This window comes from Aegilops tauschii, chromosome 1 (genome assembly GCF_002575655.3).
Source record: "Aegilops tauschii subsp. strangulata cultivar AL8/78 chromosome 1, Aet v6.0, whole genome shotgun sequence".
Classification (NCBI taxonomy): domain Eukaryota; kingdom Viridiplantae; phylum Streptophyta; class Magnoliopsida; order Poales; family Poaceae; genus Aegilops; species Aegilops tauschii.
Genome location: NC_053035.3, coordinates 496,508,273 through 496,637,569, shown reverse-complemented (window position 1 = coordinate 496,637,569; position 129,297 = coordinate 496,508,273). Strand labels below are relative to the sequence as shown.

The 129,297-nt window shown below is 44.6% G+C and overlaps 5 protein-coding genes and 5 long non-coding RNA genes across 22 annotated transcripts; 6 read left to right on the top strand and 4 right to left on the bottom strand.

Annotated features, from left to right (window-relative positions):
• The first annotated feature begins 5,326 nt into the window (after positions 1 to 5,326).
• Positions 5,327 to 7,209, top strand: LOC120966397 (uncharacterized). The gene is made up of 2 exons (XR_005760006.3): positions 5,327 to 6,132; positions 6,712 to 7,209. It is a non-coding gene; the product is annotated as an uncharacterized lncRNA (long non-coding RNA).
• A 36,553-nt stretch (positions 7,210 to 43,762) lies between these two features.
• LOC109762119 (uncharacterized) lies at positions 43,763 to 45,546 on the top strand. The gene is made up of 3 exons (XM_020320941.4): positions 43,763 to 44,187; positions 44,392 to 44,603; positions 44,718 to 45,546. Exons 1-3 carry the CDS (start codon positions 43,942 to 43,944, stop codon positions 44,851 to 44,853), a joined length of 594 nt encoding a protein of 197 aa, XP_020176530.1. The 5' UTR covers positions 43,763 to 43,941; the 3' UTR covers positions 44,854 to 45,546.
• A 1,623-nt stretch (positions 45,547 to 47,169) lies between these two features.
• Positions 47,170 to 53,460, bottom strand: LOC120966392 (uncharacterized). Of its 8 annotated transcripts, none has more exons than XR_006665402.2 (5): positions 52,997 to 53,460; positions 52,645 to 52,704; positions 49,765 to 52,391; positions 47,490 to 48,883; positions 47,170 to 47,415 (listed from the first exon to the last, which is right to left on the bottom strand). It is a non-coding gene; the product is annotated as an uncharacterized lncRNA (long non-coding RNA). The 8 variants fall into 8 exon arrangements; XR_006665405.2 differs by having other exon boundaries at positions 47,170 to 47,408; XR_006665406.2 differs by having other exon boundaries at positions 47,170 to 47,672; positions 48,699 to 48,883.
• A 4,528-nt stretch (positions 53,461 to 57,988) lies between these two features.
• On the bottom strand, positions 57,989 to 61,614 carry LOC109762134 (uncharacterized). Of its 6 annotated transcripts, none has more exons than XR_002232682.3 (6): positions 61,097 to 61,571; positions 60,916 to 61,022; positions 60,757 to 60,819; positions 60,467 to 60,535; positions 59,962 to 60,058; positions 57,989 to 58,303 (listed from the first exon to the last, which is right to left on the bottom strand). XR_002232682.3 is itself a non-coding variant. In XM_073502695.1 (5 exons), the coding sequence occupies exons 1-5, from the start codon at positions 61,202 to 61,204 to the stop codon at positions 60,024 to 60,026; spliced, it is 372 nt and encodes a 123-aa protein (XP_073358796.1). In that variant the 5' UTR covers positions 61,205 to 61,614; the 3' UTR covers positions 57,989 to 60,023. The 6 variants fall into 6 exon arrangements, 2 of the variants coding, with proteins under 2 accessions (XP_073358796.1, XP_073358786.1); XR_012188287.1 differs by having other exon boundaries at positions 60,916 to 61,012; XR_012188288.1 differs by lacking the exon at positions 60,757 to 60,819 and having other exon boundaries at positions 60,916 to 61,012.
• A 2,813-nt stretch (positions 61,615 to 64,427) lies between these two features.
• LOC109762123 (uncharacterized) lies at positions 64,428 to 64,934 on the bottom strand. The gene has a single exon (XM_040398431.1). The coding sequence runs from the start codon at positions 64,932 to 64,934 to the stop codon at positions 64,428 to 64,430; it is 507 nt and encodes a 168-aa protein (XP_040254365.1).
• A 6,846-nt stretch (positions 64,935 to 71,780) lies between these two features.
• On the top strand, positions 71,781 to 75,468 carry LOC109762108 (uncharacterized). The gene is made up of 3 exons (XM_020320926.4): positions 71,781 to 72,093; positions 73,378 to 73,482; positions 74,535 to 75,468. Exons 1-3 carry the CDS (start codon positions 71,968 to 71,970, stop codon positions 75,057 to 75,059), a joined length of 756 nt encoding a protein of 251 aa, XP_020176515.1. The 5' UTR covers positions 71,781 to 71,967; the 3' UTR covers positions 75,060 to 75,468.
• A 22,818-nt stretch (positions 75,469 to 98,286) lies between these two features.
• Positions 98,287 to 99,048, top strand: LOC120969642 (uncharacterized). The gene is made up of 2 exons (XR_012183580.1): positions 98,287 to 98,600; positions 98,692 to 99,048. It is a non-coding gene; the product is annotated as an uncharacterized lncRNA (long non-coding RNA).
• A 15,169-nt stretch (positions 99,049 to 114,217) lies between these two features.
• LOC109762124 (probable E3 ubiquitin-protein ligase WAVH2) lies at positions 114,218 to 116,038 on the top strand. The gene has a single exon (XM_020320945.1). The coding sequence runs from the start codon at positions 114,218 to 114,220 to the stop codon at positions 116,036 to 116,038; it is 1,821 nt and encodes a 606-aa protein (XP_020176534.1).
• A 108-nt stretch (positions 116,039 to 116,146) lies between these two features.
• Positions 116,147 to 117,977, top strand: LOC120969640 (uncharacterized). The gene is made up of 2 exons (XR_005763964.3): positions 116,147 to 117,085; positions 117,610 to 117,977. It is a non-coding gene; the product is annotated as an uncharacterized lncRNA (long non-coding RNA).
• Positions 117,978 to 118,569: 592 nt separating this feature from the next.
• LOC120969638 (uncharacterized) lies at positions 118,570 to 120,132 on the bottom strand. The gene is made up of 2 exons (XR_005763962.1): positions 119,092 to 120,132; positions 118,570 to 119,015 (listed from the first exon to the last, which is right to left on the bottom strand). It is a non-coding gene; the product is annotated as an uncharacterized lncRNA (long non-coding RNA).
• Positions 120,133 to 129,297: the final 9,165 nt, after the last annotated feature.

The following is a 129,297-nucleotide window of genomic DNA, read 5'->3' as shown; positions in this document are numbered from 1 at the left end:
CCGTGCGAGCCGCTCGACTACTCGATCCCTAGCCGCATTTTTGCTCCTGCGGCGGCGAGCCTCCGTCTCCGTCGAAGTCAAGGACCGACCGATGACATCGCGGAGGAGCTTGACATCCGAGTCAGTTGGCCGCAACTGTTTGGGGGCGGATCTTCCCGACCCGCAACCGGATCGGCTTGATCCGGCCTACGTCGCCCTTTGCCTCACACAACAAGTGGCCTGCGCCTCCGACTCGGGGAGCCTCGGCTGCGGGGCTCGGCGGTGTGGGCATGAGTACCCAACATCGCCCGGGACCGGGAGGAGTAGCGGCTGGATGTGCTGGGCGGCCGTCCAATCTCAACCGTTGAGCCAGGAGTGACTGCTCCGAGCGAGCACAGCCTTCCGATCGAATTGTAGTTGTTGCCGGATGATGAACAGGTAACTGAAGAAATGAACAGCGCGACAGTTCAGAGATAGACATGGTCCGACCGTGTCCTCTGGCAATCTCCGGCGCAAGAAGAGCCTGAGCGGCATGTTCCAGGTAAAGGGGATCCCGCGGCTGGTCCACTGCTCGTGGTGCATGCTCGCTTCGGACGCCGTCGAGGGTCGGAGGGTGGCCGAGCCCGGAACCTGAACCTGTCGAAACTGAATCATCCCAAACCAGTGCGGCGCAAGATTCAGAAAAGCAGCCGGAAGCGAGAGAGGTGGAAGCTGGGGCCCACAGGTCAGCCGGAATACCTGTTCCCTCTTCCAAAGAAGTACGTAGTATATGCTGGAATACCTGTTTCCTTCATGCCATAGCCGTGGCCGCCGATGCCATCTTTTTCTCGATAAAAGGCGCTTTTATTATCTCAAAATGTAGTATCAAAGTGATACAAAGCATTAAGAGTATCACCCGGCCTCTGCATAGCCGCCGATGCCATGCCCGTTGGGTTCTCCGGCGCACGTTTCGAGCTCCTACACCGTCGAGGGTGGCGGAGCTGGAACCTGAACCTGACGAAACTGAATCGTCCTTGTTCCTCTCCTTCTCTTTGCTGTAATATAGTCTGTCCGCCCGTAAGCAAACTATATCGATCTGAGTACAAGAAGAGATTGGTTCTTGGCGTTCCTGTCGACGGTTGGATTGCTACAGTACAGGCTGGGCGTACACACCTCAGGTCTTCCTTTTTTGTTTTTTTGTTTTTATTATAATCAGGGGCCATCCCCCGGTTCTATTTCAATCAGAATGAAACCAACGATCGAGTGCCACAGGAAACATCCACCTCAAGTGCAAGCAAAACTGGAAAGAAACGAAAACCTTCATAGGAGTAAAATTTTCAGTTTACCCCTCTAATGACGCCCCGTTACGTCCGACAGAGTCAGGTGTAACCGAAGCCGTCACTTCAGAGTTGCGCCAGGATCAGTTAAGGAGAACAGTATCATGTACAAGACGGGCAGCTGCCATGAGTAGGCAAGCTTTTATTACATTGACACCTCAAGTGTCGACTAAGCCTAAGCGACCATGACGATAGATCGTCATCCACTTCTAGTTACGTGCCTTCTAGACCAACCATGGAGGGCATCTACTCTTCATAGCCTTGATTGTCGACTTCCTCATAAACATACTCCACTTCAGAATAACCGAAGCATTAAGATGACCAGATTCATCATAAGTACCATTCTCTATCACCTCAGAGTTCTCATAACTCTCTTGTTCTGAAAAACAAGATAAGTGCAGCTGAGTACGTATAAAATACGTACTCCGCAAGTCGCCGGGAAAAGTGGATGCAAGAGTCTTTAAAGAGGAATAACTTTACCGGCCACAGCTACTACCACCGAGCCATTAGCTCAAAATACTTTGTAGGTAAAAATATTTTCCCTTAACCCATTTTGTTGAAAACCAAATTTTATTTATAAAATCTACTGGCGACAGAGCGACATGGGACCTTACATCCTGTGTCAGAGGAAAACCCACACGACGCACTTCCAAACCCGGAAGCTGGGAGTGATATCACATTTACTCTGATCAGAGGTGTACTGCTTTACCCATAGCATCACTTGGTCCAAGTCATCCATGCGCTACCCGTGCACATGACTAGACCAAGGAACCAGAACCTTTAACCAGCCCGTACACTACCTCTGCTTTTCCACCTTGCCTTACTAAAGGCCCGCGGGTCGAGACCCCTGACCGGCGGTCCCACCCTAGGGTGACTGTACCTACCCGGCTACAGCCACCTTCTCACCCATGCAGAGGCAGCTACTTGGCATGGGTAGTTGGTTCAGCCCGTCCCATTCCAGGTCTATGGTCAGTACGGTTTGCGCTGCTTTTGAAGTAAGCGCCAGTTGGTTGTGTCCTAATGTGATACCCTATGTATAGGAGCCCGCCATCCAAGCCGACCCTCCCTGGGTTGCTTTCACCAACATGAGCTCCCCTACCCACCAAATATTTATTTATATTGTAACCCTACCCGGGTCACAACTACTTAATACATATGCTTCACCTGATCTGGTCCAATTGCCAAATCAGTGGATCCACCTGATCCAAATTTCATTTTATTTATGAAAAATATTTATTATAAAATCTTATGCAAAATTTTGGAAATGACCCATAGCCCGGAAAACATTTATCAAAACATGGTCAAGGAGATGACGACTTGCCGGATAGTGCTTCGACCAACTCGGAACCACCGGGCGTGGCTCCTACGGATCCGAGATCGGCTCCTGATAATTATTTCACAACCATGTTTATATTTCCTAATTTAAAATCTAAAGATCCAGCAACACGGCCATGTTGGGCAAGCCATAATTAATTAACTAGATTGTGATACGTCCTAGTGTTTCATTGAGAGATAAAATGCATCAAACCATCCAAATCAGAGTAGCATGCACGTATGCCATCCAGTCTAGAGAGTAAAAAAAATGATAAGTAAAAAGGAAACAGTAGCCTAGTACTGCACTACTAGTACTTTACTCGTTGAACCCAGCTCGTTCCTCTCCTCGTCTTCTCTGCTATCCCAAGAACAGAACCAGCCACCCACCTCTCTCTCTCTCTCCCCAAGAACAGAGCATGGCCGCCGCCGCCTCGATCTGCCCCGTCCGGGCATCTCCGGCGACACGGTGGACACCTACAGATTCTCCTCGTCTCCCTCTACCATTTCCCCCTATTTATTTTATCCGCCGCCGCCAAAAACGTCGCCACCACTCAATCCTAGCGCCGCCTGATTCAGGTCCGGTGGGCTTGCCACCGGCTGCAGCGGCAACGACGTCTCCATGCCTACATCTGAAAGATCGTGGATGTCGCCTAGAGGGGGGGGGGTGAATAGGCGCTTTAAAATAATTACGGTTTAGGCTTGAACAAATGCGGAATAAACCTAGCGATTAATTTGACAAGCACAAAACCTACAACAACTAGGCTCACCTAAGTGCACCAACAACTTATGCTAAGCAAGATAAACAACTAAGTGATAGCAAGATGTATGACAAGAAACAATATGGCTATCACAAAGTAAAGTGCATAAGTAAAGGGTTCGGGTAAGAGATAACCCAGACACGCGGAGACGACGATGTATCCCGAAGTTCACACCCTTGCGGATGCTAATCTCCGTTTGGAGCGGTGTGGAGGCACAATGCTCCCCAAGAAGCCACTAGGGCCATCGTAATCTCCTCACGCCCTCGCACAATGCAAGATGCCGTGATTCCATTAAGGGACCCTTGAGGGCGGTCATCGAACCCGTACAAATGGCAACCCTTGGGGGCGGTCACCGAACCCGTACACTTTGGCAACCCTTGGGGGCGGTCACCGGTACCCGTCAAATTGCTCGGGGCGATCTCCACAACCTAATTGGAGACCCCGACGCTTGCCCGGAGCTTTACACCACAATGATTGAGCTCCGAACACCACCAACCGTCTAGGGCGCCCAAGCACCCAAGAGGAACAAGCTCAAGGGCACCAAGCACCCAAGAGTAATAAGCTTCTCAACTTGTAACTTCCACGTATCACCGTGGAGAACTCAAACCGATGCACCAAATGCAATGGCAAGGGCACACGGAGTGCCCAAGTCCTTCTCTCTCAAATCCCACCGAAGGAACTAATGCTAGGGAGGAAAAAGAGAGGAAGAACAAGAAGGAGAACACCAAGAACTCCAAGATCTAGATCCAAGGGGTTCCCCTCACAAAGAGGAGAAAGTGATTGGTGGAAATGTGGATCTAGATCTCCTCTCTCTTTTCCCTCAAAAACTAGCAAGAATCCATGGAGGGATTGAGAGTTAGCAAGCTCGAAGAAGGTCAACAATGGGGGAAGAACACGAGCTCAAAAGATAAGGTTCACTGGGGAAGAAGACCTCCTTATATAGTGGGGGGAACAATCCAACCGTTACCCCCACTTCAGCCCCGCAGAGAGCGGTACTACCGCTTGGCCAGCGGTACTACCGCTTGCCCCTATAAGCGGTACTACCGCTCCCCCTCGCGGTACTGCCGCTGGGCCCAGAGCGGTACTACCGCGGTGGCAGGGCGGTACTACCGCAAACGAGCGGTACTACGGCCCCCACTGCCGCGGCTAGTACCGTAGAACCCGACACGAAAAAGACCCCTCGAATCGAGACGGTACTAGTACGAGACCGCAGCGGTACTATGGCTGGGGGGTACCAGCGGTACTACCGCTTGTAGCACCCAAGCGGTACTACCGCTCCGGCCCGCGGTACTACCGCTAGGAAACCAAAACTGCCATAACTTCTGCAAATGAGCTCCGAATTGAGCAAACTCAAGCTTGTTGGATAGAGGAAGACGAGTAGCATCAAAACAGCGAATAGAGGAGTGAGAAGAGGCAGGGGAGGTATGCCAACAAATAGAGGAGTGAAACCTCCAACCGAGAAGAACCGGCATAACCTCCAACATCGAAAACATCATAGAAGGTGCGAGTGAACTCCGTTTTCGATGAACTCGAGCTTGTCATCAAGATGACCATAAGCTCCAAAACTCACAAAGAGAAGAACCAAACAAGAACCAATAAAGATGATGCAAGGATGCAATGGTTTGAGCTCTCTACGAATGATACGATCAAGCTACTCATCGAGAGCCCCCCTTGATAGTACGGCAATCGATCCTATAACCCGGTCTCCCAACTACCATCATGAGACCGGTAAAATAGAAAACCTATCAAGGGCAAACCTTTGCCTTGCACACGGTTCACTTGAGCTAGATGATGACGATCTTGACTCCCGCAAGTTGGACCACCTTTCTTGGTTGCGTTGGCTCGATGAAGACTAGTTGATTGCTCCCCCATGCTCCACTATGGGTGATCCACTCTTCCGCACATCTTCACAAGTCCATTGTCACCACAATGGACGGCAAGCTTCAAGCATTTGATCTCTTCATGATGCTTCACTTGAACTTGCACACCGCAACATCTTCACAAGTCCATTGTCACCACAATGGACGGCAAGCTTCAAGCATTTGATCTCTTCATGATGCTTCACTTGAACTTGCACACCGCAACATCTTCACAAGTCCATTGTCACCACAATGGACGGCAAGCTTCAAGCATTTGATCTCTTCATGATGCTTCACTTGAACTTGCACACCGCAACCTAACCCCACAAAGAACTCTCACGAAGATCATGGGTTAGTACACAAAGCGTAATTGACAATGCTTACCACACCATGGGATCGCTTGATCCCTCTCGGTACATCTTCTACGCTTTGTGAGTTGATCAAGTTGATTCACTCTTGACTTAGTCTTGATCAACCATGAATCTTTTCAACTCTCTTCATTTGGATGATGTCTTGAAGATATACATGAATGATCACACAATCTTCTTCTCCAAGACATGCTTGCAATAAGCTCAACTCTCACATGACCAATCTTTGGATAATTTCTTAATAACACCTTGGTCACCACATAAACTCCTTGAAACCAACACATGAACTTCAAGAAATGCCTATGGACAAATCCTTCAAATATAACTCAAGGCAACCATTAGTCCATAGAGATTGTCATCAATTACCAAAACCAAACATGGGGGCACCGCATGTTCTTTCAACATCCTCCCCCAGCGCAGCCACACGCACGAGGCGTGCAGCCACGGGCGTCGGGCGTGTGCGGCTTCACCGGCGCTGCTCGGTCGCATGGCTCTGCTGCTAACGGTGTGGACTAGCCACATCCTACTGCTACTACTGGTAAGTACTAATTCTGATTCCTTCTCCATAAGTGTTCCAAATTTCACATCGAGTGCTTGCTAGATGTCAACGTGGGTGTGCATATAGTGTTCATTTTATCTCAGGCCCTACTATTGCCCACTCAGCCATATTGCCTTCTTTCTCTTTGTTTATCTCAAGGCCATGAAATTAATCAAGATTTAATCTATGGCGCGGTCATGGTATTGCTACTGATTAGATCTAAATGTTGTTCCTAACTAGTGCTACTCATCCTTGAACACCATATAGAAGCAAATAGTGGCAGTGAAACTCCAAAATTAATTACTTGTGAGTAGATTATAAACATCATCACTCAATTTTTGCTACAGATTGGCAGGGATTAATAATTAGAACAAGGTAGTATACACAGGAAGATTGAACTTTTGGATACACACATACATGTCTTAGCAAGTTACTAGTACTTAGGATTTGATTCTTGGCATGTTAGATCTAGTACAAGCCATAGATGTCATTCACAGAAACTTTTACAAGCTTTTGCAATTGATCTAATTAGTTTTGATTAACTTGGGTGTTTACGTAAACATTTTGTTCTTTTTACAGCAAGATAAATAGATCAAGGTGAATAGATGCTCATGGACTGATTCAAACCGAGGTGAAGATAGACAAGAAGTCAAGCAAGAAGGGCTAACACAACAAGGTACTTGATTAGTACCTGATGGCGCATGCAACCCAAAGGGCTTCACCGCAGTGAAGGACAACAGTGTGGCAGAAGGTGAAAAGGCAAGTGGTGGTGGTACTCCAGTGTATGTGTGCGTGTGAGGTGGAATGGACCACAGTGAAAGGAATGGCTCCTATTTATAGTGGGGTTAGTAGCTATGTCGGTTTGGAGAGGCATTACATCTGGCATGCATGCGTGGTTAGGCTTGCATGCATGCCTCCACTTGTGTCTCTTGTAGGCTGTACTAGGGACAAGTGTAATTTGCTTGACTGGCCATTAGTTGGCATTTACTTTATGTGGAAAAAAATGAGACCAAGATCTGATTATAAATTTGTAGAATATATGGAGGTTTGGAAAATATTTTGTTGTGCATGGTCAAATGCTATTTGCTATAATAAAAATTAAATGTCAGGTGTTTCCATTATTTTAATTAATGTTTAGGCAACGCCGTTGAAATTATTGTTATCTAATTTTGACGGTTCTTACACGGACCTAGCCGAACTTTTATCAGATGACCGAAAAGTTGGCCCAAGGCACACAAAAAAAGTCTCCCCCGGCGCGGCAGAGTAAAGTTTCACCACCCCTCTTCTCCCGCCCGCTCGGCCACCGTTTCGCGCTGCCGCCCCCACGCGCCGCACGTCGCCACTGATGACCCCCACTCTGGCTGGAACGGGAAGCCAAGACCCTTCCGCCGCCCCGTCGGTGTGTCGCCGCCGCCCGCACCCCAAAAAAGAATGTGGACAAAGGCTCTTATTCAGTCCACCGCACCAGCAACTACCATTGATATTAAGGTCGGCGTGGTGGCCACTATGTCTCCGGCGTTGGTAGGCCGCCCTCCCGCTGCTCTCGTCGGAGGCAAGCATGCTAGGAAACCAACGGCTGCCGCTTCGGCCCTCGCCGAGGAGACGGCGAAGAAGAGGAACAAGGAAGCGACTCTGGCCCCTCGTCCATGTCCGATGCTTCGCACGGCGTTTCCGGCCACCCCTATGGCCAGTAGTTCCGGCACGATCGGATGCCGCAGCTGGCAACAAGGGCCGTGGCCGTCAAGTGCTCAATGAAATGCCTACAAGGTAATTTATTTATGTTTACATATTCCATTTCGGCCAATGCATTGTGCGGTGATGGTTGGCGCCCGGTGGATGATGGAGTCTGTTATTGTTGTTACCATAGTGCGGAGATGAACACGACCGGATTTTTGTCGTCTTTGGAGATGTCATATGAACAGGCAGCAGGTTAAACACAGAGAAAAGTTTACTTTTCGTTCCTTATCTATTACCGAAGTCTAAATTTTATCCCTCAACTCATAAACCAGTCAACTTGCACTCCTAATTCTTAAAACCGAACAAGTTTAGTTCCTTGTCTTGGGTGAACTGGGTATCGCTGCTGACTCAGCACGGTGTTGACCGGTCCTCATCCACATGGCGGTATTTCTCTCCCCTTTCTTCTTCCTTCTCACATTAGCTACTGAGGCATGTCATCAAACACGTGGCATGCACTGCCGCGTGCTGTCCATGGCCGAGCAGCGAGCAGTGGCATCATCTCCTGCCGGTGCTCCCGTGCCTCACAACCTTCCACAAGTGCGTCTTCGACGGCTTCCCAACGGCGCACGCCCCAGCTTCGTCGTCCGCACACGCGCCCACGTACTCGAGGAGGAGCGCCATGCCGAGCGCACACAGCGTGGGGGGTCTCGTGCAGCTGCGGACGAGCCGTGGAGGACGTCGGCGCCATCAGAGCTAGGAGTTAAAAGACGAGCACGTCGGCGGCGGTACAGTGCGTGGCGTGGTTAAAGATGGAGACGGCGCGCACGGTGCGGCCAGCGACGCGGTGCCCGGAGCTCATCGTCGTACACCCACCGCCAGAGGAGATGTCGCACTCTCGTCCACACCCCGAGCTCAATCATCGACGCGTCGGTGGCGGCGCCGGTCTCCTGGTCATCGTTACCAATACGGTGGGCGGCGGGAGGCGGAGTTACGGTCGGCGGTTCAGCGGCTTCGCTGCCACTGCCCTTGGTCGTGACCGTGACGGCGGTACGACGAACAACACGAGCATCAGCAGCACGAACGGGCTGAAGCTTCGGCTTCAGAGGCTCACGCTGACAGACTGACAGTAACTGTGCCCCACGCTGACCTCGTCGGCTTCTTGGCCACCCCCTACTGGCAGGCCTCCTCGGTATCGCCGGGGGCGCTCCGGCACTTGCGCGGCGGGCACCCCATGCTGCTACAGAGACAAGCTGCGGAGGAGGTGCTGCTGCTACAGCATGACGCCCTCCGGCCGGCACAGCAACAGGGACACGTCGCGCGACGGAGCCTCTCGACTCTCGAGCGCGGGCACAGCCCGTCGGCATGCCACGGCAGTGCCTCGGTAGCCGGCGCACACTAATTGATTATGAAATGCTCACTAGAGACATAATAGAATGGAAAGGAAGAAGAGATGGAATGAATAAGATAGAGAAATAATGCCATAACAAAACCATGCTGAGTCAGCATGAAAACCGCTTTGGCTGGTTCGAAGGACGAAATTTGTCCGGTTTGAAAAATTTAAGGTGCAATTTGTCTAGTTTGAAAATTGAGGGATGAGACTTTTCTCTTAAAAATATGGGGGATGATCGGTCGCATCCCAGCCGTACGATGCGAGCTACGCGGCCGTCGGATTTCGCCAGAAAAAAAACGATTCACCCAGCTCACCTTGCGCCTTCCTCTGCCTCCTGAATCTCACGGCCGTTGACCAAAAATCTACGGACCGGTCCCCGCGCCTCCACCTTGCGGTCGCCATGGTCGATGTCGCTGGCCGGGTCGCCGCTGCTCGCCGGATCGCCGCCCTTGCTACTGGGTTGCATCAAACCTCCTCCTCCCTTTCCCCCGGGACCGCCGTTCCAGCAACCCCGGTGACCTTGCAGCGTGTCTCGCCGTCGTGACCGTTGCAGCTGCAGCGGTGACCCGTCACAGCTCTAGAAAACCGACGGTTGTCACATCTTTGGAATAGCTGGTTCCAGCAAAATAAGATGTTGTTTGAAGCAAAATTTCTCGTCGGCTGCATCAAAAATTGACTCACCGATACCAGTAAAAAAGAAAAAAATGCTAACATCTCTGGAAAACACGGGCTCCAGCCAAAAATTCCGATGGTTCCAGCAAAAACATATGCTAGTTGAAGCAAAACTGCTTGCCGGTTGTATAAAAAATTACTTGTCGATCCCAACGAAGAAAAAATGTTTTCATACTCGCATCCATGGAAATAGCATGTTCCAGCAAAAATGGCTGTTGGTTCCAGCAAAAACAATGGCTGGTTGAAGCAAAAAGAAAAATGCCTGATGGTTCCAGCAAAATCACCGGCGTCGATGTAGCACCGCAACGTCACAGACGTCGCATCGCGCGGCGCCGGTTGCAGCTTCGGGGACCAATGGTTGTAGGATCCGCCATAGCCCCGTTCTAGCATCCCGTCGCAGATGGTCCCAGCAATTCGATGGCCGGTTGTAGCATCCACAAATGTCGGTTCCATCATTGCCGTGGCCGGTTCCAGCATCAGGCGTGGCCATGGTCTCCGGTAGCAAACCGACACCGCCCGTCCCAGCACCCTCCATGGCCGGTTCCAACAAATGGGGGCCGCCGTTCCAGCATCTGCTGGTACCTGATGTAGCACCGCGGTGTCCGCGCATCTTCTTCAGCACCGGTGGTGCCACCGCTATGTCGCCGGTCGAGGTCGTTGCAGCTCCGGCGACCAGCGGTTTGTCGCATCCGCCACTGCTGGTTCCAACATCCTGTCGGCGGCGGCGCCAGCACACAGGGATCCCAAACGGGAAAAAATGCGGCAACGAACGACGGGCATGCTACTGCCGGCCGCAAAGGAGGAGGAGGAGGAGAGGAGCAGCCATAGCGTTGGTGAGCGGAGGAGGAGAGGGGCAGCCATGGCGTTGGTGAGCAGAGGAACGAGTGGGATGGTGTGCGTTGAGGAATTGGGGGAGAAAAGAAGTTCACCCCTGGCTGGATAAGACCAATGGATCGGTGCAAGGGCCCCACGTACGGGGACGTGGCTCCACACACATGGGCACAACGTTGCGAGCGAGCGTTCGACCGGCGCAAAGAGTTGGCCGGTCCGCCGGCAGTAAACGTTTCCCTAAAAATATCGAACCAAAGAGACATGTTACAAACAGACGCGTCATAAGGTTGGTTGCGTAATTAGTTACCGTTATAAATGGTTTATTACGCAATAAACATACACACGGCCGCGACAAATATGAAGCAAAAACGTTGCTTGATCTTGCATAATAACTTCTCCAGTTCATGTCCTCAAAACAAAAACAAAAACTTCTCCAGTTCATGTACCTAAAAAAAAAACTTCCGCATTCCATGCCGTTTAGAACAACTCAAAAAAGAAAAAGAAAAACGTGGCCACTTGCTGTCGGTGCTGCCTCATCCGGCGGTGTAGCTAGCAAGCACACCCCGTGTTGTAGCATCGCTACAGAGAGCGCGCCCCGGACCATTGAACTTGCTCCTGTGCGGAGCAGCATGCCCCAGATCGCACATGGTGGAGGTGGCCACGCACGGGAGCGCCCGCGGAGATGGGAGCACGCGGCCGTCCGGCGCGGTGGCTGTTGACGTGGTTGAATGGGACGATGCCCAGGAAAGGGAGGAGCCGCTCGTGTACATGTCCTGTCCGTCGCCCACCGCGTCCGCGCGACGTTGTAGCTGGTAGGCTGCACCGCTGCAGGCATCCGGTCGACAATGACGGAAGGCAGTGAGTACGTAGTACTAGATGATAGCCAGCCCCGAGACCAGCAGCAGCGGCGACGAGGAAAGGCAGTGAGTGCACGACGAGAATCCATGGTGCTCGCGGTCGTTCGGCAGAGGCAAGCGCGCAGTCTGGAGTCTGGACCGGTGTTCGTTGTCGATGCCGCCGCACACGAACCGCCCGTCCTGGCCCACGAGCGTCGCCGTCGGTCAGGTCCCGCGCCCGTCGTCTTCGGCGTGAGGCGGTCCAGCAGCGGCAAGCCCCGCATGTCCGCGTCGATGCTGAAGATGGGCGCGTAGACGCGAGGTATGTTAGTCCAAAGGGCAGTGATTTGGGCGCCGGTTGGCCAGCCCAAATTTGGGCCATGCCCCGCGCCGCCCTCTGATTTGATGCATGACAACCGTCTGATGAGCGACGTCCCTCTCTCGCGTCTTCCTCCTCGCTTTCTCGTCCCCACGCCGCTCGCACATGCCCCGCGTGGCTCGCGCTTACCACGGCCATGCCCCCGCTGCCAGTGAGCTCGAAGCACGCTGCTCGCCGCACTGCTGGTCCCTCGGGTCGCCGATGTCTCAAAAACAAATCGGCCACAATGGTAGCCACCGCGCCGCGCCAGTGCAACCCCCTGGTTGCATCACCCATGGGAAAAGATTTCTATGGTTCCAGCAAAACCCGAAGCAGGTTGTATCATTTTGGGACACTGGATGTAGCTCTGACGCGCCGACGCTTGGCCCCCGCTCTCTATGGTTACAGCAAAAACAGGTGCCGGTTGCAGCAAAACAAAATTCATCAGATGCAGCTCCGCCGCGTGCCATCGATTGATGTTGTGTTTGTCACGGCAACCATTGTAGCAAAATGCGCCACTGGTTGAAGCTTTTTTGGTCACCCAGTACACGGTGGTCAGTTTGCAGCTTTGGACTCTCCGGTTGCAACACACTGCACCGACGGATCCACCAAAAATGTTGCCGGTTCCAGCATTCTCGGTGTGTCGCCGCATGCCGTCCGTCCTATCTCAGATCCTCACATTGCCGGTTGCAGCTCGCAGCACTGATGGTTCCAGTTTCCCCACGTGGCTGGTTGTAGCACGGAACTGCCAGAGCGTGCGACGACTGCAACAGATGAGCGCGATGGGTGGTGCACGGCGGCCATCATCGGAACCAGTGGCCGCATTTGTTGGAAACAGCCCGTCGTCTCCCAGCAAACCCGCGGCCAAAGATGTTTGAACCAGCGAGAATATGTGCTGGAACTGGTGCTCCCGTTTGTTGGAATTAGCAGACACATTTGCTGGAACTCCCGACGATACCGTGGTGACCGATGAGCCCTGTTGCTCCTCCGACAAGAGGTTGTAGCTCCCGGCGTCACCGGGTGCAGCTTCCCACGACGAGGTTGCATCTTCGAAGAGCATGCCCAACGCGGGCGCTAGCCGGGGCGCCAGGATACATGTCCTGGTGAATCGGCAGTTGGGCCTTTAATTCCTGGCATCGGTCTGGCGTCGACGCAAGAATTGGAAGCAAGCTCCTGAGCTGCTTTTGCTCTATGGGATAACGGCGCTGCTGCACCTGCTGATGAGGACATCAATACCATTGTTACACCCATAGCCCCTGCTGCTATACATACTGGACCAATTACTAGAGCTCGCGCACGTCAATTGAATTACCAGGTACTTTCGTTTCTTGGTAATGATTCTAATATTCATGAGAATATGATGTTGCCTATATTGGATACATTTGTTTTGCTTACAAATGAAGGGCCTGGCATGGATAAGAGGGGTGAACATTGGAGCAAGACCAAGCAGGGAGATGATGGCATGCGCAAGGGGATCAAGAACGAAGTTCCAAGTGATGATCTTAGGACTTTGAAGCCACCATAAAGAGTGCATGAAGCCTTGTACGAAATATACAAGATGCCACTTTATAAATTTTGTCCAGAGGCTATTCTAGGTGCCGCGTCACCTTATTATTGGGCCAGGCCCATGTATTTTCGAAATACTTAAGTATATGCTATTTTTAGAGTCCGTATGTGTGGGGAAACAAGAGTTACGGTTGGTTTCGGACCCCTCCTCCAAGGGCCACGAAATTCCCCCCCCTTCCTCCATATATACAGCCCTTAGGGCGTCGTTTAGACTTTGGATTTTCTTTAGATTAAAGTTCGCCATAGCTGCAACTTCGCGTACTTCGTTTGTGTTCAACGACCAGACAAAGACGTTACAGAACCCCATCTTGATCAATAAAGCTTTTCTCTTATATTTGCAATATTCAGATTGCAATCTTAGTTTCTTGCTTGTTCTTCGTTTGCCTGCAGGAAACAGACCTTCGTGGTCAGGTTGATCGTGCTCCGGCGTGGTCAATAACCTCTCGGAGTTGGTTTAGCGATTGCTAAGGCGCGACGTCCTCGCATGTTCGTAGTCGGATCGTCAAAGTCGACTTCCTGCAAAACGATAGCCACAATCTCATCGAAAGACGGGACACCTTTGCCTCTATCAAGTGGTATCAGATTTCCAGGTTGCTCGGTTAGATTTTATAGTTTTTCATAGTTTAGATCGAGTCTGTTCTTCATACCTATCGTCCACGAAAAAAGCTAAAAAAATTAGGGTTAGTTCATCCTATCCGAACCAATCTGAGCCTTTGCATAATCTTTTCTGTATTTGCTTTGTTGAATTTGCGGCTGCATCGTCGTGTCAACTTGCTGGTCTTAGCGTCTAGTCCTTTAGAGTTTCGAGTTCTGTTCACAGATTGTCACGTCGCCGCTGCCATATATCACCACCGCATCATCATCATCGCTGCTGCCATATACCACCACCACACCAACTTCATCGTCGCTGCCATATACCATCACCACATACTCACCACCAATCCGAGTCCATATACGCCACCGCATATCCGCCGCCATCACGCCAATTCGAGTCCACCTGCAACATATATCTGCCACCAGTCTGAGTTCCACCAGATTCATCTCCGCCACCAGTCCGAGTTCCACCAGATTCATCTTCGCCACCAGTCCTAGTCCGAGCACAATATTTGTTGCTTTGTTTTTGAGTTCCAGATCACGCGATACTTCGAGTCGTGACCAAGTCAGACTCCCCAATTTCTGTGCTACCCGCAGAGGAAAAATAGTTCCAAACTCAAAAAAAACTAAGTCTGGAAAATTCTGGCTAGGCAGTTTTTAGACCATTTGTAGATTTTTTTCGAAAAAAATTTGTTGCAGAGCAAAAAAAAAAGTGCAAAAAAAGGTGAAAAAAGGAAAAAAAATCAGAGTGTGCTCCTCCCTTATTTACGTGCAGCGCCGTGATTCTGTTAGTGTTCTAGGCTCGCGTCTCTAGCACGGTCTAGCCTAGGACCAGCACAGTACCATCGTTGAGCGTTTATTCAACTTTGCATCTCTGAATTGATTATTGCTGATCCTTTTTGCTACCATATTATAAGCCTTACCAGCTCCACATACATCTACATCGTGCGTTTGACTCTCTTGGTAATCGCTCTATCCAAGCTTTGAGAGTTTTGACTACATCGGCTGCCGATCACCGCCTGCTGCTGGGTAAGAACTGGTAAGAATTTGAGATTTGCTTGACGGATTTGTGACACCCACCACCACCACCACTTGTTAGTAGTCTGTAGGATCCTATTCTTGTGTGTTTATATTGCTGCTAACCATGCCAGGATCACAAGCCGACGAGATTGACTGGAAGAACTTAACGAACAAGGAGCTTCATGATAAGTTTCAGCAAATTATGACTGAACAGGTGCAAGATGTGCTGAACAATTTTGAAGAGGCCATAGAGAAGATCATTGGCCTTGAGAAGACGTTCGAAACAAAGCTCGATAACAGATTTAATGACCTGCTTGCGCGTCTTCCACCACCGGCTGCACCTGCCGCACCTCTGCAACAACAACAACAACAACAACAACAACAACAACAACAACAACAACAACAACAACTACCTCCACGTTGCGAAACAGCCCTCCGCCGAGCGAGCCGTGTCCTTCTTCAGCCTGGCCAAACTGTTGGTGCTGCTATGGCTCCTGCTGTTGATGCGGAGGATGATTATGCGGGAGATTACGAGGATGAGGTTGATCAAAATCAGAACTACGTGCAACCACCAGCACCATAACCACCAGGTCATCCACATGCAAATAATCACAATGGTAGGGCTCTCCCTCAGATACAAGATCATGACCATCTTCCTAAACTGAAATTGAATATTCCACCATTTGAGTCTAGATATGTTCCTGATATACATCTTACTTGGGAGTTAGAAACTGAACAACGATTTATATGTTTACAATATCCTGAGGAGAGACGTGTTCCTGCTGCTGTTTGTGTTTTCACTAGCTTTGCATGTGTTTGGTGGTCTGAACATTGTAGATTATATCCTATTCCAGCTACTTGGGCTACTTTGAAAACTGCTATGCGTACTCGTTGGGTTCCACCATATTATCAACGTGAATTAATTCAAAAATTGCAGCGTTGAAGACAAGGAAAAAATTCGGTAGAAGAATATTATCAGGAATTACAAACTGGCATGATTAGATATGGTATTGTTGAGGAGAATGAAGCTATGCTTGCGCGTTTTATGGGTGGATTGAATAGAGAGATTCAGACCATTCTACAGTATAAGGAGTATAATAATATCACTCGTTTATTCCATCTTGCTTGTAAAGCTGAACGTGAAGTACAAGATCGACAGGCATTGACGCGAACTAACTTTTCTGCAGGTCGATCTTCATCATGGACACCACGTGCATCCTCTACTTCCACTGCACCAGCACCTCCATCAGGTGCCACCTCCAGTCGTGATACAAGAAAGCAGGCACAACCACCACTATCTGCCAAGAGCACACCTGCCAGGGCTGCGCAGAGCTCTTCTTCTTCCATGGCATCAACAGGGCACACAAGTGATATTATTTGTCGTCGTTGTAAGGGAAGAGGACATTTTGCGAGAGAATGCAAATCTCAGCGTGTGATGATTACTACTGAGGATGGTGGGTATGAGTCCGCCAGTGACTATGATGAGGAGACTTTGGCTCTTATTACACATGAAGAACACGGTGGAGATGATTCTGATCATGAGACACAATACATGGCTGCTGAAGATGCTGACAGGTATGAATTTTTAGTTGCTCAACGTGTTTTGAGTGTGCAGGTTACACAAGCTGAGCAAAATCAAAGGCATAATTTGTTCCATACAAAGGGAGTTGTGAAGGAACGTTCTGTTCGCGTAATCATAGATGGAGGGAGCTACAACAACTTGGCTAGAATGGAGATGGTGGAGAAGCTATCTCTCACCACAAGACCACATCCACATCCTTACTACATCCAATGGTTCAACAACAGCGGCAAGGTTAAGGTAACACGTACTGTTCGTGTGCATTTTAGTATCTCTACATATGTTGATTATGTTGATTGTGATGTGGTACCTATGCAAGCATGTTCCTTATTACTTGGTAGACCATGGCAATTTGATAAAAATTCTGTACACCATGATAGAAACAATCAGTATACTCTTGTTCACAAGGACAAAAATATTACTTTGCTTCCTATGACTCCTGATTCCATTTTGAAAGATGATATTAATAGAGCTAATAAAGCAAAATAGGTGCAAAATAAGAATGAAAATCAGATTGTGGCAAAAGAATTTGAGCAACAAATGAAGCCTAATAATAAACCATCTAGTGTTGCTTCTGAAATTAAATTGAAAAGTTCATGTTTACTTGCCACCAAATCTGATATTGATGATCTAGATTTTAGCAAATCTGTTTGCTATGCTTTTGTGTGCAAAGAGGCATTATTTTCATTCGAGGACGTGCCTTCCTCTTTGCCTCCTGCTGTCACTAACATTTTGCAGGAGTTCGCTGACGTCTTTCCACAAGACGTGCCACTGGGATTACCACCTATTCGAGGGATTGAGCATTAAATTGACTTAATTCTCGGTGCATCATTACCCAACCGTGCACCATACCGTACCAATCCAGAGGAGACGAAGGAGATTATGCGTCAAGTACAAGAGCTGCTCGACAAAGGTTATATACGCGAATCCCTTAGTCCTTGTGCTGTTCCTATCATTTTAGTGCCGAAAAAGGATGGTACGTCGTGTATGTGCGTTGATTGTAGATGCATTAATAATATTACTATTCGTTATCGTCATCCTATTCCTAGGCTAGATGATATGCTTGATGAATTGAGTGGCTCTACAATATTCTCCAAAGTTGATTTGCGTAGTGGATACCATCAAATTCGTATGAAATTGGAAGATGAATGGAAAACAACATTTAAAACTAAGTTTGGATTATATGAGTGGTTAGTCATGCCTTTTGGGTTAACTAATGCACCTAGTACTTTCATGAGATTAATGAACGAAGTTTTATGTGCTTTCATTGGACGATTTGTGGTAGTTTACTTTGATGGCATATTGATTTATAGCAAATCTTTGGAGGAACATTTAGTGCTGTTTTTATTGCTCTACGTGATGCACGTTTGTTTGGTAACCTTGGGAAGTGCACCTTTTGCACCGACCGAGTATCTTTTCTTGGCTATGTTGTTACTCCATAGGGGATTGAAGTTGATGAAGCCAAGATTGAAGCTATTGAGAGTTGGCCGCAGCCCAAAACGGTCACACAAGTGAGGAGTTTCCTTGGCCTCGCTGGTTTCTGTAGGCGTTTTGTGAGAGATTTCAGCACCATTGCTGCACCACTCAACGAGCTTACAAAGAAGGATGCGCCTTTTGTTTGGGGTACCGCACAGGAAGAAGCCTTCACGGTATTGAAAGATAACTTGACACATGCTCCTTTACTCCAACTTCCTGATTTTAATAAGACTTTTGAGCTTGAATGTGATGCTAGTGGAATTGGATTAGGAGGTGTGTTATTACAAGATGGCAAACCTGTTGCATACTTTTCTGAAAAATTGAATGGGCCTAGTCTGAACTATTCTACTCATGATAAAGAATTATATGCTCTTGTTCGGACCTTAGAAACATGGCAACATTATTTATGGCCCAAGGAATTTGTTATACATTCTGATCATGAATCTTTGAAACACATTAAAAGTCAAGCAAAACTGAACCGTAGACATGCTAAATGGGTTGAATTCATTGAGACTTTCCCTTATGTCATTAAACACAAGAACGGTAAAGAAAATGTTATTGCTGATGCATTGTCTCGTCGTTATACTATGCTTTCACAACTTGACTTTAAAGTATTTGGTTTGGAGACCATCAAAGATCAATATGTGCATGATGCTGAATTTAAAGATGTATTGCAGAATTGTAAGGAAGGGAGAACTTGGAACAAGTTCGTTCTTAACGATGGATTTGTGTTTCGTGCTAACAAGCTATGCATTCCAGCTAGCTCCATTCGTCTTTTGTTGTTGCAGGAGGCGCATGGAGGAGGATTAATGGGGCACTTTGGCATCAAGAAGACGAAGGATATACTTGCTACACATTTCTTTTGGCCAAAGATGAGATGGGATGTTGAGCATTTTGTTGCTCGCTGCACTACATGTCAAAAAGCTAAGTCACGTCTCAATCCTCATGGTTTATATATGCCTTTGCCTGTACCTGGTGTTCCTTGGGAGGATATATCTATAGACTTTGTTTTAGGTTTACCTCAAACAAAGAAGGGAAGGGATAGCATATTTGTTGTCGTGGATAGATTTTCGAAAATGGCACACTTTATACCATGTCATAAAAGCGATGATGCTGTTAATGTTGCTGATTTGTTCTTTCGGGAAATTATTCGCTTGCATGGTGTGCCAAATACTATTGTTTCAGATCGTGATACTAAATTCCTTAGCCACTTTTGGAGATGTTTATGGGCTAAGTTGGGGACTAAACTCCTTTTTAGTACTACTTGTCACCCCCAAACTGATGGACAAACTGAAGTAGTCAATTGAACATTGTCTGCTATGCTTAGGGCTGTTTTGAAGAATAATAAGAAAATGTGGGAAGAATGCTTGCCTCATATTGGATTTGCTTATAATCGTTCATTGCATTCTATTACTAAGATGTGCCCTTTTGAAATTGTGTATGGTTTCCTACTTCGTGCACCTATTGATTTGTTGCCTCTTCCATCTTCGAGAAGGTTATTTTTGATGCTAAAGAACGTGCTGAATTGATTTTAAAAATGCATGAGTTAACTAAGGAAAACATTGAGCGTATGAATGCTAAATATAAACTTGCTCGAGATAAGGGTAGAAAACATGTTGTGTTTGCACCTGGAGATCTTGTTTGGTTACATTTGCGTAAGGATAGATTTCCTAATTTGCGCAAATCAAAGCTAATGCCACGTGCTGATGGTCCTTTTAAGGTGTTATAGAAAATAAATGATAATGCATATAAACTTGAGCTGCCTGCAGATTTTGGGGTTAGTCCCACTTTTAACATTGCAGATTTGAAGCCTTATTTGGGTGAGGAAGATGAGCTTCCGTCGAGGACGACTTCATTTCAAGAAGGGGAGGATGATGACGACATCAATACCATTGTTACACCCACAGCCCCTGCTGCTATACATACTGGACCAATTACTAGAGCTCACGCACGCCAATTGAATTACCAGGTACTTTCGTTTCTTGGTAATGATTCTAATGTTCATGAGAATATGATGCTGCCTAAATTGGATACATTAGTTTTGCTTACAAATGAAGGGCCTGGCATGGATAAGAGGGATGAACACTGGAGCAAGACCAAGCAGGGAGATGATGGCATGCGAAAGGGGATCAAGAACGGAGTTACAAGTGATGATTTCAGGACTTTGAAGCCACCATAAGGAGTGCATGAAGCCTTGGACGAAATATACAAGATGCCACTTCATAAATTTCGTTCAGAGGCTATTCTAGGTGCTGCGTCACCTTATTATTGGGCCAGGCCCATGTATTTTCCAAATACTTAAGTATATGCTGTTTTTAGAGTCCGTATGTGTGGGGAAACAAGAGTTAGGGTTGGTTTCAGACCCCTCCTCCAAGGGCCACGAAATTCCCCCCCTCATTTTTTTGAATATTTACTGTGAGGCAAAATTCCCCCCTCTTCCTCCATATATACAGCCCTTAGGGCGTCGTTTAGACTTTGGGTTTTGTTTAGATTAAAGTTCGCCATAGCTGCAACTTCGCGTACTTCGTTTGTGTTCAACGACCAGACGAAGGCGTCATAGAACCCCACCTTGATCAATAAAGCTTTCCTCTTATATTCGCAATATCCAGATTGCAATCTTAGTTTCTTGCTTGTTCTTCATTTGCCTGCAGGAAACAGACCTTCGTCGTCAGGTTGATCATGCTCCGGCGTGGTCAATAACCTCTCGGAGTTGGTTTAGCGATTGCTAATGCACGACGTCCTCGCACGTTCGTAGTCGGATCGTCAAAGTCGACTTCCTCCAAAACGATAGCCACAATCTCATCGAAAGACGGGACACCTTTGCCTCTATCACCTGCCCACCTTATTAGCGCGTTGCGTTATACCTGAGCTACTTTTGCTCAACGGGATAACGGCGCTGCTGCACCTACCCACCTTATTAGCGCGTTGCGTTGTACCTGAGCTACTTTTGCTCTACGGGATAACGGCACTGCTGCACTTGCCCACCTTATTAGCGCCTTGCGTTGTACCTGAGCTACTTCTACTCTACGGGATAACGGCGCTGCCGCACCTGCCCATCTTATTAGCGCCTTGCGTTGTAGCATACGAGCGCTTGGATAGTTTTTTAGTTTTATGGCATAATTTTATTTCTCTAGGCGCCCGTATAAGCGGCTTGCGTTGAAGATGCCCAAATTGACAAGGAAAGAACAATGGAAGGAAATAATGAAGAGTATACTTTTGGTTCCTTGAGAGTCATCAAAACCCTCATGGTTTTCTATGTGGATTAGCAAAGCATTTTAAGGATAAATTAGCCAAGATTTCTGTGTTCCGTATGGAGGATTAGCAGATGTCTAAGGCTAGTCATAGTGGATAGTAACTTATACTAGTGTCATACATATGACACTAGTCTAAGTTACTATCTTCATAGTGCAAAGGAACATAATAGTAGTGTCATAGGGGACTTCATTTATTAGCTTGTAGACTCATCTTGTCTTGAGATGCGCTATGTTACAGTAACATATTATGTTACTGTTGGGGAACGTAGTAATTTCAAAAAAATTCCTACGCACACGCAAGATCATGGTGATGTATAGCAACGAGAGGGGAGAGTGTTGTCTACGTACCCTCGTAGACCGTAGCGGAAGCGTTTAACACAACGCGGTTGATGTAGTCGTACGTCTTCACGATCCGACCGATCAAGTACCGAACGCACGGCACCTCCGAGTTCAGCACATGTTCAGCTCGATGATGTCCCTCGAACTCCGATCCAGCCGAGTGTTGAAGGAGAGTTTCGTCAGCACGACGGCGTGGTGACGATGATGATGTTCTACCGACGCAGGGCTTCGCCTAAGCACCGCTACAATATTATCGAGGTGTAATATGGTGGAGGGGGGCACCGCACACGGCTAAAAGATCGTTGATCAATTGTGTGTCGAGAGGTGCCCCCTGCCCCCGTATATAAAGGAGCAAGGGGGAGGCCGCCGGCCAAGGAGGAGAGGCGCGCCTAGGAGGAGTCCTACTCCTACCGGGAGTAGGACTCCCCCCCTTTTTCCATGTTGGACTAGGAGAGAGGGGCAAGAGGTGGAGGGGAGGAAGGAAGGGGGGCGCCGCCCCCCTCTCCTTGTCCTATTCGGACTGGGGGGAAGGGGCGCGCGGCCCTGCCCTGGCCTCCTCTCCTCCCTTCCACCTAGGCCCACTAAGGCCCATTAAGTTACCGGGGGGTTCCGGTAACCTCCCGGCACTCCGGAAAAATCCCGATTTCACCCGGAACACTTCCGATGTCCAAACATAGGCTTCCAATATATCAATCTTTATGTCTCGACCATTTCGAGACTCCTCGTCATGTCCGTGATCACATCCGGGACTCCGAACAACCTTCCGTACATCAAAACATATAAACTCATAATATAACTGTCATCGTAACGTTAAGCGTGCGCACCCTACGGGTTCGAGAACTATGTAGACATGACCGAGACACCTCTCCGGTCAATAACCAATAGCGGAACCTGGATGCTCATATTGGTTCCCACATATTCTACGAAGATCTTTATCGGTCAGACCGCATAACAACATACGTTGTTCCCTTTGTCATCGGTATGTTACTTGCCCGAGATTCGATCGTCGGTATCTCGATACCTAGTTCAATCTCGTTTACCGGCAAGTCTCTTTACTCGTTCCGAATACATCATCCCGCAACTAACTCATTAGTCACAATGCTTGCAAGGCTTATAGTGATGTGTATTACTGAGTGGGCCCAGAGATACCTCTCCGACAATCGGAGTGACAAATCCTAATCTCGAAATACGCCAACCCAACAAGTACCTTTGGAGACACCTGTAGAGCACCTTTATAATCACCCAGTTACGTTGTGATGTTTGGTAGCACACAAAGTATTCCTCCGGTAAACGGGAGTTGCATAATCTCATAGTCATAGGAACATGTATAAGTCATGAAGAAAGCAATAGCAACATACTAAACGATCGAGTGCTAAGCTAACGGAATGGGTCAAGTCAATCACATCATTCTCCTAATGATGTGATCCCGTTAATCAAATGACAACTCATGTCTATGGCTAGGAAACATAACCATCTTTGATCAACGAGCTAGTCAAGTAGAGGCATACTAGTGACACTCTGTTTGTCTATGTATTCACACATGTATTATGTTTCCGGTTAATACAATTCTAGCATGAATAATAAACATTTATCATGATATAAGGAAATAAATAATAACTTTATTATTGCCTCTAGGGCATATTTCCTTCAGTCTCCCACTTGCACTAGAGTCAATAATCTAGATTACACAGTAATGATTCTTACACCCATGGAGTCTTGGTGCTGATCATGTTTTGCTCGTGGAAGAGGCTTAGTCAACGGGTCTGCAACATTCAGATCCGTATGTATCTTGCAAATTTCTATGTCTCCCACCTGGACTAAATCCCGGATGGAATTGAAGCGTCTTTTGATGTGCTTGGTTCTCTTGTGAAATCTGGATTCCTTTGCTAAGGCAATTGCACCAGTATTGTCACAAAAGATTTTCATTGGTCCCGATGCACTAGGTATGACACCTAGATCGGATATGAACTCCTTCATCCAGACTCCTTCATTTTCTGCTTCCGAAGCAGCTATGTACTCCGCTTCACACGTAGATCCCGCCACGACACTTTGCTTAGAACTGCACCAACTGATAGCTCCACCGTTCAATGTAAATACGTATCCGGTTTGCGATTTAGAATCGTCCGGATCAGTGTCAAAGCTTGCATCAACGTAACCATTTACGATGAGCTCTTTGTCACCTCCATAAACGAGAAACATATCCTTAGTCCTTTTCAGGTATTTCAGGATGTTCTTGACCGCTGTCCAGTGATCCACTCCTGGATTACTTTGGTACCTCCCTGCTAAACTTATAGCAAGGCACACATCAGGTCTGGTACACAGCATTGCATACATGATAGAGCCTATGGCTGAAGCATAGGGAACATCTTTCATCTTCTCTCTATCTTCTGCAGTGGTCGGGCATTGAGTCTTACTCAATCTCACACCTTGTAATACAGGCAAGAACCCTTTCTTTGCTTGATCCATTTTGAACTTCTTCAAAACTTTGTCAAGGTATGTGCTTTGTGACAGTCCAATTAAGCGTCTTGATCTATCTCTATAGATCTTGATGCCCAATATATATGCAGCTTCACCGAGGTCTTTCATTGAAAAACTCTTATTCAAGTATCCCTTTATGCTATCCAGAAATTCTATATCATTTCCAATTAGCAATATGTCATCCACATATAATATCAGAAATGCTACTGAGCTCCCACTCACTTTCTTGTAAATACAGGCTTCTCCAAAAGTCTGTATAAAACCAAATGCTTTGATCACACTATCAAAGCGTTTATTCCAACTCCGAGAGGCTTGCACAAGTCCATAAATGGATCGCTGGAGCTTGCACACTTTGTTAGCTCCCTTTGGATCGACAAAACCTTCCAGTTGCATCATATACAACTCTTCTTCCAGAAATCCATTCAGGAATGCAGTTTTGACATCCATTTGCCAAATTTCATAATCATAAAATGCGGCAATTGCTAACATGATTCGGACAGACTTAAGCATCGCTACGGGTGAGAAGGTCTCATCGTAGTCAATCCCTTGAACTTGTCGAAAACCTTTCGCACCAAGTCGAGCTTTATAGACGGTAACATTACCGTCAGCGTCAGTCTTCTTCTTGAAGATCCATTTATTTTCAATGGCTTGCCGATCATCGGGCAAGTCAACCAAAGTCCATACTTTGTTCTCATACATGGATCCCATCTCGGATTTCATGGCCTCAAGCCATTTTGTGGAATCTGGGCTCACCATCGCTTCTTCATAGTTCGTAGGTTCGTCATGGTCTAGCAACATAACCTCCAGAACAGGATTACCGTACCACTCTGGTGCGGATCTTAATCTGGTTGACCTACGAGGTTCAGTAATAACTTGATCTGAAGTTTCATGATCATTATCATTAACTTCCTCACTAATTGGTGTAGGTGTCGTAGAAACTGATTTCTGTGATGATCTACTTTCCAATAAGGGAGCAGGTACAGTTACCTCATCAAGTTCTACTTTCCTCCCACTCACTTCTTTCGAGAGAAACTCCTTCTCTAGAAAGGATCCATTCTTAGCAACGAATGTTTTGCCTTCGGATCTGTGATAGAAGGTGTACCCAATAGTCTCCTTTGGGTATCCTATGAAGACACATTTCTCCGATTTAGGTTCGAGCTTATCAGGTTGAAGTTTCTTCACATAAGCATCGCAACCCCAAACTTTAAGATACGACAACTTTGGTTTCTTGCCAAACCATAGTTCATAAGGCGTCGTTTCAACGGATTTCGATGGTGTCCTATTTAGAGTGAATGCAGCCGTCTCTAAAGCATAACCCCAAAACGATAGCGGTAAATCATTAAGAGACATCATAGATCGCACCATATCTAGTAAAGTACGATGACGACGTTCGGACACACCATTACGTTGTGGTGTTCCGGGTGGCGTGAGTTGCGAAACTATTCCGCATTGTTTCAAATGTAGGCCAAACTCGTAACTCAAATATTCTCCTCCACGATCTGATCGTAGAAACTTTATTTTCTTGTTACGATGATTTTCAACTTCGCTCTGAAATTCTTTGAACTTTTCAAATGTTTCAGACTTATGTTTCATTAAGTAGATATACCCATATCTGCTCAAATCATCTGTGAAGGTGAGAAAATAACGATATCCGCCACGAGCCTCAATATTCATCGGACCACATACATCTGTATGTATGATTTCCAACAAATCAGTTGCTCTCTCCATAGTTCCGGAGAACGGTGTTTTAGTCATCTTGCCCATGAGACACGGTTCGCAAGTACGAAGTGATTCATAATTAAGTGATTCCAAAAGTCCATCATTATGGAGTTTCTTCATGCGCTTTACACAGATATGACCTAAACAGCAGTGCCACAAATAAGTTGCACTATCATTATCAACTCTGCATCTTTTGGCTTCAATATTATGAATATGTGTATTACTACTATCGAGATTCAACAAAAATAGACCACTCTTCAAGGGTGCATGACCATAAAAGATATTATTCATATAAATAGAACAACCATTATTTTCTGATTTCAATGAATAACCGTCTCGCATCAAACAAGATCCAGATATAATGTTCATGCTTAACGCTGGCACCAAATAACAATTATTTAGGTCTAAAACAAATCCCGAAGGTAGATGTAGAGGTAGCGTGCCGACCGCGATCACATCGACTTTGGAACCATTTCCCACGCGCATCGTCACCTCGTCCTTAGCCAATCTTCGCTTAATCCGTAGCCCCTGTTTCGAGTTGCAAATATTAGCAACAGAACCAGTATCAAATACCCAGGTGCTACTGCGAGTATTTGTAAGGTACACATCAATAACATGTATATCACATATACCTTTGTTAACCTTGCCATCCTTCTTATCCACCAAATACTTGGGGCAGTTCCGCTTCCAGTGACCAGTCTGCTTGCAGTAGAAGCACTCAGTTTCAGGCTTAGGTCCAGACTTGGGTTTCTTCTCCTGAACAACAACTTGCTTGCTGTTCTTCTTGAAGTTCCCCTTCTTCTTCCCTTTGCCCTTTTTCTTGAAACTAGTGGTCTTATTGACCATCAACACTTGATGCTCCTTTTTGATTTCTACCTCCGCTGCCTTTAGCATTGCGAAGAGCTCAGGAATTGTCTTATTCATCCCTTGCATGTTATAGTTCATCACGAAGCTCTTGTAGCTTGGTGGCAGTGATTGAAGAATTCTGTCAATGACGCTATCATCCGGAAGATTAACTCCTAGTTGAATCAAGTGATTATTATACCCAGACATTTTGAGTATATGCTCACTGACAGAACTATTCTCTTCCATCTTGCAGCTGTAGAACTTATTGGAGACTTCATATCTCTCAATCCGGGCATTTTCTTGAAATATTAACTTCAACTCCTGGAACATCTCATATGCTCCATGACGTTCAAAACGTCGTTGAAGACCCGGTTCTAAGCCGTAAAGCATGGCACACTGAACTATCGAGTAGTCATCAGCTTTGCTCTGCCAGACGTTCATAACTTCTGGTGTTGCTCTTGCAGGCGGCCTGGCACCCAGCGGTGCTTCCAGGACGTAATTCTTCTGTGCAGCAATGAGGATAATCCTCAAGTTACGGACCCAGTCCGTGTAATTGCTACCATCATCTTTCAACTTTGCTTTCTCAAGGAACGCATTAAAACTCAACGGAACAACAGCACGGGCCATTTATCTACAATTAACATAGACAAGCAAGATACTATCAGGTACTAAGTTCATGATAAATTCAAGTTCAATTAATCATATTACTTAAGAACTCCCACTTAGATAGACATCCCTCTAATCCTCTAAGTGATCACGTGATCCATATCAACTAAACCATGTCCGGTCATCACGTGAGATGGAGTAGTTTCAATGGTGAACATCACTATGTTGATCATATCTACTATATGATTCATGCTCGACCTTTCGGTCTCCGTGTTCCGAGGCCATATCTGCATATGCTAGGCTCGTCAAGTTTAACCTGAGTATTCCGCGTGTGCAACTGTTTTGCACCCGTTGTATTTGAACGTAGAGCCTATCACACCCGATCATCACATGGTGTCTCAGCACGAAGAACTTTCGCAACGGTGCATACTCAGGGAGAACACTTTTATCTTGAAATTTTAGTGAAAGATCATCTTATAATGCTACCGTCAATCAAAGCAAGATAAGATGCATAAAAGATAAACATCACATGCAATCAATATAAGTGATATGATATGGCCATCATCATCTTGTGCTTGTGATCTCCATCTCCGAAGCACCGTCATGATCACCATCGTCACCGGCGCGACACCTTGATCTCCATCGTAGTATCGTTGTCGTCTCGCCAACTATTGCTTTTACGACTATCGCTACCGCTTAGTGATAAAGTAAAACAATTACATGGCGATTGCATTTCATACAATAAAGCGACAACCATATGGCTCCTGCTAGTTGCCGATAACTCGGTTACAAAACATGATCATCTCATACAATAAAATATAGCATCATGTCTTGACCATATCACATCACAACATGCCCTGCAAAAAAAAGTTAGACGTCCTCTACTTTGTTGTTGCAAGTTTTACGTGGCTGCTACGGGCTTAGCAAGAACCGTTCTTACCTACGCATCAAAACCACAACGATAGTTTGTCAAGTTGGTGCTGTTTTAACCTTCGCAAGGACCGGGCGTAGCCACACTCGGTTCAACTAAAGTGAGAGAGACAGACACCCGCCAGTCACCTTTAAGCAACGAGTGCTCGCAACGGTGAAACCAGTCTCGCGTAAGCGTACGCGTAATGTCGGTCCGGGCCGCTTCATCTCACAATACCGCCGAACCAAAGTATGACATGCTGGTAAGCAGTATGACTTATATCGCCCACAACTCACTTGTGTTCTACTCATGCATATAACATCAACGCATAAAACCACGCTCGGATGCCACTGTTGGGGAACGTACTAATTTCAAAAAATTACCTACGCACACGCAAGATCATGGTGATGTATAGCAACGAGAGGGGAGAGTGTTGTCTACGTACCCTCGTAGACCGATAGCGCAAGCGTTTAACACAACGCGGTTGATGTAGTCGTACGTCTTCACGATCCGACCGATCAAGTACCGAACGCACGGCACCTCCGAGTTCAGCACACGTTCAGCTCGATGACGTCCCTCGAACTCCGATCCAGCCGAGTGTTGAAGGAGAGTTTCGTCAGCACGACGGCGTGGTGACGATGATGATGTTCTACCGACGCAGGGCTTCGCCTAAGCACCGCTACGATATTATCGAGGTGTAATATGGTGGAGGGGGGCACCGCACACGGCTAAAAGATCGTTGATCAATTGTGTGTCGAGAGGTGCCCCCTGCCCCCGTATATAAAGGAGCAAGGGGGAGGCCGCCGGCCAAGGAGGAGAGGCGCGCCTAGGAGGAGTCCTACTCCTACCGGGAGTAGGACTCCCCCCCTTTTTCCATGTTGGACTAGGAGAGAGGGGCAAGAGGTGGAGGGGAGGAAGGAAGGGGGGGCGCCGCCCCCCTCTCCTTGTCCTATTCGGACTAGGGGGAAGGGGCGCGCGGCCCTGCCCTGGCCTCCTCTCCTCCCTTCCACCTAGGCCCACTAAGGCCCATTAAGTTACCGGGGGGTTCCGGTAACCTCCCGGCACTCCGGAAAAATCCCGATTTCACCCGGAACACTTCCGATGTCCAAACATAGGCTTCCAATATATCAATCTTTATGTCTCGACCATTTCGAGACTCCTCGTCATGTCCGTGATCACATCCGGGACTCCGAACAACCTTCCGTACATCAAAACATATAAACTCATAATATAACTGTCATCGTAACGTTAAGCGTGCGCACCCTACGGGTTCGAGAACTATGTAGACATGACCGAGACACCTCTCCGGTCAATAACCAATAGCGGAACCTGGATGCTCATATTGGTTCCCACATATTCTACGAAGATCTTTATCGGTCAGACCGCATAACAACATACGTTGTTCCCTTTGTCATCGGTATGTTACTTGCCCGAGATTCGATCGTCGGTATCTCGATACCTAGTTCAATCTCGTTACCGGCAAGTCTCTTTACTCGTTCCGTAATACATCATCCCGCAACTAACTCATTAGTTACAATGCTTGCAAGGCTTATAGTGATGTGTATTACTGAGTGGGCCCAGAGATACCTCTCCGACAATCGGAGTGACAAATTCTAATCTCGAAATACGCCAACCCAACAAGTACCTTTGGAAGCACCTGTAGAGCACCTTTATAATCACCCAGTTATGTTGTGACGTTTGGTAGCACACAAAGTGTTCCTCCGGTAAACGGGAGTTGCATAATCTCATAGTCATAGGAACATGTATAAGTCATGAAGAAAGCAATAGCAACATACTAAACGATCGAGTGCTAAGCTAACGGAATGGTTCAAGTCAATCACATCATTCTCCTAATGATGTGATCCCGTTAATCAAATGACAACTCATGTCTATGGCTAGGAAACATAACCATCTTTGATCAACGAGCTAGTCAAGTAGAGGCATACTAGTGACACTCTGTTTGTCTATGTATTCACACATGTATCAAGTTTCCGGTTGATACAATTCTAGCATGAATAATAAATATTTATCATGATATAAGGAAGTAAATATTAACTTTATTATTGCCTCTAGGGCATATTTCCTTCAGTCTCCCACTTGCACTAGAGTCAATAATCTAGTTCACATCGCCATGTGATTTAACATCAATAGTTCACATCACCATGTGATTAACACCCATAGTTCACAACGTCATGTGACCAACACCCAAAGGGTTTACTAGAGTCAGTAATCTAATTCACATCGCTATGTGATTAACACCCAAAGAGTACTAAGGTGTGATCATGTTTTGCTTGTGAGATAATTTTAGTCAACGGGTCTGTCACATTCAGATCCATAAGTATTTTTGCAAATTTCTATGTTTACAATGCTCTGCACGGAGCTACTCTAGCTAATTGCTCCCACTTTCAATATGTATCTAGACCGAGACTTAGAGTCATCTAGATTAGTGTCAAAACTTGCATCGACGTAACCCTTTACGACGAACCTTTTTGTCACTTCCATAATCGAGAAACATATCCTTATTCCACTAAGGATAATTTTGACCGTTGTCCAGTGATCTACTCCTAGATCACTATTGTACTCCCTTGCCAAAATCAGTGTAGGGTATACAATAGATCTGGTACACAACATGGCATACTTTATAGAACCTATGTCCGAGGCATAGGGAATGACTTTCATTCTTTTTCTATCTTCTGCAGTGGTCGGGCTTTGAGTCTTACTCAATTTCACACCATGTAACATAGGCAAGAAACTCTTTCTTTGACTGTTCCATTTTGAACCACTTCAAAATCTTGTTAAGGTATGTACTCATTGAAAAAACTTATCAAGCGTCTTGATCTATCTCTATAGATCTTGATGCTCAATATGTAAGCAGCTTCACCGAGGTCTTTCTTTGAAAAACTCCTTTCAAACACTCCTTTATGCTTTGCAGAATAATTCTACATTATTTCCGATCAACAATATGTCATTCACATATACTTATCAGAAATGATGTAGTGCTCCCACTGACTTTCTTGTAAATACAGGCTTCACCGCAAGTTTGTATAAAACTATATCCTTTGATCAACTTATCAAAGCGTATATTCCAACTCCGAGATGCTTGCACCAGTCCATAGATGGATCGCTGGAGCTTGCATATTTTGTTAGCACTTTTAGGATTGACAAAACCTCCTGGTTGCATCATATACAACTCTTCTTTAATAAATCCATTAAGGAATTCAGTTTTATTTATCCATTTGCCAGATTTCATAAAATGCGGCAATTGCTAACATGATTCGGACAGACTTAAGCAAGATACGAGTGAGAAACTCTCATCATAGTCAACACCTTGAACTTGTTGAAAACCTTTTTGCGACAATTCTAGCTTTGTAGATAGTAACACTACTATCAGCGTCCGTCTTCCTCTTGAAGATCCATTTAATCTCAATGGCTCGTCGATCATTGGGCAAGTCAATCAAAGTCCATACTTTGTTCTCATACATGGATCTCATCTTAGATTTCATGGCCTCAAGCCATTTTGCAGAATCTGGGCTCACCATCGCTTCTTCATAGTTCGTAGGTTCGTCATGGTCTAGTAACATAACCTCCAGAACAGGATTACCGTACCACTCTGGTGCGGATCTTACTCTGGTTGACCTACGAGGTTCAGTAATAACTTGATCTGAAGTTCCATGATCATCATCATTAACTTCCTCACTAATTGGTATAGGCGTCACAGAAACTGGTTTCTGCGATGAACTACTTTCCAATAAGGGAGCAGGTACAATTACCTCATCAAGTTCTACTTTCCTCCCACTCACTTCTTTCGAGAGAAACTTCTTCTCTAGAAAGGATCCATTCTTAGCAACGAATGTCTTGCCTTCGGATCTGTGATAGAAGGTGTACCCAACTGTCTCCTTTGGGTATCCTATGAAGACACATTTCTCCGATTTGGGTTTGAGCTTATCAGGATGAAACTTTTTCACATAAGCATCGCAACCCCAAACTTTAAGAAACGACAACTTTGGTTTCTTGCCAAACCACAGTTCATAAGATGTCGTCTCAACGGATTTAGATGGTACCCTATTTAACGTGAATGCAGCTGTCTCTAATGCATAACCCCAAAACTATAGTGGTAAATCGGTAAGAAACATCATAGATTGCACTATATCCAATAAAGTACGGTTATGACGTTCGGACACACCATTATGTTGTGGTGTTCCAGGTGGCATGAATTTGTGAAACTATTCCACATTGTTTTAATTGAAGACCAAACTCGTAACTCAAATATTTGTCTCCGCGATCAGATCGTAGAAACCTTATTTTCTTGTCACGATGATTTTCCACTTCACTCTGAAATTCTTTGAACCTTTCAAATGTTTCAGACTTATGTTTCATTAAGTAGATATACCCATATCTGCTCAAATCATCTGTGAAGGTCAGAAAATAATGATACCTGCTACGAGCCTCAATATTCATCGGACCACATACATCTGTATGTATGATTTCCAACAAATCTGTTGCTCTCTCCATAGTTCCGGAGAACGGCATTTTAGTCATCTTGCCCATGAGGCACGGTTCGCAAGCATCAAGTGATTCATAATCAAGTGATTCCAAAATCCCCTCAGTATGGAGTTTCTTCATGCGCTTTACACCAATATGACCTAAACGGCAGTGCCACAAATAAGTTGCACTATCATTATTAACTTTGCATCTTTTGGCTTCATTATTATGAATATGTGTATCACTACGATCGAGATCCAATAAACCATTTTATTGGGTGTATGACCATAGAAGGTTTTATTCATGTAAACAGAACAACAATTATTCTCTAATTTAAATGAATAACCGTATTGCAACAAACATGATCAAATCATACTCATGCTCAACGCAAACACCAAATAACACTTATTTAGTTTCAACACTAATCCCGAAAGTATAGGGAGTGTGCGATGATGATCATATCAATCTTGGAACTACTTCCAACACACATCGTTACCTCGCCTTTTACTAGTCTCTGTTTATTCTGCAACTCCCGTTTCGAGTTACTACTCTTAGCAACTGAACCAGTATCAAATACCGAGGGGTTTCTATAAACACTAGTAAAGTACACATCAATAACATGTATATCCAATATACCTTTGTTCACTTTGCCATCCTTCTTATCCACCAAATAGTTGGGGTAGTTCCGCTTCCAGTGACCAGTCCCTTTGCAGTAGAAGCACTTAGTCTCAGGCTTAGGACCAGACTTAGGCTTCTTCACTTGAGCAGCAACTTGCTTGCCGTTCATCTTGAAGTTCCCCTTCTTCCCTTTGCCCTTTTCTTGAAACTAGTGGTCTCGTCAACCATCAACACTTGATGTTTTTCTTGATTTCTACCTTTGTCGATTTCAGCATCACGAAGAGCTCGGGAATTACTTTCGTCATCCCTTGCATACTATAGTTCATCACGAAGTTCTACTAACTTGGTGATGGTGACTAGAGAATTCCGTCAATCACTATTTTATCTGGAAGATTAACTCCCACTTGATTCAAGCGATTGTAGTACCCAGACAATCTGAGCACATGCTCACTGCTTGAGCTATTCTCCTCCATCTTTTAGCTATAGAACTTGTTAGAGACTTCATATCTCTCAACTCGGGTATTTGCTTGAAATATTAACTTCAACTCCTGGAACATCTCATATGGTCCATGACGTTCAAAACGTCTTTGAAGTCCCGATTCTAAGCCGTTAAGCATGGTGCACTAAACTATCAAGTAGTCATCATATTGAGCTAGCCAAACGTTCATAACGTCTGCATCTGCTCCTGCAATAGGTCTGTCACCTAGCGGTGCATCAAGGACACAATTCTTCTGTGCAGCAATGAGGATAATCCTCAGATCACGGATCCAATCCGCATCTTTGCTACTAACATCTTTCAACATAATTTTTCTCTAGGAACACATCAAAAATAAACACAGGGAAACAACAACGCGAGCTATTGATCTACAACATAATTTGCAAAATACTATCAGGACTAAGTTCATGATAAATTTAAGTTCAATTAATCATATTACTTAAGAACTCCCACTTAGATAGACATCCCTCTAATCCTCTAAGTGATCACGTGATCCATATCAACTAAACCATGTCCGATCATCACGTGAGATGGAGTAGTTTCAATGGTGAACATCACTATGTTGATCATATCTACTATATGATTCACGCTCGACCTTTCAGTCTCCGTGTTCCGAGGCCATATCTGCATATGCTAGGCTCGTCAAGTTTAACCTGAGTATTCCGCGTGTGCAACTATTTTGCACCCGTTGTATTTGAACGTAGAGCCTATCACACCCGATCATCACGTGGTGTCTCAGCACGAAGAACTTTCGCAACGGTGCATACTCAGGGAGAACACTTTTATCTTGAAATTTTAGTGAGAGATCATCTTATAATGTTACCGTCAATCAAAGCAAGATAAGATGCATAAAAGATAAACATCACATGCAATCAATATAAGTGATATGATATGGCCATCATCATCTTGTGCTTGTGATCTCCATCTCCGAAGCACCGTCATGATCACCATCGTCACCGGCGCGACACCTTGATCTCCATCGTAGCATCGTTGTCGTCTCGCCAACTATTGCTTTTACGACTATCGCTACCGCTTAGTGATAAAGTAAAACAATTACATGGCGATTGCATTTCATATACTAAAGCGACAACCATATGGCTCCTGCCAGTTGCCGATAACTCGGTTACAAAACATGATCATCTCATACAATAAAACATAGCATCATGTCTTGACCATATCACATCACAACATGCCCTGCAAAAACAAGTTAAACGTCCTCTACTTTGTTGTTGCAAGTTTTACGTGGCTGCTACGGGCTTAGCAAGAACCGTTCTTACCTACGCATCAAAACCACAACGATAGTTTGTCAAGTTGGTGCTGTTTTAACCTTCGCAAGGACCGGGCGTAGCCACACTTGGTTCAACTAAAGTGAGAGAGACAGACACCCGCCAGTAACCTTTAAGCAACGAGTGCTCGCAACGGTGAAACCAGTCTCGCGTAAGCGTACGCGTAATGTCGGTCCGGGCCGCTTCATCTCACAATACCGCCGAACCAAAGTATGACATGCTGGTAAGCAGTATGACTTATATCGCCCACAACTCACTTGTGTTCTACTCGTGCATATGACATCTACGCATAAAACCAGGCTCGGATGCTACTGTTGGGGAACGTAGTAATTTCAAAAAAACTCCTACGCACACGCAAGATCATGGTGATGCATAGCAACGAGAGGGGAGAGTGTTGTCCACGTACCCTCGTAGACCGAAAGCGGAAGCGTTAACACAACGCGGTTGATGTAGTCGTACGTCTTCACGATCCGACCGATCAAGTACCGAACGCACGGCACCTCCGAGTTCAGCACACGTTCAGCTCGATGACGTCCCTCGAACTCCGATCCAGCCGAGTGTTGAGGGAGAGTTTTGTCAGCACGACGGTGTGGTGACGATGATGATGTTCTACCGACGCAGGGCTTCGCCTAAGCACCGCTATGATATTATCGAGGTTTAATATGGTGGAGGGGGGCACCGCACACGGCTAAAAGATCGTTGATCAATTGTGTGTCTAGAGGTGCCCCCCTGCCCCCGTATATAAAGGAGCAAGGGGGAGGCCGCCGGCCAAGGAGGAGGGCGCGCCAAGGGGGGAGTCCTACTCCCACCGGGAGTAGGACTCCTCCTTTCCTTGTTGGAATAGGAGAAGGGAAGGGAGAAGGAGAAAGAAGGAAGGGGGCGCCCCCCTCCCTAGTCCAATTCGAACTAGTCCATGGGGAGGGGTTCGGCCACCCTTTGGGGCCTTTCTCTCCTTTCCCGTATGGCCCATTAAGGCCCAATACGAATTCTCGTAACTCTCCGGTACTCCGAAAAATACCCGAATCACTCGGAACCTTTCCGAAGTCCGAATATAGTCGTCCAATATATCAATCTTTATGTCTCGGCCATTTCGAGACTCCTCGTCATGTCCCCGATCTCATCCGGGACTCTGAACTCCTTCGGTACATCAAAACACATAAACTCATAATATAACCGTCATCGTAACGTTAAGCGTGCGGACCCTACGGGTTCGAGAACTATGTAGACATGACCGAGACACCTCTCCGGTCAATAACCAATAGCGGAACCTGGATGCTCATATTGGCTCCCACATATTCTACGAAGATCTTTATCGGTCAGACCGCATAACAACATACGTTGTTCCCTTTGTCATCGGTATGTTACTTGCCCGAGATTCGATCGTCGGTATCTCGATACCTAGTTCAATCTAGTTACCGGCAAGTCTCTTTACTCGTTCCGTAATACATCATCCCGCAACTAACTCATTAGTTACAATGCTTGCAAGGCTTATAGTGATGTGTATTACTGAGTGGGCCCAGAGATACCTCTCCGACGATCGGAGTGACAAATCCTAATCTCGAAATACGCCAACCCAACAAGTACCTTTGGAAGCACCTGTAGAGCACCTTTATAATCACCCAGTTACGTTGTGACGCTTGGTAGCACAGAAAGTGTTCCTCCGGTAAACGGGAGTTGCATAATCTCATAGGCATAGGAACATGTATAAGTCATGAAGAAAGCAATAGCAACATACTAAACGATCGAGTGCTAAGCTAACAGAATGGGTCAAGTCAATCACATCATTCTCCTAATGATGTGATCTCGTTAATCAAATGACAACTCATGTCTATGGCTAGGAAACATAACCATCTTTGATCAACGAGCTAGTCAAGTAGAGGCATACTAGTGACACTCTGTTTGTCTATGTATTCACACATGTATCAAATTTCCGGTTGATATAATTCTAGCATGAATAATAAACATTTATCATGATATAAGGAAATAAATAATAACTTTATTATTGCCTCTAGGGCATATTTCCTTCATATTACTGAGTGGGCCCAGAGATACCTCTGCGACAATCGGAGTGACAAATCCTAATCTCGAAATACGCCAACCCAACAAGTACCTTTGGAGACACCTGTAGAGCACCTTTATAATCACCCAGTTACGTTGTGACGTTTGGTAGCACACAAAGTGTTCCTCCGGTAAACGGGAGTTGCATAATCTCATAGTCATAGGAACATGTATAAGTCATGAAGAAAGCAATAGCAACATACTAAACGATCGAGTGCTAAGCTAACGGAATGGGTCAAGTCAATCACATCATTCTCCTAATGATGTGATCCCGTTAATCAAATGACAACTCATGTCTATGGCTAGGAAACATAACCATCTTTGATCAACGAGCTAGTCAAGTAGAGGCATACTAGTGACGCTCTGTTTGTCTATGTATTCACACATGTATTATGTTTCCGGTTAATACAATTCTAGCATGAATAATAAACATTTATCATGATATAAGGAAATAAATAATAACTTTATTATTGCCTCTAGGGCATATTTCCTTCAGTTACCACTTCTCATTAACTACGTGCCACATAAGCAAAATTTTGTTGGAATGGGCTATGTTACTAGCTAAGTTACTCCTACTATGACTAGCCTAACCTATACTTTTTTGTGTGTGTGTGTGTGTTGGAGCCAAAATAGTGAGATTGACGTCATTTCCCCCTCTAGCTTTACTGCAGCGCGTTACGGAGAGAATACGAGTTTTTTTAGCTTGAATACGAGGTTTTTTGAAGTGAGAACAGAATACGAGGTTTTTGTGTCTTTTTTTTTTGAACCGGGCGTGCCCCTTTCCATTTAAAATAAACGGAAATACAACCGTCTCCGTCAGGAAGCAAGGAAAGAGGAGCAGCGAGTTCAACGCACTGCCAGGAAACCCACTGTGCTCTCCCGCCATCGAAACGAGCACCATGGGGCGAAAACCTGACAGCACCTAGTTAGTTTGAGCCTAGCTATTACAAACCAGGGGAAAAGGCACAAACACGAGGTGCCAGAAGAACAAAAAGCATATCGATTTCAAAAGTTACCCAACAGTGGAGCCTGAGTCTTAGGCCCTAGCACATCGCCCCCTATCAACCAGGGCAGAATGTAGAGCACATCAGCAGCATCATCCAGAGAACACCTCACCCTCGTCTCCCGTTGCGCGCTTGGCCCCTTCACACATTGCCATCAACTTGGTTGTGCTCGCTCTAATCATCTCAGCTCCGAGTCGCAATCTTGCCACTTCTTCCACTGGCTGAAGACCTGCCCAATACAAGAGAAACGAACAAGCCGAATACACAATCTCAAAAGGAGATTTGATCAATTGTTTTTCAAAAGTAGCCTTATTACGCGCAAGCCAAATAGCCCAAGTTACTGCCGCCAAACCAACAGTATAAAATCTAGTTTCATTGGGTAGGAACATATTACACCACACATAGAATTGCCAGGTGTTATTTGGGCATAAGTCAGTCCCCAACACAACTCCAACTGTTCTCCAGGCAACACGCGCCACAGGACACGTAAAAAACAGGTGGGACGCAGTTTCAATATTGTTACAGAAGGAACACACAGGGTTCCCCGGCCATTTTTTCCTCCTCATCACCGCTCTAGTGAGCACCGCGTCTTGGGCCATCTGCCACAAGAAGATCTGTATCTTAAGAGGTAGTTTCGCCTCCTAGATCCATCTATAGTTGTTTCCATGAAGAGGTTTTTCCAGCCAATTATACATAGATTTAGTGGAGTACTTAGCATTCTTACTCAAACCCCAAAACACTACATCTTCCTCAGCTGTAGTGTTAAGCCCCCAGATGTATTGTCGAACCCTATCCCACTGTTCTCTAAGATCAGGGCATAAACGCCTTCTAAAAAAGGTCAAAGTCTCTACCCTGTTAAAGTTTTGGACCGTACAATCCTGATCTGTACATATTTCAAACAACCGAGGGAACCTCAAATTGAGTGTGGGTAGCCCCTCAATTGAGTCTTTCCACACCCTGCTCAGGTTTCCGCATCCTAGTTTAATCTTTCTCCCCATCATGTACAACTCCCTGACTTTCAGAAGAGATTTCCAGCATGGGGAGTCAGATTGTCTTGGTTGCACAGTTGCCACCGACTTGTTTTGTAAATATCTGGCTCTCACCAAGTTTTGCCAAACCCCAGTTTGGGGTTCTAACTTCCACCACCATTTCACCATCAGGCTGATGTTTTGTTTCCTGAGGTCTTTGACACCCAGACCCCCTTTGCCCTTCGATCTACACACCCTCTTCCATTTGACCAGGTAATATCTATTCTTCTTATTGCACCCGTGCCAAAAAAATTACGACGGTGCTTGTCCAGCCTTTCTATGAAAGTTTTACTCATAAGCCACATGGACATATGATATAAAGATAGCTGCGACAATACCGAGGTAAGCAAGGTAAGTCTGCCCCCGCTGGATGCAGCATTACCAATCCAAGACCCGAAACACTTAAGGTATTTATCTACAATAAATTCCCACACAGAATCTTTAAGAGTTGTGAAACTCACAGGCATACCAAGATATTTAATTGGAAAGTGCCCGATCTCGCAGTTAAAGATCTTGGCATACTTGCTATCAATGTCAGTGTCCCCTCCGACAGTCATGATCTCGCTCTTCTGAAAGTTTACTTTCAGTCCAGACATGAGCTCGAACATGTATAAGAGGAGCTTCAGATTTAAAGCTTTTTCCACATCATGCTCGAGGCAAATGATCGTGTCATCTGCGTATTGTAGAACTGCCACCCCATTCGGGACAAGATCAGATGCTAGTCCAGTTAGGAGGCCATTCTGCTGCGCTTTACAAATCATCTTGTTGAGACATTCTACAGCTAGGTTGAACAAAAAGGGGGAGTGGGGGTCTCCTTGGCGCACCCCTTTGGCACTTTGAAAATATGGGCCCACTGAGTTGTTAAGCTTGATACTAACAGTACCATTGTATAGGATTTGATTTACTCACCCACACCAGGTTTCGTTGAAGCCCCTCATTCTGTGGCAATCCAACAGAAAATCCCAGTTAACCTTGTCGTATGCTTTCTCGAAGTCGAGCTTAAGCACCACCCCTACTTTTTTTCTTGACATGGGTGTAATTGAGGAGCTCATGTAAAGTCATGATCCCATCCATAATATTCCTCCCTTTAACAAAAGCATTTTGTGACAAGCTTATCAGTTTGTCAGCATATTTTTCTACTCTCCGATCCATAGTCTTAGTAATCAGTTTATATGGGCACCTAAGGAGACAAATAGGTCGAAATTGCTGAATGCGATCCGCACCTGACACTTTAGGGAGAAGAGTAATCACCCCATAATTAAGGCGCTGCACGTCAAGCGTTCCAGCATGGAAGTGGCTGAACAGCCGCATAATGTCACTTTTAACAATGTTCCAGCAATGTTGATAAAACTCCGCAGGAATATTATCGGGGCCAGGTGCTCTATTAACATCCATTGCAAACAAGGCCTCTTTCACCTCCTCTTCTGAGAAAGTTCTAGTCAGATCAATATTATCCTCTTGAGTGAGTTTTTCTGATTCATCCCACGAGCCAGGGTCCATGTGAAACAAGTTACCCGGGGCTGGGCCGAATAGGGTTTTATAGAACTCTGTGGCATGTGAGATAAGGTTATCAGTACCTTCTATCTCAACATCACCATACTTGAGGGCATGAATGGTATTCTTCCTTTTTCGCCCATTTGCAATTTTATGAAAGTAATCTGTGTTTAAATCCCCTTTGAGGAGCCAACGCTCATGGGATTATTGTAGCCAGAAAATCTCCTCATTTACCAGAATCTCATGAAGCTCAAAATTAATATCCACCTTTCTACTATACATCTCAGGGGTCAGAGGTCCCTCCTCTTCAAGCTCCTCAAGAGTGGACAATTCTACTCTTAATTCTTCTTTTCTTTTCTTGGTATGGCCGTACTTATTGGACCCCCACCCTTTAAAGAAGGTTTTAAACCTTTTTAATTTGATATTAAGAATATCAATAGGATCTTCAGCTTTAACCGCTTTATTCCAGATTTTCTCCACTAAGGGTAGAAAGTCCTCATTTTTTAACCAGGCCAGATCAAACCTGAATTCCCTAGGGTTATGTGCCTCCCTGCCCATGTCTCCTGAGGAAAGGAGTAGGGGGTTATGATCAGATAACTCTCTAACCAGCTTTCTAACAGTTACCAATGGGTATAAGTCTTCCCAGTCGCTAGACATCAAAATCCTGTCTAGCTTTTCCAAAGTGGGGTGGGTCTGGTTATTTGTCCAAGTATATTTCCCTCCGCTACAATAAATCTCCCTCACGCCATATGCATTAATGACAGAATTGAACATGTCCATAGATTTATGTCCATGTACTTTTTTATTCTTCTCACCACCATGCCTCAAGATGTTAAAGTCTCCCCCAACTATGTAGGGTTTGTTCATATTAGAACAGAATTGAGCAAGTTCCAGCAGGAACTCCTCCCTCATTTCCTCATGAGCTGGGCCATACACCACTAGAATACTCCATTCAGATTTATTCCTCCTATCTATTAGATCAAGCTGGATCATGAACTTTCCTTTCTTGTTATAACTCAAGTCCAAAATGTCTTTTCTAGCCCCTGCAATGATACCACCTGACTTGCCACATGAGGGGATCCAGACCCACTCAAAGATACTAGAAGGGTCAATTTTTCTCAAGCATATAGGGGAGAAGTTTTTCTTCATGGTTTCCTGTAGACCCAGGAAATCAAGGGAATGGTCACTTATTAAATCAGAGAGGCAGGTGGCCATTCCTTTCTTGCCCACCCCTCTGCAGTTCCAAATGAGACCTCTCATTTGGAACGTTTTTCTTGTTTTTGGACCTAGTAACCCTGCCAGGGGCCAGGGCAGGATTACCACTATCAATGCTTTCTACTGTCATTTTCTTTTGGCTTCTAGTCACAGGCCTAGATAGCTTGACAGCATTTTTTTTTCTTTCTACTCCCATTTTTATAAGAACAGAAATCTTCACTACAATACTCATCTTGTTCTAACCAAGATAAGCTGAGAGGGGATTGTTTTCCCAGTCCATTTGTGACCACCAGGTCATCCTCTTTCTCATTTTTTTATTAATGTCACTCTGTTTACTCAACAGATTTCCTCTAACATCCTTTAACTCATGAAGAATATCAATACAGGTAAAGTGATCATCTGGAATTAGGACCCCCATTTTATTAGCTCTACTTATTAGCTCCGCATTCCCCAAAGCAGCAAAAGAATTTTTTCTAGGGTTTTGATATTTACCTTCCAGATTTTTCTTCTTGGCCACTTCCATAGCTTTTTGCATCATGTCTCCCTGCCTCTCCTGACCACATCGAAGACTAAACCTCAGGTTAGTCTCAGGGATCAATGGAGGAGTGGGAATTATCTCATTGTCACAATCAGGCGATGGCAGGTGTACCAGATAATCATCTGATACCTTCAGCTTAGGATCCACCTCTCCTGTCACTTCTAAGACCTGCGAAACACCAGTTACTACCTCCACATATGAGCATTTCTTCTCAAACAAAGGAAGTACATTCACCTGCAGTGTTTGCACATCAGTGCTCTTGTCAGGTGCTTTTTCCTCATGATCAGCGATTTTTCCTCCATCTGATTTCTCTTCATAGCCCTCTTGAGCAGAATTCTCATTGGCCAGCTTCTCAATAAATAAAGTTTTATCATCATCACTTTCATAAGAGTCTGACAGGTTATCCTCCTCATTTTCATTCTCTTTTTCAAAAGGGAGCAGGCGACAGGCCTTCCCTCCCCTAAAGGAAGATGTACCATGCTCAGCAGGAGCATGAACACTCTTAGATGGCTCAGTTCCCCCGTCCTGCCTCTTCCTCTTCGGAGTGGACAGCAGGGATTCTTTCTGATCATTTCTAACAGGCACAGAATCGTCTTCCTTCACCGGGTTTCTCACCAGAACTTCCTCTACTTCATATAGGAATTTGTAAAAACGGCTCCCCATGCAACCCTCAGCAGAAACAGGAAGATTATCAATACTGCGACATCCAATCTTGACCCGAACAGACGAGGGGCGCTTAATAGTAGACATATCGATCTCTAACGTCACCCCAACAAGCCCACCAGCATAAGCCACATTCTTGTCACATCTTTTATTAAGAGGTACTCCCTCTGTAAACTAATATAAAAGTGTTTAAATAACTAAAATAGTAATCTAAACACTCTTATATTAGTTTACGGAGAGAGTATCTTACTAATTTTCACCCAGGCAATCTCAAGTAGGCCCTCACAGTCCATGTCATCAGACCATGGTGTGATTCTGACCACAGTTTGGTGCTTTTTGAGGTTTATGTGTTCCACAAACAAAGCACGTTCAACCTCTCTTATGTGAGGAAACCTCATAACATTTTTTATTAAGAGGTTTTTGTGTCTTTTGTTTGGCTGATGATGAAAAAAAGGGACATGACGAGAGAAGTTGGTCTGGCCGTCGGATGAAAAATAAGCGCGCTGGGAACACGGAACGGTAACGGGCAAGCCCCGTCCGTGTGCGACCCGTTCGCGGTGTGGCGTTGGGGGAGGAGCCGGAGACGGAAAGGCGAGTAGCCCCCAATTAATACGAAGAACGGGCGTTGGATAAGGAGCCGGAGACGGAAAGGCTCGGCCCAACCCTGATATAGGGGGACCCGAGATCCAGACCGCCAAACAAAATCCAAGTAGCAAACATCGCTCGATCGATTTCACCTAAAAGAGAAAAGAAAGGCAAATCGCAGATTCAAGGCGATGGCGGCGGCGATCCGACTTGCGGCCAGTCGGCTCTTCGGCGGCCAGCGACCCCAGGCGGTTTTCAAGTCCGTCGTCTTGCCGCTGGTCGAGGTGGGGCGTCGCCGGCTGATTCCAAGTCTCATCAACGGCGGCCGACCTGCCTCTTTTTCTCTCAGATCTATGTCCTCCGGCGGCGCAGGTTGCAAAGAGTTTTCCGGCGCCGCCGCCGCTGCCCACCCACCCAACGGCAACCGCGCCCTGAAGGTATACCATCCAAGATCCACAACTTCTTTTATATGGTTTTTAGAATAAATAAACATTTTTTAATATGTATGTATGTCCATCGATATCCCCTGCTGCACTTCTCAGATAGGATATCTCATATATTTGTTCTGCAATTCAATATCGCTGTACTGCATGGATCTTTTTCCACCGGTTAATTAAAACTATCTCCGATCTGTCCGCCAGCAACCCTTTGGAGAACCTGTACCAAAGCTCGACCCAGAGAGAGCATGGGCCTATCGGCAGTACTGCGAGATTGAGACCAAGAAGCACGAGCTCTTCTACCTGATCGCTGAGTTGGAGAAGAGGCACCCATATCGTAGGTACACGGGAAAAAACATGGAGCTCCTCTTCCAACTTTTCGGACACGTTGATCCTAATCCCAGCGATCCCCTCTGGTATGATCATAACCCAATTTTTTTATCCACACAGATTAATAAGTAATTTGCTCTTCTTAGTTGGTATCTACACTGATATCTAATTTTCTATAATCTCAACAATTGTCCTTGTAGGTGCCGAGCTCATGCAAGAGAAAGACTCAACAATTGTCTGCTATATGGAATGCCTACCGCGATGGCCACTTGGATGTACATGGATTGGGAGAGTTGGAGAAATATGTTTGCCTTTGCACTTGGAATTGGTCACTAGACTAGATTTCACTATGTCATGAGTCCAGATATTGAAACTCGAGTAAATTTCATTAAAGTACACTTTTTTGTTGGCTAAATGTCAAGGAATTGCGCTTCTTCTTTTTTGTGGTCTCTTGTTTCAAGAGGCTGCACTTTCTAAACCGCACTTCTTTTAGCAGCTTAAAAAAATAAACCGCCCCCTTTACAGCTTCTCCTATAAGCTGTCCCCTATTCGTTGGGGGCTTATATGCTAGTTATGCGATAATTAGTACATAAGCTCAGCTTATGGGAGAAGCTGAGCAAGGGGGTTGCTTATTTTTCACGCCGTAAAAAAAATTGGGCCTAAATCCATAGCGAAACCATTTGAATTTTTGTTGACCTGGCCCCAGACTACTTGCATGGAGCCTAGATGCGGATCCCTCCGTAGATTTCAGAGGTGCAGCTTTCTAGCACTGATTGGAAAATTTTAATTTAGCTCAGTGCTGTTTTAAAAAAAATGCAATTTCCTGACATTTGGCCAACAAAAAGTGACTTTTAACAAATTTACTCTAGCACTATAGTACTGCTCGGTCTGGATCCTTTGTAAGTTTGTAAAGTGAATGGTTCACCATCATTCATCTAAATATGTGAGTGGATATTGTCAGCCTAGCTCTCCATTATATCATGATGAAATGGAGTGATCATGTTATTGTTTGGAATTGAGCTTTTAATGCATGGTCCTGTCTCCAGAGTATGTTATGATGAAGATTGAAATATTAGAGAAAATTAGAATGGTAGAAAATTAGAATGGAGTATTTCTCCATCCCCGTCCCCAACCCAGAAGAGATGGAACGGAGGGGCGCCACTCCCACCCTTGAGAGTGACACCCCTTGGCGGCGGGGAGATAGCCCCCCCTTTTTTCCTGACACTTTTGCTTTTCATGGGCCAGGCACTCCCCCAGTGACCTGCAACTAGGTGTGCCCCTCGATTCTACCCATTCGATCGCCGGCTCATGCGCCCATGTATGTCTATGTAGCTCACCAGCTCCTCTACGAACTTCTGTGCATCAACCTTCCTGATGACAAAGTCGCCTAATTCCTCGTCAAGGAGTATTCCTCATCAAGCAAATCCATGTTCTTGAGCATCTTTTCCAGATCAATCTCGGTCTTCCTTCGACGCCCCCTGGGGAACAACGGTTCAGCAGTGAAAGATACCAGCGATCCTCCCTGGTTGTCACCAGAGGCAGCGTTGCTAAACCCTAAACGTGAGGGTACGTTCCGTTGTACTCCCTCCGTTTCAAAATAGATAACTCAACTTTGTACTAACTTTAGTACAAAGTTGGGTCATCTATTTTGGAATGGAGGGAGTGGCAGTTAGTAGCTAATAGTTTTTTTTTGAGACACTAGTAGCTAGCTTTTTTTTTACAATTACTAGTAGCTAGCTAGTAGGTTATACCCTCTCGGCCCTCATCTCAACGCGGTGGGCTGCGTAGTCCAGCCCGTCCCATCTATCTCCACTACAGCGAGAGTGCGGCATAGAGCTCATGCACTCACCCAAAGCTGGCCAAACGGTCCGGCCCGGCCCGGCACGACACAACCCAACCCATGCTAATCATGCCTGGCACGACACGACCCGTTGTGGCATGTTTAATAGCCGGGCTGTGCCGTGCCGGCCCACGTGCCTTGCTCCTCGGCCCAGACACAACCTAGTTAATAAACAGGCCGGCCCATGGCACGTTTAAAACGCCGGGCCACATGCTTTTAGAACAAAACTACAGCAAGTATCAACCAAGTGACATGCACCCTCAAATTAGAAACAGTCTGACCAACTATATTACTGTAGACAACAAGGCAAAAACTAAACTCCTGTCCTTCTGAAAATTTTACTCACGACAAGCTTACAGTGTTTATTCATCAATGCCATTAGATTCACATTGAGAAGTTACACCCCTGGGCAAATGCACACCAAAGAAGAACTGCAATCGACAAGGCCGATTCAGAGAATGTGGTTGCTGCTGCCGCCTGTGTGGGTCTCCGTGTTACGACTTACGAGGATCGCCACAGGCCTCGGTGTCCACGATTTGGTCGCGACCAGACTAGCACAGGGTCTCGGTCGCAACAAGTCGATCGAGACATCTTCGTCGGGATGTGGTCTACGGTCTCCAGGACATGGATTGCCACCTCCACATACTACTAGATCGGAAACGCGCCTTGGCGCGTGGTGCCTGGCTGAACTTTTTGTCCCAACTTTTAAACAAACTGCAATATTGTTGCTACTTGGTGTAGGATCGTTTTTCAAAGTCTGGCCGAAGGCAATGCAGTCACATGTACCAAATGCAAAGCAACCATGAGGTATATTCTCAGTAGAACCATTCGTCTGGAAGTTCATGAGGAATATAAATATATACTTTTCCAAAAGCAAGACCGGACGATCAATTCACATCAAGTTTGATACAGACAATGTACTTTTTATACAGCAAAATCACCACAGCGGCAATGCGAGACAAAGAACCTATGTAGTTCCATAGAAGCATATTTTTTGGAAATAACCTGATCGTCTTGACATTCAACCTTTCATATGCCGCAACACATGAACCTGCTATCTATAGTTTGTTCAGTCACTTGAAACAGATAACATTTTCTCCATTGACAACGGACTTATGAACCTTGAACTAACCTTTTCAAAGTTTGGATTATCAGCAGCGGCTTCCTATGCGTAGTGTCGAAGCCGAAGACACATAAGCGATTTCTTTGTGTTGAGCAAACATGGAGCCCAGGTGTTATCTATCATCTTACTCTCCAGAACTATCTACTTGCTGAAGGATTTACCCAGTTTGAGATCATATTATTTGAGGATGGTCTGCTAACAAATAACCTATCAGCAGGTCGTAGGACAGGAGGAATAGCACTACCGCAGCTTCAAGTGCCAAAGAACATCGACTAATTCAAAGCTTATTTATATGCACAATTTCAATTAGCACTGAACTAAAAAGAAGCACTCACTATATCGAAACAATGCAGATGGACTCCATAAACAATGAATAAGGAATGGTCCAGTGCGTACAAAAGCATGTGATAATTTAAGGAATAACCATGAAAAGGCCAAAAAACACATAGCAATCGTGATAATTTGAGTAACCATGAAAAGGCCAACAAACACATGGCACAGAAATTCTAACAAAAAACAAAGAACGAAGGACATCATATTCTACAGGGAATAGCAAGATGATAGGCAAGACAATGCGATCAAGCCGAGGTCTGCATAAGTTAATCAGCAACATAAATAGACTACACAAATATAAATCTATATATAGAACCAATCGACGGTAAACAAACAAACACCATTCTAGACAAAGGGTTGTAGACCAGAAATAAAGCCTTGTCAGAACCAAGCATGTAGTAACTGTGGCTCGGTGAGCATAAGAGAGGCATAGGAAACACACAATTGAGACTAAAAACAAACAACACATCTTACTGTTGTGTATATCATAACAGAAACTATCATAGACTTTCTTTACATATATACACATACTCGTGAGCAAAACAAACAATGTTGGTTGCTCCTAAATTATTTGCAGAACATAAGAAAAAAGAGTTGGAAACAATCTGACAAGACCTGAAACCAGAACTTGGTAAGTTATATGGTATTTGTAGCTATGTTTTCCCTTTAACAATTAATAAGATGAATGTATTTTAAAAAAACAGAAACCTAATTTCCCTAGTTCTGTACAAAAGAGTGCTCTAGCCAGAAGTAAAGTGTCTAGATTCCCTAGCTCTAGCTAGAAATCACAGTGCTGACACTTTCTGTTCAGCATGAACAAAATAAAAATCCTATTTCTGTTCAGCATGAAGACAAATTCAGAGCAGCAAGATGTACATGATCTACCTTACTTGCCGGGGATACGATCAAACGGAGACCGCGTGCGCTAGTCACCGGCATCGTGGAGAAGAGCTCCCTTCGTAGACACAAGAGCATACAAGATAAAGTAGAGAAGATGTGTCAACAACACTAACAGGTCACTCCATGTCATAGTCCTTGGCCAGGGTCAGGGGACCTTGAATCCTAGAAATCTGCAGAGGAGGCATCATCAGGAGCAATCTATCACTACTCACAAAATAACCCAAGAGGCGGGTACAGACTATGTTAACCATTTATGTGTACAGAATATATTAACTTGCACCACACCAGAGAAATTTCTCATCGGCAGCGGATTTATTAATTTTCTGATTAACACACAAGCTCGAGCTAGCCACCAACGACACGAGGACTACAGTCTCATGTCTTCTCACAAATATCCAGTCAAAACATGAAACTTAATCTCATCATAGTCAGATTAGCTTTGTCCTTATCGATTGAAACGACCACAAATCCCATCAAAAATATTAGTAGAATAAATCTAGTCACGGAATGGAGGCCATCCAGTGATCTGCTCCATCGAGCAGCTAACAGGTGAAACCATCACTTAATCAAAGGACCTCCCTGAGTAATCCAGCATCAACCAATATGAACAGAATGTAGCTAGTGGTAGAAATAATTCACTGGCAGAACCATGGAACTATCATAGATCCACTTTACTTGACCTAATTACATGAAACTCAATTTGACTAAACTAAAATGGAAGAAACGGTCAAACCCAAGAAGCTAGATAGTCTAACTCTAGCCTACCAGAAGAAAATGAAAATAAAGTAACCCCCAGACCATATTTATAGTACTACTATTTCTCCAAGGAAATAAGTGTGCAATCTGTAACTCGGAGCAGGGTCAGCAAGTTAGTTGAGAGGCTAATCCGGAGCGCGCACGGAGCTAATTCAATGCTAACAACATCTAATTGGACATTTGCACCTAGGGGAAGTCAGGGTTCTAGAAATTCCAAGTCCCAAAGCAAATAGAACCCATTAGACGGACATGCCATTGATATTTCTCATATTCCTAGGAAGAACAGAATTAGTACCTTAGAAGCATCATCTAAGAACAGAGGCTTGCGTATGCCGACATTCGCCAATTCAGTCTTGGAAAGGCCCTTCTTCAAGCCACCACCGTGTAGACAACAAAATAAGACGATGGTTTCAAATCAGTAATAATGAGGTGTGTGCATACATAGCCCTGAATTAGGACCTAGTTCTATTGTTTTGGTCTACTTTTTACTGCATCGAAGCCACTCGTTTGCAACGAAATCAAGATAGAAAGCAGGGGCCATCTTAAGAGAGTTATCAGAATGTGGTTAAAGCAAATGGAAATTGTAAACTCACAACTCAAACCATTGGTACATAAATTGATAGGCACATACAGTACAGTACAATGCAGAGTATTCTTCTTGCCACCTCTTGGTACATAACATACATATGTAATGAAACAGATTTCCCCAAAGGCAAAATGTTATGTTCTCTCCATTCCCAGGCAGATATTAGCATGTATCATTCACAGAGTAACATTTTGAGGCAAAGCTGAAATTAAGCAAAAATAATCAGCCCCCGAAGAAAACCTCAAATTGAACCCTCCTTTGATGTCTCGGGTGGAGGAAATGTACAGAGGAAACTCTGCAGTCTGAATCGATCGATGGGAGCAGCACATACAGAGAGAAAGAAGGGGGAAGAGGGGTTCTGACCAGATAATCTTTGTTGTGGGAGGCAAAGAGGAGGAACTGCTTGGTGCCGCCGTGGTCGTGGTTTCAGGGGATTAGCCAAACTAATTTCTAGAACTTTAACGATGTAGAATTCATCTTTTAATAATGGAATAGACACGCTGCAAGGCAAGCGGCAGTGTCAAACGAGTGCCCATAGGATAGAGGAAGCATATGCAAATAAAAATCAAGTAGCAACAATGCACGTATACGGACCATGTATGATAATACGTATATGCTTCAGATTTAACTACCATGTATTTATTCCACCTATCTTCTAACCAGATAGTTTAAGAGACTATCATTTAAACTGTTAAAATTAGAATCCTATGAAATATCATGAAACACAGAAGATTCTAAAATAAATGAAGAAGATGGTTAACAGGGAAAGCATAGAATAATCCACCAAAGCAAGGAAAATGAATAAGAATGTGAGTGTAATTGAAAAGAAGGAGCGTGTATACCTAGTAGGTGGATTGCACATCTACTTAGTGTCAAAAAATTAGGAAATAAGCTACCATTTCAACCTGTTGTACTCAACATCGAACATAGCAGCACCTGGAAAATGTGATTGAGGGCGAACAATGGCGACATACTTGTCACAGTCAACAACCCAATTCTTATACTCTGCTTCAACCAGAGCCACATCCCCGAAGAATGTGATTCAGAGCAACCTTCTGAGACATCCTTGCACTTCCAAAGCAGTTTCCCTGATAATTCTAAAAATCTGCACTAACAAAGCAGTTTCAGCTAGGCTCTCCTCTTTTTTTGGTTTTTATGGTTTATGGAACAGATACCATACTCTGAATGTTGTAGCAAAGTAACAAAAAGGGAACCATGGTCTGAATGCTATAGAATTGAAATTTTGCATTACACCCTCTACGTACTGGAGTCTAGGCAGCAAACAATCAGAAAAATTATGCAGCAAACAACCATAGCTATGTATCAATCAACCTGAGTTTTGGGTTTGAAATTTTAATCTCTTTGTAATTTGTAGTCTACCTGAGATTATACCTAGTCTGGTAATAATAAAATCATAGATATGGTTGATAAGAGGAACATAATACATATCTTCTCAGAGAACCCAGAATTATGTACAATAAACAAAACCAAACTGAATAAACAATTTACTTCAATCATGTAATATAAATCGGAAGGATACACAGTGGACAAAAACTAAACTGAAATCAGAAGTATATGTAATAAGTAAAACTAAATTGAATGTAATACTCGGCTAATGCAGGTCCAATAACATAGATGTGTTAACTGGCAAACACTACTCAGTCAGGTCCAATACTCAGCTTATTTCCGTCCCTTTTCAATATCAAGAATGATTATTAAGTAACCAGGTACATAGAAAAATCAAATAATGAAATAATGTCTACATAGTAGCTCATATCTCTGAATACGGCCACACTGATTTCAATGTACATTTTAGGAGCAATGGAAAACCAGAAAAATAGAAACAACTCACACAGTAAAGCTAAAACTAAGTATTGCACGCTATCGAGACCAATCTGGCGTGAAACATCTGCCGCTGCAGAAGGACATCAGGGTCAATCACAGCGGCAGGGCCATCAGCACAGCCAACAGGAACTGCAGACCGAACCACGATCGCAGCTAAAAGAACTGAAGAACGAGCAAGCTCCCTGTAAGTCGACGTGCATTCATAATTATAGTTTGACTTCTGCTGCTTGTGCATCCAAAGAACATAAAAAGTTCTTATATCCCACGCCAAGCAAGGAACCAAGGATATGCAAGTGCTGAAAGTATACTATGCACATAATCTTGCCACCACTCAAAGGCTGCTACCAAATTGATATCATCGACAATAAAACAATTAAAAGCATCTTCCCTGAAGCGACAGGAGACAGATGCTGAAGATTCACACTCACCTAAGATGAACCGTAGCATGCATACATATTATGCTCCATTCAAATCCTTCAAAGGCTCCAATTCTGCACAGACCAAGATGAAAAGAAATGGTAAGTTTGACTTCTGCTGCTTGTGCATCCAAAGAACATAAAACAAGAAGTTCTTATATCCCACGCCAAGCAAGGAACCAAGGATATGCAAGTGCTGAAAGTATACTATGCACATAATCTTGCCACCACTCAAAGGCTGCTACCAAATCGATATCATCGATAATAAAAAAATTAAAAGCATCTTCCCAGAAGCGACATGAGACAGATGCTGAAGATTCGCACTCACCTAAGATGAACCGTAGCATGCATACATATGCTCCATTCAAATCCTTCAAAGGCTCCAATTCTGCACAGACCAAGATGAAAAGGTCCAAATCAGCTCACCCACATCACCAATATAGCATCAGACAATATACTACCAGCAATCATTCAAGTGATTCATCTTTTCCAAACCACTAATCACACAAAAGTTCATGAAAGTATGGGTACACCACCATCCCGACATCCATCACTAACATGTCCTCATCTATCAAAAATAAATGGAGGCCAAACAATAATCAACTAAATATACAGAAATGTACTAATGTCGAGGGATTGAAGTACAACATGGAGTGGAGGAGAAGTTTGGGAGGAGGGACCTGGGCGACGGCGTCTGGGTCGTCCTTGCAGGAAGCGGCGACGGCCTTCTTGGCGCGCAGGATCCAGTTGAAGGAGGTGCCCTCGGTGACGCCGAGCAGCTTGAGCATGGCAACCACCGTCATCTCGAAGGGCGCCGGCGACGAGTCATCTGCGAGCATGGCCGCCAACCCCGCAAGGCAGGGGGCCTCCAGAGGAGGGAGCCGCTGGCGCCGGCGCCGCCGAGGGAGAGGGCCGTGACCATTCCTCTCTGGCTGCTCGCGCTCACCTGGTGTTGCTGTGGACCATCGAGAGGGCGGGGAGGAGGAGACGAGGCGACGGCGCGAGGGGAAGCGGGGGCGACGGCGCGAGGGCAAGCGGGGGCGACGGCGCGAGGGCAAGCGGGGGCGACGGCGCGAGGGCAAGCGGAGGCGGCGTCGGCGGAGTGGGGAGCAGCTAGGCGGCGACGCGTGAGTGCGGGAGTGAGGCGGCTAGGGTTATCTCCACGGGAGCCGGCCCCTTTTATACCCGGGTGCGCGAAATGACTAAAATGCCCTCGACGGGTCACTGTAATTACGCGCGGTGGCACACTGGAGGGGTTACTATTCATTGTAGCAGTGTTTGTTTTCGATCCAATGGCCGAGGTCTCTCCCGAGCGAAATCCTACGGTTCAGAACGCATCAAAAATCCGATCCGACGGCCGACAGTCGCTAAGCTCTGAGAAGCCTCATGTTCTCCCTAGATACTTATATCAGGATAGACAAACCACAAAGAAATGAACTCGTCGCATACATGGGCGATGGAGCTTCAATCAGAGTTTGGGAGAATTTTAAGCTATACATGAACTTATTGATCATGACTCAGAGCACTTGAACATGGAGGTGATTGAGGCAGATTTTGATGCACCTGATGTGGAGGCTATATGCAGATGCTAGAGCAACTCCAACGGGGCGACCCATTTCGTCTGTTGACGTCCGTTTAGGTCGGCACGGACCACTAGTAGAAAACAGGGCTTTGGTTCGGCCAGAAAAGAGCATTAATCACGGTTGCATTACGAACCGGGACTAATGTGAGCATTAGTCCCGGTTCGAGCGGCTAGGGCACCGTACAGGCATTAGTCCCGGGGTGCGATGCCCATTAGTACCGGTTCGTGGCACCAACCGGTACTAAAGGTTAGACCTTTAGTCCCGGTTCGAGCCACCAACCGGTACTAATGGGGTTTGAGGCATTAGTACCGGTTCATGGCACGAACCGGTACTAAAGGTCCCATTTTCAAACTCTCCCCCCCTTTGGATCGCCTTTTCAGTTTTGTAAAAAGCAAAAGAAAATGATAAAAACTTCAAAAATTAAAATCCTTCCAGATGTAGTTATGTTACTACATGTACTAGTTAGGAAAATTTAAAAACTTAAATTTGGACATGTTTTGCAAAAAGTGTAAGGAAAATGTAAAGCGTCTATAACTTTTGCATACGATGTAAAAAAAGTATAATATATCAAAATGTTCAACACGAAAATCCGCATCCGATTTTGACCGCCTACGGCCTGTTTGCAAATTTTTAGAATCCTCAAATTCTAAAAGAAAAAAAAGTTATGCTCAAATTTCTGTTTTTTTTTTTAATTTTTGTTAAATCTGGTCAAACTATGGTCAAACTACTTATTCAAGAAGTATTAGTGTTACTAAATAATTATTCAAGAATATTAGTGTTACTAAATAATTATTTCAGTTTTTTTGAATTTGGTCAAATCTGGTCAAACTGTGATCAAACAATGGTCAAACTAATTATTCAAGAAATATTAGTGTTACTAAATAATTATTTCAGTTTTTTTGAATTTTGGTCAAATCTGGTCAAATTGTGGTCAAACTACTTATTCAAGAAATATTAGTGTTACTAAATAATTATTGTTTTTAAAACAATAGTTTTAAACTCAAACAGTGAAATGTGTGACTTCATGCTCAAGCTAAATTCCTGAGGGTTAATAGGATTGACATCTTACTATTGTCAGGAAAACAACAAGTGCAGACTTGGAAACGAGGGAGAATAGAACCCGGAAGTTAAGCGTGCTCAGGCTGGAGTAGTGAGAGGATGGGTGACCGTCCGGGAAGTTAGATGATTTGGAATGATGAGGGGTGATTAGAGATTAGAGGTTAAATTGAGCAATGATGAGGGATGATTAGAGATTAGAGGTTAAAATAATTCAGAAATTTGAAAATAAAAAAATTCAAAAAAAAGCATAAAATTTTCTTTAGTGGGTGACCGTCCGGGAAGTTAGATGATTTGGAATGATGAGGGGTGATTAGAGATTAGAGGTTAAATTGAGCAGTGATGAGGGGTGATTAGAGATTAGAGGTTAAAATAATTCAGAAATTTGAAAATAAAAAATTTCAAAAAAAATTTCAAAAAAAAATCATAAAATTTTCTTTAGTACCGGTTGGTGTTACCAACCGGGACTAAAGGTGGACCTCCAGGCAGCGGCCACGTGGAGGGCCTTTAGTCCCGGTTCGTGTAAGAACCGGGACTAAAGGGGGAGGCTTTAGTAACGACCCTTTAGTCCCGATTCCAGAACCGGGACTAAAGGCCCTTTTTCTACTAGTGGACACAAAAGGCGGCCCAACGCGCCCACCCGAATGGACGCGGGTCCGCATGCCGACCCATTCCCGGCCCATTTATGAGCCAGATTTGCGTCGGCGCGGATACGAGACGGACGCGCGCGTGTGCGCCTACTCCCCTTCCACCGGGCCCGCTGGTCGGTGGCAGCCTCCACCATTTCCCTTCATTTTCCCCAAAATCCTCCCTCCCGTGCGCTTCCGCCCCACCCCCGCCATGGACGACGACCTCGACCTCGACGCCGCCGCCGGCCTCGCCTCCCTCGCCTCGTCCGGCATGACGACCGCCCCCTCCGGCAAAGGCAAGCCTCGCGCCCCGCACAAGACCGCCGCCACGCCCAAGCCAAAGAAGGCGCTGACGCCCGAACAACGGGCAAGGGAGTCGGCCAAGAGGAAGGGCCGGAGGCACGCCTCGGACGCGAGGGATGAAGCCGTCGCGGCTGCCGCCGTCGCCGCCGCCGCGCAGTAGGAGGTCACCAACGCCCGCGTCGCGGCGGCAACGAGGGAGTCGCTCTATATGATAGGGTTAAACCCTTGCTAGCATGGCCTCGTCAGCGCCGCCGTGGCCGTCGCGGCCAGCACCGGCTCATCCGCATTCCCTCGGATGGTACTGCCCGACTCGCCCCGCGCATCGGCTTGCCCCCCAATGCACGGCTTCCATGTGTACCCGCAGGCCTCCCGCCTCTCCGGTGAGTGCTCGCCCGACGTGAGCGTGGTAGCGCCTTCCACGCCCACGCCCATCGACCTCAACGCCACACCGGTGGCCGGTTGCTCGTCATCTGGAGGCGCGAGGAAACGCGCGCGGCAGATGCCGGCCGACGTGCAGCTGGGCGCACGCAACCTGTTCGACGGAATGCCGGCCGCCGGCGACGAGGACTACATGCAGAACCTGATCTTCGAGGGTGGTGCGCCGGGGTCTGGCTACGATCCCGACGAGACACAAAGGCAGGACGGCCAAGGGGCGTTCACGCCGTCCGCTGGCTACGATCAAGATCAGGCGGCCTTCATGCGTGATCAGGTCGGCATGGACCTGGACGGCTTCATGCGTGTTCGAGGACGAGCTCGCTAACCAAGCTGTCGTGCCAAAGCCGAAGCGCAAGAGCAAGCGGACGATGGCATACACGGCGGCCGAGGACAAGCTTCTTTGCGAGTGTTGGCGAGTCATTGGGCAAGACCCCAAGACGGGCACCGAACAAAAGCATTCAACTTTTTGGATTCGTGTCCACCAGGAGTTTCATGAGCGCAAGAAGTTTCCGCCTTACCAAATAGTGAGCACGCGCGGGTGGGTGTCCATTTCGAAGCGATGGAGGGTGATCCAAGAGTGCAACAAGTTTTGTGCCACTCTTGATAGCGTCAAGGCCCGCCCCGTGAGCGGCATCGGCATGCAAGACATGGTATGCTAGCAAGCCGCCCTCTTTTGTGTCTTCAAGTTTACTAGTTGACCCGTTGCGCCAAATGGCGCAGAGACCCGCTAAATACATGTTGTCGATGAAAATAGTTTTATTTTGCAAGGACATATTCAATATTGGTAGTAGAAAGCCCATGTGTTAAATCATGCTATATTGAAAATATGTTTATCATGCTGAGAAATATGAGGTTGAAAAAAGAATCATATTTGTGTAACATGTATAGACCAGTTAAGAAAACATTTTTTTAGTTGAAAATATGATTAGCATGCTGACACATTAACTCAGGTCAATTCTTGTTTATTCAATGTTTCTATTGTTGGTTTTGTTTAGTAATAATGCTAAAATAACATTACTTGTTGCATGGCGCAAGGTCCCATTTCAAACCAAGAGTTATTTGAAAAAAATGCTTGACAATTTGACAATAATAAGGATCCTCTTAATAATAAAATTTTGAAAGGAAAAAAATGAGACCAACCCAAGGGCTAACCCTCGTTGGCATTTTTTTATAGGAGAAACTCCGCGAGCACCACGTGTCCAGGTCAGGACTTGAACTCGGGTGGTGGGCTGGCAGCAACCTTAGCTGCCCAGCCAACGGGTCGACGCCCCGTCCACAAAATTTGAAAGAAACATAGCCTCAAACTATGTGATCAAAGTTTTCAAAATGCGGGCATTCTCTACAATTTTGCTACATTGGTTGGAACTTAGGAATCCAAGTCACGCTTTGTCTCTCCCCTCTCACTTGTCTGGAACCATAGCATTTTATCCTACACATCCCCTTTATAGGTCTGATGCACTGTAATTCCTTCATTTTTTAAAGTAGCTGAACAGACAATGCCTTGCATAGCGTTTGTCATCTCTCAGCGATGGAGCCACTCTCTATAGCCATCTCTTCTTTTTTGAAGGGAACTGGTCAAACAATGTTTATGACAAGTTTTTCTACTGTAATAGAGGTGCAAACATGAAACAAGAAATCAAGTGAAGAAACAAGCACATTGCTGCAATGGATGGGCTAACAGATATGGAAGTGACAATAAACAACAAGTTTTCCAAGATTTACAATGAACAAGCGGATTTGGCTTCTTGCTCTAAAATAGAAACATCTAGAGCACTTACTTGGTGACAATCCCACCAATTCAACGAGAATGGAAATATTTTCTACCCTTCACTCCTTTGCGGCTTGTAGAATCAAAGGAGAAAAGGAAAAACTTAACAACAGTTCTTGCATGAATGAGTCACCTGCGGCACTGGATTCTCATGTAAGTGGTTGAATGGATTAGCAAAGCTTTCTCCCGGGCGCCACACACAACTTGAATATCCTAGATGTGTTTTCCAAGTTGTACAATCCACATCAACCATCAAGTAATCATGTGAGTCTAATATACATAAACTGTAGGCAAAATTCAGCAACAAAGGTAACATGCTTAGTGAGAAACTGGATAACAAAAGGAATACTTTCAACCAAGTCCAGAGGGACACATAGAATGCCCGGGAACTTTTCACTGAAGTAACAATGCAATTATTCGTAGCAGGTTTGTTCTAGAACCTAGCTATTGTTTAAGCAATTGTGGAGCCAAATTTATACAAAAAAGGGAGATACTCCTAAACCTTCCTAAAATTTAACCGGATTTCATATGATAACCTACAGGCCGTCTAAAAGCTCCCCTTATTTTTTACCATGTTGTAGAATGTACGTCTATTAAAACTGCAAGATTAGCAATTCTTTTGGTCCTGAGCACATAAAGATGGCAAACAAACACACTGAAATAAGACAAAAGCAATTGTGGCATAAGGTTAAAGCTGTGGAAATATCCAATGTTGCATCAAAATTGCCTTGGAGTATCTCAAAGAATAAAAATGAGTAGAACTACTAAACCTTAATATCAGCTGTCATGGTGACCTTCTTATAACTTCAAAACCGATGAAAATAAATTGCATTGGAGGAGTATCTCAAAGAATAAAAATGAGTAGAACTACTAAACCTTAATATCAATTGTCATGGTGACCTTCTTATAACTTCAAAACCAATGAAAGTAAATATATTACCATCCATAAGTAAACAATCATCGATTTTGTTATTGTGCAACTCAAACCTAAATAAAAACTATGAATGTGGTTTCAGAACCGTCTGAATCCTGAACATGACAAGAATCAAAATTACCAAGGCCGAAAAGCCTCAGTTTTACATTTGCAAAGTCACGCAATAACAGACCAAGATATACATTGAGCAAAGCAAGTAACAAGAAAAGAAGAAATTCATTGATGCAATTCTATCAAGCATCAAGGTCACAGTGTCAATTAGTGTCCGTAATCAACAAATCAATATTTGAAACAAGAAATTCACTCATGCTTCGTATGGAAGTTGGAAGTCACTAATAAGAAGCCTATGAAATACCATCTGGAAAATCAATGGCAAAAAAATGATGAATCTGGACAACATTGAAGTGCCAATAGAGTCAACCAATGCTGTCAACCCATTCTTATAGCTGGGTTTTTAATCTAGACGAACAACCAACTGTTTAGGTACGCTATTCTGACAAAAATTCAACATCGTGGATACTGGCAGTCATCTAGACGAAAATAAGTGTTGTCACATTTCAGTTTCCTAATATGTGTACTTTCTTGTTCCCATTGATCTAGATGAGACACTCAAGATGGCCTGCATACTGGCAGCCATATCTAATTCAACATCGTGCATCATAATCCATTGGATTGACAAGTCCTTCAAAAATTTCATAGAGGCGGACAAGAAAATAAAATCAACAATAAGCCACCTGAAGAAGCCAACTGGCATATGTTAATTTTACAAATAGTAAAACATAAGCATTACCATTCCTTTCAGCATAGGAAATGAAAAAGAGATATTTATGTACAACAATTAAAAATCATTGGAGCAGAGCACACTACATAAGCTTGCAGAGTTGCAGAGTTAGAGAGAGAGGGAGAGAGGAGTGAAGAAGGATTGGGTGAAACTCACCTTGACGTGTTGACATCAGCTATAACAGTTCTGTTCCTATCCAGAATGAACTCTACAAATAATCAGTGATATACTTTGTATATACTGCTGCCATCTCCTAAATAGAAAGGTGTAAATGTTAGCTTAGGTGTCCCAACGCAAATAACTTGAATTTATCTAGAATAATCCATGTAAAACTGAATCTTGCCCAGGGAACCATGGCAACTGAATCTCTTAACAGGCATACTCTTGAACAGCAACAGAAAATACATGAATTTTCCATATCACGGCAGCTATTTAATTAAACTATTTATATCATACTCGTCAATCTCTAGTATAATAAGTGTTGCTTATGAAATATTGCTAGCTTGATGGGCTATTGTTAGAAAGATAGCTAAATATATTCAAACGATTAGTAGGCTAAGATAACATGATAGTACATACAGAAACAACCAGTAGGATAGCCAACATGATAGTACATAAAGAAAGCAGAATAGGAAGGTAGACAGAGGGGAGATCAGCAAACCTTGATGAGTAAAACAGAGACGAAGCAACGAGCAGAACGTGAACGCAGCAACGGGCGAGATCGTACAACCTACGAAATATAGAAAAGAACCGGTCAGAAAACAACCACGGCATGCAAAGATGCAGATGCAAGCAAGAAACACTCGTGGTTCAGAAAAGGAAAAGAACAACCTATTTACCAGAGCTAGGAAGGAAGAAAACGAAGAAAACAGAGTAAACCGAAGAACAAATGTTAGCACAAACGCATTTCATCGAACAGGTTATAGGCGAGCAGAAGTGGCGTGCACAAACCTGAACGCGAAGGACAGAAAGACACACGCGTCGACGCAGGCGACAACGGCAAGTCGAAACAAACTGCGCATGGACGAAACGAGCCCAAGCATGCGAGATTAGTAGGCGAAGCAAAGAGAGAGGTGAGGTGAAAAACACAAGAAGACGAGCAGGACGAACCTGAACCAGCGTCGCCCATCGAGCAAACAAGGGTCACCACAATAGATCGCAGCAGAGTACAGTCGAAGGAAGCGAGACGAGCCGACGAGAGTCCAAGCTTAAACAAGCTAACAGCGTATCAATTGCGAACTAATGATGGGAAATTCAAGCGGAGGCTAGCTTCATTTGTGTCTGTATATACCTGGACGTCGAACTCGACCATGGCGACGGCCGCGTGGTCGGCAGCGCGGCCAAAGGAGAGCAGTGTGTTCTCCCGCTCGCTCGCCGCCGCCACCGCGTTCATCCCCATCCCGCGCCGCGGTGGCCCCCACCAAGGCCACCACCATCCACCGCTCCGCCAGCAGCGCGAACGGCAGCTCCCGGGGCTTCCCTCCAGCCGTCACCAGGATCGTGGACGCGCACGCCTCGTCCTCAGGGGCCCTATCGCGCGCGACCATGCCGCGGCGCTCGCACGTCGGTGTGGTCCGTGCATCAGCCACAGTACGCCGGCAGCGAGGGAGGGGCAGACGCACGCAGCATACACCCATCCAACAGACAAATGGGACCGTCCGTCTACGCGGGCCCTTGAGCAGCGGCGTGCGGCAAAAAAAATGGTGATAAAAGACCAGAGAGAATGGCAATGGCCAATGGTACACCACAGGATGAGACAGGACCTAGCGCAGGAGTCAGCTAGGCACCAAGCAGCCCACGGTGCAGCGCAACAACTCCTTCCAACCCGGACGAAGCGACTGGACATGGACCGAACGAACACCACTCACCAACGTGTAGGACCATAGATGAACCTGGCCCACGAGTCATACGGTGGAAAGAATCCGCAGGCGCAGAAGCCGGGTGCACACGCACCGGCTGACCCCTCTGCTCTATCGCCACAACGCACGACGTGCGCAGGGCGTGGGGAACGACCCACCAAAAATGGTTGACCCGCGGAAACCAAACCACACCGTGTGACATGCAGCTAATGCAGCTGACGAGCGGGACCAAGGGCAGCACAGGCCCACCCGTCATCGGTACAACACAACCGCGGGTGCAGAAACGGGTTCATATGCGGCTGCCAACCAGCCAAAGGAGCGAACGGCAAAAGAGGGAGCGCCCGACGCGCGCAGGCGCACGCGGCGCATGAGGAGAGGCCGCGCGAACACCCAGAAATGTTTGACCCAGCCTATCGCCCTTCGCCATGAGCCCACACGTCATTCGCCTCATCGTTTTCATCGGCCGGTCAAAACGAGACGTGATGCAAGACGCGATGATCCAACAGGAAGCAGCACGCAGACGACCCTGTTGACCAGCATCCGACGGCCAACGAAGGCTGAAATCGGGGGAGCCTTCTCCAAGCGAGTTGGCTAGCCTCTGTATTGTTTTAAATGCTTGTGTGTTCATTTGCATACCATTTGCCAATATGCTTGCGTGAAATACATTTGTCGGCGTTTCAAGCTTTGAAGGCATTTAAGGTCCAACACAATGGCAAGTGCTTCAACCTCTCCCATTGCTTTAGGGTCATCAAAGACGAGGAGAAGTTTAAGGCGCAATATGCCGCCCTCAAGTCGCGTGGGGGGAAGCAAGTCGTGGAGGAGGTTGGGGACGGCGAGCCGGCACGGCCGCGGGGGAAGACCAACTCCAAGAAGGAGGACAAGCGGGATGCGGCATCGAACGCCTTGGTCGCAAGCGTGGAGGGCATGATGAGCAAGAATGACTCAAGGGAGGAGGAGCGCCGGCATTTCAAAGAATAGCAAATGAACGCCTTCATGGAGATCCAAAGGAGGAGGCTTGGGATGGACGCGGAGAAGCAAGCCAAGATGCTTGAGATGAAGGACCAAGACCAAGACGAAAGAAGTGGCTCTCGCGAGCATGATGACCAGGATGGAGATAATGAAGGTGGATCTCAACACCGTGTCGTCAAGAAAGAGACCATGATTCGAGAAGATGCAGGCCGATATGCTCAACTTCACCGACGAGTGATCTCGTGGCGGCGAGCGCCTTCCTTTTTTGTATGCCGGCTTGTGTGCTGGCATGACCACGGGGCCGCGATGACGTGGTCGAACTCAAGTCCCACCCTTTTTTATGTGCTGGCATGTGTGCCGGCTGCTGGCGAGTGCGCCAGCATGAACTGTGTGGTGATATTTTTTGAAACCGGCAATGTATGCCGGCGATGGCATTGTGCCGACATGATCTATGGCGGCTGGCCTTTTAAAAAAATTGAGTGCGGACATGAAATGGGTCGGCGCGTTGGCGCACTGCCGACCCAAATGTAAAAAAGGGGGACGCCGGACAGACGGTCGACCCAAACGGATAAAAACGAACAAATGCGTCGTCCATTTGGGTTGGCCCGTTGGAGTTGCTCCTAGTTGAGAATTTTGGTGACGACACGTGGGCTTGGAATCTCAAGAAAATTTGGAAAGTTCACCGTACGATCTGCCTACAGAGCATTGGTGGCAAGAAGTGTGGATAATGGTAGGGCCTCGAGCTTCAGGGGGGAGGGTTGCGTTCTACGAACCGTGCAGAGTAGAGGAAACTATGGCACACATGCCTTCTTGGAGTGCACCTGGGCAGAGTTGTTTTGGGTGGAGCTGAAGACTGAACAACGACTAAGTTCCAGCCCTACATTCGAGTTCATGGCTTATTAATCTGGTTTAGGTGTTAGTGGTCACAAAAAAGTTGATTGCATGATTTTAGAGCAATAATAAGGTGGCGTGGAGAGAGTAGCAGATTGGTGCAGAGTAGAGGAACCGTGTCATTGATTTTCTCCAACGTCTGATGTGCATGCTCTACTCATTCTCATCACCCCGAGGTGTTTCGTGTCAGGAGGACAGCCTGATGGAACTGGCGCTGATGAGATCCTGCGAATGGTGACACATGCGTGCGTGTGAAGCTCCACCTCCTCTCATTGCCGTGAAACAATCGGCCGAACGGGCGGACGGCATATTCCCATACACATTAGCCTGACCACACAAGCATCGACGGCGACACGGCCTTAAGTTGCTCGAGTCTTTTTGTAGTTTTTACAAGCTCGGTTGAGTAAGATTTCTTTGGCGAGGGCGGCGACATGGGGTTAAGTTGCTCGACTCTTGGACGAGTTTTTGACATGCTCCAGCAAGTACATCAGCGTCGGGGCACGCTGAAGGTTTTTAGACTGAACACACTCAAACGATTTTGAGGTAGATGATTTTGTACTTTGTACCTTAGAGCATCTCAAACAGGCGTGCAACACGCAGCGCGCTAAAAAACCTTTTACAGCGTCGGAGTAGCCAGTTTTTGCGCGCCGCGGTGTGCTGGCTCCAGCGACCGCTACAAAACGTAGCACGCGCGCGCCGCTCCAGCAGACGCGCTAAATTTTTTTTAGTCATCTTCTCCATCTGCTCCAACTAGATACGCACTCGACTCCGACTTGAAACTTCATAGATAGGCATAGATAGATTAAATAAAAAAAGATACATAGATAGATAAAACGATACATAGATAGTTCTAGCATAGATAGATTAACAAAAAAGATAGTTCTACTACTACTCCTCTTCCGACTACTCCTCGTCCGACTCCTTCGACTCCGACTCCGCCTCGGTGATGTCCTCCTCCGACGTCTGAATGAAGGCTTCAAGATACTGATCGTCCTCGGAGTCCCAGGACGACGCTTCTCCTAGCTCGATGTTGAAGAGCGCGGCCTCCTTCCGCGTACGCCTGTCCTCGCGATAGGCGGCTCGCTCCGCCCTCCTCTCCTCCCTCTCGGCCCTCCTTTGCGCGAAGAACTGGCGCTCGTTGATGACGTCCTGCGGGAAGCATTGGCACCACTGCTCCATGGCTTCCTCGTCCATCTCGGCGAGGGTGAGACGGCGCTCCCGCCTCCAGTTGTCGCGACGATCCTCGTCGGTGACGAGCCGCGGGGGAGGCGCGAGCTCCTGCGCCATCTCCTGCGTCGGCACTTCGGGGAAGTTCATGTCCCTGTGAGGCCGCCGAAGGCGCGACGACGCCGCGTCGTACGCGCCGGCGGCCTCGTGGGCGGTCTCGAAAGTGCCGAGGCTGAGGCGCATGTTGCCGAACCGGATCTCGGTGGAGAAGGAGCCGAGGGGGGCGCGCGGACGCCGCGGTAGCCCGAAACTCCCCTGCGGCGCGGCGGCGGGGCGAGAAAGAGCGGGGAGAGAGCAGCGGCAGGGGCGCGTGGCGAGGTGGAGAGCGGTGCGAGGACGTGTGGCGGACGCTGCATTTATAAAGCGCGCTGGACGCCGCACGCGCTTTCCTTTCCCGCGCCAGCTGGAGCGCGCCAAACCGCCCTGCGCGCGCCAAAACCAACTTTTACCGCGCGCGCGTTTTTTACAACCACGGTTGGAGATGCTCTTATCCATAATAAATATAATGCAAACATGATGTAGGGTTTTACCTCTTCGAGAGGGCCAGAACCTGTGTAAATATTATGTCCCTTTTACTTCCTATTACCATAGTGTTAAGATTACCAGCTCGGGGCCACCTATTCAAGATCCGCCAGTTCTAGCACCAACATTCCCCCTTTCGTTGAGGATGCCAGCAAAGCCTAAGATCATGCTCTCCACGACGGTTTGCCTTGCTTGAATCATGGAGGTTACGGAGACCATGCAAAATGACGAGAACTCACTAGGACCAGCTACAAGTATATAGGAAGACGTGTCATCGTCGTTGCTCCCATACTAGAGGTGACCTGACCTTATTGATGATAGTTCAAAAGTCTTCGTGCATGTGTCACTAAGGACTAGAACCCCCGAGCTGCAATCGTCACCGTTGAACCTTTGAATCAGTTGCGATCACAGTCTCAAACCGACTTAGTTTGTAAATCGTATATTCTCCGGACAAGAAATATTTAACTTGTTGGCCAAGACATCAAAAAATAAAATGGCGGCGGGAAGTTGCACCGCTGCAAGGTACAGGACCGGATTTCAGCGGACCATCCACACGCATGTCGCACCCGCGGGCCGCCCTGGTCCGAGCCCAGCGAGACGAGGCGAGCGAGCGCGTGCGTGTGGTCTTCTATTTCTCTCTTTCACACCTCACTGAATGTGGTGCAGAGAACCCACTGTATAAAAAGGTCTCACACCTCCTCGACTTCTGGGGTGGTACCACTTGCTATTTATTTGTGAGCCCAGCTTGATATTTCAGAAAATTTATTCCTGAGCCTAGTTTGAGATTTTAGAAATTCTACATGGGTTGTGCCCATTATTTCTAACAGTTTATTATTATTATTCATGAAAAGGACTTAGGTCTGTTCTAACATTTTTTGCATCGTGAACATTTAAAAATTAATGACTTTTTTAATTTCATGAAGTTTTTTTGAATTTGCAAATATTTTTCAAATTCATGAATATTCTCGAATCCACTAATTTTTTTTGTGAAGATTTTTTTGAATTGAACGTACATTCTTTGAATCTGTGAACAATTTTGAAAATCCATGGTCATATAAAAACAATTCTTGGTCATTTTCTTTCAGATTCATAAAGTATCTAGATCGATCGTTCTGTACATGCAAAATCTCCAATGATTGCGCACGGTCGCTCAAACTTCCCAACATCTCGCTCGGGCCCGACTAACCATCGTATACCGAGTGAGGCGGAAGACTCACCCGAAGAATTGCCAAAAAATTCTCAGCCTCACTTGTACCACAATTTTGTTTTTGCAAAGGAAGGCCGAAAGAACGTCATCCAGGTGTGCGGCCAGCCCACCCAGAAAGAATTTTCCATTTTCTGTCATAATATTTTGAATTGAATGAACATTCATTGAATCTGTGAACAATTTTTTTAAAAAGAAAAATCATGGTCGTTTAAAAAAATGATGATATATTTTTCTTTGAAATCCATAGATATTTTTATTGATATAATTAAACCAGCCAAAAAACTATATATAAAAAGAGTAGCTACTCCCTCAGATCCAGATTAGTTGAAGCAGCCTCTATGCATTGGGAGCGGAGGGAGTATGAATTTTGAAAAGAGCATGATTTGTGGACGACACAGACAACAGCATGATTTGTGGACGATGGACAACAGCATCCGTTGGATAGTATTGTTCAACAAATCTGCACTGTTCAAGAAAGCCATCGTCCAAAAATCATGCATGGACAGTCGTTTGTAGAGAGGTCTTCTACTCTAGTTACCATGCCGAGTGCTAAGTTCCTGGATACTTGTCGGCTCGTCGTTACACCTGTTGCTCTTTAATTTTGTCAAGGTGTTCCTTGTTTGGGAACTAGTCTAAACAAGGGATGCTCTACGACATGTTAATACCGCAATGAATTGTACTCCCTCCATTCCCTTATAGGTCCTCTATGGGTCCGCAGCGGCGCCGAAGAAGTAGGAGCAGCGCCGGATAAAGTATAGTTGATTCAGGCCTTGTACAATGCTAGGTGCTTATAGAGGTGCTTAGAAAATAAACCGATTTGTTTCTGAAGCACTGGTGTCTATTTTTATAGGAGAGACGTCTAATTAAGCGCTTGCCCTGTACAAATAAGCACCGGTGCATAAGAAAATATTGGTTTATCTATCTATACCATATAAAAAGAACCCAAGGGGCAGATTCAATTAATCTCGGTCATCAAATCATGTTAATCCAGCGATCTAGACTACTTCAATGTCGAGCGGTCAACACGTTTAGCGTGCAGTTAATTTCATGCCAAAAATAGTGCTAATCACATAATAACACGCAAATAATATCCTACTTAATATCCATATGCATTTAATATACTTCCAAATTAACGTGCATTGCACGCACACATTGACTAGTTTCTCCAAGCATCTCTCCTAAGCACCTTGCATTGTATAAGAGCATTTCCAGCCGCGCCCCCAACAGGCCCCCCAGGCGACTTTTTCGGCGCCAGTGCCAAAAAAACGGTCCAGTCGCGCCCCCAGGACGACGGAAAGCGCCGGTTCGGTCCTTTTTTCCGCCCGGCGGCCGCAGGCCGAACCCGGCGCGCTGGGGGGCGCTTGGGGGCTCCGGTGCAAGGGAAAAGCACGGCTGGCCCACGCCGTCAGGTGAAAAGTCAAGATTTTCTTCCCCGACTCGCCTCCCACCCCCCGCGCTCTCGGCCGCCACTAGGTATATCCCGGCGCCGCCCCGCCGCCCTTCACCGGTAGATAGCCATTCCCCGCCGGAAAAATAGCAGAGGTTCGCCGCGGCAACCCCTCCGAGGCCAGCTGGGCGTTTCCGGCCACGGAGGGGCAGTTTAGCGGCAGGTGCACTCCCACCGCGCGCAAGGTGTTCGGCAATTTGCCTGCCTCGGCGATGGACTCGGATGACGAGGAAGTGCTCGCCGCGCTGCTGGAGGAGGAAGCCGAGGCCGACGTCCAGGAAGAAGAGCATCTCATGGTGCTCGCCGCCCTCGCCCAGCTGCTGGCGAGCAATGAAAAGGCGCGGCGAGGTGGCTCGGTGCCGGGGCGGGTGAAAGTAAGAACCGACATCGTCTCGAAGGCTACTGTTGTCCGGTACCCCGCTTAGACCTGGTCGAAAGATCAAATGTGGGAGATCATGACCTGCTGTGTCATCTTGCACAACATGATCATTGAGAGCGAGCAGGACTGCCTACCTCAGTATGCGTCAGGAGATCCGAGACCCACAGGTGCATCATCAACTGCAGCAAGATCTGATAGAGCACCTATGGAGGCTCAAGGGCGACACCGGGCGCGACGTGTGATGAAATATGAGTTTTTATTTGTTGAACTATATAATTTGTATTAAACTATTTGTTGTTGAACTATTTTGTTAAGTATTTGAATTTTCTGTGATGAAATATGTGATAAAAAAATATTTATGTTGATAATTGAACGCCGAGCCATGGCGAACCACGCCGAATATGGACCTATTCTCGCCCATTTGGGCCTTTTTCGCCGAAATGGGGCTCCAAAAGTGGGCCAAAATCGGCGACTGGGGGCGACGACTGGGCGCAAAACCGCCCCAGCGCCGAACGAATCGCCGGCTCGCCTCCAGGGAGCGATTTTTATGCGTCCTGGTGGGGCCAATGGCTGGAGATGCTCTAAGGCCTCAGGAAACAAGACAGTGACTTGTTTTTGGCAGAGCAAGCGAAGAGCTTAGGTGAGAGTGTGCAAACAAATACCTGTAGTGTAGGTTGAACCTAAGTGGGTTCTGTCTTTTTACCGTGGCGCTGCGCCCAAGTAGGCTGGGGGATTGGATGATTTGCCCTACTTTACAAGGGGTTGGATGATTTGCCCTGTGATTGTCTCAATGACATTGGCTCCAGGCCCCACCCAGTAGCCTTTCAGGGGGGTGGGGGGCAAATGATCAAATGGAGAAGTAAAGTGGGGCAAAAAATCCAATTTCTCCAAGTAGACTGGGGAAATAACGGGAGACTCTTTTTGACCGTGCGGAACATATAGGAGGTGGGTTGGGTCTTTTCTTTGCCTAGCATTCTCACAACGCCAAAATGTTTGGCGTTTCTGACCGCCACTCAGGCCAGCTACGCCTGACGGTGCGCCTGATCTGAAACGCCAAAGGCCCCGGCCTTTGTATCTGGGGAAGAAACGCCAAGGCTCCTGACGTTTCCAACAACGCGAATTGGCTTGGCGTTTCCAGCTTGCCACGTCCTGACCGTTGGTCAGGGCAGCAACGTGAGCTAGCTCGGTGTTTTTGTGTGGCCCAGAAACATCACGGACCGTAGCGTTGCTAAAAGGGCCAGATCGTGAAATACTTTCATATCAAGTTTAGTTTGACAAAGATTGTTGAAAAGGTCAAAACAGTGATTTTGGCCCAGTTTTAATCGCTGGGAGGTGCGTTCTGTCCTTTTACCACTTGCATGAATTGATGAATTGGTGGTGTGTGTTTGAACACCACACCACGGTTATGGGTGTGATGATTTTGGCTCCGTAATACAATTGCGGAGGTATTTTCCTCCTTTGATTTGATGTGTTTTTTCTTGACATGGTTATTCATCTTGTATTGTATTGCACTATATTACAAGTGCTTGTTTGGTTTGGAGCAACAAGTTGCAACATTCCTTTCTACTCTGCAGTATCTTTTACTCCCTCAGTCCCATAATACAAGAGTGTTTTTGACATTATATTATGGACGGAGTGAGTAGCTTATACTGTGCGCTGCTATATGTATGTATGCCGTTGGACAAATTTTCACGCTTCTTCTCTGTAGTAGACTAGACTTTGGCTTCTTCTCTTGCGAGCTGCTTCACGATGCAAGTCAAGATTGGGGTTACTCTTCAGTTTCGACGCTATTGTTTTTCTTCACTCAGGTTAACTAGGACGAACAGTTTTTCTCTTATATTCTGCAGTGATGAGAGCACTGGTAGTATGATAACATAGGGGGTTATTTTTGTGTGACAAAGACAAAACAAGCTCCGGTTACCTTACATTACTTCTGATATGTTCTCATTGCTTCTGGTTGGTTGATTAAGGTTTATCGAAAAAAGCACATGAAGTGAAGTTTTTTGTGAATTGATGAACTTTGTTTTGAATTTCACAAAAAAAGTTGAATTCACAAATATGTTATTTCAGATCTAGTAGCTTTTCTGATCTTGTGAAGATTTTTTTGAATTCAAGAACATTTGCTAAATATTTGTTGAAATAATTACAGCAAGTGCAGGATTGCGAGGCCCATCGAATGCGGCCAGTGCAGCCCGGGCCGGCCCCCTCTGCCTCTGTCTCTCGCCTCGCTGTCCCGGCGGGCGGAGGGGAGGAAGAGAGAAAAACCCCACCCGACCCCGCCATACTCACCCAAACCCCCACCTGCTCCCTCCTCTTCCCTCCCTATCCGGCACACTCACCCTAAGCGCTCCTGCACGTTGCGTGGACGGCCGGGACCAAGCCGACCTCTATATACACAACAGGCAGTACTACGCTCACCCGGGCGCGTGCCGCTCAATTGTGACATCTGACAGAGCTTTTGAGAGGAACATACGATGACGAGGGCCCCATAACCAATATCCCGCGTGATGGTTAGTGTGTATATGCTAGTGGTAATCTCATATCAAATATCCAAATCTCGTTAAGCATGTCAATATTAAATAACCACAGACACCGACCAAGTCCCAGGCCCACCTCTCTTTTCAAAGCCGAGAGCATTTTTTGAATTTAACAAATAGTTTTTGAATTTGTGTTTTTTGTTATTTTCACATGCATTTAATGAACGTGTGAACTTTATTTGAACTTAGCAAACATTTATTGAATCCATGAAGGTTTTTTTTGAATTTCAAAGAAAAGTTGAATTCAGGAATATTTTTTTGAAATCTAGTAAATTTTCGATTTTGTGAGGTTTCAGAAATTCTATATGGGCTATGCGCATTATTTCTAACAGTTTATTATCATTGTTATTTTTTGTGAAAAGGACTTAGGTCTGTTCTAACATTTTTTGCATGGCGAACATTTAAAAATTAATGAGTTCTTTTTGAATTTCATGAAGTTTTTTTTGAATTTGCAAATATTTTTCCAATTTATGAATACTCTCGAATCCACAATTGTTTTTATTTTGTGAAGATTTTTTTGAATTGAACGAACATTAATTCTTTGAATCGGCGAACAATTTTGAAAAATCCATGGTCATATAAAAACAATTCTTGGTCATTTTCTTTCAGATCCGTAAAGTATCCAGATCGATCGGATCCAGATTAGTTGAGGCAGTCTCTATGCATTGGGAGCGGAGGGAGTATGAATTTTTCAAAATCCGTCCATGGCTTCATCGGTTGAAAAATTTGCCCAGACAAATGTTAAGTGCCACACGGTCGGCGAGTCTAGTGATGCGAGGATGGCAAATTGCACCGACACACGGCAAAAAATAAGCTGAAGCACGAAAGTTGCCAGGCCCATCCAACGTGGCCCGTGCAGCCCAGCCCAGCCCAGCCCGGCCCGGCCCAAGTAAAAAAAAGCCTCTGCCTTCTGTGTGTGTGTGTGGTGTGGCCTCGCGGCGGAAGGAAGGAAGGAAAGGAAGAGAGAGAGAGAGAGAGAGAGAGAGAACGGCCACCCCGCCACACTCACCCAAACCCCACCCGCTCCCTTCCCCTCCCTCCGCCTTCTCCACCCTACCAAACCAAACCCTAGCTAGCGGAGCGGAGGCGCGAGCGTCGAGCGGCGAGCGGCGAGGAGAGGCCCGATGGCGGACAAGCTTCGTGAGCTCACTCACAGGTTCCGGGCCGCGCGGGCCGACGGCAGGCTTCGGCTCCCCTGGGACTGGGAGAAGCCGATGCCGTACCGGGTGTTCTACTCGCCAAGTAAAGGGGTACATCTTCTTTCCGTAGCTCCATCTGAATCAATCTGTGATGTTGGATGACGAAATCCGCGATAGTTAGGGGCTGGATCGCAACTTTCTGGGCTTGGCCGCTTCCTCCGTGAGGAACGTACGTACGGAATTGGGTCTTTTACTTGTAGACGAGCAACGGAACGGGATTTATTTGTTTGGTGGAATCAACACCTATTATTTGTCTACTAGTTGAATCCCGCGAGGAACTTCTCTGAGACCACCCCGTGGGGGAATTTCTTCTTTCTTTCTTGATGCGACGAAATTGGTTGGTTCATCGTTGACGACGACGATTCGATTCGTTTCGTTTCCTACTACTAGTACTAGGTGCGATGTTCGTACCACGAAATCCCCCGATAATTATTAGGCTGGAATCGTAACTTCGTGGGCTTCCCTGCTGCCTCCCTCAGGAACGCCGTACCGAATTGGGTCCCTTAGACGACGAACGGGATTTATTTGGGGGTGCTTCTTTCTGCTGCGAAATGTAATGTAATACATTTCGCCCCCATTATATTGAATAAAACTTTTGAACTGCCCAAGGAGTGGAGTCACCAAGCAGAGCAGGGTACCTCGTGTGGGCAGGGTAGCTTGATCGGGTTCAGGCATTCTTCTTCTACCTGCATTTCACCAAGCAGGTGTTCTATGCTTGCTTCTTTGTGAAAGCCTCTATATCACAGATGCTCCTTAATTTCTGTAATGGGGGTCTTTCATTTCGTGCAGGCACTGTTCCAGGTTGTCGTTTCTTGGCTGGATTGTTATTATTATTATGTCCCAAGCAATTGGATTTTGTTCCTCTTATTTCTTACTCCCTCCGTCTGGAAATACTCGTCATGAAAATGGATAAAAGGGGGTGTATCTAGAACTAAAATACATCTAGATACATCCCCTTTTATTCATCTTGATGACAAGTATTTCCGTACGGAGCGAGTAGATTAGATACAACCGGCAAAGCAGAATCTCTTATGATAAGTTGCCATCATTCTGTTTGGGGGAAGAGCTTGTCTTTGTATATCTATAGCTAGGCACCCAGCCATGATTTTTCATGCCATAGCTTGTCTATATATATATATCTAGGTACTCAGCCATGATTCATGGCAGGGAGTCGCATATATAGTTACTTGCTTGCTTCTCTCTCAAGGCCTATCCAAGGGCTTCCTTTTTTGTCTATCTGCATGCTACTGGTATTGGTGCTACGCTTCAAGTAAATTTATTATATATATGCATCCCAAACAGATCTTGAACCATCTTTCAATTTTACTGTCTCAGTGCATCACCGTAACAGATCCCTATCCGGCCAGCCGAGACCCCAACGAAGGCAACCGGCACAGGGACAAGCCACCAATGTCAACGCGCGTGAGGCGGGGACTCCAGGTATGTTCTCTCTTAAACCTCTGTTCAGACCTCTAATGCAATTAGGACGTGCATTCTTCTGTGTGTAATTCAGCGATATGTCTTGGCAACTTTTTTTTTTACCTGGCTGGCTTTACTTTTACTGTTAGTTCATCATTACCAGGGGGTCACAGATAGGTCCTCTACTCTGGTCTGGTTACCATGCTGAGTGCTAAATTCCCGGTCACTTGTCGACCCATCGTTACACCTGTACCTCTTTAATTCTGTCAAGGTGTTACTTGTTTGGGAACTAGTACCTCCAACTCAAAATGTAAGACGTTTTTGCTGGCTAAACTAGCCTGCAAAAATGCCTTACATTTTCAGACGGAGGTACAAGTATATAACTGACAGGGGATGCTGTGACAACATGTTAATACCAAAATGGAGTGAAATGGTGCATCAAGCAGTGTCTTGACGTATGTTCTCTCTGGTCAGACCTCGAGTGCAATTAGGATGTGCATTCTGCCGTGTAATTGAGGGATATCTTGGCAACTTCTTTACCTGGCTGGCTTTACTTTTATTCTTAGTTCATCATTACCAGGGGGACACAGAGAGATCTTCTACTCTAGTTACCATGCCGAGTGCTAAGTTCCTGGATACTTGTCGGCTCGTCGTTACACCTGTTGCTCTTTAATTTTGTCAAGGTGTTCCTTGTTTGGGAACTAGTCTAAACAAGGGATGTTCTACGACATGTTAATACCGCGATGAATTGTATAAGCTTGATGTGGTGTTTCGTGCATGACGCCTATGTTGGTTCCTACTCGCCCTTGTTGCTATAGGCGGAGCTCTTGGATGTTGCATGCCATTTTAGAATCATCACCAGAGGTGTATTTATAGGCGGAGCTCTTGGATGTTACTCGCCCTTGTTGCTATTTATACTCTGACAGGTTATCATGTCCACAAGTTGCGTCGTGTTGCTATTGTTCCACATCGTTGCTAGATGTTTCATATTGTTGTATGAAAATGATACTCCCTCCGTCCCATAATATAAGATGTTATGTTTGACAATGTCGATTGTTTTCTTGGTTCAACAGGCTATTGACCAATGGCTTGAGCTACCAGACCTGGCCCGCAAGGTGCTTATCAAGGGCGGTAAGATTGTGGGCACTGGGGTGACAGCAGTTGGTGTCTGCCGCATCGGCTACTTTGAGTTCAAGCGGCTCAGGGAGCAGGATGGCTCTGAACCTGTCAGGGATGGGTATGAACATGCAAGGGCAAGTGTCCTTTCCTACATCCAGGGGCAGCCGTGCCAAGACCCCAGCGCCACGTTTATCCAGAGCATCAAGGACCTCTGCAACCCATTCTACAGCTACAAGAAGCCCGCCAATGAGGAACCCACCAAGAGCCCGACCAAGAAGCCTGTGGAGGGGAAGAGCACCAGGGATATAGAGGAGACGGCAGCAGCAGCAAAGGCCAAGAGGTTCTCTGAGTTCCAGAGGCAGAAGTTGGACCGTCTCGAACATTCCAAGAGGAAAGGTGACAAGGACAAGGACAAGGAGAAGAGTCAGAGCAAGGGCAGTGCTGCTGGGCAGGGCCCTGAAGCGGCGCCGAAGAAGTAGGAGCGGTTGACAAGGTAATAGTCGATGTAGAAAACATGAGTGACCTGGTTTTGGCAGAGCAACTGAAGAGCTTAGGTGAGAGTGTGCAAACGAATACCTGTAGTGTAGGTTGAACCTGAGTGGGTTCTGTCTTTTTACCGTGGCGCTGCGCCCAAGTAGGTGGGTGAAGTAACAGGAGACTCTTTTTTCACCGTGCGGAACATATAGGATGTGGGTTCGGGGTTCTTTTATTTGCCTGAAGATGTACAAATCAGGATAGTTTGAATCGCGGGGAGGTGCGTTCTGTCCTTTTACCACTTGCATGAATGATGAATTGGTGGTGTGTGTTTGAACACTACACCAGGATTATGGGGGTGATGATTTTGGCTCCGTAATACAATTGCGGGGGTCTTTTCCTCCATTGATTTGATGTTTGTTTTCTTGGCATGGTTATTCTTCTTGTATTGCTTTGCATTACAAATGCTTGTTTGGTTTGGAGCAACAAGCTGAAGCATTCCTTTCTATCTTAACTTATATTGTGCGCTGCTATATGTATCTATGTATGCTGTTGGACAAGTTTTTCATGCTATCTTAACTTTCACGATGGCAGTCAAGTTTTCGACGCTGTTGTTTTTCTTCCCTCAGGTTAACTCAGACGACCAGTTTTCCTCGTATATTCTGCAGTGATGAGAGCACTGTGAAGTTTTCTGTATGTTTCTCTATGTAGTTACGCTCTGCTATATGCTATTGTGAGGTACTCTCTCCTCTCATGAAGCTCAGAGCTACAAATATGGATTTCGTGGCGAATTCAAATTAAGTTGTTCCTCCGAACCACCCTCACAGCTTGTACTGCCTCCGTTCCTAAATGTTAGTCTTTTTAGAGATTTGAAATGAACTACAACATACGGATGTATATATACATATTTTAGAGTGTAGATTTACTCATTTTGCTTCGTATGTAGTCCCTTGTTGGAATCTCTAAATAAAGACTTACAGAACAGAGGAAGTAGCTTACAACGATTATAGGCGCTAGGCCTTCAGCCATCCATCCATTCCTACCAGTTACAGGATAAGGTGCAGGTATATATATCAAAAGTCTTAATGGGCCCAATTCGGATTAGTGAGCCAGGCCGGTAGGCCTCTGGCCCGGCCCGGCCTTGTAGGATTGTTGCCCCCAAGCCACAGAGCTTGAGGGAAACATTGATACAGGTGGTCAAAATCTTCCCAGGTAGCTGCATTAGGTTCTCGTTTGTTCCATTCAATCAACACGTGCGGTATTTGCATGATTGCCAAGCTGGCGAACCTGACGCTACAACACACGCAGAGCGGCAGAGGACACTGTGAATAAGCATCAGCATCTCGCAATGAAGAGTGCACCTGGAAATTAGGAGTTATGGCCTACTTGAGCTGAGAAATGTGGAAGACCGGGTGTATGCGGCTGTCACTGGGAAGAGCTAGATGATAAATGACAGAGCCAATTTCTTCAACTTTGACCAAGTCCAGAGCAAAAATATCAACATCCACAATATTAAACAAAAAATTATGGAAATTCATTTCATGATGAATTTTAAAATACTGACTTGATATTATGGATTTTTTATATATTTCTCTTCAAATTTTATTGAACTTAAAAGGTTTGACTTAAAAAAGGTAATCTCCACCACCCGCCAAACTAAATATTCCATCCTTTCCAAAATATAAGGGTGTTAGTTTTGTCCAATTCTTCAACTTTGACCAAGTCCAGAGAAAAAAATATCAACATCCACAATATTACACAAAAATATGGAAATTCATTTCATGATGAATTTAAAAATACTGACTTGATATTATGGATTTTTATATATTTCTCTTCAAATTTTATTGAACTTAAAAGGTTTGACTTTTTAAAAAGTAATCTCCAGCACCCGCCAAACTAAATATTCCATCCGTTCCAAAATATAAGGGGTATTAGTTTTGTAGAAATTCCAATTTCTTCAACTTCGACCAAGTTTAGAGCAAAAATATGAACATCCACAATATTAAGCAAAAAAGTGTGGAAATTCATTTCATGAGGAATTTAAAAATATCGATTTGATATTATGTATTTCTATTTATCTCTATAAATTTTATTGAACATAAAAGGTTTGACTTTTGAAAAAAGTAATACACAATATATTTTGAAACAGAGTGATGATTTTTTTGAAGAAACCCAACGACGCAACAAAGCGCACTCAACCCTTCTAGTTTGTGTTGTACCAGAGCTCACATATTGAAAGCCATCTAGACCACTTTTAGGATGACCACTGATGAAGCATCTTAAATAGCATTTAACCTGTTGATTTACCTGGACTAGTAGAAAAGGGGGCTTTTGTCCCGGTTGGTAAGGGCCTTTAGTCCCGGTTTTTGAACCGGGACTAAAGGGTCGTTACTAATGCCTCCCCCCTTTAGTCCCGGTTCTTACACGAACCGGGACTAAAGGCCGCGGCCACGTGGAGCTCCACCTTTAGTCCCGGTTGGTAACACTAACCGGGACTAAAGGAAATTTTATGATTTTTTTTTTGAAAAGTTTTTTTGCGAATTTTTTTTTGAATTTTTTTTTTGATTTTCAAATTTCTGAATTATTTTAACCTCTAATCTCTAATCACCACCCCTCATCACTGCTCAATTTATCCTCTAATCTCTAATCACCCCTCATCATTCCAAATCATCTAACTTCCCGGACGGTCACCCATCCTCTCACTACTCCAGCCTGAGCACGCTTAACTTCCGGGTTCTATTCTCCCTCGTTTCCAAGTCTGCACATGTTGTTTTCCTGACAATAGTAAGATGTCAATCCTATTAACCCTCAGGAATTTAGCTTGAGCATGAAGTGACACATTTCACTGTTTGAGTTTGAAACTATTGTTTTAAAAAACAATAATTATTTAGTAACACTAATATTTCTGGAATAATTAGTTTGACCATTGTTTGACCACTGTTTGACCACAGTTTGACCAGATTTGACCAAAATTCAAAAAAACTAAAATAATTATTTAGTAACACTAATATTCTAGAATAATTAGTTTGACCATTGTTTGACCACAGTTTGAATTTTTTGCATTTTTTGCCTCTCCAGATCTTAAAAGCCCCGTAACTTTTTTTCTGTTAGGTTTTTGAGGATTTTAAAAATGTTTAACGGGGTTCCCCCAGTTAAATTCGGATGTAACTTTTCGAGTAGATGATTTTTCATATAAAAAACTTTTTCATCCGAGTTCGTATGCAAAAGTTATGCCCATTTTAAGAAATTCCAGAAAGATTTTGCAAATAAAGTCGAAATTCATATTTATTAATTTTCCCAACAACTAGACCACATATCACATGGAAAACTTATTTTATTTTATTTTTTTGACATTTCCATCATTTTCTTTTGTTTTTTCTAAAACTGAAAAGGCGGTGGGGGGGGGGGGGGGGGGTAGAGTTTGAAAATGGGACCTTTAGTACCGGTTCGTGCCATGAACCGGTACTAATGCCTCAAATCCCATTAGTACCGGTTGGTGGCACCAACCGGGACTAAAGAACCTTTAGTCCCGGTTGGTGCCACCAACCGGGACTAAAGAACCTTTAGTCCCGGTTGGTGCCACCAACCGGGACTAATGGGCATCGCACCCTTTAGTCCCGGTTCGTGGCACCAACCGGGACTAAAGGGCCCAGGTGAACCGGGACTAATGCCTTAGCCGCACGAACCGGGACGAATGCTCACATTAGTCCCGGTTCGTGACTGAACCGGGACTAATGTGAATACTGCCCTGTGACCAAAGCCCTGTTTTCTACTAGTGCTGGTCAGTATGACCACCAGTGGCTGGATGACAATCAGAGCTCGTGAGAAGTTCACATCTAGTCCTTTCAATGAAAGTTTTCCAACAGGAACTAGTAAATATAGGGTCTCGGTGGAAAAAAAAACATACTTAGGCATGCTATCTAACTTGTAGATTATCAATGAACACATCGACTGTTTTGTGACCTATGAATTGATGCTTCAGTAGAATAAAGTGTTCATACTTTGTAAACTTATTAATAACTACTAGTATATAGTCATACTGAGTAGAATTGGGTAATCGGAGATGAAATCCATAGTTAGAGTCTCCCAGACCCCTTTTGGAGTTTTGGTATAGGAAGAGGAGATAATAATCCATGGTAAGGAACTCTTTCAGCTTATCATGTTAGAAAACTACACAGTAAGCTACTCTATTCCTAATCATTTTTTTCATACCAGGCCAATGAAATAAGCCATGAATTCACTTATAAGTGACCGGAAATCCAGAATATCCACCCAATGTGCTAGAATGAAATGCAGAAAAAAAAACTCTTGTAATTCTGGATTATGACCAATCCATAAGCAGTTTTTGAACTGGATCACACCATTTTGCAGTTTATAGAGTAGTTTAAAATCTGGACTGGCAGTCAGTTACTATAACAACTCTAGTGATTCTGCATCATGTTGATAGCCCATAAGAATTTGCTCTAAACAAACAGGTTGAGCACCAGAAATAGATAACAAACTAGAATCAGAGGCAAGCCTATGAGATAAGGCATCCGCTGCTTAATATTCCACACCTTTTCTTGTAATTAATTTTGTATGTTAAACCCATGAGTGTGGTAAGAGCTTTCTATTGGCAGGCTGTATGCAAACACTAATCGTTAAGATGTATTAAGCTATTCTGATCGGTTCTAATAACCAACTCTTTCACTAGTAAACATGGACGACATTGTGTCAGACATAAATTCCGCAGATCTCTAGGTAAGGGATCGTAAGCTAGATGTGTTGAAAGATGGTAACGGGGATATATGATTTACCTAGGTTCAGGCTTTCCGAAGAAATAAAACCCTACATCCTGCTTGTGCTTTACGGCGTTGGAGTTTATACAGAGTACATGTAAACTATCAAGAGATTTAATATTTTCTATAGTGTCAGAGATAAATTTGGCAGATCTCTAGGTAAGGGATCGTAAGCTATATGTATGTATGTATGTATGTATGTATGTGTGCTGTCGGACAAGTTTTCATGCTTCTTCTCTGCAGTAGACTAGACTTTGGCTTCTCCTATGAACGGCTCCACGATGCATGTCAAGATTGGGTTATTTTTCTTCCCTCAGGTTAAACAGTTTTTCTCTTATATTCTGCAGCGACGAGAGCACTGGTAGTATGAATAATATAGAGGGTTATTTTTGTGTGACAGAGACAAAACAAGCACCGGTTACCTTACACTAGGGGCAGGGGCGCGCCCAGGGTGCCCCTCCTCTGCATGCCTGTGCATACTATAAACCATGGATAAATGCAACAGCAAGGTTAGTCCTCTTGAATCGTTCAACAACTTATTATATTGATGGTGCATCAGTGCTTTTCAGAGACAGACAGGAGTAGCAAAGAAACAAAATTCCAACTCCTGCAACTGCACGCTATCTTTGACTTCTCTTTATTTAGTTCAAGGGCCAGTCTGAATAATACACACCAGAAATTCACTCAAAATATAATTAGCACCTTCTTATTCATAATCCAACGATGTAACTATGAAGGCTTAAGTCAACAGTTAGGAAACTCTTCAGAATGAAAAAAAATTCTGTTTATTCTTACATAAGTTCAAGTTGCCACTACTGAACTTGTAATCTTGAAAGCGTCCTGGATCACCACAGTTACTGCAAATGATGCCAATCAGAGAATTGTTGTCAGCACAAAGCACCAAACCTATACATGAATTGCATTGTACACGAAAAATGATTAAGACAGCCCATCGACCGCCTCTTGCGCGACTGTTAATGGGTTTGATTACTTCTGATATGTTGTCGTTACTTCTGGTTGTTTGATTAGAGCAAACAATGGCAGACAGCTTTGTATAGGCACCTGTAGAGATCAAAGGCTCTATATAGTTACGCTCTGCGTTATGCTACTGTGAGGTACTCTCTCGTCTCAGGAAGCTCGAGCTACCGATTTGGATTTCATGGCGAATTTGACCACACTAGTAGAAAACAGGGTTTTGGCTCGGCCAGAAAAGAGCATTAATCCCGGTTGCATTACGAACCGGGACTAATGTGAGCATTAGTCCCGGTTCGAGCGGCTAGGGCACCGTACATGCATTAGTCCCGGTTCAAATGGGACCTTTAGTCCCGGTTGGTGCCACGAACCGGGACTAAAGGGTGCGATGCCCATTAGTACCGGTTCGTGGCACCAACCGGTACTAAAGGTTAGACCTTTAGTCCCGGTTCGAGCCACCAACCGGTACTAATGGGGTTGGAGGCATTACACTAGTAGAAAACAGGGCTTTGGTCACAGGGCAATATTCACATTAGCCCCGGTTTAGTCACGAACCGGGACTAATGTGAGCATTGGTCCCGGTTCGTGCGGCCAGGGTCCTGCCGGGCCTCGTGGGGGCATTGGTCCCGGTTCGTCCGGACCCTTTGGTCCCGGTTGGTGGGACAAACCGGGACCAATGGGCCACGCTCCTGGCCCACCACCCTTTAGTCCCGGTTCATACCACAAACCGGGACTAAAGGGCTGGTCCTAGTTGCGGCCAGTGTTTAGTCCCACCTCGCCAACCGAAGGGCGCTCACACCAGTTTATAAGCCCGTCCCTCTATGCCTTGTTGAGCTTCTCTTAAAGTGAAAATAGATGCCCTTATACAGGGAATTTCACCTAAATTCATAGTAAATTTGAAATTTACTATGAATTTAGGTTTAATTTTCTCTATAAGCGCATCTGTTCATTTTTTTATATTTATCAAATAAATAAACCTTAATAAAATAAATAAAACTAAATAAACCTTAATAAAATAAAATAAAATAAACTATAGTAACTACAATTAATAAACCTTAATAAATTAAGTAAAAATAGCAGCAGTAAAATAAATAAAAATAAAATAATTAAAGTAAAATACATAAGTAATTAGAAATAAAATAAATAAGTTTTTTGTGGTAAGTAGAAACAAAACAAAACAAATAAAGCAAAAGAGATAAAAAAACAGAGGAAAAAATTTATGCCACCTATTGGGCCACAAGGCCTTTGGTCCCGGTTGGTGCCACCAACCGGGACTAAAGGGGGCATTGGTCCCGGTTCGTGGCACCAACCAGGACCAAAGGCCTTTAGACCCGGTTGGTGCCACGAACCGGGACCAATGAGTTCCCTATATATACCCCATCGCCACAGCAGAGCACTCCACAGTGCTCTGTTTTTTCTGGCCGGCGAGGGGAGGGCATTTGGGTGCTCTAGCTCACCTCCTATGCACATGAGGTGTTCGATGAAATGTCTGAGCCACACTAGTTAATCTTTCTCCTCTTGAAACTCGACCTCCGAGCTCCATTTTCCCCGAGATTTGTCTAGGTTTAGCGGTCCGTCACGTCCCGTCCCCGTCTTCACCGCCGTCGATCGCCCGCGCCGATCTCGTCATCAGCACCACCGTGGTGAGCCTCTTGTTCTTATCTTCTTTCTGAAAGGAAAAAATTCTTACTTTAGATAGTTACTTGTCTAATTTTGTTACTTTTATTATTCCTTCTTATTACATAGTGCGATGGTTTTGGTATCCGCCCCCGTCGGCCCTCGTCCTGTCTATGATTCGGATGTGGTATATATTATCTTTTTATAACTATTTGGTTCATTTATTGTTTATGACAAATATACCGACCAACGTGACATAGATTTTATTTATCTAGGAGGTGGTTGAACCGGAAATTCTAACCGACCCTATTGTCGAGAGGTTAAATTTAGTTGAAGAAGAAAACAATTACTTGAGGGAAAAAATAAAAAAATTGAGGAGGAGAAGATGATATTGGAGTTGCATGTTGCGGATGTCGTCGATGATCACAAGATCAAGATGGATGCAATGCGCTTGAAGATTAGAAAGATTAAAAAATATGCCATTCATACCGAGGCTTGGTATCATTATGCCGTTGGATCAATTGTTACCTTGGTCGCGATTATGATCGCATTTGTTTTCACATTGAAATGTTTTACATAGTTTCAATGTATGGTTTAATTAATTAGATGCTCTGGAGAGCTATATATATGTTGTTAGATGAGAACTATGTATGTACTTTGGTTCTAATGTGATGATGAACTTCTATTAATTTGGTCACTTAATTATCTATTCATGATGTTCTGTAATGGTTTTTGACACACTTAATTATATATAATGCACGCAGATGAACCGGCAATGGATGTACGGTGACAGACACACCTCCGAGTACATTAAGGGCGTGCATGATTTTCTCGAAGTGGCTGAGGCAAACAAGCAGAATGGTTTTATGTGTTGTCCATGCCATATATGTGGGAATACGAAGTCTTACTCTGATCGGAAAATCGTTCACACCCACCTGCTTTACAAGGGTTTCATGCCACACTATAATGTTTGGACGAGGCACGGAGAAATAGGGGTTATGATGGAAGACGGCGAAGAAGAAGAGGACGATGACAACTATGTGCCCCCTGAATACGGTGATGCTGCAACGGGGGAAGCTTCTGAAGATCAAGAGGAACCAGACGATGTGCCCAATGATGCTGCAAGGGGGGAAGCTGCTGAAGATCAAGAGGAACCAGTGCCCGATGATGATGATCTCCGCCGGGTCATAGTCGATGCAAGGACGCAATGCGAAAGTCAAAAGGAGAAGCTGAAGTTCGATCGCATGTTAGAGGATCACAAAAAAGGGTTGTACCCCAATTGCGAAGATGGCAACACAAAGCTCGGTACCGTACTGGAATTGCTGCAGTGGAAGGCAGAGAATGCTGTGCCTGACAAAGGATTTGAAAAGCTATTGAAAATATTGAAGAAGAAGCTTCCAAAGGATAACGAATTGCCCGACAGTACATACGCAGCAAAGAAGGTCGTATGCCCTCTAGGATTGGAGGTGCAGAAGATACATGCATGCCCTAATGACTGCATCCTCTACCGCGGTGCGTACAAGGATCTGAACGCATGCCCGGTATGCGGTGTATTACGGTATAAGATCAGACGAGACGACCCTGGTGATGTTGACGGCGAGCCCCCCAGGAAGAGGGTTCCTGCGAAGGTGATGTGGTATGCTCCTATAATACCACGGTTGAAACGTCTGTTCAGAAACGAAGAGCATGCCAAGTTGATGCGATGGCACAGTGAGGACCGTAAGAAAGACGGGAAGTTGAGAGCACCCGCTGACGGGTCGCAGTGGAGAAAAATCGAGAGAAAGTACTGGGCTGAGTTTGCAGCTGACCCAAGGAACATATGGTTTGGTTTAAGCGCGGATGGCATTAATCCTTTCGGGGAGCAGAGCAGCAATCACAACACCTGGCCCGTGACTCTATGTATGTATAACCTTCCTCCTTGGATGTGCATGAAGCGGAAGTTCATTATGATGCCAGTTCTCATCCAAGGCCCTAAGCAACCCGACAACGACATTGATGTGTACCTAAGGCCATTAGTTGAAGAACTTTTACAACTGTGGAATGGAAACGGTGTACGTATGTGGGATGAGCACAAACAGGAGGAATTTAACCTGCACGCGTTGCTGTTTGTAACCATCAACGATTGGCCCGCTCTCAGTAACCTTTCAGGACAGACAAACAAGGGATACCACGCATGCACGCACTGTTTAGATGACACTGAAAGTATATACCTGGACAAAAGCAGGAAGAACGTGTACCTGGGCCATCGTCGATTTCTTCCGACCAACCATCAATGTCGAAAGAAAGGCAAGCATTTCAAAGGCGAGGCAGATCACCGGAAGAAGCCCGCCATGTGTACCGGTGATCACGTACTTGCTATGGTCAATGATTTACACGTAATCTTTGGAAAGGGTCCCGGCGGACTAGCTGTTCCGAATGACGCTGAGGGACACGCACCCATGTGGAAGAAGAAATCTATATTTTGGGACCTACCCTACTGGAAAGAGCTAGAGGTCCGCTCTTCAATCGACGTGATGCACGTGACGAAGAACCTTTGCGTGAACCTGCTAGGCTTCTTGGGCGTGTATGGGAAGACAAAAGATACACCTGAGGCACGGGAGGACCTGCAACGTTTGCATGAAAAAGACGACATGCCTCCGAAGCAGTATGAAGGTCCTGCCAGCTACGCTCTTACGAAAGAAGAGAAAGAAATCTTCTTTGAATGCCTGCTCAGTATGAAGGTCCCGACTGGCTTCTCGTCGAATATAAAGGGAATAATAAATATGCCAGAGAAAAAGTTCCAGAACCTAAAGTCTCATGACTGCCACGTGATTATGACGCAACTGCTTCCGGTTGCATTGAGGGGGCTTCTACCGGAAAATGTCCGATTAGCCATTGTGAAGCTATGTGCATTCCTCAATGCAATCTCTCAGAAGGTGATCGATCCAGAAATCATACCAAGGCTAAGGAGTGATGTGGCGCAATGTCTTGTCAGTTTCGAGCTGGTGTTCCCACCATCCTTCTTCAATATCATGACGGACGTCCTAGTTCATCTAGTCGACGAGATTGTCATTCTGGGCCCCGTATTTCTACACAATATGTTCCCCTTTGAGAGGTTCATGGGAGTCCTAAAGAAATATGTCCGTAACCGCGCTAGGCCAGAAGGAAGCATCTCCATGGGCCATCAAACAGAGGATGTCATTGGGTTTTGTGTTGACTTCATTCCTGGCCTTAAGAAGATAGGTCTCCCTAAATCGCGGTATGAGGGGAGACTGACTGGAAAAGGCACGCTTGGAGGGGGGACTCAATAATATGCAGGGACGGATATTCTTGGTCTCAAGCACACTACACAGTTCTACATAACTCTACCTTGGTGACCCCGTATGTCGATGAACACAAGAACAGTCTGCGCTCCAAACACCCGGAGCAGTGTGACGACTGGATTACATGTGAACACATCTGGACTTTCAGCAGTTGGTTGGAAACACGTCTCAGAGGTGACACCACTGTTTGTGATGAGTTGTACTCGTTGTCCAGGGGACCATCTTCGACTGTATTGACTTACAAAGGATACGAGATAAATGGGAATACATTTTACACGATTGCCCAAGATCAAAAGAGCACCAACCAAAACAGCGGTGTCCGCTTTGATGCAGCAACCGAGAGGGGAAAGGACACATATTATGGTTACATAATGGACATTGGGAACTTGACTACGGACATGATTTTAAGGTCCCTTTGTTTAAGTGCAAATGGGTCAATCTGTTAGGAGGCGGGGTACAGGTAGACCCACAGTACGGAATGACAACAGTGGATCTGAACAATCTTGGGTACACTGACGAACGGTTCGTCCTAGCCAATGATGTGGCACAGGTTATCTATGTGAAGGACATGTCTACCAGATCGAGGAAAAGAAAAGATAAGGAAGCGAATACATCATACGATGAGCCAAAGCGCCACATAGTTCTTTCAGGAAAAAGGGACATTGTGGGAGTGGAGGGCAAGACAGACATGTCTGAAGATTATGAAAAGTTTCATGAAATTCCTCCCTTCAAAGTCAAGGCTGACCCAAGCATCCTGATAAACGATGAAGATTATCCATTGTTACTGCGCAATAAGCAAATGACACAAGCGAAGAAAAAGTGAAGACTTTCTCCCGCAACTATTATGATGATACCATGCCAACTTTGTAATAGACGAGTATGATACCATTGTTCGTTTTGTACAAGAAGTGCATCTAGTTTTTGCCGTAACCCTCTCAACTTTCTTGCACATGCTATGTGGATGAAATGATGATACCATGCCAACTTTCAACCTTTTCAGAGTTCATTTGAAATGCTTTTCAATTTTAGGGTCTTATAGCTCAAAATAATTAGTAAATGCATGAAAAATAACAGGCCAAATATTAAAAATTATGCCACCTACTGGGCCACCACGGCCTGAATACGATTAGAAACCCATCCATGGGCCAGGATTCAGGCCCGCAGAAGGCCCAGTAGGCCCACAGGCATGTACAGAGAGGTTAGGCCCGTAAGCCTGCTTTAGAGAGGAGCTCGACAGCTCAGGCGCACCGCACCTTATAAACAGGTGCGGCTCTCTCTTAGCTAGCGAGGTGGGACTAAACTCACCACCACGCCGCTATGCAAGGCCATTGGTCCCGGTTGGTGGCACGAACCGGGACCAATTCCACCCTTTGGTCCCTGTTGGTGCCACGAACCGGTACTAATGAGGCCGTGGCCCCACGAGCACCTTTAGTACCTGTTCGTGGCACGAACCGGTACTAGAGTTTCTTACTAAGCAGTTTTTTAGTCCCACCTCGCTAGCTGAGAGGCACTAGGAGCGGTTTTATAAGCCCTGAGTGCAGAGACGATGAAGAAGAGACGCAATGCTCACGTTGCTTAGCTTCAAGCCTTGAGGAATAAGGTAGACTGCATCGAGCTATGTGCAGTGCAGTCTACACTATTCCGAAAGGCTTGAAGCAAATCAACGAGCATTGCGCCTCTTTTTTATTTTTAATAACTTATTACAACTCTGGACTTCTTGTGTTCCGACAAAATAAAATAAACTTTAATAAAATTTATCAAACTAAAATTAACAAAGTATTTTCTGTTCAAAACATTATAAGAAACCTCTATTATTATTGAAACTAAATCATATAAAATTGATGCAACTAAAATTATCGAAGTATTTTCTGTTCAAAATCATTAAAAGCAAAAAGAATTTTCATAAAGAACTTTTTTGATAGAAACTTTAATAGCAAAAAGAATTATCATAAATTAAAATAAATAAGTAATTAGAAACAAAATAAAATAAAATAAATAAGTTTTTGTTGTAAGTAGAAACAAAACAAAATAAATATAGCAAAAAAGAAAACAAAAAAACTAAATACAGCAAAAAGAATTTTCATAAAGAACTGATGGCACTAATAGAAAGTTTATATTTTTTCTAAAACTAATGGCACTAACAGACAGTTTATAATTTTGCTGACCTAAAAGCAAAAAGAATTAAAAAATAAAGCAAAAAACAAAAGAAAATAAATAATGCAAAAAACAAACAAAAAACTGAAAAAAACTATTTTTATACTAAAGTTAATCACAAACTTGTGATTCACACAAATTTCAAAGAATTCAAATTTTAACAATTCAAATTTGAAAACTAATGGCACTAATAGAAAGTTTATATTTTTTCTAAAACTAATGGCACTAACAGAAAGTTTATAATTTTGCTGACCTAAAAGCAAAAAAGAATTGAAAAATAAAGCAAAAAACAAAAGAAAATAAATAATGCAAAAAACAAAACAAAAAAACTAAAAAAAACTATTTTTATAGTAAAGTTAATCACAAACTTGTGATTCAATTCAAATTTAACTATTTAAATTTGAAAAGTAATGGCACTAACAGAAAGTTTATAAATTTTCTGACCTAAAAGCACAAAGAATTAAAAAATAAAGCAAAAAACAAAAGAAAATAAATAATGCAAAAAACAGAACCAAAAAACTGGAAAAAAAATTAAAAAAACTGCCACCTATTGGGCCACCACGGCCTGAATACGACTAGAAACCCAACCTGGGCCAGGATTCAGGCCCGCAGAAGGCCCAATAGGCCCACAGACAGCATAGTGTGACATTAGGCCCGTAAGCCTGTATTTGAGAGGAGCTCGAGAGGGCAGCCGCAGTGGGGCTTATAAACCACTCCGAGCCCCTCTCAACTAGCGAGGTAGGACTAAACTTTTGGCCGCGGGCAGCGCAAGGCCTTTGGTCCCGGTTGGTGGCACCAACCGGGACTAAAGGGGGCATTGGTACCGGTTCGTGGCACCAACCGGGACCAATGCCCCGCCTTTAGTCCCGGTTGGTGCCACCAACCGGGACCAAAGGCCGCCGCTTCCCGCCCTTTGCGCTGCTGAAAAGGGACCTTTGGTCCCGGTTGGTGGCACCAACCGGGACTAAAGGGTGGCATTGGTCCCGGTTGGTGCCACGAACCGGGACCAATGCCCTTGCTATATAACCAGGACTTGTGAAAATTTCACATCTCCGTCGCCTCCCTCGCCAGTTGCCCCCGCCGCCAGGCTGCCCAAATCGCTCGCGCGCTCCTCGTTGCCGTCTACGCCGCCGCCAACGCCGTCGCCTCCCCGAGCCCGCGCCGTCCTCGTCGCCGGCATCCCTCAGCCCGCTGTCCTCGTCGTCCCCGTCGCCGCGTGCCTCCCCGAGCCCACCCCTCCACGTCCCTGTCGCCGCCTGCCGTCCCGAGACCGCCGTCCCCGTCACCGCGTGCCGCCCCGAGCCCGCTGTCCTCGTCGCCGGACTCCTGCCATCGCCGCCCCCCTCGAAGTGAGCCCCCCCTTTCCCATGGTCCCGATCGAGCGCCGCTCTTGCGCCCGAGTGCCCCTTGCTCTCTGCCGCCCCTGCTCCATGGTCGCCGCCGGCCCCGACGCATTGAAGAGCAGAAGGAGAGGAGAAGGAGAGGAGAGGAGAAGGAGTGGAGCAGCAGCAAGACGCCGTCCAATTTTCTGAAATTTCTGAATTTTTTTACAGATATGAATAGTGCATATAGAGGGTGTTTGATCAAATGCTAGATGGCTTTGGGCATTTTTAGAATTTATGATATTTTTTGTGGTGAGGTACTGATGCAAGACAAAGGTGATGGCAAAATTTCAGAATTTTTGGATTGGTTTAGAATAGGTTTTCAGCAAGGAATTTGAATCTGGTTCAAATTTCATTTGAATGGAATTTGAAAATTTTGAACTATGGATCAGAAGGTTTTTGGTGAAATGGAGTGTGGGTACTGTCATGAAGTTGGAGTAATTTTTGTGCTTGTAAAAGAGTTAGGAAAATTTAGAATGTGCTAAATATGTCAAAAAATGTTTTTTTGTTCATATACAGAAAGTTTTTATATATGACTATGGATATATGAGCAATGATGATCCATGGATGTATGCATTGATATATATGAGAAACGATGTTGATAGAATATTTACCAAGTATATATGTATTTTTGTTCATAGCATTTTTTCCATTTATATATGTATGTGGCTATAGATGGATATATATGAGAAATGATGATCCATGGAAGAGTTTTATATATGCAAAAGTTACATTTTTAGAAAAGTTATATATATCTAGCTAGGAAAGGAAGAAGAAGAAAAAGAAGGAGAGGAAAAAGGAAAATAAGAAGAGGAAGAAAGGAGAAGAAGAGGAGAGGAAGAAGAGGAGAAATAAATAAGAAGAGGAAAAAAGAAGAAAAATAAGAGGAGAAGAAGAAAGGAATAGAAGAGAAGAAGAAAAAATAGAAATTCTATTTTTTCTTCTTCTCTCCTCTATTCCTTTCTTCTTCTCCTCTTTTTTCTTCTTCTTTTTTTCTTCGATCTTCTCCTCTATTCCTTTTCTTCTTCTCCTCTTTTTATTTCTTCTTCGTTTTCTTATGTTTTATCGGGTCTGTCGTCGTCGATATACTACCCCTCTCCCGATAACTTCAACATGAGGGGGGGTCGATATACCCCCTCCCCGATAATATTATTTTCCCATGTACGTATGTCGTCGTTGTCGATATAACCGCCTCTCAATAACTTCAACACGTGGGGGGGGGAGTCGATATACCCCCTCCCCGACAACATTATTTTCCCATGTATGTATGTCGTCGTTGTCGATGTATATAACTCCCTCCCAGATAACTTCGACATGATGGACGGTCAATATTTATACCCCCTCTCGACCGTGATAACTTATACCACGGGAGCACCCCCCGGCCCTCTCGCTCGACCAAAACTCTCGAGGACACCCAAACCCTAGAAAAAACGATGTCGGTCTCCTACCCCCTCCCGCCGCGCCCCTACCCTTGAAGCGTTGCCGAGGCCACCCCAAACCCGGAATAAGCTTGGTCTACGTTTGCACTAATATATCCACCTGCTGTCATGTTTGTGTAATAATTGTCATGTTGTAATATTTGCAGAAACAATGGAGCACGGACGAGACGAGCAAGCAGAAGAGGTGTTGGGGGACATAATCTTAGCCGGAGGTGATATCTTGTCGTATCTTAACGACAATGATGGTCTGGAAGAACAGGGTGAAGAAGCAGGCTACGGTGATCGAAGAGTGGAGGAGGAAAGACATGATTATGATGGCTCCGGTGACCCAATGCTGGTGCAAGAAGGAGCCCGTGGTGACGGCTCCGGTGACTGAACAGAGTCCGGCCAGGTAAATATATTAGTTAAGCCTGTGCTGACTAGCTAATTGATGCATTCATTGTTTTGGTATGTACACATATTAATTAACACTCGTCTTTCTTCTTTTTTCTAGCCCTCCGGATCGAGCACAACTTCGGTAAAGAGACGAGGCCCGAAGAGAAAGTTGCGCTCGGATGAAAGGTTTGAGATCACAGCAATCGCGCGCGACGGCCAACCGATTGAACCCCTCCGGACAAAGGATGCATTTGCTGCTCAGTGCGGGGTTCTAGTTAGGGACAAGATCCCGATCAGCATCCATCAATGGTATAAGCCTAAGAAGGAAGACCCTGAGGTGTCTTATGTCAATGATATGCAGAAAGATGATCTTTGGACTGAGCTGAAGGCAAATTTCACCCTACCACCAGAGGAGGATCCGGAGAAGCCAGTTAAAGAGCAATTAATCAAGTCTCATGCTCTTAAGAAGATGGTAGACCTATTCAGGAGGTGGAAGAATGAGCTGAAAACGTTTGTCGACAAAGAAGAGACACCAGAATTCATCGGCCGGTATGAGAAGATCAGAGACCACTGGCTCGCATTTGTGGCCCACAAGACAACGGAAAAGAGTAAGAAGATGTCAGCGAGAAACAAGAAGAATGCTGCGAAGAAGAAGCTTCACCATCGCACGGGGTCAGGTGGCTACCTCAAAGCCCGACCTAAGTGGGCCAAGGCTGAGAGGGATCTGCTTGATAAAGGGATCGAACCAGAGACAATGAACTGGCCAGACCGTTGCCAGACTTGGTTCTTCGGGGCTGGCGGAACCTTGGACCCTGTATCAGGGAAGTGCCGTTGGACGGACGAGCAACTTGAAATACCCGTCAAGAAGCTTAAGTACTATATCGATGCAGCGCAGGAAGGGACGTTCGTTCCAGACAGAGAGAACGACGAGCTCACAATGGCCCTCGGGAATCCTGAGCACCCTGGACAGACACGAGGCACGCCAGGCTCCGTTCCGTGGAAGGCTGGTTTTCCGGACGCGGGCGGTTACAAAAGCCAAGAAAGGAGGAAAAAAGTGGAGCAGATCCAAATTCTGAAGCTGCACGAAAGGGTTCAAGCGCTAGAGGAACGAGACGGCAATCGACATGCCGAAACTGCCCCCGAAGCTACACCGCCATCTCAGCGGAGAAGCAGCGTGGCTTCCACCGAGCTGCTTCAGCTGGAGCATGCGACTCCTGCTAGCTACCCCGTGGATGCTATCACGTAGTCTCAACATTGCCACCTTATAGCGGAATGGCAGAACTTCAAAGTCAAGGCGGCTGTTGGCTCTGTTTTACCTCCTGAACCCGGCGCAACCTACCACTGCCGGCCGATTCCAGAAGGATATGCTAGGGTGATGGTGGATGAAATAACGGAGGGATTTGAGGAGCTCCAGCTTGACCACCCTACCGGTGAAGGGGAGACTCGGCTGGGTTCTGCTATGAAGACTCCATGCCTATGGCGGAAGGAGCTCATCAAGCTTCCGAACTGGACGGCTCCGGCGAGTAAGGGCACTCCGCCTCCTCCTCCGGCGAGTGATCAGGGCACTCAGCCTCCTTCTCCGGCGCGTGGAGGCACTCCGCCTCCTTCTCCGGCGCGTGGAGGCACTCCGCCTCCTTCTCCGCCTGCGCCGGCGCGCCAGAGCAGCCATCCTTCTCCTTCTCCGCCTCGTCAGCAAGGGCGGAAGAGACCCGCCACCGCTGCGGCTGCTCCGGCGCGTCGTAGTCCTTCTCCTCCACCTCGTAAGCAAGGAAAGAAGACAGCCGCAGCCGCTCTGTCTGCTCTGCCGGCGTCTAGCAGTACAGTTGCCAGAGGCGGGAGGCAATACAGATTCGGTCCTTCTCTGAAGACTCCAGAGAAGTTACCATACGAGAGGACCGAGGAGGAAACCAGGGAGATCGTGCGAGCCGAAGTGACAAACTTCTTTGAAGGGGTGAAAGCAAAGAAACATCACCTCCGGAGGAGAAGGTAGATCCGGTGAAAGCAAAGCGCACTCTGGCTGCCCTGACAAAACCACCAAAGTCTCCGCCGAGAGGCAACTATGAGCGCATTCTTGCAAAGACATATGCCAAAGCGGAGCGGTCGGGAAGTACTGTCAGTTATAAGAGGTTAAAAGAACGACGAGCTGGGAAAAAAATTGCCCAGCTCGGCGAACAAGCGAACCAATCGTGCCCCCCGCTCAAGGTGTCAAAAGACATCGTCGCTAATGATCCGAGGATGGTGCCCGGTTATAGCAATCTTGGAGATTACCTGCCCGACGATGTACATTATGAAATCATGGAGGTGGACGAACACAAATACCATTACGGGAAGCCTCTCGTCAAAGATGAAAGATCTCTAACAACGATGATGCGAAGATTACATGATTGGTACATGAAAACCTACAGAGAGTCTGATGGGACGAGTACTTTGACGCTGAGAGTTAAACCGGAGCATGACCTCGTTGGAATTGAACTGCTGAATGTTCCATTTGAGGATTTCTTCCAGTTTTACAATCAAAAGGCCCTCGATAAAACAACGATCACTTGCTACTGTCTGTAAGTAGTACTACTTCTGTCATTAAGTCTCTCTATATAGGTCAGCTCTTTCATTGCATGTATTTATAATTATCCTCACTATATTATGCAGATTGAAGATCGCCGAATTGAAGAAAAGACAAATCGGTGATATTGGGTTCATTAACACAAATCTCATAGATGCATATACGGTTGAAAAACATCCCAAGAAGCCGAGGCCAACTTGCTACAATCGTTGGTATTAAATCAAAACAAAGATATAATACTCTTTCCTTACAACTTCAAGTGAGTGTTACTGTCTTGTGCATATTCGGTTTCCCTTATTAGTCCAGGTTATGGTAATGTAATTGATGACTTATGCATGCATGCGCAACTTCCACTATATTCTTCTAGAGATTAAGCTTGAGCAGGGAGTAGTAACCGTCTTAGACTCGAGACGAAAAGATCCCCAGGACTATGCGAACATGACTCAAATGCTCGAGAAGTAAGTTAAATCGATCATTATCCACCATATCAGCAACTTTGTTCATTTCCTGATATCAAGTAATTGTTTTCTTTGTCTGGCAGGGTTTGGAGAAAATTCACCACAAAAGCTCCGGGACTGCCGAAGAAGCTGCAATTTAAACACCCGAAAGTAAGTACTATAGTAGCATGTTCCGCGCATCTCCTAGTGATTCAAGCGCTAGTTTCATCAATACCATTTAGCATGCTTGCTTATCAGTTTGATTGACCTCTATTTCTTGTAAAGTGGTTGTGGCAGGAACCCGGGAATAATTACTGTGGATACTACGTTTGCGAGTCCATCCGCTACACGACCTGTGAGCGGGGCTACACTGAAGAACAATATGAAGTGCGTAAGCAATAATATTCACAATTTTATTTTATTACCATCATTTGTGTTGAGTTTCATTTATTCATATATATATGTATTGACCCCCTTCTTCAAATTAGATGTTTCGGAAGCGGGATGAACTCCTAGCACCAGATCGTATGCGAGGAATTCAAGAGGAATTGGCGGCATTCTTCCTTGACCACGTGATCGCTGAAAACAGAGAATACTATGTGGACCCTGTGTTCCTACAATTTAATTAGGAGATTGTATTGTAAGAGATAATTATTGTATATATGTAGCCGGTAGTGTCGGATAGATATACGAGAACTTGTTGTTCGACCAATCTCTCGGAGAAGGAGAGGTGGTCGATATCACTTCTCTCTGTATGCATATGTTCATGACGATCTTCTGTTTCCTTCATTTGATTACTAGCTAGCGTGTCTAGTCCTCTCCATACGTATATAGTACGTAGCGTCGACCAAGCACGGAGATAAGAGAGGACACTTCTCTCTATTAATTAGCTAGCTAACACAATATATGAAACACCTAAATTAACCCCCCAAAACCCCTAAACCACCCCCTTAAAAAAACAAAAACCTCAGCTCCTGCCAGCTGCTGACGCGTGGATGCCTATTGGTCCCGGTTGGTGACACCAACCGGGACCAAAGGCCCCCCTGCCTGGGCTGGCAGCAGCGGCCACGTGGAGGACCTTCTGTCCTGGTTCGTGTAAGAACCGGGACTAAAGGGTTAGGGCTTTAGTAACGACCCTTTAGTCTCGGTTCGAAAACCGGGACAAAAGGCCCTTATAAACCGGGGTAAAAGCCCCTTTTCCTACCAGTGTTAGTACCGGTTCATGGCACGAACCGGTACTAAAGGTCCCATTTCCAAACTCTACCCCCCCCCCCCCCCCCCCCGTGGATCGCCTTTTCAGTTTTGTAAAAAGTAAAAGAAAATGATAAAAACTTCAAAAATTAAAATCAGATGTAGTTATGTTACTACATGTACTAGTTAGGAAAATTTAAAAACTTAAGTTTGGTCATGTTTTGCAAAAAGTATAGGGAAAATGTAAAACAGCTATAACTTTTACATACGATGTCAGAAAAGAACGTATAATATATCAAAATGTTCAGCACGAAAATCCGCAACCGATTTTGATCGCCTACGGCCTGTTTGCAAATTTTTAGAATCCTCAAATTCTAAAAGAAAAAAAGTTATGCTCAAATTTCTGTTTTTTTTTTGAATTTTTGTTAAATCTGGTCAAACTACTTATTCAAGAAGTATTATTGTTACAAAATAATTATTCAAGAATATTAGTGTTACTAAATAATTATTTCAGTTTTTTTGAATTTTGGTCAAATCAGGTCAAACTAATTATTCAAGAAATATTAGTGTTACTAAATAATTATTGTTTTTTAGAACAATAGTTTCAAACTCAAACAGTGAAATGTGTGACTTCATGCTCAAGCTAAATTCCTGAGGGTTAATAGGATTGACATCTTGCTATTGTCAGGAAAACAACTAGTGCACACTTGGAAACGAGGGAGAATAGAACCCGGAAGTTAAGCGTGCTCAGGCTGTAGTAGTGAGAGGATGGGTGACCGTCTGGGAAGTTAGATGATTTGGAATGATGAGGGGTGATTAGAGATTAGAGGTTAAATTGAGCAGTGATGAGGGGTGATTAGAGATTAGAGGTTAAAAAAATTCAAAAATTGGAAAATAAAAAAAATTCAAAAAAATCATAAAATTTTCTTTAGTACCGGTTGGTGTTATCAACTGGGACTAAAGGTGAACCTCCAGGCAGCGGCCACGTGGAGGGCCTTTAGTCCCAGTTCGTGTAAGAACCGGGACTAAAGGGGGAGGCTTTAATAACGACCCTTTAGTCCCGGTTCCAGAACCGGAACTAAAGACCCTTATAAACCGGGACTAAAGACCCTTTTTCTACTAGTGTCACCCTTACAGCTTGTAGCTTACAACGATTATAGGCGCTAGCCCTTCAGCTATCCGTTCATTCCTACCAGCTACTCCCTCCATCCCAAAAAGTTTGTTCCTCAAATGGATGTATCTAGCACTAACTTGATGCTTGATACAACCATTTGAGGGATAAGCTTGGGACAAGATTTTTCAGACGGAAGGAGTACCAGATAAGGTGTGAATATATATATCGGAAGTCTTAATGGACCCAATTCGGATCAGTGAGCCAGGCTGGTAGGCGTCTGGCCCGGCCCGGGCTTGTAGGATTCTGGCCCATCTCTTGCGTGATCTTCAGAAACGACTTGCCCCCAAGCCAGAGCTCAAGGGAAACATTGATTCATTAGGGGGTCAAAATATTCCCAGTTAGCTGCATAGGTCCTCTTTTGTTCCATTCAATCAACACGTGCGGTATTTGCACGATTGCCAAGCTGGCGAACCCAACGGTACAACACACGCAGAGGACACTGTGAATAAGCATCAGCATCTCGCAATGAAGAATGCACCTGGAAATTAGGAGTTCTGGCCTACTTGAGTTGAGAAACGTAGAAAACCGGGTGTACGCGGCTGTCACTGGGAAGAGCCAGACGATAAATGACACAACCAATTTTGGAAAGAATCTGATAGGGTCCATAATATTTGAGAGAAAGCTTCTGATTTGCACGACGGGGCACACTGGACTGAGCATATGGGTGAAGTTTGAGGAACACCTGATCACCAATCTCAGAAACTTTTTCCATACACCATTCGATCGAACTGTGTGCGATGCATGAATAACAAACGGTATGATAAAAATTCGTCTTCAAGAAAATCGAAACTACTACACGTACGAACATGACTTGTCCGATTTGGTACGATGCAACATCCAGCCGTTGCTGGACTTAGAGTCCAACTGATATACGGGTTGATCTGCTCCATCAGATATAATTCGTACGTGAATTGTCGTACGTATAGCATGGTTCCAAGAAAATGAACTATGTGCGATGGCTGATCCATGAAGCGCGTCGAGCGGTGGAAACCTTTCCCGGTTAATAAGAACGTGCTATTTCTCACAAAAAATTAAAAATAAGAACGTGCTATGTGCGCTCCGGATTGACGTAACTGACGTTGGAGGTTAATCTCATCTCAAAACACACAAAAAAAAGCGTGAACCAACATGTAGTTGAATGGTTAGAGGAACAGTGGTATCCTCGGCCCACCAGGGTTTAAATCCCGATGCTTACATTATTTCTGTGGTTGGATGGTTCTCAATCTCTCGAATGTGCTCATAGAGGTAGGGTATACACGCTTACGTCTACCGTGTGCGAAAAAAAAAGAAAAACACAAAGAAAGCAAAAGAAAAATCTGGCGCTGGAGGAGTTGGAGACGGAAAGGCTGGGCCCAAACGTGATATAAGAGGGACCCGACCCTAGACCGGCAAAGAAAATCGAAGCAGCAAACATCGCTCGATTTCTCGCCCTATAAAAAACAAAAGGCAAATCGCAGATTCAAGGCTATGGCGGCGGCGATGCGATTTGCGGCCGGAGTCCAGCGAGCCCAGTCCGTTTACAAAGCCGTCGTCTCGCCGCTGGTTGAGGGTGAGCGTCGCCGGCTGATGCCAAGGCTTATCAACGGCGGCCGACCTGCGTATTTTCCTCAAAGATCTATGTCCTCGGGCGGCGACGGCTGCAACACCGCTTTGAAGGTATACCACCCAAGATCCACAACTTCTGTATATGTATATGTTCATCATCACCGCTGCACATCCCTCCGTCCTGAATTAGTTGACTCGGATTAGATGTATGTAGATTCTGTAATTCGGGATGGAGGTTGTAGAATATATCATATATTCGGTTCTAGTACTATAAATCGTTTTTTTTTCCGAGATCTACAACTTCTTTTTCCACCAGTTACGAAACGAAATACAGTATATGTCAGCGATTAAGTACTGCTGCTACTTGGTAATCCCTGCTAAACTGATCTTCGATCTGTGTGCCAGCAACCCTGTGCAAAACCCGCGCTAGACCTCGACGCCAAGAGAGCATGGGGCCGTCGTCAGATAGCAGAAATCGAGACCAAGAAACACGATCTCTTCTACCAGCTCGCTGAGCTTGATAGCAGATTCCCCTCGCGTAACAAGTACTTCCGAGAGAACAGGGAGCTTATCCACCATCTCTTCGGACACATTGAGCCCAATCCCAGTGACACCCTATGGTATGATCCACAAAATTACATATACAGATTGATCCGATCTCCCTAATTTGATTATACTGATGCGTATCTTGTTTGGTAATCTCCTCTGTAGGCGCTTCTGTCGTGCAAGAGAAAGATTGAATAAATGGCTGGTATATGGACTGCCTACAATGCTTGCCACTTGGATGTATCTGGATTCGGATGGATGGAAAGAGATGTTTGCTGATATCCTTGGAGTTAGTAGCTAACCTTATCTAGCACAGTGTTTGAAGCCGGCCAATTAAAAGTGTTCACTTTAAAGAAATTCACTCCAATGTAGAGTATAAAACTACTAGTAGAAGTGAGGACTGCTGCTCGCCTTATGAGCCAAGTGATTCGTCGTTCTCGTTGCCATAAAGAAGTGACATGTTAACTGGATGTTGTAATCCGAATCTGTTCTCCTTATATGGTGTTATCCAGGTGTTGTTTATGTGGAGTGAACTTCATTGTATTTTTTTTTGACGTATGAACTTCATTGTATTGTTGTTTAGAACTAGCTAGCTCTTTATCTATGGTCCTGCCAGATGCGATAAAAACAAATGAGGAAAGATAACTCTTTTTAAAAAAATGCTGATTTGTAAAGGTCTTCCCCTTTTGCTATGTTTTTGGGCTTCTCGAAGTTTTAAAAAAATCTAGTCTGGAAGCTGCAAGTTTGGCAAACGTATTAACAGCTGAAGACTTGATAATAAAGGAACTAAAAATAATACAGTTCCACTAAAAATCAGTCACCTGTTTTTGATTTGGCTTAGGTCAGATTTTATGGCTGTCCGATTTTGTTTGAATCTCAGTCGGGTCTTTGACAATTAGGTGGGTTTTCGGGTTGAGGTTTTCTTTTACCACGTTTTTGAACCCGAACCGGTTTCCAGGCGGCGTGCTTGTTCGTCATTGTGCCAGCGCAGCTTGAGAGGGGGAGGCAGGGGAAGGAGAGTGGCTGGCAGCAGCAAGAGGATAGAAGAAGGGAGGCAAGTTGTCAGCTAGCTGCCGGCGAATGGCGAGAGGAATGACATATGGAGGAGATTGAGAGGTGGCCAGTGGGGATCTTGCATGGCGCCCGCCACGAGCAATTAGTGCTCTGGCGGAGCGGAACCACCGATCGCGAGATAGGTACAGCAAGCCACTTCTCTCTGTGTCCCCCCTCTAAGCTCAGTCGTGTCGGAGCTGCTACAAGTGATCGGTTTAAGTCTACAAAAATTGATTCCCAAACGTCCTGCTCGCTGTGCGATTATTTGGGTTCAGTTCACTATGGTTCAGAGTGTCAATTTTAGTTCGCCTGCTCATCACCAAAGTTGCGCGGGAGAAACTATGTTCCTGAGGGATCTAGGCCTTCTGACAACATTGTTGGTTCAGTATTTTGGGGGAGCTGTCGATTTCAGATTTTTCCAGTTATATTCATTGTCAGTTGCATTCATAGTTTCTTATTTTGTAGTTAGTGTCAGTTGTTTTCACCAGTCATTTATTTTCAGTCAATATTGACTCCTCAGCTTATTTCCTCAATATTCTTATAATTCTTCAATTATCTGTCTTGAAATTCTCAGTCTTCTTATTTATCATTTGTCAGTTAATGTCATTCATCAATCCTTCTTCCTCAGTTCATTTCTCAGGTATCGTTCATGGTTATTTATCCGTATTCTTCAATCTCCCCTTTAAGCCATTTTTTTTATCATCCTCAGTTTTTCAGTCGTTCTTCTTCATTATTCATTGACCATCGAGACAAGATCAATTTTCTATGTTTGTTAGTTTAATGTTCAGTTCTTTGTTTCTCTGTTTGACAATCACCTTTTTTCAGTAATTATTACTATGCATTTACTGTTCATGCATGTAAAAAATGTAAATGTAGGTCTGGTGACTGCTAGATAGCTAAACTATCTTCTTTTCCTTAGGTTTTCTTAATATTGCAGCATTTTTCATTCTAGACGAAACAATATCAGGTTATCTTCATTCGATTTCTTCAAACCCTCCGGTGCTGCCCTTCTCTTTGCATTTTTTATCATACATACATTTTCCGATTAAATATGAATTGAACTATTGTATTAGACCTGATATTACAACAAATGGTCATTTTTGGCTTTGGATATTTTTGCGATATTTCTGTCGTTTACCACTTGACTTTAACTTCACTCCTTTATTTTCATAAACATTCTCAATTTTGTGTGTGCGTGTGTGTGTATTTTTTAACTGTTATTATTATTCATTTAAGAACTATATAACTTCAAAAAAAATGTGCATAGATGGCATGCACAGTGTGCAAAATCTCATGCGCAAACAAGGATGCAACCAGCGCATCATTTGGTGTTTTTCTAGTATAGGGATTCAAAACATCATCAGTGACAATCTATGGGAATCCTCATTTTTCCCATTTAGTTCCATGTTTTTTTAGTCCTCATCCATGTTTTCTTTCATCCCTTTTTATATTAATTTTTTGCCGCCAGATCATCCCATGTTATGAGAGGGATTTTCTGAACACCGCGCCGCCAACACTATGTGCTTTCAAGCAGTGGAGAGACGCACATATGTTGTCAAACTCAATAAAGGACCAGAAAAGAGAGCTTCAACTATCCCTTCGATTAAGTCCTGAGAGTGAATTCCCGTCTTGGGACAGAGAGTTTTGCTCATTATCGGATCGAAAGTTTTGTTGATATACACCAAGTCATTCAGTTTCGCATCGGCTTGGCAATATCTCCAGCAATAGCAGGATCCATCAAGAGATGTCATTGTTCTGGAGTTGCAGAGAGGGGGGGGGGGGGGGGGGGGGGGGGGTCATGCATGCAGCTTCACAGAGCTTCACAGCAGTACCAGATTCTTCATAGATAGGAAATCCGAGTTGTACATGAACTGAGATGCTGAGGTTTTTATCCTTCCAATTTTTTTTCATCCATTCTAGCACCCATGTGGAAGAATCGTTGGGAACTTGGGATCTACAGTGACATAAGAGTGTGGCATATAACTAATTGTTAAGTTCGGTATTCCAGTCATGGTGAAAATTGAGTACACTAGTCAACTGTAGAGCATCGAGAGTAATCAAGATAGGAGATAAACAACTGACCGTCTGCATTGTGGGCACATTCAAGCATTCAAGTTGGAAAACTCTGCCTTTGTTGCACAAAAGCTTTGCGTAATAAACCACCTGCTCATCGTCCAGAACCAAGCAGATTGAGATGTGCGATAACCATCATATGGACATTCTCTGAAGCAAGTAAGTTTCGCATTGTGTTGCAGCATGTTGAATTAAAGTACAAGGAGATCTCCCAGAATCAAACTTCGGCAGTTTCTGCTTGGGAAAGCAAGGCTTCAGTGCTAGCAGCAATTTCTGCTTCTTCCTCCTCGTGAATTGACTACAAACGAGGCAGCCACAACGGACTTAGAGGATTTTGTGGAAGCACTCGTTTGAGCATGATCTTCGGGGGAAAGCACTAGGGGCCTTTTATGCAACTATCTTGGGCTGCGCACTTGGCTGAGATGGAACAACATCATCTTGTTTCTCTTTCGACATCCACAAAGGAACTGAGAGACGGAATGAAAGCACGTATAGAGGGAGAATCAAGTGCTCCTGCATTCTCAAGTAGTACTTCATCCAGAGGGATTTCTTCTGGAGAACGAGGGCTTTTTCTTCTGGGGAATCACTAGCGACAGTTTCCTCATTTGGAGCACACTGCTCCGGTTGAGCAACTTCTCTTCAGGAGCCTTCTGCTCTGCATTTGTTTCAGGGGCACACTGCTCCAGAGGGTCATCCTTCGTGCCTACTACTCCCTCCGTTCCAAAATAGATTTTTTTTTGAGAAAAGGCCATAGCCCGACTTTATAAATAAAGCCACAAGGCAGAGTCACAAGCCCAAACACCAACATGGGGCGAAGCCACCAATAATTCACGCTAACAGAACTAGGGATCAGGAGCACGAAAGTATGAGGGGTACATGGCAACCTGCCAGACATGGCACGCAGGCCGGATAAAAGAAAAGATAGAGCCACCATCAGAGACGAAGAACCATCGACAGGCTAGATCAGACTGCAGAACCCTGCCCAGATAGAGAAGACGTCGAGGCCCGAATTTTAGAGATGAGCAGGTCCAGCACTCCCCAGTCGTCCTCCTTAGTCAATGATCTCCACTGCTGCAAGAAGATACAAGATTTGAAAAGAGAGTCAGCAGCCTTAGTAGGGAAAACGTGTTCGATCGTAAATTTATTCCTAATCGTCCACAACGACCAACAAATCGCACCCAGGCCAAGCCAGAAAACCCTCCTAGTCACCCCAACCAACGACTTGGCAAGGTTTCTCAGCTCAGGAAAGGAGGAGGGATTCCAAGTAACCTGGAGCCAGGATCGGACATAGCTCCAGACCAGCTTAGCCAGCACGCAATGAAAAAAGATATGATTCGTGTCTTCCAAGGCACCACATAGAGCACAAAACTCCGAGCCCGGCCCGTTACGCTTACGAATTTGGTCAGCCGCGGGGAGACGGCCTTTGAAGGCCTGCCAGAGGAAGATTTTAATCTTAGGAGGAACTCTGGACCGCCAAATGCAAGAGAAACTATTCGAAGGGGCACCTCCGATGATCCTAGAGTACAGAGATTTAACTGAAAACTGGCCAGAGGGAGAATGAGGCCAGACCACCGTATCCGGCGTCTCCGAGAGCAAGGGGAATAAGGCAGAGAGTCTTGCCAGTCTTCCAACTCTTTAGGAGACAGGGAACGACGAAAGCCAGGTCCCAATTATTAGCCGCCACCTCCGCGATGGAGATATTCGGGTTAGGGCAATACGAAAAAAGAACCGGAAAGCTAACAGCCAGAGGAGTGTCACCACACCACCAGTCACGCCAAAAACGAACCGAGGTGCCGTTACCAACATTAAACTTAACATGTTCCAGGAACAAAGGTCTGACTTTAATAAGGTCCTTCCAGAATTGGGATCCATGCCAGGGCCCAGCAAACATCGGGCTAGAGTGTGGAAAATATTTAGCTTTAAGGATTGAATACCATAAAGAGCCGGCCCCACTGGTCATGATTTTCCACCACCATTTGATTAAAAGACATTTGTTCATAACCAACGTGTTAATAATGCCTAACCCCCAAGGTTTTTAGGCCTGCACATGAGCTTCCATTTAACCAGCCTAAATTTCCGTTTGTTGTCAGCAGCATCCCAATAGAAAGCACCCCTGTGCTTGTCAAAACCGGCATGAATGCGAGCCGATAAGAGATAAAATCCCATTAGAAACATAGGAAGGGAGGAGAGGCAGGTGTTAATCAGAGCAACTTTGCCAGCATTAGTGTTATATCTGCCTCTCCAGGGAAGAACCCTGTTTCCCACCTTAGAAACAGCCGGAGCAAAATCCTTAGAATGTAACAAAATAGGAGAGATGGGGAGTCCCAGATATTTGAAAGGGAAGGAGCCCAGAGAACAGTTAAGCAGCATAGCCACTCTCAAGGCCTCCGCATCATCAACACCAGTGACCAGGACCTCACTCTTGGAGAAGTTAATTTTCAGGCCAGAGACGGCCTCAAAAAAGGATGAACTTGAGATGGGCAATGCAGGCATCGTTCAATTCAACCATAATAATGGTGTCATCAGCATATTGCAAGTGAGTGACACCATCAGGAATTAAATGAGAGACCACAGGCAGGATATGGCCATGCTGAGCCGCCCTAGATAGAATGCAAGAGAAGGCATCGGCAACAAAATTAAACAGGACAGGAGACGCAGGATCCCCTTGTCGCAGGCCCCTGCCATTAGCAAAAAAAATTACTAATGTGGCCATTCACAGAAACCGCAGTGTGGCCACCCGAGACCAACTGCATAATACGATGAACATACGCCCCGTCAAAGCCTTTCGCTAGAAGAACCTTACTGAGAAAAGGCCAACTGACCGAGTCATAGACTTTCTCAAAGTCTAGTTTTAAAATGACAGCCTTAGAATTACCAGCTCTCAAATCATGAATTATTTCATGAAGACAGAGTATGCCATCTAAAATGAAGCGCCCTTTGATGAAAGCTGACTGGTAAGGGCTGATAACTCTATGAACAACGGGGGACAGGCGGGTAGCAAAGCCCTTAGCAGGAAACTTAGCAAAGTTATTAATCAGCGCAATAGGCCTGAACTGGGAAATCAGTTCAGCACCTTTAACTTTAGGAATCAAGGAGATCACCGCGTAGTTGAGGCGAGATATATCAATAGTTCCTAGACAGAATCCCTGAATACCATTACAAACCAACTGCCTCAACTGAGGCCAAAACTTCCGAAAGAAGGGAATCGAAAAGCCATCCGGCCCGGAAGCAGCATTCTGGTTAGCAGAGTTAACCGCATCCGAGGTCTCCTTATCGGAGAGGGGCACCATCAACGCAGCATTTTCTTCGGCTGAGATTTTCATACTATGGTCCCACAAGGCAGGAGAAACGGAAAACCCCGAGGGAGGTTTGGCCCCTAATAACGATGAGAAGAACTCCACCACGTGAGAGAGGATCACAGATTGGTCCGAAGACCGCACTCCATTAATGATCAGGCTGTTAATACCACACCGTCTCCTCCTACCATTAGCGATGGCAAAGAAATAAGCCGTGGGAGAGTCCCCTTTTAGAGTCCAATTAAGCGTGCCCCGCTGGCTGATACGTCTCCAACGTATCTATAATTTTTTATTGTTCCATGCTACTATATATTCTGTTTTGGATGTTTAATGGGCTTATTTATACACTTTTATATTATTTTTTGGACTAACCTATTAACGGGAGGCCCAGCCCAAATTGCTGTTTTTTTGCCTATTTCAGAGTTTCGCAGAAAAAGAATATCAAACGGAGTCCAAACGGAATGAAACCTTCGGGAACATGATTTTTGGAACAAACGTGATCCAGAGGACTTGGAGTGGACGTCAAGTAACAGACGAGGAGGCCACGAGGTAGGGGGCGCGCCTACCCCCCCAGGCGCGCCCTCCACCCTCGTGGGCCCCTCGTGGCTCCACCGACCTACTTCTTCCTCCTATATATACCTACGTACCCCCAAACCATCAGAGGCATCCACGAAAACCTAATTCCACCGCCGCAACCTTCTGTACCCGTGAGATCCCATCTTGGGGCCTTTTCCGGCGTCCTGCCGGAGGGGGCATTGATCATGGAGGGCTTCTACATCAACACCATAGCCTCTCCGATGATGTGTGAGTAGTTTACCTCAGACCTTCGGGCCCATAGTTATTAGCTAGATGGCTTCTTCTCTCTCTTTGGATCTCAACACAAAGTTCTCCTCGATTCTCTTGGAGATCTATTCGATGTAATCTTCTTCTGCGGTGTGTTTGTCGGGACCGATGAATTGTGGGTTTATGATCAAGATTATCTATGAACAATATTTGAATCTCCTCTGAATTCTTTTATGTATGATTGGTTATCTTTGCAAGTCTCTTTGAATTATCAGTTTGGTTTGGCGTACTAGATTGAGCTTTCTTGCAATGGGTGAAGTGCTTAGCTTTGGGTTCAATCTTGCGGTGTCCTTTCCCAGTGACAGCAGGGGCAGCAAGGCACGTATTGTATTGTTGCCATCGAGGATAACAAGATGGGGTTTATATCATATTGCATGAGTTTATCCCTCTACATCATGTCATCTTGCTTAAAGCATTACTCTGTTCTTATGAACTTAATACTCTAGATGCATGCTGGATAGCGGTCGATGTGTGGAGTAATAGTAGTAGATGCAGAATCGTTTCGGTCTACTTGTCACGGACATGATGCCTATATACATGATCATACCTAGATATTCTCATAACTATGCCCAATTCTATCAATTGCTCGGCAGTAATTTGTTCACCCACCGTAATACTTATGCTCTTGAGAGAAGCCACTAGTGAAACCTATGGCCCCCGGGTCTATTTTCTATCATATTAATCTTCCAACACTTAGCTATTTCTATTGCCTTTTATTTTACTTTGCATCTCTCTTTATCATATAAATACCAAAAATATTATCTTATCATATCTATCAGATCTCACTCTCGTAAGTGACCGTGAAGGGATTGACAACCCCTTTATCGCGTTGGTTGCGAGGTTCTTATTTGTTTGTGTAGGTGCGTGGGACTCGAGCGTAGCCTCCTACTAGATTGATACCTTGGTTCTCAAAAACTGAGGGAAATACTTACGCTACTTTGCTGCATCACCCTTTCCTCTTCAAGGAAAAACCAACGCAGTGCTCAAGAGGTAGCAAGAAGGATTTCTGGCGCCGTTGCGGGGGAGTCTACGCAAAAGTCAACATACCAATTACCCATCACAAACCCTTATTCCTCGCATTACATTATTTGCCATTTGCCTCTCGTTTTCCTCTCCCCCACTTCACCCTTGCCGTTTTATTCGCCCTCTCTTTTCCGTTCGCCTCTTTCTCGCTCGCTTTTTGTTTGCTTGTGTGTTGGATTACTTGCTTGTCACGATGGCTCAAGATAATACTAAATTGTGTGACTTTACCAATACCAACAACAATGATTTTCTTAGCACTCCGATTGCTCCTCTTACCGATACTGAATCTTGTGAAATTAATGCTGCTTTGTTCAATCTTGTCATGAAAGATCAATTCGCCGGCCTTCCTAGTGAAGATGCCGCCACCCATCTAAGTAGCTTCGTTGATTTGTGTGATATGCAAAAGAAGAAAGATCTGGACAATGATATTGTTAAATTGAAGCTATTTCTTTTTTCTCTTAGAGATCGTGCTAAAGCTTGGTTTTCGTCTTTGCCTAAAAATAGTATTGATTCTTGGAATAAGTGCAAAGATGCTTTTATCTCTAAGTATTTTCCTCCCGCTAAGATCATCCCTCTTAGAAACGATATTATGAATTTTAAGCAACTTGATCATGAACATGTTGCACAAGCTTGGGATAGAATGAAATTAATGATACGTAACTGTCCTACTCATGGTTTGAATTTGTGGATGATTATACAAATTTTTTATGCCGGATTGAATTTTGCTTCTAGAAATCTTTTAGATTCGGCCGCGGGAGGCACTTTTATGGAAATCACTTTAGGAGAAGGTACTAAACTCCTAGATAATATTATGGTTAATTATTCTCAATGGCACACCGAAAGATCTACTAATAAAAAAGTGCATGCGATAGAAGAAATTAATGTTTTGAGTGCAAAGATGGATGAACTTATGAAATTATTTGCTAATAACAGTGTTTATTCTGATCCTAATGATATGCCTTTGTCTACTTTGATTGAGAATAATAATGAATCTATGGATGTGAATTTTGTTGGTAGGAATAATTTTGGTAACAACGCGTATAGTGGAAACTTTAATCCTAGGCCGTATCCTAGTAATTCCTCTAATAATTATGGTAATTCCTACAACAATTCTTATGGAAAATTTAATAAGATGCCTTCTGAATTTGAGACTAGTGTTAAGGAGTTTATGAATTCGCAAAAGAATTTCAATGCTTTGCTTGAAGAAAAATTGCTTAAAGTTGATGAATTAGCTAGGAACGTTGAGAGAATTTCTCTTGATGTTGATTCTTTGAAACTTAGATCTATTTCTCCTAAGCATGATATCAATGAGTCTCTCAAAGCCATGAGAATTTCCATTGATGCGTGCAAAGAAAGAACCGCTAGGATGCGTGCTAAGAAAGATTGTTTTGTGAAAGCGTGTTCTTCTAGTTTCTATGAAAATAAAGATGAAGATCTAAAAGTTATTGATGTGTCCCCTATTAAATCTTTGTTTTTCAATATGAATCTTGATAATGATGGGACTTGAGATGAGTCAACTTTAGTTAGAAGGCGTCCCAAAAATTCGGAGTTTTTAGATCTTGATGCAAAAATGGTAAAAGTGGGATTGAAGAGGTCAAAACTTTAGATATCAATGAACCCACTATCTTGGATTTCAAGGAATTTAATTATGATAATTTCTCTTTGATAGATTGTATTTCCTTGTTGCAATCCGTGCTAAATTCTCCACATGCTTATAGTCAAAATAAAGCTTTTACTAAACATATCGTTGATGCTTTGATGCAATCTTATGAAGAAAAGCTTGAGTTGGAAGTTTCTATCCCTAGAAAACATTATGATGAGTGGGAACCTACTATTAAAATTAAAATTAAAGATCATGAATGCTATGCTTTGTGTGATTTGGGTGCTAGTGTTTCCACGATTCCAAAAACTTTGTGTGATTTGTTAGGTTTCCGCGAATTCGATGATTGCTCTTTAAACTTACACCTTGTGATTCCACTATCAAGAAAACTATGGGAAGAATTAATGATGTTCTTATTGTTGCAAATAGGAATTATGTGCCCGTAGATTTTATTGTTCTTGATATATTGCAATCCTTCATGTCCTATTATTCTTGGTAGACCTTTCCTTAAAACGATTGGTGCAATCATTGATATGAAGGAAGGAAATATTAGATTCCAATTTCCGTTAAGGAAAGGCATGGAACACTTCCCTAGAAAGAAAATTAAATTGACATATGAATCTATTATGAGAGCCACTTATGGATTGCCTACCAAAGATGGCAACACCTAGATCTATCCGTGTTTTTATGCCTACCTAGGGGCGTTAAACGATAGCGCTTGTTGGGAGGCAACCCAATTTTATTTTCAGTTTTTTTTTGCTTTTTGCTTCTGTTTAGGAATAAATCTTTGATCTAGCCTCTGGCTAGATTTGTTTTTATGTTTTAATTAGTGTTTGTGCCAAGTTAAACCTATAGGATCTTCTTGGATGATAGTTATTTGATCTTGCTGAAAATTCCAGAAACTTTCTGTTCACGAAAACGATTGTTAAAAATTACCAGAACGTGATATAATACTGATTCCAATTGCAGAAGATCAATAAACAAATTATTTAGGTCGTCCTATTTTGGCAGAATTTTTAGAGTTCCAGAAGTTTGTGTTAGTTACAGATTACTACAGACTGTTCTGTTTTTCACAGATTCTGTTTTTCATGTGTTGTTTGCTTATTTTGATGAATCTATGGCTAGTAAAATAGTTTATAAACCATAGAGAAGTTGGAATACAGTAGGTTTAACACCAATATAAATAAAGAATGAGTTCAATACAGTACCTTGAAGTGGTGTTTTCTTTTCTTTCGCTAACGGAGCTCACGAGATTTTCTGCTAAGTTTTGTGTTGTGAAGTTTTCAAGTTTTGGGTAAAGATTTGATGGAGTATGGAACAAGGAGTGGCAAGAGCCTAAGCTTGGGGATGCCCATGGAACCCCAAGGTAATCCAAAGACACCAAAAAGCCAAATCTTGGGGATGCCCCGGAAGGCATCCCCTCTTTCGTCCTCATCCATCGATAAATTTACTTGGAGCTATATTTTTATTCACCACATGATATGTGTTTTGCTTGGAGCGTCTTGTATGATTTGAGTATTTATTTGTTAGTTTGCCACAATCATCCTTGCTGTACACACCTTTTGAGAGAGACACACATGATTCGGAATTTGTTAGAATACTCTATGTGCTTCACTTATATCCTTTGAGCTATATAGTTTTGCTCTAGTGCTTTACTTATATCTTTTAGAGCACGGCGGTGGTTATATTTTATAGAAATTATTGAACTCTCATGCTTCACTTATATTATTTTGAGAGTCTTAAACAGCATGGTAATTTTCTTTAATCATGAAATTAATCTTCCATATTGAGTTCATTAAATATCATGAGAAGTTAGATACTTGATAAGTGTTTTGAGATATAAAGGTGGTAATATTAGAGTGTGCTAGTTGAGTAATTGTGAAATTGAGAAATACTTGTGTTAAAGTTGGCAAGTCCCGTAGCATGCACATATGGTAAAAGTTGTGTAACAATTTTGACACATAGGTGTTCTTTTATTGCTTTCCTTATGAGTGGCGGTTGGGGACGAGCGATGGTATTTTCCTACCAATCTATCCATCTAGGGGCATGCATAGTAGTACTTTGCTTCGAGGGCTAATAAACTTTTGCAATAAGTATATGAGTTCTTTATGACTAATGTGAGTCCATGGATTATACACACTCTCAACCTTCCACAATTTTCTAGCCTCTAGGGTACCGCACATTGCCCTTTCTCACATTGAGAGTTGGTGCAAACTTCGCCGGTGCATCCAAACCCCGTGATATGATACGCTCTATCACACATAAGCCTCCTTATATCTTCCTCAAAACAGCCATCATACCTACCTATTATGGCATTTCCATAGCCATTCCGAGATATATTGCCATGCAACTTTCCACCGTTCCTTTTATCATGACACGTTTCATCATTGTCATATTGCTTTGCATGATCATGTAGTTGACATCGTATTTTGTGGCAAAGCCACTATTCATAATTTTTTCATACATGTCACTCTTGATTCATCGCATATCCCGGTACACCGCCGGAGGCATTCACATAGAGTCATATCTTGTTCTAAGTATTGAGTTGTAATTGTTGAGTTGTAAGTAATAAAAGTGTGATGATCATCATTATTAGAGCATCGGCCCATGTGAGGAAAGGATGATGGAGACTATGATTCCCCCACAAGTCGGGATGAGATTCTGGACTAAATATAAATATAAATATATATATATATATATATATATATATATATATATATATATATATATATATATATATATATATATATATATATATATATATATATATAGGCCAAAAAAAAGAGAAGGCCCAAGAAAAAAAAGAGAGAAAAAGAGAGAAGGGACAATGTTACTATCCTTTTCCACACTTGTGCTTAAAAGTAGCACCATGATTTTCATGATAGAGAGGCTCCTATGTTGTCACAGTCATATACTAGTGGGAATTTTTCATTATAGAACTTAGTTTGTTATAGCGGCTCTATTCATTCGGTTACACAAGATAGAAAAAAAGACCAGCAACTATTGGTTCAGAACAAATCTACGCCCAGTTTTTTAGAGGTAAAAAAATCATACATTCGAAAAAGGTTCGTATTTTTCTCAAAAAAAAAATTCATGAATTTGAGAAAAATGTCCGTGAAACCAATTTGCAAAAAATGTTCACAATTTTTCAAAATATTCGTGAATATCCAATATGGTTCACAAATTCAAATATTGTCCGTGAAACACGTCGAATTTGTGAAACATTTCACGAGTTTGAAAAAACCCATGAAATTGAGAAAATATCATGGAAGCAAAAAAATTGAAATTCTTTATTTGGGAAAAAAAATCCCGAAATAAAAAAAAGCATTCATTTGATTAATTTTCGCTAAAAAGGAACACCGAAAAACGAAATATAGCAATATTCCTTTATTTGGAACATACATTTTTTTTATCTATTGGAAAAGGTTTGTGAATTAACAAAAAAAAAACTAAGAATACGGGAAAAATTCGCAAAATTAATAAAAATCCTAAATTTGGAAAAAGTTCAGGCATGTTAAAAAAAGATCATGAAAAACAAAAAAATAAAAAATAATTTTTTTAACAAAAACAACAAAAATAAAACGAAAAATAAACATAAGGAACAAAAAACCAAAAGAGAAAACTAGGACAAAAAATAGTTGGCAGCTTCTAGAAGCTTAACAAAACAGGCTGGAAGCTTTTATAAGTGTCACGACACCGGATGGTGGATGTTTTATGTAAATCTAAAACGTAACCGTGGGTGTGCGCTATGTACCGATATGCCTATAAGTTACACCTTAAGCGTTAAATACGAATCAGCTCCGTTGTGTGAGGTAAGTTCGGCAAGTTGAGTTCAGTAATTAGCATGCCCATGTAGCTACCTTTCCACAGGTTTTGGGAAGAATCTTCAATTTTCTGGCCCTTTTTTTCTTTTCTTTGTTTGTCTTTTTTACATGCCTTTTGTCTTTTGCCTTTTGTGATATTGATTTTACTTATTTATTTTCTTTATTTCGGAAATATTATAATTTAAAATTATATAGCATTTTTAAATTTATGTTCCTTTTTGAAGTTTGTGAATATTCTTCCAACTTCATCGAATATTTTAAATTTATTAATATTGTGCCAAATTTCTGAATATTTTTCAATATTTTTTGAAATTTATGTACATTTCTTAAACTCAATATTTTTTGAATGCGTTAATACTTTTTGAATTTTCTTAAATTTTTAAATTTCATGAATATTTTTAAAATTCACGAATATTTACTTATATATGTGAATATTTTTCGATTTCACCAACTTTTCAAAACCAAAACTCTTAGTGATAACTAAAGACAGTTGGAAATTAGCACATGTGTTTATTTTTTGCTCTCACAAAGAGAATAGGGTAAAGCCTTCTTCTATTGATTTGCACCGGTGAGCCTATGGATTTGGCCCCCATCTGCATGCCGCTCCGACGTTTAGTGGCTGGGAAGAGAACCCTGGTGCCTCAGCTCCAGCTAATAGATAGATTGAGGTTTTAGTCCTTGATGGGGAGACTCTCGGGGTGATGATGGCGCTCCATCTTCGAGTCGGTTTTCCGCCTCATCAAGTATGTCCATCAGAATGGATTAGATGGAGATCTTACGTATATACCTTTGGTAGACGTACAATACTAGGCCTTCTGCCGGCTCTTCGGGGAGGCGAAGTTAGAGTTTCACTTTGAGTATTTGCGATGACGAGATTTGTAGTCAAGTTTTTCGAATTGATTGAAGGAGTCAATGACGACGACCGCGTCTACGAGACACTGGTCCTTTGAGGCACGTTCACTAAAACTTTCAGGCTATCATCAACTCCTATGTCGGAGCGGTGACAGTGACGTGTTTATGTCGGCAACAATTGTTGTTTGGTGGTCTAGAGACCAACATATAATTTGTATTATGTTTGGGATGTTGTGTACTTTATATAAAATTGTATAAATAAATTGGATTCATTTTAAACAAACTTTTTAAAAAACAAACAAACAAAACGATTGCCGTTCTTTTTGTTTGCGTGAGCCAGCACCAGAGCTGCCATCGAATTTAATAGCCGGTGCCCTATCGTTTCGCACGGTAATCGTCGGTTGCATGACGTACTCCATCCGTTTTCTTTTTAGTTTGCATATAAAATTTAGTCAAAGACAAACTTTGTAAAGTTTTACTAGCTTTATAGAAAAATACATCAACACTCACACTATGAAATCAATATTATTAGATGCATGATGAAGTTAATTTTCATAACATATAAGTTTAGGATTGTAGATGTTGATATTCTTTTATGTAAAGTTAGTCAAAATTTATAAAATTTGACTTTAGCCAAATCTTATATGCAAACTGAAAGAAACGCAGGGAGTATATTACCTCTTCAAGTTCCCGCCAAAGAAAAAGCATACCTCTTCTTGCAGGTTGCAGCTGGGCCTTGGCCCCTCAAAAAAGAAAAAAAAACTGGGCCTTGGGGACGACACGTCACGACTAGTTTTCCCTCACCTAAAAGAAAAAGGCTAGTTTTGTCCTCGTTCATTGCGTTTCCATATATCTACATCTACATGCATGGAAAGTTTCTAGAAAAACAAAACATGCATGGAAAGAAAATATTATCGCCTCGTTTCCGCGCAGGCTACGAAACCTTAGTTTCCGGATGCGAAGAACGTCGAGCACCCCACGTATAACCTAACCTAACCGACCCGACCCGACCCGCTATATAATGTAGGGCGCGCTGCCTTCGTCCAACACCGACACAACAACATCGTATCGTACGTACTCCGTCCGTCGTGCACCAGATGCGACCCAAACCTTCCTCTGCCGCGCGCATGGCGGACGCGGACGCCGACGCCGACGTCTGCGCCATCTGCCTCGGCGGCATGGTCCGCGGCCAGGCCGGCTTCACGGCCGAGTGCTCCCACGCCTTCCACCTCCGCTGCATCTCCGCCAGCGTCGCGCACGGCAACCACGACTGCCCGCTCTGCAAGGCGCCCTGGACCGTCCTCCCCGCCGTCAACGCCCCACCGCCGCCGTCGTCGTCGTCTTCCCGGCAGGTGCGACGCACGTACCAGGACGACGAGCCGACCGTCCCCGCACAGGCCGCGGCGGCAAATAATGGCGGATCAGGAGCCGGGGTGGTCCTCAGGACGCACTGCGAGTTCCCGGCCCTGGCCAGGGGCGCGGCCCGCGAGCACTTCGCCGTGCTCGTGCACGCCAAGGCGCCGTCCTCCGAGGCGGCGCGCGCGTCGCTCGACCTCGTGACCGTGCTCGACGTCAGCGGCAGCATGGCCGGCAGCAAGCTGGCTCTGCTCAAGAAGGCCATGGGGTTCGTCATCGACAACCTCGGCCCGGCCGACCGCCTCTCCGTCGTGTCCTTCTCCAACAACGCCAGCCGCCTGATCCGCCTCTCGCGCATGTCCGACACGGGGAAAGCCGCGGCGAAGCAGGCCGTGGGGTCCCTCGTCGCGAACGGCGCCACGAACATCGGCGAGGGCCTCCGCGTGGCTGCCGACGTGCTTGACTGCCGCCGGCACGTGAACGCCGTCGCCAGTATCATGCTTCTCTCCGATGGGCAGGACACGTACACCGCGGCTGGCGGAGACGCCGCCGACTACATCACCCTGGTGCCATCTTCTCTCAGGGGGTACAACGGCGCGGGAGTCCGGCCTCCGGCGGTTCACACGTTCGGTTTCGGCACGGACCACGACGCGGCGGCCATGCACACCATCGCGGAGGCCACGGGTGGCACGTTTTCCTTCATCCAGAACCAGGCGATCGTCCAGGACGCGTTCGCGCAGTGCATCGGTGGGCTCCTCACGGTCGTCGTGCAGGAGGCGCGTCTCGCGGTGACATGCTTGCATCCGGGCGTGCGCGTCCGCGAGGTCAAGTCCGGCCGCTACGACAGCCACGTGGACGACGATGGCCGTGCTTCCTCGGTGGACGTCGGCGAGCTCTACGCCGACGAGGAGAGGCGCTTCTTGATACTCATGGACGTGCCAACGGCCGAAGACGCTGAAGAAGTCACCGGCCTGGTCAAGGTGAGCTGCACATACCAGGATGCGGCGACAGGGCAGGCGGCCACCGTCGACGGAGACGACGCGGTGGTCCAGAGGCCCGTCGAGGTGACCGGGGTGGAGCCGTCCATGGAGGTGGAGCGCGAGCGCCTCCGGGTGGCGGCAACCGAAGACATGGCGGCGGCACGCGAGGCGGCTGATCGCGGAGAACATGCCGAGGGCGGACGGATACTGCGGAGACGAGTGGCGGCTATGAAGTGCTCGGCGCGCGCTCACAAAGACCTTGACTGCGAGGAGCTGGAGGACGAAATGCACGACTACATCGGTCTCGTGGAAGACAGGCAGCAGTACCAGAAGTTTGGGCACGCGCGCATCCTGTCGGGCATGAGCTCGCACCGGAAGCAGCGCGCCGCCACGGTGGGGAAGGCGCCTGGCAGTGGTGGCCGTGGCTGTTGCCGTGGCGGCCGCGTGCAGCGGGCGGCTTACGCGACTCCGGCAATGAAGAAGATGGTGGACAAGTCACGCGAGCAGCGGCAGACCGCAGCGGCGCCGGCGCCACAGCCGAAGAGGAAGCACGGCAGAGGGCAGCAGCCAGACAGCAAGAGCGGCACAGGGAAACGTCACAAAAAGCATTAATTAAAGTTGCCGCTGCTATATGAAAATTAGTGAATCATCTTGGTTACTACTACTACTACTACTACTATTTAGATATATTTTGTACTAGCAGGTTACCTTATATCCTGAGGAGTTAATTCATATTAGTGATATGCCTTTTTTTTTTTGCGAACAATATTTGTGGTATGCAACAGTTTTAAGAATTGTCAGTTTTTTGTAGTATTGCAAAAAAAATATGGGTCTGTCTAAGACACAGTTATGTCACATCTAACCTGATGTCCATTATGTTTGTGGTCTATTTTTTTTATCATAACTTTTTTTTTGTTCTTTGTTGCTGCGTTATTTGTGGGAGTTTAGATGTGACATCCTTAGAAAACATCTAGATGTGAATTAGACAAACTGAAAAAAAATATAATACGTTTGAGGCACATGGTGAAACCAATTGCATATATATATTTTTTGATTCTATATATGCTTACATGCAGCTGAATGTTCTTGTCCTTGCGTACCGAGTAAATAAGAAGCTAAACATCTTAGAAAGTCCAGCCTATCATTGTACTCCCTCCGTTCCAAATTAGTTGACTTGAATTTGTCTAAATATGAATATATCTATACTTGTTTAGTGTCTAGATACATCCGTATCTAGATAAATATGGGTCAAGTAATTTGGAACGAAGTACATGAGAACGTATCTGGTGAAACGACTGAATTGGTGCACCAGATGCACCAGCTATGTATGGGCCGCTGGATTCGAAAGAAAGGGACATGATTCAGTGCGATGATGGGCCTGATGGTACATTTGCAGACCAGTCCTTGCAGCTCAGCTAAATCCAACGAATTGGCCTCCCCGTACTCAGATCGTCTTCCTCCCCTTTGCCAGATTCTGTACCAGTACATCCTCCTGGAGCTAGGGTTAAGGTCCAGCGAGCTCAAAGATGGATCTCAGGCCGTCTCTCCCTCTTCTGTACCACTCAGGCGAATTAGGGTTATTAAATTTCGACGATCTCTCTCAACAATCCGCCGCCGCCGCCGTCAGCACTATCCATCGACAGCTGCTCAAGGATGTAGGTATGTTCGCTTCTTCCTCTATCCATCTTGTTCCAGTTGACTAAAGGGCATGTTTTTGTTGATTAAGAATTGGAATAGTGTGCTGTGAGCACCAAATTTAGGTATGAACTGTGACTATTTCTACAATCTGCATGCCAATTAGAAGGGATGTACTCCCTGTTTTCATCCTTTATTGATAAACAATATTAAAGAGAACGTGTACTTACAGAGTCTAACTGAATTTCGTGAAAGCATTACGAGTTCATCTTATTGATTTTGTTATCTAGTTCGTCCTTTACTCATCATCAATTTATCTTTTTATAGTTACAAAAACATTTTTAGCTAACTACTGCTGAGCCAAATCAAATATGTATCACCAATGGTGCATCGCTACTTCTCTAGTAGTGATTGTCCTTTGTATTCTAAAAATGTGATACTTTGGAATCCAATGTTATTTCCACACATAGATGCCTATGATTGTAGGTTAGGGTGTCACTACTAAGTTTAGCTTGGCTCCCCTGATGCCACCATTATTTTGTTTGAAGGTCATTATGGAGTCTCATTGCCTGGAGCCGGTAAATCTGTTGAAGAGGCTGAGCTATGACTGGGTAATCTTCAGAGGAGTCATCTTCATAGGTCTCCAAGATGGCATTGATGAAACTGATAATTTCACCTCTAGTACTAGTCTAGATCGTGTATGGTTGTCTCAGGCAGTCAGGCTTCAGTTTTTGTAGCACCATGTAATCATCAAGAATGTACATTTGCTAGAAAATCTTGTATGCAGGTTTTCTGTAGTTTACATGAGTGGTTGTTGTATAATATGCAGATGCTTGTGTTGTTCCGATGTGAAAAACGTGATGTTCTTGCATAGAAGCATCTAAAGAAAATGTATTCAGATATCCTTTTGTTGTTACCGGTACTGATTTAGCAGGGCAGCAATAAAAGTTAATTGATATGATAAACAAGAATACAGTATGAAGTCCCAGGTTGTGCGTATCTTTCCACTAGATATGTCCATCAAAATTTTCCAGAGATAATGGATGTCAGCTGCACAAATCTTGTGATGTATATCACATCTTCTATATATCCACAGGAAAAGATGTAACTGGGTTACAAGAAATAAAAGAAACACCATGTATACAGGCTGACATAATCCTACCGTGGAAATTTAGTAGTTTCTCTTCTTATTTTTCTAACCATAATTTTCACATGTTCATGATCTAATTGTTTCTAAGATGAGACATGACTTCATATACAATCTAAAGAAGCAGTACAGATTTCCATACATCTTAAACATTACATACTCTATTGCATTCTCTATTTTCAGATTTCCCGAACTTCAGGCAAGGGTCATGTCAGAAATTTCATCACTTCACTGCTGCAAAAATGCCTAAAAATATCTATTACAGATGAACATGTTCTCACTTATCAAAATTCAGATGATGATGCTAAAGTACAGAGCAACAAAAAACAGAGGAAAATAAATGAACGGTGCTCAGTACACATAGTAATAAGGTTGCACTAATTCGGAAAGTGTTCACATGAGCACGACATATAGCAAGCTGGCTACAACTGACAATAACACAGAAAGAAAAACCAAATCTTCAAACCTACATTAAGCTAGGCTTAGCAATTCCTTGCTAGGTCATACAATCTTTTCTTCCTGGTTAAACACGGATAATGAGACAACATGGTTTACTGTTAGCGACTTCCTGAAGCTAACAGTGACCACATCCAGGTTACAGACATAGAACATATGCATGCTTAAGTGACACATTTGCAAATGTGAGCTCCTGGAAACACCAAAAGTCGAAAACCTCTTCGCCTATGAATATCACTGCAATTTCCAGCAAGAATGTAGCCAGCTGTATGACTTCACATAATTATTCCAACATCAAATTAGTGAAACCACTGCCCCTACTTATCTGGAACCTTTTGGATGCTATTTGCCCTGTAAAGAATAAGAACACCACATTAGCAAAATTGTAGAAAGGACGTCGACATTTTTTCAAGGTTGCTTACTTTACCTCTTCTTCTTTTGGTTCACTGTTTGCTCTGAACCCCTTTTCAATCTCATATTCCCAAATGCCATTGGCTTCAAACACATGGGAAACTGAATGGCCTGGAAGAAGCAAATATGACTGTACATGGATAACAGAACAACCAAATTCGATGCTCATACCTTGGATCCTGAGCTATAAAGGACGATGGCTAGGTCCTATTCAACTGCACAGCTGCACAAACCTTACTTTAGAGTTTGCATAAATATGGTTTTTCTATACTACAAAATACATATTAAGGTTCAGAACGCTAGTTATTCAACTTTGCATAGGCTATTTTGCAGTACAATATCTGCAGTCGTATATCTCATACAGAAATCTGGTGCTCATACTACTTATTCAAGTACGCAATGATACTAGTTTGGAATAAATTGGGGAAATCCCAAATGGGAAGAACCCAATATGACCATGATAAATGGATAATGAGATAAGAGAACATATCCTAAAATCCTCGAGGCGCAGAAGATAGCCGGCTCCTTTGGGAAGTTCCTCTTCACCCCAGGAGCTACAGCACAACACCTCTACATTTACGTGCTCGCCGGCGGCAATGACGTCTTCGTCGGGCGCGACTCAGAGGAGAGGAGGGGAGCTCGTGCTTCAACGGCGCCGGAACTAGGTACAAGATAGAAGGGGGATAAGGTCAAGGAGAGGGGGCGAGAGAGGCGACGGAGCAGACTTCCCGAACCCTAGCACGCAGCTGGACGGCCTGGTACAGAGTATGGCAAGGGGAGGAAGATGATGTGGGTACAGAGAGGTCAGATCGCTGGATTTAGCTGTATTGCAAGGACTATTTTGCAAATGTACCGACAGCCCATCATCACATTGAATCATGTCCCTTTCTTTCAAATCCAACGGCCCATACATAGCTGGTGCATCTGGTGCACCAGTTTAGTCGTTTCACCAGATACGTTCTCGGGAGTACATACCTACAGTTGGAGAGTGGCTGTGTGCCTATGTGTACCTTGGTTCTCCTTGTTTAGTTCAAACTTTTTAACGTCGTCGGAAAAAAAAAATACACTTATGCATATGCATGGACTTACATGGACCATATACTTCTATCAAGTATGTAATTTCTTTAAAGTGGCAAAACTAACCTCCATCCAAATAACATTCGCCCATGTCACATGGGTCCAAAATACCCATGCATGCTGCCAGATGCCATCACATATGGCTGCATCTAAGGGAGGACAATAAAGTGCTCGCCTAGCTAGGGAGAGTCATTTCCGGGGCCAAATTTCTAGGGGATGACGATATTCAGATTTACCATAGTAGGGCCAAGAAATAAATAAGGAATTTTTCAGAACTAGTTGTACATGCACCACATATTTTGTCTCCCAATTTTAAATGGAGTGAGGCATGATATCATTTGTAACAAGTGAGACATGATATCATTTGTCAAGTTCTTTGAAAATCAAGTGATTCACACTTTTGGTATGGCGTGATGAAGACCAACGAATTTTTTTTTTCAATTTGGCTCTTTCTCGGTTACGGATGGTTCTCAGATTCGATTAAGGGAAGATACCTGGCTGGGTGTCACCCCACTTATGGTGCAATACCATAGCTTACATGATCGTCACACATAATCAATCACGATCAAACAAGTTTTGGGACAAGAAAACCCATATATTTCATTCCATGGGGACCTTTTAGGGCCTTGCCTGTCAGCATGAAATGAATCACTCAATTGTCTGGAGGTCATTCAGCTATCAAGCGAACCAAACAAGTTTCAGTGGAATTTGCATCAGAACGGCTAGTTTTCAGTCAAGTCCTTCTATGATGCATTGGCTCATAGTGATGTTCCAATTGATAACAAAAAATTGCGGAAGTTCAAAATTCCTCTAAGAGTGAAGATATTCCTTTGGATTCTAAACAGAGGGGTCATCTTAGCTAGAGATAACCTGGCACAACGTAATTGACAAGGTAGCTGATATAGACCGAACCTCATGGTGAGATCCGATCTGTTGTTGCGGCCCGATCTTTCACGACACTCCACCTTTAGTAGCAGTAACCTCTTGCCCGCGCACGCGATGTACACGAAGTAGAGGGTTTGAACCTTGCGGCCCAGCACGAGAAAACCAATCTCGACGAAGGTACTCACGCGCAAAACAATTTCCACGAAGAGAAATCGCAACACAAAGGTTTTCTAAAGATCCTTCCAAAACTTGATACGGGTGTCTACCCTGAAAAACACATCGTGTCTATTTCATAAAAAAATAACCTGCCTTTATATGATTGCATCCTCTACTACTTATAGCTGACCCGGCTAATCAACTTGACCCTCACGTAGAAGTAATCTATCCCTACATGCAACGCACAAGTCAAAAGGAAACTAAGACTATAATCTATTCTGGACTCTACTATATTTAATTAGTTGCCTTTTACATCTCGGCAACAAACACCATGTATTTATCTTCAGTGTAGTTGGACCCCATCCCCCCCATCCCAAGTCCTTGAGAGATAGATGACCACGTACATCTCCTTCCCGTACATGTTTCTTGCATGGTAAAAATAGGAACACAAATCCTTCTTTAAACCTTCCTTTAACTCCTTTTATATCTCCAAGTAAATAGCCATAATTCTTGGTTGCATGCACCGAATGATTTTTGCCTCCTACAATTGGAACAGAATAGCATTCTAGGCTGGCTTCCATCTCATGTTTTTCTCTCTTTATTTCTTGCATCATTGTATGCATGTCAAGTCCTGAAGTAAATCTCATCTTGTCCTGAGCCTGGACATGTTTCTCCTTTTGGCCTATATTAATTATGTGTGATGCATCAACGTGCATGCAAGTATTAACTAGTGTATCCTCATCTTCACTACTTGGCCGGAGATACTCCGGTGTAGATGCTTCGTATTTTCGGACAACATCGGCTTCAGATGAAACGTCGACAACCTCAGTGTTTTTATTACAGCGGGTCGTATCAGTAGCAAGGGATGTGTCTTTTGTCAACATGACAAGTCTATTGAACACTTATTTTTTGAGTGTAAGTTTGCTCGTGCAGTGTGGGCCATTGTACAAGTAGCTTCAAATATATATCCCCATGTAGTGCACGTAACATGTTTGGCAATTGGTTACGGGGTATTGATAGACAATTTTCTGCACATATGCTTGTGTGGGGCGGCTGCCTTATGCTGGGCGCTGTGGCTTATCAGTAATGATGTGATTCTTAAGGTTATCCATGCATGTATGTGATGGCTCCGTACTTGGTCTATCCTGCAGTGGCTGGAGGACAAGGACCTTTTTATGATGGCATCTACATGGCTGGAGCATACGGCCAGGGAGGTTTTCTCCCTCCATACACGGTGGTGTAATCTTTGGATAGGATCTAACCCACCATAGGTTGCATTGATCTATTAGCTGTAATAAGATGTTTATTTTTGGCTACATTGGACTTGTTGGATGTGTGCATCATGCTATGTAAAGGCCGGACATTTTTTGGATGCGGTTGTATTACCTTGATATATCAATTCAATGAAATGTCCTTTATCAAAAAACATATTTTCTCCCCCCTTTTCTCTTCTCGAGTTTTTGAAAAATGAAATAATTCACCGATGTAGGTTATCCTATACCTTGTTCATCTATATAGACTTATGAAACATATATGACTTTTTTAGTAAACACACAATTTATTTTAAATAAACATAGTTCAATTAGTACAAATATACATGGCGACCATCAGACAAACATGACGGAGACAAATGTCCCAGAGACTATGCATAAAGATTAATATGGAGCCCGATGCCAAATTAGTTGTCGATCACCAACGTCGCTTGAATCCTAAAATGAAGGATGTGATAAGAACAGAAATGTTAAAGCTTCTGGAGGTGGGTATAATTTATCCTATAGCTAATAGTAGATGGGTAAGCCCTTTTCATTGCGCTACTGCAGGAAGGTCCTAAGACGACACATGTATAGGAGACCAATCGACCAAACTGTGTGCGATGCATCAATCGCAAATGGTACTATAATAAAATCGTCGCCAATAGAATGAACCATGTGCGATTGCTGATCCATCAAGTACGATTCAGATTAGAGTTGTGTTTGCGAATTGTGGCATACAATTGATCCATACAAACTGTTTGCGACGAGCCAACAAACACAAACGGTTACCCAGATCAAAATGTGTGCGATAGACGGCATACAGGTCATCACTCAGATGAATTATTTATGATGAGCCAAAATAACACAAACGATTACCAAGGACAAGAAGTGTGTGACAGACGGCATACAGGTCACTCGGACGAACTGTTTGCGATGATCTATAAAAACACAAACGGTTCGCTTAACCAGATGTGTGTGATACCCGCAAATAGTTTAGTAATCAGAATTGTGTGGGAAGACTAATAATAACACAGATAATTTCTGCTAATAAGCTATGTGTTGTGCGCAAACACTTGCTGGTAATAATTACCAGCGATTAATGAAATAATCACTGACGGGTTCCATAGTTTAATCCATATGCGATGTGATTTGCTAAGTCTGCACAACATCTATGCTCTATCTACTGAACAACAACATATATACTTATAAAAACATGATTACATAACCAAAATAAACATCCAATTACATAACTGACTACAAATAACATTTGCACACCTAAGTAAACAATTACATGCATAATATACTAGCAGAAACGATCATCAATTCATCTGCTTCTTGTTGTGACGCTTGCCATTTCTCTGCTTCTGGCTGGATCCCTCGTCTTCTTGGGGAAGGAGGCACTTCCTCATGTCAATGATCCGCCTGTACATCTCGTAGCTCATGTACGCCTCCTTTGCCGCGTACACGATGTGATATTCGTCCAGATTCTCAATCCAGGCCGAGTGCTAGGCAAGCGTGTTCTTGTTGCAGGCATGTCAGTTATCCAACTGAAGGCCGTATCCATCTCACAGGTTGCCTCGATGATTAAGATTGCAATAATCAGACAAGAGCTATGGACGTTTAATGACTACACCTCTTGAATCCCCAGAGATAGGATCCATATTACAGTACAAAACCCTTTTGTTACTGGTGTTCATACTAACACTTCACGATCTCCCTGCCCTTAGTCTCTCCGTGGCTCGCTCTTCATGATCTCGAGTACCTGCAGGGGTGAAGAACGCAGACAAGACAAGAGACATCAACGAAACAATTTTATTTTACCCATACGAGACGTTAATTCAAAGAAGTTCCATTGATCCCCACAACAAATATAGAGGGTTGGAAGGCTCTTGCCCCAACCCATACCTTACCGAACGACTCACATATGGAGATCGGATCACACGAACAACACATTGAGGAACACATCATGGAGAATGATTGATTGATAATATGTCTTACAACGATTGCTGTGCGTGATGCACAATTACAAGTATGGTCTAGTGGAAGAGGAATTATGGTGGTGATAGCGGCTATGGAGATGGAAATGGCAGCGGCTAGGGTTGATGGAGATGGATGAGGATGAATCTATTATGGCTTCACTCGCGGATGTTCTGTTGACATTTCGGCCTCGACCCCTTTATAAAAGTAGTTAGAGTGGACGTGAGGCCTTAGTTTTCATGCCATACGACCGCTCATGCGAGTGGCCGCGGCTGCATGAAACATCGTCTTTTGCTCTGTGGCTTCTGGTGCGCCTCCTCCTGATTTCTTCTAGCTCCTTCTTCACTCCCTTCCATGTTCTAACTTGATTTCATCCACATTTAGCCCATTTCTTGTGGAAACACAATAAAGACAGGATTTGTAGAATCCTATGCATTCAATAGTCATTAGTGGCAATATCGGAGTGAATATCTTGGTTTAAACAAAGGGTAGAGCATCAGCAACGACGATGTTGGTCAAGGTAAATGTGAATCCCATCTAAATTTAGGCCACCGGCGCTTATATATGTGCGGCCGGATCCCTCAATCCACCACGCAGGCTCCCTCGACAAACCCGCCCGCACTAACAAATCCACCCCTCTACGTCCCCAATCCACCTCGCTACCTCGTCTCGATCTTTCGAATTGGCTGGATCTAGCCGCAGTGGTTCGCCACCGCGGAATCGATAACCCAGATTCGTCTCCAACCTTCCACCGCTGCCGCCAAAGTGGAAGTTTGACGGCGTGTGGGAGCGCAAGTCGGGGGTGTGGTTCTTTGAGATTAGAGACTGCAACACGGGAAAACGGTACTGGCTCAGGTCGTTCTCGTCGCCGCAGCTAGCGACTCGGCCAGGCGAATATTAATTTTCCCTTCGACAACCGTGATGTCCCAGACCTAGTCGGCGTTGAACCCCGTGTTGTCTCCCGCCGCGAGGTGAGGGACAATCGGCTAGCCTTCTAGCAGATCGGGACCAAGTGGTACGATGAGTCCTACATGGCCGAGCTCCGAGCAAATCACCCGGAGCTTGTTGTCGAGGATCTCTAGGTGTACAAGATCTGCAAGAAACCTGTTGATGGGGCCGGCCCTTCTACCAACCCTGGCTTCGGCGAAGACAACAATGGCGACGAAGGCTCCGGCGACGACAGTGTGGACTGGGACAAGCTCGAGGTCGAGGAAGATTAGTTAGTTATTCTTAGTATGCTAGAAGTAGTTATATCGAGTACTTTGAAATCAAGTAGTTCAAACTTATGTTATGCAATGCATTATGTACTACTTTTGTTTAAAAATGTGTTCGAATCGAGTGGTTTCAATTAGTGTTTGAAAGGAGTTTTGTGCAAACTAGTTAAAGAGATTTATATTTAAGAGCGTCACTTGTACACAAATGAAATGGTCTCATTTCGCATGACATAATTTCAATCTAAAGCAACACTTTTTTTTTTCAATAGAGACAATAAATATTCAAGTTCTTGTAGTGAAATGGCACAACAGGGCAACAAGGACACTGATTATGAGCGAAAAAAATGTGGAGCACCGACGAATAGCTGAATGAAACAACTACATACGTGTGAACATACATTCACTATTTGTATAGTGGATGAAACATACATTCACTATTTGCTAAGTGTAAGATTTATAATGGAGAGAACAAAAATTCAAGTGCTCTCCACTATGAACAATTGTAGCACACAACAACTATCTACATGTTTGACAGTTTGATCTATACTATACATATGTATTTTTTTATATATAAATGAAATAAATGGTAAATATAAATATATTTTTATTCACAAATACTTATCAATGGCGTTGATAGGACAAGAGAGGCCATACATCAATAATTAAGTAGCGCCGTACATAAGATTAGACGCCGGAGTACCTTACACATTACCAACGTCCCGAGCCAATGCCACTATCAATCTACTATTTGCGGCGTTGGGAACCTATGCCGGTGATACTGGCTTATCACTGATGTCATACTACCGGTGTCTCGCCTCCGCGCCGGTAACAATGTTTCTTGAACTCCGCTACCACAGTTTTTCCTACCAGTGTATGGTACGCCATTAGGAACCCAAATAGTAGTGGTGTGTCCCTTTGATCACATGCCGCTAGTAACTTATGTCGGATCGGACAGGTCAAAATTACTAGTGGCATGACTTTTGGAATGAACACCAACAATAGTATACTTATTATTGGCGTAGGAAAGTGTTGGCACGTCGTGCCTCCTTGGTGGCATGCTACTAATGTCGATTGCCTATAAGCATTTCTCTACTGGTACAATGGCAATGATTGAGAACAATCCTCATGGAAATTTTATTGTAGCATTTTTTACTTAGTGTATTGATAATTACCCCTTCTATTTACTTCCACCTAACACTACTAGGAAAAGGCCTACTAGTGGCGCACCAGTTTTGCCTACTAATGGCGCACTACTGGTGCGCCACTAGTATTAAATACTAATGGCGTACCACTGGTGCGCCATTAGTATCTGGTATACTAATGGCGCATCACGCCGTGCGCCATTAGTATAGACCAACATGCGCCATTAGTGTGCCTCCCAGGGGGCGATATTTACACATGTGCTTTGCCATACTAATGGCGCACTGTGGGGTGATGCGCCATTGCTATTTTTGAATTTTGAATTTGGATCTGGATCGCGATTTTTTTGCCCATTTTTTGCTCATTTTTTTGCTCTTTTTTTGCACGATATTTTTTCAAATTTTGTTCTCGTTTTTGGATCTTGTACGTTCTTTTGCCGTGTTCTTTTGCCGGAGAGGAGTTCGCCGGAGAGGAGGGCCGAGGTCACCGGAGAGGAGGAGGAGGTCACCGGAGAGGCGCTCGCCTACATCGCCGGAGAGGAGGAGGAGGTCGCCGGAGAGGAGTTCACCGGAGCATCGGAGAGGAGGAAGGAGAAACCATGAGGGGAGGGGAGGAGAGGAGAGGAGAGGAGGAGCTCACCGGAGAGGAGGGAGGAGGAGATCACCGGAGAGGAGGGAGGAGGAGATCACCGGAGAGGAGGGAGGAGAAACCGTGAGGGGAGGGGATGAGAGGAGGGAGGAGGAGGTCGCCGGAGAGGAGGAGGAGGAGGAGGTCGCCGGAGAGGAGGAGGAGGAGGAGGTCGCCGGAGAGGAGGAGGAGGAGGTCGCCGGAGAGGAGGAGGGGAGTATGGTGGAGGAGAGAAGGGGAGATGGAGTGGAGGAGAGGAGGAGATGGAGTGGAGGAGAACAATGAAGAGGTAAGGAGGAGAGGACCCCGCCCAGCCATATATACGGCATAGTAATGGCGCATCGTGGGCAGGTGCGCCATTACTAACTTTTTTTTTATTTTTTTGATTTATTTTGAATTTTGAAGGCGGGAAGATAGTAATGGCGCACCGTGAGCAGGTGCGCCATTACTAACTTTTTTTTTTATTTTTTGATATAGTTTGAATTTTGAAGGCGGGAAGATAGTAATGGCGCACCATGAGAAGGTGCGCCATTACTGAGTTTATTTTTTTTTTTGAATTTTTTTGCCTCTCCGGATCTTAAAAGCCCCGTAACTTTTTTCTGTTAGGTTTTTGAGGATTCTGAAAATGTTTAACGGGGGTTCCCCATGTTAAATTCGGATGTATCTTTTCGAGTAGATGATTTTTCATATAAAAAACTTTTTAATCCGAGTTCGTATGCAAAAGTTATGCCCATTTTACAAATTCCAGAGAGATTTTGCAAATAAAGTCGAAATTCATATTTGTAAATTTTCCCAACAAGTAGACCACATATCACATGGGAAACTTATTTTCTTTTATTTTTTTGACATTTCCATCATGTTCTTTTATTTTTTCTAAAACTGAAAAGGCGGTCAGGGGGTGCATTCGGTGGAATTTTTGGGGCAAGTTACTAATGGCGCACCGTGGGAGTGGTGCGCCATTACTAGTTCAACTAGTAATGGCGCACCACACACACGGTGCGCCATTAGTAGTTTTGAAAAAAAAATTAAAAAAAATTTGAAATTTTTTTACTAGTGGCGCACCGTGGATGTGGTGCGCCATTACTAGTTTAACTAGTAATGGCGCACTATCCCCTGGTGCGCCATTACTAGTTTTGAAAAAAAATAAAAAAAATTGTTACTAGTGGCGCACCGTGGATGTGGTGCGCCATTAGTATTTGGACACTAATGACGCACCAACACATGGTGCGCCACTGCTATATAGTAGTGGCGCACCACATGTCTGGTGTGCCATTAGTGTCCATATCATCTATAGCCCTTTTCCTAGTAGTGTAAAATCACACTCTAGAAACCTATGCCAACTTTAGCACTCTTTGCCATGATATTTAAGGACATTAAATAAACACAAACATATACTTGATCTAAGTGGAAGAAATTTATGTGTAAAGATATGATATTTGTTTTCTAACCTGGTCTAAACGTTGTTTAACCAAAAAAATTAAGAGACGATGTCTCAAAAATGAAACAACCAACATCACTTTGTCTGTAATATGTTTTAATTTTAGTACAAGTGTATAATGCAAGATTGACGTTAAAATTATATTAAAAAAACCTATCGTGTATTAAAATTTAGCTACTTTGTTGTGTGGTTAGTTCTGGTAATGTAATAGAAAAAATGTACTAGTTAAGATCATATGCACAAAGTGAGTTATAAATAAGTACAAATGTTTAGTATAAATAAGTTGTTAGCAACGAAATGTGCTTACTGGATATGACATTCCAAGAAGGAAGAGGATGCCAAGGGCGAGCTGCGCACGCGGGCCAAGAAGGGAGAGGATGCCAAGGGCGAGCTGCCTACGGGTGTCATGGCCATGCGCGATATCTCTCTAGGTGAGGCAGAAGCCCTTCTTGCCG

Coding starts and splice junctions, on each gene's coding strand:
- LOC109762119 (XM_020320941.4), top strand. CDS start 43,942: ATGGCGGCGGCGATCCGACTTGCGGCCAGTCGGCTCTTCGGCGGCCAG. Junction 44,188..44,391: donor ACGGCAACCGCGCCCTGAAG/GTATACCATCCA, acceptor TCTGTCCGCCAG/CAACCCTTTGGAGAACCTGT. Junction 44,604..44,717: donor AATCCCAGCGATCCCCTCTG/GTATGATCATAA, acceptor TTGTCCTTGTAG/GTGCCGAGCTCATGCAAGAG.
- LOC109762134 (XM_073502685.1), bottom strand. CDS start 61,442: ATGGGTGTATGCTGCGTGCGTCTGCCCCTCCCTCGCTGCCGGCGTACT. Junction 60,820..60,915: donor GATGGGCGACGCTGGTTCAG/GTTCGTCCTGCT, acceptor GTCCATGCGCAG/TTTGTTTCGACTTGCCGTTG. Junction 60,536..60,756: donor TTTCTGTCCTTCGCGTTCAG/GTTTGTGCACGC, acceptor TATATTTCGTAG/GTTGTACGATCTCGCCCGTT.
- LOC109762123 (XM_040398431.1), bottom strand. CDS start 64,934: ATGCGCCTCAGCCTCGGCACTTTCGAGACCGCCCACGAGGCCGCCGGC.
- LOC109762108 (XM_020320926.4), top strand. CDS start 71,968: ATGGCGGACAAGCTTCGTGAGCTCACTCACAGGTTCCGGGCCGCGCGG. Junction 72,094..73,377: donor TCTACTCGCCAAGTAAAGGG/GTACATCTTCTT, acceptor TTACTGTCTCAG/TGCATCACCGTAACAGATCC. Junction 73,483..74,534: donor GCGTGAGGCGGGGACTCCAG/GTATGTTCTCTC, acceptor TTGGTTCAACAG/GCTATTGACCAATGGCTTGA.
- LOC109762124 (XM_020320945.1), top strand. CDS start 114,218: ATGGCGGACGCGGACGCCGACGCCGACGTCTGCGCCATCTGCCTCGGC.